General features: G+C 40.8%; 3 protein-coding genes across 7 annotated transcripts in view; all 3 read right to left on the bottom strand.

The window, feature by feature from the left end:
* pclob (piccolo presynaptic cytomatrix protein b) overlaps positions 1-43019 on the bottom strand; it is a 55670-nt gene extending 12651 nt beyond the window's left edge. For 2 of the 4 annotated variants that reach the window (XM_068723708.1, XM_068723709.1), the window contains exons 1-25: positions 42926-43019; positions 40120-41386; positions 38897-39736; positions 36580-37401; positions 35519-36409; positions 34362-35309; positions 33205-34158; positions 32075-32914; positions 30560-31825; positions 28794-30236; positions 27306-28448; positions 20419-21351; positions 12838-19750; positions 10776-12343; positions 10308-10573; positions 9084-9912; positions 7621-8671; positions 5493-5561; positions 5145-5171; positions 3346-3434; positions 3120-3195; positions 2904-3029; positions 1180-1288; positions 900-967; positions 559-800 (exon numbers count right to left, since the gene is read on the bottom strand). In XM_068723708.1, the coding sequence (XP_068579809.1) occupies positions 559-800; positions 900-967; positions 1180-1288; positions 2904-3029; positions 3120-3195; positions 3346-3434; positions 5145-5171; positions 5493-5561; positions 7621-8671; positions 9084-9912; positions 10308-10573; positions 10776-12343; positions 12838-19750; positions 20419-21351; positions 27306-28448; positions 28794-30236; positions 30560-31825; positions 32075-32914; positions 33205-34158; positions 34362-35309; positions 35519-36409; positions 36580-37401; positions 38897-39736; positions 40120-41145 (22539 nt within the window). In that variant the 5' untranslated portion in view covers positions 41146-41386; positions 42926-43019. The remainder of the gene's footprint in view (positions 1-558; positions 801-899; positions 968-1179; positions 1289-2903; positions 3030-3119; positions 3196-3345; positions 3435-5144; positions 5172-5492; positions 5562-7620; positions 8672-9083; positions 9913-10307; positions 10574-10775; positions 12344-12837; positions 19751-20418; positions 21352-27305; positions 28449-28793; positions 30237-30559; positions 31826-32074; positions 32915-33204; positions 34159-34361; positions 35310-35518; positions 36410-36579; positions 37402-38896; positions 39737-40119; positions 41387-42925) is intronic. The other 2 variants (XM_068723710.1, XM_068723711.1) reach the window with 2 other exon arrangements.
* Positions 43020-53378: 10359 nt separating this feature from the next.
* Positions 53379-75017, bottom strand: sema3e (sema domain, immunoglobulin domain (Ig), short basic domain, secreted, (semaphorin) 3E). Of its 2 annotated transcripts, none has more exons than XM_068723726.1 (17): positions 74298-75017; positions 64416-64579; positions 64044-64103; positions 63513-63632; positions 61789-61882; positions 61385-61501; positions 60650-60792; positions 60444-60558; positions 59611-59680; positions 59385-59529; positions 58876-59101; positions 58523-58614; positions 58062-58103; positions 57660-57826; positions 57240-57310; positions 56674-56807; positions 53379-55962 (listed from the first exon to the last, which is right to left on the bottom strand). In XM_068723726.1, exons 1-17 carry the CDS (start codon positions 74416-74418, stop codon positions 55462-55464), a joined length of 2382 nt encoding a protein of 793 aa, XP_068579827.1. In that variant the 5' UTR covers positions 74419-75017; the 3' UTR covers positions 53379-55461. The 2 variants fall into 2 exon arrangements, with proteins under 2 accessions (XP_068579827.1, XP_068579828.1); XM_068723727.1 differs by having other exon boundaries at positions 57240-57307.
* A 12645-nt stretch (positions 75018-87662) lies between these two features.
* Positions 87663-112144, bottom strand: sema3ab (sema domain, immunoglobulin domain (Ig), short basic domain, secreted, (semaphorin) 3Ab). Its single transcript, XM_068723724.1, has 17 exons — positions 111390-112144; positions 103544-103704; positions 103049-103111; positions 100367-100486; positions 99205-99295; positions 98299-98418; positions 97213-97355; positions 95348-95462; positions 95158-95227; positions 94900-95044; positions 94547-94766; positions 94218-94309; positions 94083-94124; positions 93299-93456; positions 92011-92078; positions 90893-91038; positions 87663-90628 (listed from the first exon to the last, which is right to left on the bottom strand). The coding sequence occupies exons 1-17, from the start codon at positions 111505-111507 to the stop codon at positions 90095-90097; spliced, it is 2406 nt and encodes an 801-aa protein (XP_068579825.1). The 5' UTR covers positions 111508-112144; the 3' UTR covers positions 87663-90094.
* Between the last annotated feature and the right edge of the window lie 32035 nt (positions 112145-144179).

Genomic DNA, 144179 nt, shown 5'->3' with positions numbered 1-144179 from the left:
AATTTCAGTTTAGATGATTTCCAAAGTACAAACACAATATATTCTGTACACGGCAGTCATCACCATTTGTTTTTACATAATGCATTCTCTTTTTTCTATCAGTGTGACATGCTTTTCAAAAATCAAGCATTTAAACATTTGCTTGTAATGAAGCACTTATGCATATGTTTTCCATTGCATGTGTAAAGAACACCCATACCCAGGGTCATGCACTGCACCACAGGTTGTTATTCTGTAATTGGCCTGCCACTATTTGATGAACACAGCCACGCCATATGACCTTCACATAAAACCTCCCCTTTGTAGTGTCAGTACGCATGATGTAATACTAACGGAGGTGCACACAGGGTTCCACATACTGCGGCTCAAAACAGATCCATACTATTATTAATTTAAAATAGATTTATATTTTACATAATGTATCAACCTTTGACATATGAACCAGTTCTTCCTTTTCTATATTCCTTCTTGTCATTACATTGCAGACGGAACTCTTCACAACTGAAGAGTGTGTCTGAGATGAGGCAGCAGAAAGTGCTACTGAATCAAATCCACAACCTTGTGTCGTTGTTTCTTGTTTATGGCAGGGGATGCGGGCTGGCCGGGGCTTGGCACACCACTGGAGGCAGCCGATCCAGTACCAGAGTGGAGGAGGGCAGATCGCTCCAGTGCAGAGAGGACACCCAAACTTCCTGGCCCAAGCCCTGCCCCAGCCATACCAGGAGCCAGCTGCTGGGACACCTTCTGCAGTTCTGCCGCCAGCTGCTTAGGATCTACACCAGGGGAACGCTGTCCACCTACTGAAACAAATACGTATAGCAATTCACCTTGTGTTTATGTGAAATAGGTACACAGATACATGCATGGATGCAGACGTATCAACAAATCCTTGTACATACCAGCCTTAAGCTGGACATGGTGCTCCAGGGCTTGTGGGTGCTCAGGGTCAGACAGCATATTAAGGTCGCTGTTTGGATCCATACAGGATATAATGGAATATCAACCAGTGTATTTTAGCAGTAATCAGTCATAGAGTGATATTTGATGATGGGGTGTGGAATGAAGAGAAGGGAAAGGAGGGAGGAGAGAAGGTGTACATGTGTGCAGAGTTACCATATTGCGACTAAATGTTGGAGTTTCAGTGGGATTGAGGGGTAAATGATGACAGATGTAACTCACAGTCTCACACAGAGCTCCGCCTCTGCACATGGCTGGCCCATGATGCACTGCACTTCTTCATAAGTCTTTCCCGTCAGAGGGATTCCGTTCCACTCCAACACCTGCATTCCTGGGGTGTGATAAAGGCAGGCAGGGCGATTTAGAGACAAAAGGGTATTATCAATTCCCACACAATATGTTATAGCCTTTCAGCAAATTCCTTTCATCCCCTCTCTGTATATGAAACATGATTCAGCCTACATACTCACATAGCAGAGGAAATGCTTTAATATGTAGTACACCCAGTGGGAAACTAACATTTTTAAATTGGCTGTGGTGTTGACTTTATCATCGAATCATTACAGCATTGCACACACAGCAAAGCAAAATGAAAATAGATTTTAACAAACAATCTTATTTGTTTTTACTCAAACAAAGAATGGCATATCAAATGTAAAAGAAATGAGACAAAACAATGCATCTCAAATAGTAATAATAAAATGTATACAAAAATTAGTGAACAGCAAATGCAAACTTCCAACCCAAGGCCAGAGCTTTAAGAGGCGTTACTTACAAACAAATCTTTTGCTTTCAAAGCAACTCACCAGCTGCTGTGACAATAAATGCTTGATTTAATATCTCTATATCCTTCTGCATGAGCCAGTGCTCATTTAGAGTATTCCCTCTTCTCTCTCTACATCATTCTCCGTATCCTCCCCCACTTTATTTCACTTTGCACCTGAAGGCATGTTCCACTGAAACATACACATCTTTCAATTAAGCATATGCTTGAACACTGCCAGCCTGACCACTATTCCTATTTCTTTATTACAACTAGGGAACCCGGTCTAACCTTTTCTATCTTATTATTTCCAAACCAAAAAAATTAATAAAATGCATCAGACCAAGAAAGAATACATTAGCTGATCTGTCCTTCACCACCCTTCCTTGTGCAATAACAATTCCCTATGATGTAGTTCCCTTTAAAGAGAGAAACTAAAACTAAACCAATTTTGTTCTCAAAATATTTTCAAACTGTGGGAATTACGATTAATATTCAGACTCATCTCTGTCCAAACAATAAACATAGGAGGATCATTTGAAAAATTCTAACAACTTAATGTACAAATTAATGATTAGGGATTTCTTAACATTTATAAAGCTAATTATTGTGTGTTTGTCTATGCCTGCCTCCATGTATTTGTGAGTCTATAATGATGCTAAATATAGCCTAATGACTAACACAGCCCAGTACTGTCGAGGGTGAGTTGACAGGCTTTTTCTGTGTTTGGATGTGTTGTGTTGGGGGAATGAGACATGACAGACCACAACACAGAAGGCTACTGCAGCCTCTCACATCTCCATCTGGAATTCAGTGATTCAGGCAGGGATTAACTGGAGGCTTTATGCACTGCCCTAAAAATGATAACAGTTTAAAGATTTGTATTTACACCCTTAATCTCTCTGCCTCCAGCAATGTTATTTCTTACAATGTGTAGCAAAGACAAATAAATACACCTTCTATACCTTAATTTGAACAGCATGTTCTCTTGTTGAATGATGTGAATAAGTAGTGTTTTTCTCACTATTCCAAACTTAACTTAACATTATATTTTTCCTTTTTTCCATTCAAAATGTGAATGTTGTATTTACAGATTACAAAATAATAATAATGGACATTTAAAATTTGCCAGATAAGCCAGTAATTTAATTTATACCACCTCTTTTTCTCATTTTCCTCTTACCCTCCGCAACATTTCCTGTTTGTTCGGCCACACCACCAGGGATAACCTTGGCAATGTAGGCTCCAATTTCTCCTCGGCTACCCGGAACCTCCTTCCCACCTACCACACGGATCCCAAGACCGTTCCCTGAAAAATAAACATGCAAATCCTTATTAGCTAAAAGGTGATAGAACATGATTGTATGCAATCATTGAATGCAATGTCTATGTGTTCTACCTGACACACTGTTGTCTTTTGGGTCTCTCTTCAGCTTGATGCAAGTGTGAGGGAAGGCATAAGGCACCAGTTTCATCTGAAATTTCAAAGAATTTACAGCATGAAGAAAATTAAATTCCTTACAGAAAACATGTCAGGTTTACTGTTTCAGTGAAAATTTAAGTAAAGAATGCAAACTGTGAAGTGTGCACAGTGTGAAGTTGAATGTTGTTAGCTTGGATCTCACCTGTCTCCTGTCCGACATGTTTCCGCTCTGCGGATGCCCTTCTCTTGGCTTGTCAAACCAATCTGTGTCCTCTCTTCTCAGGTGGTAGGCTAGACAGGGAGAGATAGCGGTTAACAGCCATGCTCACAGAAAAACACACCTACTTTATTCCCAATAGCTTGATAAATATCTGATACAAACATGGTAATGACTACTTGGACAGAGATCCATCTTGCAATCAAGCTTTGGAAACAGTTAATATACATCACAAAGTTTATCACACAACCCTCCATGTTTATACAAATGCAGGAAGATCTTTCCTGAATGGATAGGTGAAAGCAAATAAGTATAACATCTAGTCCACCCTATCAATGCCGACTGTGAGATCAAATGATCACTGCAAGCACTGAATGAAGGATGAATACATTTCAAGAGCATTTTAAGTTGTGCATGCTTTTGATACCATGCAGTGCTCCCCATCTCAGTGTGAGGGCTCTTCTTTGTCCACATTTTCATAGCTGCTGTATATGAAACATTGTTGATGAAAGAAGCCCTTGAAAATGATGTACTATTACTTAATAATTTCAGACAAAACACTGTGGGTTGGAGTTGTCCCATTGTGTTTTATTCCAATAATAATACAAATAATAATAATAATAATAATAATAATAATTTGAATAATAATTGTAAGAATATGAATAATAATAAGAATATAGTATAACAATATGTTGTAGTATAGTAGTATAAATTATACTAGTAATTATTTAGTACTTTTTTCTTGATGAAATAATTTTGAGAGTAAAGGGGGAGAAATATCTTCACAGTATCTTAGACCTTCCTGTAGTCTATAGTAGAGGATCAAAAACCATATAACTGTAAAGCGATACTATGCTATGCTAATGTATTGATGATGTACTAAGTTCTGTGTATTGTGAAACCCCCAAAGCCCATCATACAGACATCTAACACCTTTAAAGCATATGTAAAACCAGAAGACAAAGAATGTCTTGTGGTACATTTGGCATCATTATTGCAAGGCTCAAAAACCATCTAAAGCCATGGTAAGAAGGCAGGTTGGTGGAGAATGTTCTATATTAGAAATGTGAGTCATCACTTTGGTGTTCAATGCAATAGATTGTCACTAATGTGCATAGGTCTGCCAAATGTCTCTTTGTATTATCAGTGATCTAATTCCACCAAGAAAATGCACCAATAATGATGAGAAGAAATGGGCTGATGACTTTATACTCTGAAGGTAAATGTTGCCTGTTAGCTAAATGTCTTTGATTAGAGAAGAAAGCACTTATCAGTTCTTATTAGTATTAGGGTTTTCTTTGGCAACATCGACCTTCAGAATTCTATTAACAAATTGGATAAAATGTCTTAACATGTATGCGCTGCGATAGCAATTTAAACATATTTTGTGGTAACACTTATGCATGATCACACAATACACATGTGCATTTTTGTGAAAAAGTGCATGAACATGAATACTGGAAATGGGTCTGATATGCTTACAGAAGCACTGTAATGTGCAGTCATTGCAAAATGATTTATAACTGAAGTCACTTCAGTATATGACTTGTAAAACAAATAGTAGTGCCATTAAGATGGGGTTCATTCCAGAATGGATCTGACATATCAACTAATAAAGATCTGCTAAATGACATGTATTGTATACTACTTAGATGTGGGTCATTCCAGAATGAGTCTGGATTTGTTTCCAAAATCAACCAGAGAAGTGAACCAGTCAGAACGATGATATGCGGCATGGAGGCATACAGTCTATGTATCTACATGGAATTGTGATGCTGTCTCACCTTCTATATTCCAGTTTGGGCCTCCAGCTGGGGTACAAAGTTATATGTTTTTTTCAGAAATGCGTTCAACACATGTTCAGTCATCTAAAAAACTACAGGAACTGCACTAACACTAGATTTGTATTGTGAGTATACTTCAGCACATGCACTGAAATCAGTAGTCAATGTTAGATGCATGCTTGAAATTACTGCAAGTCTGACATTACTAGCCTGTCAGACAGTTTAATTTAAGTGTAATTTAAGCAGTAGCATTAAGAAAAAAAAGCTGTCAACCTGTCAATTAATGTATGATTGAGCCAAAGCAGTACTATTGAAATGTTTTTTAACTAGTACTGTAAGATACTCTACCGTGTCTGATACTTTCATGAAAGATTCTGGCATCATCTCTGTTCAAAGCCAGCATGGATTCACTTAGTGCTGTAATCAAGGCAGATGGACACTTTTACCTGGGGTCAGGACAAATATCACCTTCTTATCAAAAATTTAACCATACTGATCCTCAGAAAATGGTCCAGAAACATATCTAAAGTCGCTAAACATATTTGTTGTTGTTATGCATAATGATACTTATTTGATAATCAATGTGAATGACTTCAAACTTTCTTAAACTTAGTCCCAATCAAGCAACTGTTTTGCAAAAGTCATTGGCCTTTCATATTATATTTTTTTTTACAATGTCTAAGTATAACTGTTTCTACTAAATGCATAACCTACTGTATCCAATTAAATCTTAAGAATAACTTTTCAAGTGGTATATTGGCATCTACAGAAATTAATTTGTCTAACCTAATGGAACACTACCAATCCCACTCAGAATGGACATGGTACATGTTAATATTTGCTATCAATCACTTGGGGACATGGACATCTCACATTGCAACGAGACATCCACAGCAACAACCAACAAGCAGAAAACATTCACTTTATTGAAATGGAAATGGAAAACATAAATATTGCGCAACATGCAAGGATGCAAAATCAGATACAGATAGAAAATTAAAGACATACAATTACATACAAGACAAATAAGACACGAGAATATGGTTCTTAATGTTATTTGTAACAGTACACATAACTGCATGGTAGTCCTTGAGAAAAAGTAATTGCATTGCAGTATGGGTTGAAATGTACTCCTGGAAATTTGATTATTATTTAATTGGTAGGTGCGTGTCACTGACTTGCTAGTAGTTAAAGAAAAGTAACTATACAAAGTGAATGCCTTAACAGCACTCTGAGTACATCTAAATACAATGATTCAGCAGTATTCCTTTAAACTTACTGCTGCTAGTTGTATTCCAAAATAGCTGAAACGATGTGTAAGACAAGTAAAAATAGATTTCTCTTCTGAAACAAGGACCTACATATTTTGCTTTGTAGATTGGTGGGGGAGGGTTTGAAAAAAGACAGAGAGGATCTCTAGACACTCCTTGTCAATCCTAAAAGTCCTTGACAGTAAAAGTCCTTTACAGTGTCTCAAACACTCTAAATGTCATTAACCAAACATTCTGAAACATGTATATCATTATCATTATTATCATTAAACGTGTATATGTACACATATAATCATACAATATATAAGTGATGCATAAGTTATTGCAATTTAGTGTATGTTTAAGAGGCACATATGATAAAATTAAAATATATTTATTTGTTCTATTTGAACATACTTTTACGTGATTTAAGAAATACTTACACGTCACACATTTTAGAGCTTTTTTCTAAATCTTTTATGTAATTTCTATTAAAAAGTGCTTTGTGGTATCTCACTTTTAAAGATTAAAAAATGCTTTAACCCTATCAGCAAGTTTCTGAATAATCATTCATGTCTGCCATTATGTGCCACTGCTTTCTTAACATAGATACGTATGCAGGAGTGAATTCTCAATTACTGCATTATATCTACCATGTATTCACTGAATACGCCCAGTGAAGATAGCTCGGGGTGACTGTCAACTATATATTTCTTATAATTATAATAGTAATAATAATAATAATACATTTTGGGCTTTCACTAAGAATAAGGCAGCCATAATAAGTACAATGTGTATGAATAACTTCAAGCCCATTGATTTTGTGCAGACCAGTTGTGCTACCACTGAGTTTTAGAAGCAAGGATAATAATTTAATTATGAAGAGGTAAAGTCATCGTAAAATAAAAAGACAAAGCATGCTAAAGAAATTACATGACAAACATGGATAGAACTGATTAGTGACATACATAAACTCAGGCCACGAGTATTATGTATCGGTGAGTAAGATATTAAAAAGAAAGGAAACAGCAGGCAAACATCTAATGGGACATTTACCACGAGAGAGGGAAATATAGTAATGCACAACCAACAACAACTATCTGGAGCACTGATGATTAAGAAAGAATCAGTTAATGCACAAACTTAGTAAGACTATTCAGCATTGGCATGCATGACAAGCATGTCCACACAGTCGTGTTGCTGCAACAGTCTCAGGCTCCATTTACCTTCGCTGTCAGACATGGCACCTTGCAAGTCATCCATGATGAATGCGATGTCTCGATCATAGCCTCGTGTCCGAGATTCCTCCCTCATATGTTGCTGTACCTCTGGCAGGGAATGGCTGGATCCAAATTGATCCCTGGAATCAGCAGAGATGGGAGGAAGAGGTCCAGCTGAGGCTCTAGCCATACCCATAGGCTGCCCCACCGGGCTCAGAGGGCTCTCCTCCTCAGAGTTCTGAGCCACAATGGGGATGCGTCCCCTACTTTGGCTTATAGGGAGACTGGTGGGCTTTGCTCTGGCCACCCCAGGAGCAAATGCTGCATCTAGGACCTCTCCTTCTGTTTTTAGTCTAAGTGAGGAGCTGGATAAGTCCCGTTTGATAGATAGATCCAAGCCATAGACAGAAGAGGGGCGGGAGGAAGGACGTGATGAAGGTCGGGAACGGGTGCCACTTGGGTAGGTGCCATCATCCTGGGCAGTGGCCCTGATAGTGGATCCAAGTCCGAGGGACTGCCCAAAATTAAGAGAACCAGCTAAGTTGGCCCCTAGGGAGGAGCCTAAATATTTTTGCTGCTCAGACAAGTTTTTTCTTAGCCCAAATGTAATCTCATCCTGAAGCAACCTAGCTGTAGCAGCCAGATTGGTCACAGAGGAGGCCCCAGATCCCATGTAGCTGCCAAAGTCAGGGTCTAGGTCCCTACACTCTTGAATTGGGGAACATTTTGTGATAGCCTTAGGATCTATTACAGCCTTTTTATTCTTCATCTGTTTCTGGTAAAGCACAGCTGCTGGGAGTTGCTTTGCAGCCTGTTTTTCAAGGGTGAGCCTGCCAATGCTATATTTCTCTCCTTTAGGGAAGTGACGAAAACTGCCATCACTGGGGAGATAATGAGGAAGGCCGAGCCCTGTTAAGTGTTCTAGTCCCTCAGTTCCTCGCCTGAACTCCTGCTTGATCTGCTGTTTCAGTAGCTTAAGCTCATAAGGCTCCTCCATTGTCTCATCTTCTCCTTTGCCATAACCTTGAAGTCGAGATGAGCCCAAAAAATCTGCCACCTAAAAGGGAAAAATAATATGTCACACATTGAATGTTTTCTGAAAAGTGATGGGAATTAAACTCACACAACAACAAATGCATTTTGTCTGTTACCTATACCTCGAGAATGCGTGATCAGTGACAAGAGCTGAACGTTTAGGAACATAACTTTTCATATACCTCGACATCTGTTTGGCCAAAACCCTGTAGTATCAACCCAACAGCTAAAGCTTTGTTTTGCTGCCATCTGTATTGCTGCATTTTGAGGCTATAAAATCGCTCATCATTGGAATAAAAAAAGCAGTATAGCAATGCTCTCAAATTTAAAAATTGTGTATGTTCAGTGGCTGTACCGTTAAAAGCAAAATAGAAATATAGCACGAGGAGATAAGAAAGATAAAAATACAGATGATGTAACAATACAGTATTTACCTCTGCTGTGCGCCTGACTTCTGCTGCCCTGAGTAGTCTGTCTGCCTTGGACAACTCTTTATCAGGAATGTTGAATCCAGAACCCAAGCCAGTGTTGATCAGCCCCGTTGAGGCCTTGGTGAGCTCCCCTATGTCCTCTATCAGCACGTAGTTCCTGGAGTTGTGGTGGTCAATATCAGCATAGAAGGAATCAGCAGAAATGCTAGACATGGGACTAGAGGCCATGCTCCTTTCCCCTAGCCCCAGTCTCAAGTCCAAGCTGCCATACTTGCCTCCCAGGTGAGCAACACCATAACCACTTTCGGTGGAGGTTGGCACAATGAGCAGAGGCTGGTTGTGTATCACTTCATAGTTGGTGGTGATCTTAGGCTCTAAATCAGACAGGGTGGTTTGTCGCTGCTTTCCCTGCTGCAAGAGCAGAGCATGTTGGTAGCTGCTAGACTGACCCTGGGCATGGGGGAGGGATAGGGTTGAGTAAGGAGACACCTGTTGGTGATAAAGGGACTGCTGCTGATATAGGTTCTGTTGTGTGTAGTGGCTGGTGGTTTGGGTCTGGGGAACATACTGGGCATAGTGAGAGTAGGGACTAGTTAGTGTGTTGTACTGGGAATCAGCTTCAGTCTGGGGGGGGATGAATTGATCAAACTCAGACTGGGGAGCTGTCCGTGGTCTCTCCAGGCCATCACCCCTGGCCTCTCTGATGTTGCTAACCTCACTGTCTGACATGTAGTCTCTTTCCTCTGCCACCCCCTGGAGATAGGCCCTCTCTCTCTTCTCTCTCTCCTTCAGCAAGGCCTCCTTACGCCGGTTGATACCCATCTCAAGGTACCTACAGTAATAACAAAAAAGGATACATATTGTTTTACAATTTAAGCATTAACAACTCTATCAACATTACAACCAAAGAGGCAAAAGAAAATCCAGGTTCTCACACAATAGTACCTTTTGTATGAGTGTGACATGTGTGAGTGTTGAGAGGTCTCACTGAGTGATGTCAAGGCAGCCTTTTAGCCCATAAGCTATCAAGGTAAGAGGGGAATCATGTAGATTAATTAGGAATAATTATTGCATGAGAGGGACAAATGCAATGATATTAGTTGTAATTAATTCATGACATATTATTAGTTATTACATTATTTGTCAATGACATAATGTCACAGGGTCTGAAAAAAGGTGCAAGCCTAAATCCTGAATATTGGTGATGTCAAATCCGCAGCATCTTACCGTAGCTTTGCGTCAATCTCCTTCTCTTCTTCATCTAGCTCAGCTTGTTTCTTGCGAAGTTTAGAAGATTCTCTTTCCACCAGATCAAGCTCCTTGTCAATGTCCTGCAGGATCTTTGCCCGGGCCATTGTTGTACTGCGGGCAAGACGGCGACGTGCAGAGTTGGTGCTGTAGCCTGAACGTCCTGTCAAAGAGTCATCCTCAGGAGGGGGATCTGGTAGTGTCCGTTTTACCTTCTTACCTGTACCAGAGGGAGAGCCTCGACTCTAGAACATAAAACAAATTATAAATCTGTCAATCATTGAATAATGATTAAAAACACAATTATATTACAATTCACTGTATTGTTCAATATCAGTTTTGTATTAAAGCATTTTTATCATTCTGAAACTATCATAAGCACAGTAACTATTATTATCAATAATAATGAGACCGTTTTTTTTCCATTTATATTCTGCTATGACTTACAGAATAGCTGTCTGCGTAGTATCCACCCATCCTGTCATCTGTGGTAGGACTAAGGGATTTAGGATCAGAGAGAGACTTCTGACCAGCCTTTAATATACGAGGGCCAGAGGAAAATCTGGTTGGGTCAGCAGTCAACATTCTCTGCCCTCCAAGGGACTTTTCCGGGGACATGGGGGAGACTGAGGTGTAGAAGACTTTTGACTTGAATGGGACATCTGCTGTTAGGTGTGTGCTGTACCCCACCTCAATCGGTGTGAGCCTTCTATCTGAGTCTGTCTGACAGCTCAGACTGCCACCTCTCTGAGAATTCTCTGGAGCTGAAATATGCTTGATAATTTCCACCTTAGTGTCCATCTGGACATTGGGTCGTTTGATAGTTCCAGAGTGGTCAGTCTGCACAGATATTTCCGCTACTGTTTGGATAGCAATGCTAGAGACCTTGGAGCCATGTTTCCCATCGCTGCTGTGTTTTCGAGAGCGTCGTCGAGCTTTTGTGGGAGCATCCCATTCATCTTGGTCCTCATCATCAGTCTGAGCTGAGCTATCAATATTTCTCTTATTCTTCTTTCTCCTTCCTACATGTTGCTTCTCTGCTGAGTCTTCATCATCTGTCTGCACTCCACTATCAATTATTTTCTTTCCTGTGTCCTGATCAGCCTTAAGGCTCTTTCCAAGATTAAACTGGTCCTGACTTTCCTCTAACTGTGTCCCAATTGAAGGAGTTGTAGACTCATCTTTGACAGGCCAGTACTGTCCACTGTCCCCTACTCCTGCATATTTAGCATCTAGGAGGTTTCCTGTGGTACCAGTGCTACCATAGTGCTCATCGAGCTGGCGTTGGAGTTGCAGTTGGAGTTGTTGGATTTGCTGCAACTGCTCTTTCTGCTGGGTATAGGTCTCCTGCTGGGCCACCATGTGGGCATGGTGCTCTTCTTCTTGCTGTATGAGAAGCTGCTGTTTCAGAGCTTGAAGCTCCTCAAGCTCTCTTTGGACCATAAGCTGCTCCTGTTCACGGTAACGCTGGATCTCTTGCCTCTCCCACTCCAGCTCCTCAGCGAGACAAAGCTGCTTAAGCTTCTCTAGCTCTAGAAACTCCCTCTCCATCTGATACTGGGCCATCTTGGTGTTGTCTAAGCCAGGGAATATTGGGGAAGAGGCTAGGGCATCCAGAGAGGCAGCAATTGCTTCCAGGGTGGTGTCCGAGTACATGTCTGGATATCCTGTAATGATGTCAGCCAAAGCTGTGGGTAGAAGCTCCTTAGGTAGCCCTGTGTCAAAAGAAATTATCTGTCCAGGGTCTGTACTGGGAATGAAGCCATACGGATGAGGCAATGACTGGTTCTGGACTGTTGATGTAGGTGTTAAGGTAGTGCTAAAGATGGAGCCTGGTTGAGTTATAATTGCATACGTGGATGGAACTGGGACAGCAACAGAGGAGTACACTATTCCATCTGAGGTTCTTAGAACACCATTCACACCAAACCCAGCTGCAGGGACCTGGGAGTATGGAGCAGCAATCGTCCCAGAGTAGATTCCAGTAGCTTTGCTAGTGTAGTCTAGAGCTTTACCTGCCATAATAAGTCCAAAGATATAGATTTTACTTTATCAAATACATTATTATTTCATAAACAAGCATACTGAACTGTATGAGTTGAAGGTCATGCAATTTTGATTTAAAAAGACTCATTTCACATGCATATCTGTAGTCATTTTGGCTAGCAAGATGCAAAACCAAAATATTGAGGGAGCACACGGAGGCACACACATGCATCTGTATGAAGACAAAAGAAATAAAAGCAGGTTTTAATATTTTTTGAAAACATGCATATACCAAAAAAGCTAATTAAACAGTAATGGAAAGCATGACTTTATAAACTTAAAGAGAACAAAACCACATAGTAAGCAAAGGAATTAACTGTAATGATGTATGAGTTAAAGAGTAAGCACACTTGGTAAATAAAAGTTCCAAGTCTATTAAAACAATGAAATGCAAGCCCATAAAGCAAGCACAAAGCATGGTCATACAAACACTGAAAATATACAGAAATACCCCCATACTCACCAGAAGAAAGTTTGGCAGCAGTGAGGTCTATAGCGCCATCTGAAGATCCACTGAGATAGTCATAGTCATTCTTGGGATCATAGGAAAACAGTCCTGCCTCTGTCAGGTTGGTCTCAGACATTGAGGCTTTTATACCATCCATTCCTTTGATACCATACAGTCCAGCATTATCATATTGGTAGTGGTCATCTCTATAGCCAAAACGGTTGTCAGGTTGGGTTGTAACAGGGGGCTGTGTTCTGCAGCTTCCTGTAAATGGTAGCTTGTAAATGACATCACAGCACACAATCCTCCTACCAGCTGTAAGGTCGACTGGAGTCCCATCATCGTCTACAACAGTGGTCACCACTCCTGGGCTTGTGTCAGACAAAGCGACCATCGCTCTCACTGGTCTGTAGTTTGACAGATCCATAGCCCCTGTGGCCTCTAGAGAAAGGACAGCGCCTCCATTGCTGATAGCTGCTGGGGAAGTCATTGGCTGTTTGCCACCCGAGGAGACCAGAGCTCCAAAGGAAAGATTAATGGGTATGTCTTGAGCTGTGGATGCTACAGCACTGACTACAGGCTGGGAATTCACAGGTCTGTATACAATCTGAGATAGTGGTTCGAATGGTTTGTATGTGGTGAGAGGCAGCGGCAATGAAGAAACAGGGCCTTGCAAATCGAGGGGTTTCTCAGCTGGAGTAGTGTTATATGAGGCAATAGTGGCTGTGCATGTGACTATTGTGATGCTGTCGGTGACAACAGACAGTGTGGTTGCAGGGGTGATCTCTGCACTAAGATTTACTATCTCAGGCTGCACTGCTGTGATTTGGCGGCCACTAGAGTCACTTGAAAAAGACTGTCGACATGACTCAGGTGGTGTTAGGTCCATGCCTTGCTCAGTCATCTTTATGTCAACCTTCATGGTTCGTAAATCGATGACATCACCAGGGTAGATTATCTTTCCATTGCGTTTTGGCAGAGGTTGGACTTTAGCTACGTCTGGTTGTATGGTGATTGCTACGCTGTGTTGAGGTACTTGTTGAAGTCTTTCATGAACAACAGATACAGTGGTCCTCTGAACCTCAGTGGTAACCACCTGAGTGACAAGGCTTGGCAGGCTTTCAGGAGGCTGGCCTGAGGTGGAAATTGAAGAAGAATACATGTGACTCATACTGGAGACCACCTTTTCTTGTCCTCGAATCTCTTGGCTCTCAATAGACTCCTGCTGAATTTTAGTGATGGTGACTGGAGCCACAGATACACCCTGTGGAATGGCCTGTGCAATGGGCATTGAGGTTCTTCTGGTATATGCCTCGGTGGTTATTATCTCCAGAGGATGATCATATTCCGATGATGAAGTTGATACCTGTGGTATTTGTTCTGTTGAATAAATGGATCCTCTCCTGTAGGGGCTCTGAACAGCATAACCATCAATAGGAATATCTTTTTCTGCTGGCATGTTTACTACATGTGCCAATGGCAATGATTGCTGCATGGTTATGGATTCTCTCCTGGTGGCAGCAAAGGCCTCAGTTGTAACCACCTGGGTGGGTATTTCATACTCTGCGGGATAGGTATACATTTCACTTGTGGTGTATGTTGGCTGCACTGTGGACGATATAGATGACCTCCTCCTACTGGTTTCCCCAGTTGAAATAAATCCAACTGGCATCCCAGCAGTTGCCAGGGGCTGCAATACTGATGGTGAGATTGAAGCTCTTACATCAACATCCTTTGGTATAATCTCTGTGGTTATCTCACGTTCAGGCTCCAATGCTATGACCTCCAGTGGTGGCGTTGAAGGTGACATGACTGAGGATGTAATTGCTCCATAGACCTGTGGAATAGGTACTTCTGGCTGTACTGCCATTGGTTGGACTTGCATCACGAGAGGTGATGGTGTTACATTTCCAATTGTAGGAGTTATCATCTTCGTAACTGTAGTTAATGGCATTAACTTAGCTACTTCTGGTGTTGGGGTTACTTCAACAACCACAGAAAGAGGATAAGGAACTGGACATACTGTTGCTAATCCTGGTATTCTAGCAGTAGTCTCGGTTGTACTAATCTCTTTAGGTAATTCATTTGCAGGGAGGGGCAACACTTCAGCAACAAGAAGTGGGTGCTGTGAGGATAGCTGCCCTGTCATTAAAGGCAAAACTTCAGTTTGTGGTACTAATGGGAGTTCAACAATGGTGGGAGTCTTATTGAAAACTGTAGACAATTCTTGCTCTGTGGAGTGAGTCACTACTTCAACTAATGTAAGTTGCTGTTGAGCAGGAATTTGCTGACTCACTCCTGGTATTGGTGATTTAACCATTACTGTCTCGGTGATCATGACATGAGTAGGCATATCCTGTTCTTGGTGTAGCATTTCTATTTGAGCTGCAACTTGTGGATTAAGAACAGTAGTGGAAACTGCAGCTGGTCTTTCTTGGGGAACTAGTGCAAATAAAGGTACCTCAGTTGTCAGTGGTACAGCTACAACTTCTGTCAAAGGCTGTGAGTGCGCAGGTACAGTTGGTATTGGGGCCTGAGGAACTAATGCTTCAGCTGAAACCACTGGAGGAACTGTTACAACTTCCGTGACCATGTTTGGATGTTGAGCAACAAGTCGTATAGACTGTGATCTTGCTGTGGCTTGAACTGTTAGTGGTTGAATAAGAACCTTTGGCTCTGGGGGAATTGTGATTACCTCATACATTGTTTGAGGTGGTGGCAGTGGCTGAGTAATTAATTCCTGCTGTTGCACATATGGTTTCTTAATTGGAAGAGGTACACTATGTGCCTGAATAGATGTGTCCTGACCTGATGACACTACCATGACATCAGCAATAGATGGTGGTGGTAGTACTGCAGAAGCCACGTAGTCTCTCCTGGCTGGCACTTTATTAGCCCCAATTTCATAGCGTGTTACCTGCTCTACAGCCACAGTTGGATCTATGGATATTGGAGGTGGATGCCTTACAGTGGGGACAGATGCTCTCCTAACTGTAGCCTGTGCTGAGAATGCCTCAGTGGATGTTTTTTGCTCTGAAGGTGTGGTCCGTACCCCTGACACTTTTGTAGATGGGATGGAGCCTCGTCTTACAGGTGCCTGGACTGTTATAACTTCTGTTGGTGAGCCAGGCTCAGATGGAAGGGTTATCACCACATAGGTTTGCAAACATTTTGAGTGTCTAGGAGACAAAGGTGACTTAGGAGATGTTGCACTCAACTTAGATTCCACTGGCCGTGTCAGGCTAAGTGACAGAGCATTTGGAGGTTCTTTGATCCTAGGTAGTGTTGCAGCTTTGGGGGCCACAGGAGGAGGAGGTGGCTTGACACTCTCTCCTGGCTTGTGGCTGAAAACCAGTCCAGCTGGAATTGATATAGGCTTAGGTGGTATGGGTGGAGGAGGCTTTGCGGTTTGACAAGGGCCAGCTGTTATATCAGAAGCCTGTGCTACTGTTGCTGTGGCAATCGTCACTGCAGTGGAAACCATCGGCTTTGGATACACAGTTGGCTTGGGTAAAGTGGTAGGAGGTGACGGAGATGTATCTGCTAAAAGTATTTCGACTGTGTCTACAACTTTTGTACCTGCCATAGGTTTCAGTGGAAGGGGTGGAGCTGAAGCTACTGGCACTGCTGACACCTTAGTGGATAGTGAATCTGTGTCTGTCCTGGGTATATCTGAAGCTATTTGATTACTTTGTGGCAGATAAGTAGTGGCAGTTACTGACCCTGTACTAGCTATATCTTGTGGGGTTTGTCCAAGCACAGACATGTTTTCCCCACTTGGCACTATGATGACTACATGCCCTTGTCTGGTTGGGGTCACTACCTGAGGTACAGCCACACTATCTGGTGGCATGTCTTCCATTCTTGGCTGTATATCCACAAATACAGACTGCATTTGCTGGCCAGCTACTGTGGTTCCCCTAGCTATGGTGGTGGTCATAGTCGGAGTGACATGCTGAATAGTCCTTACAAGTGGAAGCTCTGCGCTAGTCTCAGGTAATGACACTGAAGTAGATCGAGGAGGAGGAGGGGGTGGGACCTTCTTTTTGGTTATAATAGTTGATGCTGGTGCAGGCACCTGGGCTGTTTGAACTGGAGCTGGGATTGCAACAGGGCTCATTGAAGGGACGCCTGCTCGGAAAGGGACTGAGTGTACCACTTTGGCATGGGCTTGAGAAGGGGTAGTTACGAGTTCTGAGACCGGTAGTGGGGTTTGTGCAGATATTGGAGATGTAGTTGAAACCAGGTCAGGCATCTTCTGGTCTATGACTGGCCAAGGGCATGAGGCCAGAGTGACAGAATCAAAAACAACATGGGTTGAAGCTTGAGTGGGGACTGTAACAGGTGCAGCTGTAAATACAATTGTGGGTTGAGCTGAGACAACAACAGGTGCTGGACTTTGTCCTGAGACCTGTACAACAGCTGGTGCCACGATAGTCACCTGAGATGGAGATGAAACCAGGTCTGGCATCTGAACCACAACAGGCACAGGAGTATACATCCCCACTAGGGTTGGGAGAGTTGGAGCTTCAGCTGTAGAAGCCTTACCTTGAATTACTGCAGTTGTTTGAGCTTTGGATGGATCAGACACCACATCTGGTATTGTAACTATAACTGTGGTAAGAGTGGGATGAGAAACAGAGCCCACACTAGACGGTACTGCTGCAATTGTGGCAGGAGATGGTGGTGAGATCTCTTGAGGTGATTGGGTTACGAATAAAGTTGGAGGTGTTGGTGTAGACAGTGGAGTTGAATCTGATGAAAGAGGTGTTTGAGCCTGGAATGAGGATGAGGATGTAGCATTAGAAGCCAAACTGGAATCTGGAGTGGCTGGTGAAGTTGGAGGAGACATTGGTGATACAGGGGAGGGTGTAGTAGTTAGTTCTGGTGCTGAAATAGGAGTTGGAATAGGTTTTGGCTCTGGAATTTCACAGACCACACAGAAAGGCTCCATCTCAATGGTTGCAGACAAAGGTGGGCTTATGGATGGATCCTCTTTAGTCTCAGAGTCATCACTGGGGGTAATATCAGAGGAAATACCAACACCATACTCATCTGCAAGACTGTCATCCTCTTCCTCCCCAGATGAACAACGGGTAATTTTGAGGTCTGGTATTGGGAACAATGCCTTTCTGAGTGCAGGATCTTGAGGAACCATAGGTCTAACAAAACCAATAGATCCACTAGGGGTACTTGGAACAACATTCACCTCAGAACGCTTAGGGGGTTCAGTGGGGCGTGGTGGAGCTGGCCTTTTCTTTTTCTTCACTGGCACTTCATTAGAAGTTTCAGTGCCTGTAAGAAGCATGTCAATTTGTTCAGTGAGGGATATCTCTTCTGTGGATATGATAACCACACAGGTCTCAGCAATTGAAGGAGGCCCAGTGACAGATGCCCCTGATGAGGATGAATCCATGGCAGTCTGGGCCTGTTGAAACTCTTGCTCTATCATCATCAGTTCTCTTTTTTTCTGCATCATCTCCTCATAAACCTCCTCTGGAGACCGAAGTTTTTTGAGACACTCAGAGCTTGTATCTTGTTTAACTTCCTCCTCTTGAGATTCATCCATCTTGATTTCAGGCTCCTCAACTAAGGATTCATAAAGATAGTCCTCTATTGCCATTCCTCCATAGAGTGGCTCAATATCAGGAGGACTCTCCCCAGGAATAGCTTTTGTCTTCTGAATAATTTCGTCATATGCTTCTTCAGCACTCTTCAATGATTTTGTCACAGTATCCTTTTCGTTAAATGGATCAGTAGGATTGTATGGTATCACCGTTGGTGAAGGCTTACCCCCTCTCTGTACAGCTCGCCAAGCCTCTGGTTCTGATTCTATACTGGCAGAGTACTCAGAGCCAGATGTTCTACTGGTTTCATCCATTACCGTGACCTGCTTCAGATTCTCTGTGGAGGAAGTATCTTCAGTTGGAGACAGTGGTGCGCCATGGGTTCTAAGTTCCTCTTTCTCTTTTCTAGACTTCTCCCCCCCCCTAATTTTCTCTTCCTCAGAAGAGTCTTCAATGGTTGGGAGATGCTGGGTTGGCTGCCTGTGTCTTCCTTTGCGATGCTGCTTGTCCCCACTGACTTTCTTGTGTCTGGGGCTGCTGTCACTGTCCTCCTCCAGAGATGAGGCTGACGTGGGTGAAGATCCTGGGGTAAAACTAGATACCTGAACACTGGATGATCCCTTTGACAGGGATTCTGTGATGCTCTCTACTTCTTCATCAGTGCTTTGTCTGTGTCTCATGACTGGAGTAGCTTTCTTGAATGTGGTGCAGGGTATTGTTTCAGGAACATCTTGAGTAGTTTCAGCATCCGTTTTTGGGAGGGCTTTTTTCCTGCCTGGGCTTTCTACATTCTCTGTATTATCTTTTCTAGACACTGAAGCATTATCAAGCTCAACCTTTTTGATAGCTTCCTCATCTACTAAATCCTTTTCTCTCTCATCCTCTGAAAGATTAATTTCTTCTTCATCACCCATACCCATTATCTGCTTGCGGATGAATTCTTCATCGTCCATAGAGGAATCAGCGCTTTCAGTTTTAATGTCCTCACTGCTGGATGAAACATTGCTGACCTTCAGTCTTCTCCTCTGGACTTTAGGAGATGGTGTGAGTTCACTTTCACTGCTCTCAACCATTGCTTGGAAACTTAGGCGCCTTCTCTCAGCTCTAAATTCCTCCTTTATTAGAATTGATGGATCTGTATTTTCCAGTATATAATTTTTACTTGCATCACTAACCACCTGCCCATCTTTCAATTCTTGTGATATGGGTAAAATCTGGGGTTGATCTTCATCATGCTCCCCTGTTTTGGATTCAGGCTTTGTAGCTGTTGCAGGTACAACTTTATTTCCAAATGTATCCTGCCAAATAGGTAGGGTGACCATTATTTCTTTCACTGGTTCTTTATTTCTTTCATCTTGCTCCTAAAAATGTGAAAAACACAAGATAACAGTAAATAAATTCCCTCTTTGAAAGAACCTCTTGAAATACACACTACCATATATTTCAACTTGCTTTACTTGAAATTGAGCCTGAACATGATTAGACCCGACCCGACCCCCCAGGTTTGGGCCTGGCTGGGCTGTCATTTTTTCCCCCGGGCTCAAATCGGGTCAGGTTCACGTCAATTTCCATGAAATGTCATACCATCTTTATTTTAAGGTAGTATAGTATTACATAATAGTTTGCTGCTTCATTCATTATGTTGACATTCAAATCTAAAATCATCAATTGAATGCTATGCAGCTTTTCTTTTCTTTATTGTGTTTAAGATATTTTAATTGACTTCAGCTTGTACAATTGTTTTATTATAGCCATATATAATTATATTATATTATATATATATATTTGATCTTTGGACCCAATTATTGTTCTAGGCTGTTTGTCGCTCTGTTTTGTTGCCAAACATTGGGAATTTAAAGACAACATTGGTATTTGAAGTACATTTTAACTAATAATGGTAATGGATAGCCAGAATGGCAGTACCTCTTCATCGTATCACATTGTTTTCATTTATACAATATTTATTATATTTTATTATTGATTTGTCAATACAAAAAATATAGTTTTAATAAAGAGGACACATACTTACTTTTATTATGATGTTCTTTGTAGATACTTGTTGTGTCTCTGGAGTTGAGGTGATGTCAATCATCTTTTCAATCAACTTATCAGCCATTTCCTTGCTGTCCACTCTTATGACTGGTTCTACTGCCAATACCAGCTGTGGTTCTTGCGACTTTGGTTGCACCTCAGCTTGTGGTAAAGATTTAGTTGGCTCTGTCAGTTCGATATGATCATCAGTCAGTACCTCCTTAATAATCTTCTCTGAAGCAGACAATTGTTGATTTGTTTCATTCCCTGGGACAACCTCTGCAGCAATAGGGGAAGTAGGTACAACTGCAGCTTCAGTCCTAGGGAAAGAGGAACCTGAAGCAACACCTGCTTCAACTTTGACTTTTGGAAGGTCAGGTTTAGACTCTTTAGTTTTGGGATATTCTGGTTCACTGAGCTCCACTTTCACTGACTCTTCTCTATTTTCCACTGTTACAGTCTTGGGAGCATCTGTGTTTGGCACTTCAACCTTTGGTGTTCCTTCTGTCTGTTGCACAGTGGCCATAGTGGTTGTCATGAATTCTGCTGTGGATGCTGCCAATGGCTGTTTTTCTGCTATGACAAGTGAAACCTTTGCTGTTGTGGGTATGCGTGTGGGCTCGATCTTGATTTGAGCAGGAGCTGCTGTTGCAGTGGTTTCCATTTTGACAGATGTAGGTTCCATCTTTGGTTTTGGGGTTGGAACTGTTGGTACTGACTTGATGGATGCAGGTGTGGGCTGTGATTTTGTGGCCGCAGATGTAGGCTCTGCCTTTGTAGGGGAGGTTTTGGGCTCTGCCTTTTTGGTTGAAGGTGTGGCCAGGTTCCCTGGCTTGGCAGATACAAGTGAAAGCTGGGGCATTTTTCCTGAGTCTCCCAACTGTCCAGACAAAGCCCTCTGAGTCTGGCAGTTCAGGCACAGCCATTCCTTCTGTGATCAAACAAACACAACATGTGATCAGGATTTACAATTGAAGGCTTTAGTTATAAATACAGGTGGTGCTAAAACAGCATTTTGCAGATTTCTCATCAGATCACCGTTCAAATTATAGGTCTAGAGAGTTAATTCATAAAGGAGGATAAGAAAAGCAGGGCTTATTGTTGAATGTCTGACTTAAGTGAAACTAACTTACAGGTGCACAGTCGTGGCTTTTGTAACCCTCTTCTTATAATTGACATGAAGATGATATAATACAACACAGTCTCTTATGCTGAGTAACACAACAGCACTCAAAGTAATATAAATTCAATCTTCATCCAGCTTTCGTGGCTGGACAATTCGATCAATCAAAGCATTCACAGAAAAAGCAACAATAAATAACATTTTCAATATATGCTTGTGGTTCCTAATATCAACATGCTAGCTGCTATTACACTAGAACTTACAACACTTGTAGGACAGGCTTACCTTGCAAAAAGAGCTAATCACATTTTATAAGCAATGCTATTACTTTAAAAATGTAATCCTCAAAAGACACATTTCTTATCACGTCTAAGCTCCATTAATGGACAGTTAAGGAAAAGAGAAAGGATGTCAATAAATAAAGCAGTGTGTCTGAAGCAACCTAGCAGACCAAATCACAGCAATGTGCCTGCCTCTGCAGAGCCAGGGAGAGCAGTACTGATACACAGGACAGAAGAGGACATTACATTGCACATATATCCTGTTTGTGAAACACCATTAATTTGTATTTGCTCTATCCATGAGATAAAGTAATAGAACACATTAATTACATCTAAGTAATGGAACCACAATTGCCACATGTACATACTAATGTTCATGCACTTTATAAAAAGGATAATTTTCAGGATGGTGATGACATGATTACAAGCTGATAAATAAAGTCATGACTTGACTTAGTTAGGAGAAACCTAATACTTATGCATTCACTTTGATTGATACTGAAATGCTTTTGTTCAGTCTGTTGTGATACAGTCAGGAATATGATAATCCTATTGGCACCCAACAGTAACAAACAAAGCCTAACCAGCATAGTGCATGATGCTCATAATCGTGTTAACCAATAAATCATTAAAACCTCAATTTCATGTGATCTAATGCAAGTTCAGCCTCACTGATGTTTACGTTTAAAGTTTGACCCTAATCGTTATATGGGTCCACACAAAAGTTAAATCCTATTGAGGGTAATTTATATTTACTTACAAAAACTTAGAAAACTGTTGTCACTTGTAACTAGTTTATCTACATTTAGAATATCTTAAAAAACAGTAAACAGAGTTGATTAAACAGAGAGTTATTAAGACTAATCTAGACATCTGTTTGCACACAGCTAAATCATGTCACTATTCATGATAAATTAGTCATCACAAACTCCAGCTCTTGCTACTTTCCTGATCATCTCATAGACCCACCACAATGGCCTTATCAGAAGCAGCTCATATGCACTGATGCTATATTTGCTATGGAAACAAATGGAATTCTATCCATGTATAAATGAAGAAGGATAATATTCTTATCAAAAACTAATTTTCAACCACTGAAAATAATTGTACACTGAAATTAAATTGTTTTTAGATTACACAGTTTGTTAAGAGGCTGGGTTGTCAAAACCCACATTTGCATAACTCATTAAACATTTTGGCCTATTCCCCAATTTACTTCTGCTTCCTTGTAAAAGGAACATCTTGAAAGAGCTATCAAGAGAGATTGATAGAGAAGAATGAAACAGCACTGTTCACAGATGGCCATGGCCGTGCATTCCTGAGCCTTTCTGCTGGTCTACTGTATTCTCCCTCTCATGCAATCTAAATGTGGTTCTGCCCCTCACACCTCTCCAGGTGCTGGTATTACACAGGTCTAAATCTCAGCATGATAACGGACAAAACAGATAAACAGATGGACAGAGCAATCACAGAAGAATCCAATATTATATACCAAATATTTTGCCAAAACAAATTATCAAAAATATACATTCACACACCACCACTGTATCAACCTTACATATGATAACTCATTTAACCTTAACCTAATTATGAATCAGACTGCAATAAAAAAAATCCCAAAAAAATCTCTGTCAACAAAAAGACATAATCCCATCACATTCCCCTTCAGTGCCAGTCACGGCCTCACAGCCACACAGTCTCAGAGCCATGCATCAGAGCCACAGGGTTTGGAAAGTCGCCATCATCCTTTTGTCTAATTAAATCTGTTTTATGAGTAAAGAGCAGGAGCCCCAAGCAGAGAGTTGTGGGAGAGGCTGCTCCCTATGATTAGCCTGAGCTGGATTACCAAACCTTCACAATGACAGCAGTCAGGAAATTATGCTCTTGACACACAGGCGTGCTGCATTAGGCTGGATCTGCTGAGCTTTATAAAGAAATGCCCACTTAACATTATTTACAGCAAGACATTCTGCATTAATGCAATACCTTGGGGAACTAACCCATTCACTTTGGGCACAGATTACCTTCAAAATTTGACTTTTTAAGATACCATAATATTTTGTATTTATACACAAATGTGTTTATTAGTTTTCAAATCCTACATACACATTTGGGACAACCATGCATTATGGATATCTGACAAGGGGAATACATCTAGTTCACTATCAGCTTTGGGTATAGTAAGTGTGTGTGGTTCAACAAAGACATTGTAAATCGTATTTAAATGCCCGAACATCTATCAAACTGCTCTTAACAGCAAAGCCTGTCATTTTTTGCCCCTAATGAATCAATCTCGTAATTTGTCTTATGATACACCAGTCACTGTGTATCAATGTTCCTGAAATTTACATTTTATAATGGCTAGATGGAAGGGATGGTCTTTGAACTGTGGACTACACCACAATTTCTCAGCCTCTCTTCAGTGATGTTGATTCTAGAGCTGGTAAGTTTCTTATTGATTTTCTGGCAGATGCCTTTGGCAAAAACTGTAGCTGGCTAATATACTTTGCTTTCAGGGGCCCCTACAGAGCAGAACTCCTCATAAATCAAGCCCTCTGATAATAGAGAACATTGACCTACTAATCTGTAATAAGCAGAGTGCTTTATTCTAAAGACAAGGAAATACACCCTCTTCTTTTTCCATTCTGACAAATGATGCTTCAGCAACCTTCCTGTTCATGGCAGGATGCAATGGATAAAGATTGAGGTAGAAGAGGGAGTGAGAGGGTGTGGCCGAGATAGAAAGCAAAGACACTAGGAAGTGCATTAACAAAGTCAAACCTCTTAAATGAGGTCCTATTCCTTCCCTCTGACAGAAAGCCATAGCATGTATTAAAATAGCAGCGTCATTTTCTCATATTCAGGAAAATCTTTGCAGCTTGAGTGATAAGTGTCACACCATAATAATGTCATGAAACAGCAAACATCCTCTGTTCTTTCAAAAGCCAATAAAGTAATACAATAATGAAAAACAACTGAGAGCAGTGGCAATTAATTATTACAACTATATGTTCACACTGATGAAACCCTATTTAAAAAATTTACTAATGTAACATAATGGTCAATGTTTTAGCAATGCTAGCTTCATTGCACTTCCCAAAAGAGGCTGTGAAAAAAGAGAAGGGATGCAGCAGGTAGGCAGTGTTTGGTCTCTCCACAGAGTGGATATTTTTAACACAGTCACTGGGTGCACCAGGGGGTGTCTCCACCTTATCATGGGGCCACCGGTCTGTGGTCAGTCTCTCATGGAAGCTTTGCAGAACATTTATCAGTGGATTTCTCAAATGGATCTTATAATAACCTATTACTTTAAGACAACATATAAGGTACACATTGCTTTGTAGTGGAAAATCAAACGACATTTCAGGCGAAAGATACAGGCACATAACGTTTTAGAAAATGACTGAGAAAATATCATTCATGCTGCCTCGTCACACACAAAGCAAAGCACGACACACGTGTGTCCTACTTATAAGCCAACAGTCACTCACAGGCTTTTGATGGCATCAGCTGAAGCAGAAAAGGAAAAAGGAAAAATGGATAGACTTGCTGCAAGCACTCACTTTGCCTAAAGTGGCCTTCTCATCTTTTGAACCTTACAGGTCCTTCTTATATTTTAAAAGGAGACATTTTTGCCCTTCAACTAAAAAGCCACACACATTCATAGTAGACAGGCACAGCCCCTTTGGATAAAGCAGGTCGTAGGACAGCAATAAGTATGGCAGCTCATCCTCATCCAGTGGTGTTAAGGCCAAGCTATTTCTTTTTGCCGTGGCTATTATAGTAAGAGGAATGAATCAATGTTGTACACACAGCAGCAATCATCCACACTTGTCCCTTCCTCCTTAAACATCTTCTAAAGCTCTTCCCCCTCTCTAGTGTTCACAAAAAATGTGACAATTACATGAGAACCACATCTCTTCTGTTTCTATTTGTTTTCTGTTTCTCCACAATAATATGCCATTTGGGCTGAGCGTGTGGTAATCTGTCCCCGGAAAACCCAACTAAAAGCAGTAATAAAGAAAAGTGAAAAAAAATAATGCTTACAGCCACTCAATCCCTACAGAGATGAGTTTTGTTGTTTACTGAGAGTAAAGGATTCAAAAACATTGTCCCCAGTCTCAACTGTCAACTCTTAACTGTCAGACAGAAATACTTTGTCTTTCATAGAAAGTAGAAATAACATATTGCCCTAAATGTATTAAAAGGTCAAAAAGAATATCTTTTTACATATTTCTCTGATTTAATGTAACCAACTTTGTCACTTGTTTAATAGGATTTCACATTATGAAAGTATTAGCATCAACATTAACCTTATTCGAAAGCCTCCAGTAAAATTATTAACATGACTGTCATGGCACATTATTGAACTGTACTGTTTCATAAATACTTGCCATGCAGTGTTATATCATTTGAACACCTTTAAATTGACCATTGAAATAACTTTAATGTTTTCACCAAAACACTCACAAGATGGATCTGACAAAATCCATCCAACTAATTATTCAAGGCATTAACTGCTAATACTGTTTGCAAGGAAAACAGACTAACCCTACAGGGTAATGTTAGCTGTTCAGAGAAGAACATATAGGATATGAAAAAGCTTCATAGTGTACACAATCATGCATCTTGTGCAATTGCCACCCACATAAAACAAAGGGGAAACTGTAGAATGATATGGCGCCACAGATCTGTGAGTGAGCAGATGGCCTGAAAGGAAATGTCTGCAGCTCTTATGTACTGCACAGTGTTGTGTTGGACTTAATCTGTTTCACCTCTGCTTATTGGCATACCACAGGGCTGTACCATCTCAGATCTCTCACAGAGGCTGGAGATTCCCTGGCAGCTGTGGCAGCAGATCCCATCTCACTAATGCTGTTGCACAACCCTCAATCACTTTTATACATTTTCAGTGCTGCCGGTCTGCTGAAGCTGCCTTCTCATGAGCTGTTACGTAATAACTCGGGCCACTCTAGTTGACTGAAAGCAACCACCACATAGCCTGCATTTTGGTATGTTTTTAATTTAGTCTGAGAACTCTTTGTTCATTAATTAAAATAGATTACATTAATTAACTACACACACACAGACTTCTTCAGTCATAGTCTGAAAACCAATTCAATCAAGCTCTCCCTACGTATATTTTCTCGGCTGTGGCATGTTCATCTGTTATTCCACCACACTTGGAATACATGCTTTTGAAGAAATCAAATCAACAATGGGGTAAAATTGTGTACCACATTTTTAATATAAGTGAAGCTGTATGACCAACAATCTCCTAATTATCCACTCTTTACACTCTTATTCCACAAAGTAAAAAGAAAAAAGTACTAAAAATCAATGGTATTGCTAGCATACTCCAACCAAAAAGAATGTGTCCTTGACTGCGAAAGAATGAACACTAAACAGCAAGGAAAACTTACCAAACCTAAAAAAAATGTAACTGAAAATGACATGTGGAATGTAATATATTGCACTTACCGCTCCTGTATGGGGCATGGGGTTAAATCCACAAAGGTTGCAAACAGTGTTCTTGCATTCGGTGCAGGTTTTGTAATTGGGAGGATCTGTGGAGCCCATGTTGAGGTCGACCTTACAGAGTGGACAGGTGGACAGAGCTGCTTTAGGAGCAACTTGGGTCACTTCTGTAGATTTTGGAGGTTGTGGTGGAGCTTTCTCTACTTTGGCCTCTGCTGATGGTGCAGGCTTGGCCTGTTGAGGTGGCTCTGATTTTCCTGCAGCAGGTGGTTTGGAGTCATTTGCAGCTGGAATCTTAGAAACTGGAGGTATAGCTTTAGGATAGACACTGGATGTAATGGACATCTTACGTGGAGTAGGTGGTGTAGCTTTAGGAGAGACATTGGATGTAGTGGACATCTTACGTGGAGTAGGTGGTGTAGCTTTAGGAGAGACACTGGATGTAGTGGACATCTTACGTGGAGTAGGTGGTGTAGTTTTAGGTTCCACCTGAACAGCTGAGGTTATCAATGTAGATGCAGAACTGAAGATAGAGGAACCAAAACCAAACATCTTCCCACTCACTGACTCAGCAGGCTTTGCAGCAGCAGGTTGTGTTTTAGGACCACCAAAGCCAAAAAAGCCTCCTGACTCCTGTTTAGCAGGCTGAACTGGTGGAGGTCCAGATTTGTCAGGAAGGGTTGCAGATTTTATGGACTGTTGTGGTGTTTTTCCAACTTCTTGTTTTGCAAGACCAGCCTTAACTTCTGGCTTTAGAGTTTGCGAAAGCTGTACTTGTGGGAATTTTTCAACAGGTTGCTGCTGGCCAGCCACATTCTGGCCTTGGCCCTGCCCTTGTTCGGTACCCGAAAGGACCTGCGTCTTTTGCACAGAAACTCGTTGTGGTGTCTCCGTCTGTTGGACTGCAATCGGCTCTGGAGCCTCAAGTTTGGGGGTTTCTTTTTTCTGTGGAGTTGCTTGAGTGACCTCTTTTTTGACTGCTGTAGATTCTGTAGACTTCTGCTGGACTAACGTCAGTATATCCTTCAGTTCAGAACCAGGAACCTTGCATGGGGGGGTCTGTGGTTTCAAAACAGGATGTCCAGTTGGCTCAGATGCTCCTAGGGCTCTCTGCATCTGACAGTTCAGACAAAGCCATTCTTTCACCTGAAAAAAAGTTAAATATAATGTAAGTATCATTGTTGTCAAACCAAGAGGCAAATGTTTTACAGGACACATTTTAAGTAATTTCATAACTAAAAGAGTACAGAGAATATTCAACCACTTTAAGCACCTTCATGTATATTCACGGATCTTTAATTCATATCGACTAAAATCATGCCTATTATAAAGATGCAATCGGTTGATTCCTAATTCATGTTGGTTTGGCAATTATGATATTGATAGGATAGACAGAATAAACCTGTTGTACAGTACAAACCATGAGGTTAACAAAACAATGTATGTCAAAAAATGTTTCAGTGGCAAAGACTTGTAGGGACAGTGACTTACCTCTGCCACAATTGCCATTGTATTAAATCCACATTGATTGCAGACAGTAGTCTTGCATGCTGTGCAAGTGTTGTAGTTGGGAGGATCTTTGGAGCCCATGTTGAGGTTGACCTTACAAAGTGGACAGATGGTTGGAACTGCTTTTGGAGCACCTTGGATGTCTGTTTGTACCTTGGGGGCCTCTGGTAAAGCTTTGTCCACTTTGGGTTGTACTGTTGGAGGAGTCTTTTCCTGCTGTAGTTTCTCTGGTTTCTTCTCCTCAGTTTTCGGGACAGCAGGTGGCTTGGTGTCCTTTGCAGGTGACATTTTAGGGGAGGCTGCCAGTGTAGTTCTAGGTGAGTCATGGGCTATAGTAGACATCTTATGTGGAGTTGGTGGTGTCGTCTTAGGTTCATCCTGGACAGCTGAGGTTATCAAAGTGGATGCAGAGCTTAGGAAAGATGACCCAAAGCCAAACATCTTTCCAGTCACTGACTCAGCAGACTTTGCTGGTGTAGGCTGTGTTTTAGGACCACCAAAACTAAATAAGCCACCTGATGCCTGTTTTGCAGGCTGAGCTGATGGTGTGGAAGATTTGGCTGGAGAGGTACCAACTTTAGCAGGCTGTTGTGGGGGTGGCTTTCCCACTTCTCGATCCGGTGTAGGAACAGACTTTGCAATGGAAGTCACAGCTTTTAGAGGCTGTTGTGGAGGTAGCTTTTCTACCTCTGGATCTGGAGGAGGAGCAGACTTAGCAATAGAAGTTACAGCTTTTGGAGGCTGTTTTGGGGGTGGCTCTCCCGCTTGTTGATCTGGTGGAGGAGCAGACTTAGCAATAGAAGTCACAGCTTTTGGAGGCTGTTTTGGGGGTGGCTCTCCCGCTTGTTGATTTGGTGGAGGAGCAGACTTAGCAATAGAAGTCACAGCTTTTGGAGGCTGTTTTGGGGGTGGCTCTCCCGCTTGTTGATCTGGTGGAGGAGCAGACTTACCAATAGAGGTCACAGCTTTTGGAGGCTGTTGTGGGGATGGCTTTTCTGCCTCTTGATCTGGTGGAGGAGCAGATGTTACAGCTTTGGGGGGCTGTTGCTGGGGTGTAGTAGGTTGTCCTTTGTGTTTATCTTCAGAAGGCTTTTGTAAAGCTGGTGAAACATCAGTCTGTGTGGTAGTGGATGGAGCAGTTTTGTCAGGCAATGAAGCAGCTGCAGGGGTAACTTTCTTTGTTGGTGGACCAAGGGCTGGGGATTCAGTTTCCTTGGTTGTGGCAATAATAGCAAGCTCATTTTTGGGTGTGGCTGGCTTATGGATGTCCTCCTGAGAATTTGACATTGGGTTCTCTTTCTTCTGTGTGGCAGGAGGACCCTCTTTGCTTGGTAAAGGTTGGGGTTTTATCATGGGAAGGCCTGGAGGTTCAGAAGTTCCAAGTGCTCTTTGCATCTGGCAGTTGAGACAAAGCCATTCCTTCGCCTGAAAAACAAACAACAAACAAACAAATGAGTAACATTTCTTGCATTTGTTATTGACAAACACTCAAAAAATTGTTGTATTGATCCAAATAAATACTTTGTTTAACTGGAAGTGACAACAGATAAACGAGGAGCAAATTTCAATTTACATTAAATTAATTAAAAGGGCATGGGAACATGTCAATTTGCAACTAACAATACTTTTGTATTTCAAAATGTCAACCCAAAATTAAACCTGTGACTTGTACCATTGCCATGTATGAACATAAAGCAGAACAACTGTCTGCTGACAAAAAATGCAGAATGCTACAACCATTTATTTACCTTTGCTACATTTGGCATAGGACTAAATCCACATTTGTTGCAGACAGCGGTTTTGCATTCACAGCAGGTGTTGTAGTTGGGAAAATCTTTGGAGCCCATATTAAGTTCCGCCTTACAGAGTGGACAAGTAGACTGGCCTACTTTGGTAGCAGCTTGGGAGGCTTCTGGTTTTGAAGGGTCTGATGGATCTTTGTCAACTTTGGCCTGTACTGATGGGGGTTCCTTGGCCTGCTGAGGTTGGTCTGGTATATTATCCGGATGTGGTTTCTGAGCAGCAGGCAGTTTGGCCTCCTTTGCTAGAGCCATCCTCGGAGAAACTGGGGGGCTGGACTTTGGAGAAATCGGTGACGTTGCCATCTTGCCAGAGACTTGCGCTGGGGCAGACATTTTGCGGGAACTTGGTGGTGTTGTGCGGGACTCCTCTTTAACTGCAGTTGTTATCAAGGTAGATGCTGAGCTGAAGAGGGATGAACCAAATCCCAACATCTTCCCAGTCACAGCTTCAGTTGTTTTTGAGGCAGTACGCTGAGATTTAGGACTACCAAAGCTGAAGAAACCTCCTGATTCTTGATTTGTTGGCTGTGCTGCTGGTGGAGCAGATTTGGCAAGGGATGTTTCAACAGAGTTTGATTCTTTATTTAGGGCTTTTGGGGGCTGTACTTCATCAGAGGATGTGACTGGTTTATCAGCTGCTTTCTGAACTATTTCAGCTTTGTCCTCTTTCTTTTCTGATACTTTGTTAGGTGCAGGGGAACTTGGTTGAGTGAAATCCTTTTTCTTCTGGAGAGAAATTACAATATCTGTGTTGACAGGAGGAGCTTGAGCAGGCAATGGTTTACTGAGTTCTGAAACTACAGCTGTCGTCTCTTTGATGGGATGTGCAAAAGAGGTTGGAATCTCCTTGGTAGGTGGTGAAGCCGCTTTCTCCACCTTTGTGGGGGCTGAAACAGTACCTGGGGTCTCTTTTGCAGGTGTTGAGGCAGTGGTTGATGTTTGGGTGATGTCTATTTGAATTAAAGGTGTAGTTTCTTCTTCCTTTTGTGGTGCACCTGGTGTTGGACAGTCCTTTGGATTATTTTCTGGCATTTCTACCTTTTGTGTGAAAATAATGTCTTTCTTTTGATTGGTAGTGACCTCTTTTTGGGCAACAGCAGGTGTCGACACTTTGTTTGGTGATGCCTGAGGTTTCATCAATGGAGGCTCTACTGATTCGGCTGCTTTGAGAGCTCTTTGCATCTGACATGTCAGACACAACCACTCCTTCATCTAAGGGGAAAACCATATTATATTGAGTAAGTGTGACTATTAAACATAAAAAGGTTTTGTACAATTACATCATAGTACAGCACAATGGCATCTATGTATGCATTTCTACATTTTATCTTCGGTACACCACATTATATATTTTTGGAGAGCAATTATATATTTTTTATGTAAAATTAAACCCATATAAAATGTAGATATTATACAAAATAAACATCATTAATATACACATCTTGAGCAAATCTTACTTACTTCTGACACATTTGGCATGGGGTTAAATCCACACTGGTTACAGACAGTGTTCTTGCATTCAGTGCAGGTGTTGTAGTTAGGTGGATCCTTGGACCCCATGTTCAGTTCGACCTTACAGAGTGGACAGGTAGAATGGCCTGGTTTGCCAATGGCTTTGGAGGCTGCTGCAGCCTTTGGAGGCTCTGATGAAGCTTTGTCCACTTTGGTCTGTGCTGATGGAGGTGTCTTGGTCTGCTGGGGTTGTTCTGTCTTTGTCTGTTGTTCTTTCCTCTGGGCATCAGGGGATTTGATCCCTTTTGTTGGGGACATTTTGGGAGAAACTGGTGGAGTAGTCTTGGGCTGGTCCTGAACAGCTGAGGTTATCAAAGTGGATGCAGAACTGAAGATGGAAGAACCAAAGCCTAACATTTTCCCAGTCGCTGACTCTGCTGGCTTTGCACCAACAGGTTGAGTTTTACCACCACCAAAACCAAAGAAGCCTCCGGTATCTTGCTTTGATGCTGCTGTGGCATTACTCTGCTTACATTCAGTTTGCCGTCTCTGGTCTGGTGACTTATTAGGGCCTGGTGTTTTCTGAGGCTCCTGTGGCCTCTTCTGAGAATGAACTGGGCTGGGCTGTTTCTGACCCTCTGGCTTGTTAGCAGCTTTGGCTGTAGCTGGCTGTGCTGCAACAGAAAGTTTCCTCTGAGGTGAGTCTTTGTTTTCAGGTTCGGCTGGGTTGATGATTTCTTTCTTTTGGGGTTTTGCAGGTATCTGGGAGTTGACAGAAGTAACTCCTTTGGGCTGTGTTGTGCCTACAGCACGCTGCATCTGGCAGGTCAGACACAGCCACTCCTTTACCTAAAAAAACCCCCACAGAAAAAAGGTTTCATTATAAACTGTTAGGTAATCTGTGTGCAATTATGTTTTATATTGATGTTCAGTTATATTTCAGCACCTGTAAATCTAGTTACAATGAGTAAATGGGGATTCCAATCTTTAATATTCCCAGGAAATAATGAGCAAAAGCATGTATGATTTAAACACAATGAAGATCAAGCAAGGGACACTTTCAAATATTTTAAGTCTGTCAGCAGTGAAATGTAAAATTAAGTTGTAATGAAACATATATTAGTTTTGTCTAGTCTTACCACTGTTTCATTTGGCATAGGGTTAAATCCACACTGGTTACAGACAATGTTCTTGCATTCAGTGCAGGTATTGTAGTTGGGTGGATCTTCGGAAACCACGTTGAGTTCCACCTTACAGAGTGGACAGGTAGATTTGCCTGGTTTGACAGCTACTTGGGACGCTGCTGCGGCCTTTGGAGGCTCTGATGGGGCTTTGCTCAATTTGGCCTGTCCTGATGGAGGTGTCTTGGTCTGCTGGGATGACCCTGTGTTCTTCTGCTGATCAGGCTTATGGGCACTGGGAGACTTGATCTCTTTTGCAGGAGACATCTTGGGAGACACTGGAGGAGTAGTTTTGGGTTGGTCATGAACGGCTGAGGTTATCAAAGTAGATGCGGAACTGAAGATTGAAGAGCCAAAGCCAAACATTTTACCAGTCGCTGACTCTGCCTGCTTTCCAGGTTCGGGTTGAGCTTTACCACCACTGAAACCAAAGAAGCCTCCTGCCTGTTGCTGTGTTGCTGCTGAGGCATCACTCTGCTTAGGTTCAGTCTGCCTATTTGTTACTGACTCTGCAAGCTTTGCAGAATCAGGTTGCTTGCTTCCAGGTTGGCTTGCCTGATCTGGTGGCTTTTTTTTACCTGCCTTCTGTATTTCCTGTGGTCTTTCATGATCAGGCGCTGGACTGGCCTGTTTCAATGGTACAGAAGCAGCTTCAGGTTTCACTGACTGAACAGATGGTGACTGTTTTCTCTGTGGTGAGACTGGTTCTGAAGTCTCCTTCTTTAATACAGCAGGGCCTGGACCGTCCTTCTTTTGAGGTGTGGTTGGTTTTGGAGAATCTTTCAACTGGACTGCAACAGGTGAAGTAACTTTACTAGTAGATGTTTGGGACCTTGATGTGAGAGGCCCTGGTGGCTCAGATGCTCCAACTGCTCTTTTCATCTGACAGTTAAGACATAGCCACTCATTTGCCTAAAATACAGTAGACACCAGTTATGTGTTGCTTTGGAATTGAGCATTGCAGTAATTGACAACAACATGAGTATTTAGAGAAACAGACTCTTCAAAACTGCACTACTGGTCAATGAGGTAATTGTAAAAAAGACCACAGATCACAGATTATAGTATAAATGCATACAGTATGTTAAGAAATAATGTATTGCTTATTAACTTACCTTGCCCATAGGCATTGGGTTAAATCCGCATTGGGTACAGACAGTGGTCTTGCACTCAGTGCAGGTGTTGTAGTTTGGAAGGTCCTTGGAGCTGATGTTAATCTCAACCTTACACAGTGGACAGGTGGCCTGGCTTGCATTGGGAGATGTTTTGGAGGTTGTTGCTGCCTTTGGTGGCTGTAATGGAGCTTTGTCATGTTTGTTCAGGTGGAATTCTTCTGGTTTCTTATCCAGGGTTTTGGGTTCTCTTGCTGGGGACATTTTGGGGGAAACTGACGGTGTAGTTTTTGGAGAAATATTGGGTACTGCAGACATCTTGGGCGAGACTTGTGCTGGTGCAGACATCTTACGAGAGCTTGGTGGTGTAGTACGTGATTCTTCCTGAACAGCGGATGATATCAAAGTTGATGCTGAGCTGAAAATGGAAGAACCAAAGCCAAACATCTTCCCAGTCACTGACTCTGTTGTTTTTGAGGCATCAGGCTCTGTTTTAGGACCACTCAAGCCAAATAGGTTTCCTGGCTCATGCTTTGTATCCGGGTTGACCTTACTCTGTTTTAGTTCACTTGCCTGGTCAGTTGGTTTCTGAGAAGCTGATGCCCCCCGGATATCCAGAGTAGTTTTTTGGCCAGGAGTAGTGCTAGCCTGTGTGTCACGTTCTGGTCCTTTAGTAGCCTTTGTTGCCTGTGTCTTCTGAGGAGAACCTGGTGTCGGACTTCCCTTCTTTTGAAGTACATCAGGCACTGGAGTCTCTATCTTTGAAGGTGCACCCGATTTTGATAACTCCTTCTTTAGAGTTTCCACTTGATTGGGAACTGTTATCTTCTGATGCACAGCCGATGGAGGAATTTTGTTAGCTGTATTGTGAGGTGTCAAAAGAGTTCCTGTGAGTTCAGATGCACTAAGAGCTCTCTGCATCTGACAGTTCAGGCATAACCATTCTTTTACCTACAAAAAGAAAAAAATATTTAAATTGAAATCAAAATATGAAACATTTACAACACCAGCATGCAATCATTTCACTATTTCAAGATATGTACTTTATAGATCATGGTGTATTCCTATTAAATTATGGGTTGCCATATGTTACTTTTACCCTTCATAATTTTATATTTTATTGTATATCAAAATTCAATTAAATTATTTGCTGTTATTACCTCTGATACATTTGGCATTGGATTAAATCCACATTGGTTACAGACGTCGTTCTTGCATTCAGTGCACTTGTTGTAGTTTGGAGGATCCTTAGAGCCAAAGTTGAGTTCCACCTTACAGAGTGGACAGGTAGGTTGGCCTGCCTTTCGTACAACTGGGGAAACAGCTGCATTCTTTGAAGGCCCTGATGAAGCTTTTTCTACTTTGGCTTGATGGGATGGAGAGGTCATGGGCTCCAATTTCTTCTCTTCTTCTTGTTTCTCAGCAAGCTGAGATTTGGTTGCCTTTGCAGCAGGCATCCTGGGAGACAATGGTGGGGTTGTTTTGGAATCATCTTGGACAGCTGTGTTTATTAAAGTGGATGCAGAACTGAAGATGGAGGAACCAAAGCCAAACATTTTTCCACCCAGTGATTCAGCAGGCTTTGTGCCATCAGGTTGAGGTTTTGGACTGCCAAATCCAAAGAACCCTCCGGATTCCTCATGTGTAGTTGAGGTAGTATTATTCTGCTTACTTCCAGTTTGACTTGTCTGGTCCTGTGGTTTCTGAGGACCTGTCTTACGGCCTTGCATTGGAGTTTTCTGACCAGGAGCTGGGCTGACCTGTTTCTGACTTTCTGATCCTTTGATGACTTCAGACTTTGCTGGCTGCTCTGCTGGTGTTGGTGGTTTCCTCTGAGGGGAGCCTGGTGCAGAGGTCTTCTTTGATTCAGCAGCTCTTTGAATGTCTTTCTTTTGAGGTTTATCTAGTGGGGGAGTTTCCTTATTTATGGTATTGGCCGGTGCAGGGACTTTATTTGGTGAGGCCAGTAGTTTCATCATGGGAGTTCCTGGAGGCTCGGATGCTCCTAGTGCTCTCTGCATCTGGCAGTTGAGACACAACCACTCCTTTTCCTATATTTGAGCAAACAGTTAAACAGTAAAATTTAGATCATTGTTGTTGTACAATTGAAATGTTATTACTTCTAATATAATTCTATCAATATATTAATTACAGTAATTACACAAAAGCAACTATCACTGTTCAAATAACCTTTCTGTAATATACAGTACTCTTAACTTACCTCTTTAACATTTGTCATGGGATTAAAACCACATTGGTTACAGACAGTGTGTTTGCACTCGGTACAGGTGTTGTAGTTGGGAGGATCTTTAGAGCCCAGGTTGAGTTCCACTTTACATAGAGGACAGGTAGACTGGCCTGCTTTGGAAACAACTTGGGAAGATGATGCTTTCTTTGGCGGCTCTGATGGAAGTTTGTCCGCTTTCAGCTGTACTGATGGAGAACTCTTGGCCTGCTGGGGTTGTTCTGGTTTCTTCTCCTGTTCTGATTTCTTGGCAGTGGGGTATTTAGAGTCCTTTGCAGCAGGCATTTTGGGAGAAAGTGGTGTAGTTTTGGGCTCATCTTGAACAGCTGAGGTTATCAAAGTAGATGCGGAACTGAAGATGGAGGAACCAAAACCAAACATTTTCCCAGTCACTGCAGGCTTTGCAGGATCGGGCTGACTTTTAGAACCACCAAAACCAAAGAACATTCCTGGCTCTTGCTGTGTAGCTGCTGTGGCATGCCCATGCTTTTGTGCAGTTTGGCTTGTCTGGTCTGGTTGTTTCTGAGCTGTCGTCAGGCTCTCCTGAGGTGTTTTCTGACCGGTAGCTGGACTAGCCTGTTTATAACTGTCTGGTCCTTTAGCAGTGTCAGTCTTGACTGCTTGTGCTGTAGGTGTAGATATTTTCCTCTGAGGAGAGCCTGGTGCAGATGTCTTTTGTAGTGCAGGCTGTGCTGGAGTAGTTTTTTTGAATTGATTGACCAAAGATGTGTCTTTCTGAGGTTCAATTCCGCTGGCAGCTCGTTTCATCTGGCAGTTTAGACAAAGCCACTCCTTTCCCTTAAGAAACACAAAAAACAAACAAATTATACATGTACATGTTTAAAAAATAAACTAAAAAAGTAATAGAGAATCTAGGAGTTGAGGCGTCCCAATCTAAACAGAAAAACACACTCTCACACACACAAAGAACCATGGCCACAGTGAGCCATGGCCACAGTGAGCAGACTCTGGTTATATCCATTATTTGCCGCAGTATCAAGAACATTTCATATACGATGTTTGTATTTCATTAAATGTGTTTAATTAAATCAACTAATTCCATTAGGACAAAAGTGCTAATGAAAGCTCATAAAAAAGTAAACCAAGTGACCAAAGTTTCAGTGGTTTAGACTATATTTATATAAAACAACCACTTTCACAGAGTGCTTTCAAAATGCAAAAGAGGATCTCCCCATCCTGATCTTGGTTTACCACTGTTTTAGCCATTAGTTGAGTAAGCAGTATCATAAGATCAAGTAGCCTTGGACTGTCCTTGGCAAGGTAGCTTACTAACTGTGCATTGAATTACAGAGTCAAATGTCAAGTCCTTTGAGTGTCACTATGCCATGTCCATTTACCTTGTATGTGGTATTCCCTGCGAGACAATTACCATGAGATTAACAGTTTAAATGATAAACTGGTTTCCAAGAGCGTTGAATCAATTATTTTAAAATTATATGAGACCATGCAATAATGGTAATATAATTACCCCAATTTTTTTTATTTCTAGCACTATTTTTTTTTACTTCGATGAGAGTTAACCTTCTGCATCCTAGCCCTATTTTTAGGCCCTCAGCTTAACGCAAACAACAGTGAAACTAAAGGTATGTGGAGTTGCATTTGTATGTGTGTCTAGCCCTCATCTGCCAGGTCTGGCCTAGGTTCTGACACAGAGCCAGCCATCTTGCTGTTTCGAGACTAGAGGCACTGTGAGTAGGATATGGAATGAAAATGACTTCACAGCATTGCAACTTTAGTCCAAGGATTTGACATTGCCCCCCCTCCAAAAAAAAAAAGAAGACAGATACCACTCCAATAATTACATTATGAGAAAAACACATTCTATATAATATCTCAAACATGCCTCTGTCATAAGTCTGTAGCCTAAAAAATATTGCTGCCATGTCATCTGTTCATGTATTTGAGTTATACTATTTAGGAATAACACCCCAAATAATGAAATGAAAATTGCTTAAGCAACCACTCTGAACATCAAAAGGGAACTGAACAGCTTCAAATAGCTTAATTTACAAGTATCATGTTTGTGCTACAGTTCTGTATCCAAGTAATGAACACTTTGGTGGCAATCATGTAACTGAACCAGCCACAGGTTCTTTAGAAACAAGTTCTCTCAGGAAACAATAACAATTTGTTTCCAAAATTATAAAATTATATAGTGATGTATGTAACTTTAAAAAAAAATCCAATTTAAAATACTTCCTTTCCTTCCTCTTTTTCTACAAGTATTCATTCATTTAGTTAGTTAATTTTATCAATATCACATGTGTCCTACCTCATTGACATTTGGCATGGGGTTAAATCCACATTGGTTGCAGACAGTGCTTTTGCATTCAGTGCAGGTGTTGTAGTTTGGAGGATCCTTCGAGCCCATATTGAGCACCATCTTACAGAGTGGACAAGTGGAGTGACCTCCTTTAGGAACGCTGTGGGTGGCTTCTGCTGCCTTTGGAGTCTCTGATGGCTCTTTGTCCACTTTGACCTGTCTTGCTGGATTAGCCTTTGCCTGCTGGGGTTGCTCTTGTGTCTTGTCTTTCACTGACTTTTGGACAGTAGCTGGTTTGGTCTCTTTTGTAGACTGCATTTTGGGAGATACTGGTGGTGTGGTTTTAGGCTCATCCTGAACAGCTGAGGCTATCAAAGTAGATGCAGAACTGAAAATGGAGGAACCAAAACCAAACATCTTTCCAGTCACTGATTCTTCAGGCTTTGCAGCTTCAGTTTTAACACCACCCAAGCCAAATAATCCTCCTGACTCTTGCTGGGCACTGCTTTGCTTGCGTCCACTTTGACTAGCTTGATCTGGTTTGTGAGACCCTGATGTACGCTGGGTCTCAGGTGTCATTTTCTGAACAGATGCTGGGCTGGCCTGTTTTTGACTTTCTGGACCTTTAGCAGCTTCACCCTTGGCTGGCACTTTTGCCAAAGTAGACTGCATTTTCTGAGGTGAGCCTGGTGCTGACATCTCTTTTTTGACAGGTGCAGCAGGAGATGGTGTCTGGTTTTGAGCAGTAGAAACTTTGTTGGGCGTGGGCTTTCTAATGGAAGCTCCCTGAAGTTCAGAAGCTCCTTGAGCTCTCTGAATCTGGCACGGAAGACAAAGCCACTCACGTCCCTATTAAAAAAATTACAATGATGACATATTAATGCATGTAAAGTATACGAAAAAAAAACTGCAGTTCACAAAAATAGAATAAAATGTAATAATTTCAACACACATTTAGCCATGCAAATGTAATTCATTTGTTGTTAATTTCCTCTTAATTCAATTCGTTAAAATTAGTATAATAATATAGTAATATAATATATAGATGGATATAGTGCGGTTTGCAATTGTAAATCAATGTCATATAATGCAGTAAAGCTTCATGTTAAATGAACTTTCAGGAATGAACACTGTACTACTATGACTGCAGTGAATACAATGCATGCACATTTAGTTTGAACAAAGTATATATAATTAAATAAAAATCATACATAAGAAAAATCATTACTTACATCAGAGTCTGGAGGGCTGAAGCCACACAAGCTGCACACTTCAGTTTTACACTGTGAACAGGTTTTATGGTTAGGCGATTCCTTGGTGGCCATATTTAGTTCTGTTGTGTTACACACTGGGCAGAGGGACTTAGCTACTGCTTTTGACTGAGGTCCAGCTTTGGTTAGTCCCGGTGCTGAAGACCCTGCTCGCAGGCCAGGTGTACCAGGTCCCTTAGGGCCTTGTTGTTGTGACCCAGGCTTGTCGGAGGAATGCTGCTGGGTTGTAGCCTTAAAGCCTTGCTGTTGCTGTCCCACTTTAGATGAGCCCTGCTGTGCAACTTTAGGTAAATCTTGTTGATGCTGTGAAAGTTTAGGTGAGCCCTGTTTTTGTTGTTCAATTCTTGGTGACCCCCGCTGTTGAGTTCCTACTTCAGGTGACGCTTGTTGTGAGCCAGTTATTTGTGAGGCAACCTTTGTGGACTCTTGCACCCCAATCTTTGCAGGTTGTTGTTGTGCACCAGTCTTAGCAGGCCCTTGTTGTTGCATCCCTGTCTTAGGTGGAACCTGTTGGGATGATGCTTTTGGAGAACCTGGTTGAGCTCCACTCTTCCCAAACTGTTGTTGAGCTCCAGGCTTAGGTGAACCTTTCTGTGGTGGACCCTTAGGTTGACTTTTTTGAGGCTCGCCTTTAAGCTGGCCTTCAGCCTGTGTCCCTGCCTTTGGAGCAGCTTGTTGCCCACCAGGCTTGTTTGGGGGTCCAGCCTGTCCATTCCCATGCAGCTGTGGTGATCCTTCTTGAGGGAGTGGCTGGCCCTTTTGCATAGGGATGCCCTGGCTGGATTTTTGTGGTCCCTGCTGTTGTTGAGGGCCTTTGCCTGAGCCTGCTCCTGACTGCTGTTCTCCAGTTGGCTTCACCCCCTGCTGAGAAGGTGCTTTCTTATTCTTATCCCCCTCCCCATCATCTCCAAATAAACTAAACTTATTCACAGCAGAGGACACGGCATTGAGGGGGTTGGCCCCACTAAGGAATTTGGAGGAGAACATAGTTGGGTCTTCGTCTGTGTCCTCCTCCTCCTCCTCCTCCTCCTCCTCCTCCTCCTTGCAGGAGCTGGACTCTATAGGGCTGTCCGAGTCAGAGCAGGAGCTGTCTCCTCTCGGTCCTGGCTCTCCCGCAGAGGCCTGGGGGGGGGCTGGTGACGGAGCTGTGGAGAGGGCATCTACAGCCCCACTGCTGCTGCTGCTGCTCCCTGGGCTCTCCTCTGGCTCAGCATCTACATCAGACTTCCTAAATGCATGAGAAACAGACATAGAGGAAGTGTGAGATGACAGGGAACAAGACAAGAGGGAGGGATAATGAAAGAGAGCACAAGGATTTGTGAACCACATTCCTGCACTGTCTGAGCTAATAAGATGTCTGGTAAACAAAATAAAAAACCTGACGCAACAGCGTCTAAAGTATAATGGATGCAGATGAAACATAATATCACTCATCAACTGATTCACTGTCCAAGGTGAGTTTTTGATCATGTTATACATATTGAGACAGAATTATAATATCTAATAACTCCACATACATATTATGATATGGCTAACACATCTCTATCTAAATCTGCAAACTGCACATTTTACAATATATTAATTTACATTTACACTATGAATGGGAAGAAACCGAGTCTGTGACACACTACAGTGCTTGACAAATACAATTTACTTCCATTTCAGTTGAAGCGATTATCATTTGCATAGCAATCACCGCCTTTATATGGAGAAAACCATTAACGATTCAACATCACGTTGATTTACTCCGTTCCGACTGTTGCTTTCAGAACCATGGACAGGGTCAGAGCCGCACTGTTGATCACAGCTTACACAAACCTCAGAGCTCCCTTTCAGCCAGCAATACAATACTGACCAATGTGTAACACAGGAGAGTGATATAGCTCTTAATAGACTCGACTACTATACAAACCCTAATTCAAATGACTATGCAAGTTGGACTCACGGGTTACATTTTTCTTCCACCGTCAAAGAATTAGACTTTCGCCACTAATCGCATCGTCGGATGTCACCCATCACCAAAATAGCACCGAGTGTTGGGGGTTGAGAAATCTCTTGCAGGACGTGTTTTACAGCAGTAAGACGAGTAAACAGGAAATCTAGCGCTCTCTCTGGAGAAACTGCAGGCACATCCGGGTAGGGGCCCATCAAATAATGCATGGGAAGTGAATACTGATACTTTCCTTTACAAAAGGAACAATAAGGGCAATAACGGTCTGTGATAAGCAATTGTTTTTTTTTAAATATGAAACAGCTGGGTTTAGCGTGTCTACGCTCACTCCACTGGCAGCGATGGTTCAACCAGAGGCGGTGAAGTGGATCCGATGTATCCAAAGCGTTTTACCGTAGTAGCCGAATGAAAAAGCGGCATGTATTACGCCCGACCACTCTAAACCCGATAACATGCTAGTCCGCATAGGGTGCGAGGTGATGACAGCTCCGTGCACACGGGTGAGCGGAGATTTAAATAAACAAACAAAAAAACAACACATTATCACCTACTTGTGTGCCCTTGACCGGGAGTCTGTTCAGATATCGGAAAAGTCAAAATGCTCCTACATTCCGGAACATGAAACCAGCCTATATAAGCGAGGAAACACAGCAAAAGCCATGTCATCGGTGGAATATCCTGAAATACCCTCTGATCTCCGCTCTGTGTCCCCCCTACTCATCTCCTCCCATCCTGCAGCTGAGCATCGTTCACCCTCCACGGTCACAATGTCAAACGCAAAGCGCGGTATTCCAGTGAAAGCGAAGGAAATTGTACCTTCATCAACAGCAGGTCTGTCTCCCTATCCTCGCCCACCGCTCCTCGGATTTCCCCTGTCCGTGTCTGTCTGATCGCCAAGGGATGGAGGGCACAGGGCAGCAGATAGAGAGCGATCAGCATCCACTCCGCCTCCCACTCCAGTGCGCAGGCGCCGCATCTGACAGGTGATCACAATATATATCACGCACGGAAATTGAAATTAAAGGGGACAAGGCGATTTATTTCCCCGGAGTCACGTGTGATCCGCGTCGAAGACCTTAAGACTTAACCCCCCCCCCCGCCCCCCGTGATATGTTCCACATCTCAGCGACCGTTGACATATTTACTATCGTGATTTTTGCCCCAAGTGTGCTGAGCCATGAGAGTGATAATAGATGTATTCAGTAAGCTTTGTATTCCATTTCACATGGCTATAAGTATTTTCTATGCAAAATCGTTTCAAAACACTCATAATCACATTTCTGTTTTATATACACTGGAAAATATTACCTGATATGATCAAACAACAAATATTGTCAGACACTGATAGATCATATGTCTCCATCTCATATATCTTAAACAACACACATATGTCAACCATCCATGTCTTAATCAATCAATAAATTACAGAACTATCATTAAAATTGCCTTTTCAAACTTCCTTGTCTTTTCCGGTTTAGCAAACCTAATTTCTCCATCCATTTGCCTCCAGACCTAATACACCATCAGGCACAATATACTGGATATAATCCATAAAGATTCCATCTTTGGACATCACTCAATACTTGTAAGGCAAAATCCAAAAGAAAAATGCATTTTGGAGGAGACGCCTTTCTTCAGTACGCAGCAATTCCTCCACTATGCATACACGGTCTGAACATTTCCTCTTGGGCCTGAATTAAAGCTTGTTGATGTTGGTTCCATTTTAGTTTGTAGAATACTTAATGGAGATGTACGTAACAGGACGTGAACACCCACAGGCACACACACCTCTTCAGTGTGTGTAACCTGTCTCTTCTGTGCCGGCCTTCTTATTCTGGCATTTCTCCCACAAGAGTTTTTCTACAAAGCAGATGTGATGTGAAGAGACAATCTGGGCAATGTTATTGTGTGCCACTGTCAAAGTGAAAGAAAAAACTAGCTGGCTTTCTTCTTTTCTCCTTCCAGCTCCAGACCAGATGAATAGACATGCAGAGACTTATGTCCAACCATGAACTGACCATGATTCTTGAAAGTATGTATGTAGAATTTAAATATCTATCTATCTATCTATCTATCTATCTATCTATCTATCTATCTATCTATCTATCTATCTATCTATCTATCTATCTATCTATCTGTCTATCTGTCTGTCTGTCTGTATATCTAGAGCAAGAGGAACACTGCACCACAAAATAGGGAAAACACATTTTCACCTCCATAGAGCACCCTTCTGCCACAAGAAAGATTATTCAACAGCAATGATATGTCCCCAATAAAGAAAAGGATCTATCTAGAATTTCTGAACAGACCACCCCCCCTCCCCCCTTCCATAGTCACATGCACATTTACACACAACATGCAGTAGATAAATTCCTATTCACTATTCAGTATGTGATAAGCGTGAGAGAGAAGTGTGGGAAGGATGGAGAGCAAGTGGAGTGTGGGCGTGTGGAAGAGTTACGTCATGTGTGATGTGTGAGAGGCAGAATCGCTATGGTATCGCTTTGGAAAGCGCCAGATTTGGCGACACACACACACACACACACACACAGGAAACATTCATCAGTACAATCTCCATCTGGGGAAATATGCTCTCGCTTTGCAGTGGGTTTGTACATGGTCCGGAAATCCTTTAAGTAATCTCAGACTACTAATATCTCCCTCATCCTCACAATGTGGTACTTGGAAAGGTTTTTGGTAGACATAATAAATGATGATCCTCTTCCTGTTTTTGCGGAGTATCAAAATAGAAAATATGTCAATTCAGGCCTAATGTCCTTATATGCCACTACTTATTATTAGGTGGGAGATGTAACTGAATGTTTTGTCTAACCCATGGACCAATATATCCTGAGAAATACTTAACTGCTGGTTCAAGAAACAGGCCCAGTAAACAAACCATTATCATTGGTTTGTCATTAATGTTTCTGATGTTGTTAAACTGTTTTCATCCTGCTCCACAAGTGAGTCGTGTTTGTCAGTCAACAATATTATGTAAGACTGTAGGACAGCAGGCAATCACCAGATGCGGCACCATCATGTTCTTTTCTTTTGATCTCTCCCCGCTTGTCAGTTTAAATGCAATAACTAAAATCTCCTCTGTCGCCATTCCTTTCCCTCCCACGCACACTCTGATAACGCCAGACCAGACTTAAATCCTGCGCTCACATAGCTGAAGCATCATAGACTTTAACAGCATCACTCGTTCGTAGAGACAAACCCAAAAATTAATTGCATGCTCTCGAGTGTATTGAGGAGTGAAAAGAATTCAAGCTGCTCATTGGAAACAGTTTGAAAAGGTTGAGTATTAAAACATGTTTTCCCAACGAGTTTCTTTTGTCTGGCTTTACCACATGTGTAGTGAGTAAATTCACATGAGGGACTGAGATAAAATTCCCATCAAAGGCCTTTTTAATATATTTTTTTTCAATTTCTTTCCATCCAAGCAGATTCCCTAAGGAACCAGACAGGGATGATTAATCATCAATCACTCTGCTTCCTTCTCTGTGGTGTGATTTAGCAGTCCTAATGGAGACACAAAGTCTAGATTTATTTACCAGAAGCTTGTAGTAATATATTTCTTTCCATGTTCACCATTTCATGATTTCTTCAGCTAAGGTATAACATTCACACATCTGCTCCCACATCTGAAAAAGGAAGGCTAGCATTTGATATAAATAATGAATATTAATGATGAGGAGTGTTACAAAATAGTCTTACTCGTTTAATGGCAGGCCTTAACGATTGTCTAAAATCGTGTGTGCTTCCAGTTTACATTTAAATGAAGTACAAATTAACTACAGTGTATACTGCATAGCTGAAATTGAAAGATGATCTCCACGAGAAGAAACCTAACCTGTTCAAGGTTCAGGTGTCTGGATCCTATAGGGAGAGAGGTGGGGTACATCCTCCACAGGTCACCAGTCCATCACAGGGTTCATACAGATAGATGCATTCACACCTACAGGCCTTTTAGTAGTTTAGTTTGTACCACACTCAATCTGCAACTCTTTTGACCCACGCAGGTTTGAATCCTGGAACTTCTTGCTAAGAGCCAAAAGTGAAAAACCATCAGGCCACCATGTGTCCATTAATGATAACTATAAATGGACTTATCCCTGAATACCATTTTCCAATACATTGATGTAGACATGAGGGCATGTCCCATCTGACAGCAGATGCCTCTGTGGTTCTCCTCTCTGCAGCATTGCCTTTCTGCCCACTCAGGCATACACCAATAGAAAGACATCACATTTAGATAGCATTCGTATTCTTCTCTGCACGATCAAGCCCGTTCCTAGCACTCACACACCCATCTTCTTTCTATCTCCCTCTTTCTCTCATACACACACACACACACACACACACACACACACACACACACACACACACTCAAACAAACAGAGCTCAGAAGCAATACTTATCTCTCTCTCATTTTAATTAAGCCGACACACTGGAGCATAATGCTGCCTAGCAGTTTTTTACTCCCTCAGCTGTAATTCTCATGGATGAGACTGCAACTTCCATAACAACAACAACAACAGTCCCTAACAAATGCCAAAGTATTGTGGTTAAGAAACTAGTTTGAAAAAAGAGACATACCTCTGACGTTGACCTTTGAGGAAAGCAAAGCAGTTTTTCCCCGGCATGGTTATCTCTGGAGAAGAGCCCGAGTGGTGTGAAGCAGTAACCTGCATGGAGGTGTATTGCTGTCCTCTCTAGGTCTCTAGGTCTCTGTGGCTGTGTGTTTGGCAGGGTCACCATGTAATCTATATAGTAACTTGATCACACACACTTTGCCAGTGTCATTAAATTTACATATCTGCGCAGAGGAAGGGAAAATATGCACTCATGACACTACTCTCTAGATGGAACCAAAAGACCACTGGAATGCACCAAAATGACAAATTCAATTGAAATTGACAGTTGATTTATTGGTTTTAAAGTATGACGTTTAAGTCTAGGTATATTAATGAAAATGGTAATAATAATAATAATAATAATAATAATAATAATAATAATAATAATAATAATAATAATAATAATAAATTAAGTTGATTCATCATGGGTCTTTGAACAGCTGGTTATTTATGGACTGATTCAAGACAGTGTCTAAAATTCTAAACATACTAACAATGTAATTGACTGACTGATAACGTGATTGTGTTAGAATGGGCATGGTACACAGGTGGAGTTACCGAGCCTTGTCAGTCTGCTGTGTGTCACTAGGGAGCATGGTTTGTGCTTTGCCTTCTCTCGTCCTCACTCCACATCATGCCAGAACACTGCACAAGTCTCTAAAGCCACCCAGTCTTTTTTTCATGACCAGTGACCATTGCCATCTGACGTACTAAAAATACTCTTAAAGGAACAGCGTCCACAGAGCATCAAGACACCATTATCGCCACTTTCGCTTTTCTTGTCTCCCTTTTCTCACCAGCCCCTCCCTTGGCTGCTATGTCATGAGAGAATTCTATGGATAACATAGTTCACGCCCCCAAATCCTACAAATCAGTGAGCAGGAAATCACTGCTGATCAGAGTCAGACTAGCAAAGGGGAGAGGAGTGGGAGGGAATGAAAATAAGATTGGAAAAGTGTGGGTAGAAAATGAGATAATGGAAATGAGAACACTAATTTGATAAATACCATAAAGATAAGGAGGAAAAAGTCATTGGCAGATGTGAGGGCAGGAATGGAGTAGAGAAGGAGTTGCTCTAAATAGAAAAGGAAGGAGGATGTCGAGCTGTGGATGCTTCAATGCTAACGTATGCCTTTATTGGAACTGGCAAAGGCCTGGAGTTAGGCCTCTTTCTTGCATCAGACATATCTTGTCACTATTAATCGCTAATATTAAAAGGAAATTGACATGGACAAGCCTTTGAAATACAGCCATGTGACTGAAAATGTATGCACCCTGCCACTGAATAGATAAAACTTTAATTGTTGTTGGTATATCGTCCGAAATATATTGCTGTTTGATAAACGGTGTTGTTTGCTGTCCTGCAGGGAGATGGACATCAGAATGTTTGCAGAGGTGCTGTGATAAGGTCTAGACAGCAGGCTGTATATAATTGAAGAGGTGTAAAAGAAGATGGGGTTTTAGACTACAGCCTCCAGTGTACAGTGTCAGAGGCAAACTATGCTCTGTTAACAGGCAGGTACTGTACCAAGTGAATATTTTCCTTCCCAAGAAATCAAATATGATTCAAAAGCATTGTTTTTAAAGGTTTACAGGACTGTAGAAATGTTCAAATTTGCATTTATATTTCAGTGCAAGGTTTCTGAATCAATTCGTTTAGGTCTATTTAGCTTTTACGGTACAAACCACACATTACTGCTAACACTTTTTAATGTAAACTATAGTTTTAGATTCTTGATTTGTATTTATCATGTTCAACAGTATAAAAAACACCTAACAAAGGCTTACAACTTGCTTTAGTCTATCAAAATGAGCACCATGTTTGATTGCTTTGTTGCCAGAGATGTGTTACCCTCTTTATGCTAAAATATGTAAATTAATTTATAAGTGCACATCTATTTGGAAAAGTCTGTGTTGCAGTGACACAGAAAAAAACAACACAATTAAGCCTCAAAAGGATTTATAATAAATGGTATTAATGGTGTGATACTCAAAGTGGGGAAATAGTGGCAAAGCTGAATATAAATGAATGAACAATTTCACTTATTATTGCTTGCTTCTAGGCATTCTTGTCTTGACTCTCTCTATTCCTCTCTAGCCACTTGAAAAACACTAGTGACAAAGAGAAGTTGACCTTATATGTGCGTGAGTGCGTGTCTCCATGATTTCTAAGATGGAGATCATGGAGAATGAGAGGCATCACTTTCTGGTGTTCTTTTCATTGGCAGTTAAGCAGTGTACTTATATCATCTTCATTGGTACCTTCTTGGCGTGAGACTGTGGAACAGCAAAGAAACTGTACCACCTGGTGTGTGTGCTCGTGTGTGCGATTGAGTATGCACGCTGTACTCAACCTGCCCAGGGAGAGGATCCATTCTCTCATCAAATATTCACCAGCAGCCACAGGCTCCCAGCTGCCTGCTGCTGTAATGCGCACACATTGCTGTGTTATTGGTTGCTGATGTATTCACTGGAAAAAGTGTCTCATAAAATGTTTGAACAGTCCATTATGAGGATCATTTTTCAAGTTTATGCAGCTTGGCTTCAGGTGTCACTCCCATACAGCTACACCTGGATACAGGAAATCTCCTACTTGAATGCAAGCTGGTTGGTTTGCTAGAATGTGAGTTAAAAGTCCATTTCGTCTCAAAGACGTGCTCATGCGCTTCCAGAGTATCTTACAGCTGTTTGTATAATACCCACCCCCCAAAAAAAAAAAAAAAAGTGCATATCATGTTCTTCTATCAAAGCGATGTATGAATTGTTTGATTGAAAGACCTGTGAGAGAAATAATTAACGCCCATGTGTGCATTTGTCTTATTTATTCACAGTGTTGGTATATATTCAGCACTGTGACATGAGCCACCTCCATCTAATACATTTATAAATGACAGTGCCTTTGAAAGGAGAAAAATAAAATGTATGTGACTTGAAACCGATATGACTCAAATGTGAAATCATAAATTATAAATGTCTAGAACTCCATTACCAAAAATGGAAATTTGTGCTGAAGTACAATGATGGAACAGATACAGGCTGCCTAAAATTCTTGGGGTATTGCAAGAAGAAGTAGAAATGTAAATTACATTAATGATGATAATCATGATGCTTACTGTATGTTGCATAATCTTGTACATGAACTACACAGACTACAGTCATGCAACAAACCTTCTAAAGTCGAGAATTAAGAGTAAAGTATTTTAGATTATATAAAATATAATATAATAAAAAATATCCCCTCAAAATGAATGAGTATAGTATTATGTTACTGACAGAACATTTAAGGATACTGTAAACTGTTGCAGATAATGAGCTAAAATCATAAATCACTTCAGATATGATAAAACAGACAGCCCCACTAAAAGTATCTTTATTTTAAATTTCAAGGTATTCTGTAATAGGCCACAGATAAAGATACACAGTATACGTTAGTAGTAATATTTCATTGGGGGAACTAATTTCATAGTTGACTTGTTTCATGCTATCATGAAATGCCATCAGCTCAGACTGGTGCTGCAAATGCAACAGGGTTGGTTGAAGGACAGTGTCAGAAATGATTTGAAGCAAATCTTTTTTTTATGCATTGTTGAGGCATATCTGCAAAATGAAGATTACATTTTCTTTCGTACAGTAAAGGGTCTGTGCAGCAGGAATTGGGTGGCAAAAGCAAGGTAAAGCTGGTAGTTAATCAGTGATGTATTACATTTGAGACCAATCTAATTTAATCATTTACAAATGTACTACAAGACTCTTTGAAGAATGTTTCCTAAAATGTCACAAAGAGTGAAAAATCTGCTTAATACTTTAATTAGATCACTCATATAAATCCTTACTTTTTCTGAGGGAGCAACATCTGTTGGCAACTAGTGGCCTTAAGCAGTGTCTTTCTCTTACTGCAGCTTTGAGTCAGGGGGCTGGCTGATTCAGTCAAAATGTTCTCTTGAGCTTTGCATTTCGTATCTCCTCACTACAGTCGGAGATACAGTTGTTTTCTGGTAATCTTTGATTTCCTATAACTTAGCTTTTTGTCATTTAAATGAATGATTCAGGGATTATAGCATATTATATCAGTGCAGTATACCAATTTCATGCAATTCTTAGTTTATAATCAATTTTGATTTTTATAACGATCAAGATTTTTCAGGACAAATAGTTAGATACAATATATACATATCTTCAATACTTTTATTGACCTCGTTTAAAAAAAATTAAAAATAAAAAAAATTCACATTTGCATGTTGGTAGGCATGTTGATTAGACAAGTGAAGCTGCTCAGTCAACACCCAAACACTCCAGCGAAAAGTTAAATGCTTACTTTACATACTCACATCACATGCAAGGCCTTGAATCTTCAATACATACACTTTTTCAGTTATACAAATCTTTTGGGAATATAGCTATAGAGGAATTCCTGTTACTACACTACCTGCCTGAGCGAACCTCTTCAAACATTTATATTTCATGTGTCTGTATTCATAGTAATGTTTTGTAAGTAATGCTACACTTTATGATTCATGTAGAGTCAATATGGTGTGTTGATTGACTGAACGTGCTATTTGTTGTTTAACAGCCTTGACCAGCTGTTGGGGCGGCCACTGTGCAGAGGTCAGAGTGATGTAATGAGAACGATGCAGGGATAAAGAGATGGATTAGAGGAGAGAGCAACCTCCGCAGGGACACAGATGTAGTGATTACACCCAGATTAATGACACAGCACATGCGTCACACACATGTCATTCACACACATCCATGGCACGGGCATTTCCTTCACTGAACATAATGTACTTTAACGCATGCAGACACAAAGACAAGCGGACAAAAAGGTTGCATAGTTTTATATTCATACATTCTGCTGAAAAGGCATTCCAATAAATAAAAACGCATGGCAATAAGTTGTGGTTATTTTCTGGGTTGTGCTAAACAGCATTACTAAGTTATACCTGTGTGACATGTTTGTGTTCACCATGTTAAAGGCATCCCTGTTTTTTACTTGCATCAGGTACCTGTCCCACTTCTCTTAGCAGACTTAAAGTTCAGGTTGCCAGATCAGGCAGCACTATAATTCAAAGACTTATTGGTCCCACGAGAGGCAAAGCCCCAAGGTGTGGAGAGCACAGAGATTCACTTCACACATACACGCTCCTCTGTTTTCTCTGGTTTCCTCTCCTTTTACTTTTCACTGCTTTGCTCACTTCTCACTCTCTCACTGATTCACTTTGCCTTCTCTGTTTTACCAGCAGAAGAAAAAGGCCAGATGATCTACGTCTCCCATCTTTCTCACTCCCTCGGCTGTCCTCTGGGTTTGTGAGCTGTGGGAAACATCACAGTATTATGGGTGGTAGGCATCTTTTATACATATAAACTCCTACCAGGAATGACAGCGAGGCACATACACACACACGCTTGTGGCCAAGTGATTCATGTTGAATGAATGGATTTAATTTTTATTAGACTGTATGTTGTACAGTATATGCTTTTGGAAGCCACATGTGGGAGAAAAAAACAAAGATAATGGACACAAATAGATACATAAATAGAAAATTGCAAAACAAAAAACAACATTTTGTAGCGGTCAGTCCAACCTCTCCTAATGCTGGTTATTTATTGTAGCTACTGACTACAGAGGGCCAATTCTGTACCTCAGAGACAGCTGTGTCAGCAAGATAACACATAGTACATGTTGACACGCTGCTTGTGTGTACAGTGTGGGCATGTCTATATTATTTCAGAATCCCTTTGTATTTTGTGTTTTTTGTGTGTTTCACAATATCTATTGGTAACAAGAGTACACCTTAGTCTCTTTTGTCCTAACCTGATATGTAGTCCAAGCTACTGCCTGTGCCTCTACTGATAGTAGTTTATCAGATCACTTGATGTTTAACATTCACTTTTTGCACCTGTTGTGAACATCTAAAGATCAAGAACAAAGACTTGAGACATGAACAACTACTAAATATTATCATGAAATAGAGATTGGAGCAAATCCAACAAGGTGAATATTTTGGAACTATTAAGAGCAGGGCACTGCAATGATAACCTAAATGAAGGCTGAGCAAGTAAATCAAGAATATAAACATTTTTATTTATTTTATTTACAACAATTTATTTCTCAAATGCTTTAATCCATAGTTTACAGGTCATGATGGAAGTTTATTAAGTGAATATGAAGCAAAAGGCATGAATGCAAGAGACATTTTGCCATAGTGGAGAGCTTAAAGATGTGTGAGGTTAGAAAGGGAGAGAGATCTTTCTGGTAATTTCTGTTGAGCTGTAATTGTTATTTACACAGACATACCCATCAAGGCTTGTATATGAATGCAAACAAAATTCGCAAAAACACGTACACATACAATACACTGTACTGTACATACTGATAGCATGTAAAGTGTTGTAGAGGCTTGTTTACTGTTTGTCCTCCAATGTTCATTTTCCTCTTCCTCATTCCCTCTGTGACATTTTCACTTGTAATAAAGCGTTCTGGTGCATTGGCTCCTGATAGAAACAGCAGTGTGTGGGGACAACAAGGGCTACAATAGAATAGTGGCTACAGGGACCATTGGCTGGAGGGGGCCAGGGGCCAGAGTAACAGTTGAAACTTGACAGAGAGAGAGAGAGAGAGAGAGGGGGGGGGGGGGGGGGGGGGGGGGGGGGGTTTGATGAGGAAGGGAGCTGAACTGGTTCAGAGCCTGTTGCTATGGTAGCCATGTGGAATAAATCAGCAGCATGAATCCCATTCTCAAATGCCTTCAGCACCCCACCGACTCAGGAAGACCCAGACAGAATTTGAATGAGCATGGTAACCTAGTGTGCAGCTCATCATGAGTAAAAAACACAATCATAACGAGTCCTTACTGGTTTGGATTTTGTATTTCACCAACAATTGGCACATTCTACAAAATTAGGAAAAAAAGCAACTTCCTTACTATCAGTTTAAAGCACTTTCTCTATCAATTGAAAATATAGCATTACATAATTATGAAAATGTATGTTTTAATCTAAGTGGCTACTGCACTCGGCTCTCTCTTTACCTCTTTCTTTCTGCTTCAGTGGTTCAATCTCTCAATATATCTGTGTATGTGTGTGTGTGTGTACTGAGTTTACGTTGTCATTATTGATAGCTAAACCACAGAGGTGACACCAGGGAAGGATGGTCCATTTTTATTTAATGGCAGGTATTTATTCTGGGTATAGCAGATACAACAACCAATTAGTTGAAGAATATTCAAGGAGAATGATGAGTGACTATATTAAACCTTGAATGTTTTTACCCCATTATGAAAACAGGGAATACAACAAGGTCAAAACTCTAAAGTGACAATATTAATTAAGAGATAAATAAGGCACAATATGGAAGAAGAGGTGGTCCTCCAGACTGTTTTTAGCAAAACCCATACAATGCATTTTAATGTAACATCAGATTGTTTGATGTTTCTGTCATCTCAGGATTAACTGAATGTTCATGAGGCTGACTCATCAGTTTTGCTAAATGCAAGCTTGGATGGTCACTCTATTTGTCTTTTTTTCTTCTGGGAGAAATGTGGTGTTCTACATTGCTGTTTTGTTGTGGTAATTATGAATCCCATAATTTCAGACGAACAAAAGGCGGGAAATGAAGATAGAAGAAGTGATAGAGGGAGATAGGGAGAACAAGAAGGGAGAGAGTGAGAGAGAGAAAGAGAGAGGAGGAAAGAGAAGGGAACAGCCAGCAGAGAGTGATGACTTTAAATACACAGTTATAGTTACCAGATATGCACACAAAGACCACCCTGGATTTTAGATAAATACAATATACAATACACACAATACTGTTGGTACATTTGATCTGTTGATGTAAATGTAGACACTTACAAGAACAATTAGATTCACTGATGGGACCACTTTTCATCTACTGTAACAATTTTCACAAGTGCTTAGATAGTAATTATTCCATTGAGGGCATACTTATAATTAAAACATGCCTCAAATATCAATAATAGTGGCATTGCAGCATCGAATGTATGATTTGCGGCTATTGTAACCACACACACCACAGGGATGACCAACAATTAGCATTATCATAAAGCTCAAGGCATTATTCACTGTTCAAAACTACAACACTATATTTTCCAGTTTATGACATCTAAAAACAGCTACAGAACTCAAAGGATAGACAAAGAAAATAAGTTATCATAGTAGCAAAAAAGATTAGAAGGCCTTTATCTTTAACATAGTTTTCTCTCATAATAGATACAGTAAGAGGTTGTCATATTGAGCCATTGAATGAAAGGTGGGTCGTGGGTTTAGTGTGGCAGTCTCTGTGTGCGTTTGGATTGACAGCTGGGTTGGGCTGGGTCGGTCCACAGGAGCTTAAATATTATATTCTCTCTCTTCAGATCAGAGGCAACATGGCTAAATCAGTCCTCCATCTCCTTCCAGATCCTTTGCTGCTCTGACACTGACTTGTAATGTATTTACGCAGGGTCTGCACCACATAGTCTACATCACACAAAAAGGCAAAATGCATTTTAAAATAGGTGGAAACATCACAGTCAGACTACTGATGAATGTCGCTACAACAGTTAGACAGCCTGCTACAGTACTGTTGTTACTGCTCTTGTTGAAAGCAAAGTGAATACCTTTTACATGGTGCAAACACGGACTGAGTCTGACCTTTAATGTGTGTGTGTGTGTGTGTGTGTGTGTGTGTATGCGTGTAGTTAATCTCTGTTCTCCTCAGGTGTCCACGGTGTGCCTGGGCGCTCGGTGGGAGTTCTCCTCTCCTCTCCCTTTCCCTCTCTTCTCGCCACTCGGAGGAGCATACCTCCTTTTGGTCTTTTTGCGTTTTTTATCAGAGCACCACACTCTCTCACAGTACTCCTCCACTCTCTGAGCATCCCCGTAGCCAATCAGCTGGAGAAACTCCTTGTACCACAGCCTGGAGTGGGGGCCTGGGACTGAGGATGGCCCCAGAGCCCTGGGGCTGATGCTGGGGACTAGTGGGGGGCCCATAGAGGAGGGGCAGGGAGCTGCAGCTTTATCTCCATCCCCATCATTGGCCCGGTGAATCGCTGACTCCACCCTTTCCCCCTTGAGCACGTGTAGAGAGATACGTAATAATGTGTGCACATATCCATGTTCCACAGTCTGGCATACGTACATACCAGCATCAGAGCTTCTCACGCGTAAAAACAGCAGCCCGTGGGAGGTCATGATAACTCGCTCATCACCTCGAACCTATATGGAGGTAAAAACACAAAACATTTTTTTCTAGCCATTGATATTGCCATTCTTCAAGTCTATCAGTATAGACATTTCAACAGCTGCTGCATTTGTTCTTCTTTCAAGAGACATTTTAATTAAAAAAAATACAGAACTGAAGGATAAATGAAGAAACAGAACTTCAATGCAGTGCACTCAGTACAGTGACTTCTGTATCTAAATTTCTGTGAGGCATGTAACCATCCCAGTTTTCCGTTTGCTGTAGTTTACACTGCATGTTTGAATATAATGTTCAAATATAACCATTTCAATATATTCTTATACATTTAAATTAATTTCCCATGGTTTGTGAGACTCTACTCACTTGAACAATCAAGATAAATACCCAACAACACCTTCCAGAAAGAATGTCACATTTACTCAGGACAGTCCACAAACCTCGCTATGTAAATGTAATACCATTCACTCCCTTTGCACTAAAGTAGCAGCAGAAATAACAGTCAAACCTATTTGCATGGAAGGACATATATCTAAAGGAGTACGAGGGACCTTTTGTTTTTAGAGTGGTGTACACAATAGCAGTAAGTGGTTAATAAATATGAAATATGTTTTAAGTTTATTGACTCTTATACGTTTAGTGTATTGTATGTGTGTGTGTTTGTAGTGTAATAGCCTGTTTAGTATGTTAACATTTAGATTATTTTATGTACAGTATATCAAACTCACCTCGCGTTTCTCTCCATCTTTTTGTAAGAACCAGAGGACCTTGGCTTGAAGTGATCGAGGGACACACTCGAGTAAAGTGCTGTTGCTCTCCACACCGTACACCAGCCTCTCCTCAGCTCTTTGCCATTGTTCATCTACACACACACACACACACACACACACACACACACACACACACACACACACACATTGTAAAAGATAGTGTGGCAAGAGAGATTGCAACAAATTGATGCAACCTTTCCTTAGCTGACAAACAGAGTGGATTGTTCCAATCTATCGCCTCAGTAGAAGCACACTAACCTCTTACCTCCAACTACAATGACACATGAAGAGGTCATATATTTTCATCTTCAGTCTAATGCTTCTGAAGAACTGCATCATTTCCTTGCTTGTGTACAGTATTTGTCTGACACATTTTTTTGATACCAATGAATACACACAAACATGCACACACACACACACACACTCTCACACACACACACACACACACACACACACACACACACACACACACACACACACACACACACACACACACACATCATACAGTCATTTTATACACTAACCATCAATTTGCAGCCCATTGCACAGCTGGACAGCGTTGCCATGGCGAACATCCTGCCGTCTGAATCGTCTGCTGTGATGGGAGCAAGGGAAGTAGCGAGAGCAGTTTTGAACATGTGAGGAATGTACAAGAGACGGGTGAAAAAAAATCAAACAGGGTGACAGAGAAAGAAAATACAGAAAGACGGAGATGATTGGTATTAAACAACACCTGGCTATCATGTCTCTCACAGCCTGTGATAATGACTTGGCACACCAGCCTCAGAGCACTGTGACATTCAGTGCAAGATGCTTTGATGGAACAGAACTACTGATAAAGGTGTGAACAGCTGGTATCTCTCACACACACACACACACACACACACACACACACGTCTGCAAGGAGAAAATATGGTCCTGTCTCTGAGTGTGTGTGCTGTTACCTTTTGGTGTAGACTCCAGCAGGGTAGTATCTGGTGCAGGTGAGACCATCCCAGGCACAGTAAGGGTCTCTGGCCAGACAACAATCAGCACATTCTGAGCCATAGAGGTCACACTGATGCAGTCTGACTTGGGCCACTCCCACTTCTGACCCAACATACAACTGTTGCTGTTGACCCAACAGCATGAGCATCATTAATATCAGAACACAGTTTAATTGGATTCCATACGTATGCTTTCTGTCTTTACCTCATTCAACTGGGTTATATTAGACGCAAGTAAGCAATAGTACAGCTCATTTATGTCAATGCAATTCCATAAAAAATTTACCAATGTTAACATCTTGTGGCTGAATAACAGAATTGCATGAGTGAACAGTAAATGGATTCACATGGTCCTCTTACCCGTTTAGGTGATATTATGATTTCTCTTATTGGTGCTGACACCTGCAAACAGGAAACATCTTACTGTTATTCAAAAATAAAGTTGAATCAGTGGATCATCATATGCTATAAGAATAAAGTAATACGAGAAGATTTGTTACTAGAGGCTTTTCGTCATGCTTCTATCCATCCCAAATCAGGCCTAAATTAAAAGGCTTGCAGACTATTTTTCAAATGTAACTGATCTCAGTGGAATTGATATCTTCAAATCATTCTGAAGATCTCTCACAGCAGGTCTGCTGCTCATACTTGTGCCCCTTTGATGGTGGAAAGGAATCAAATCAGCAATTAATGTTTTCAAAATACCCCGTTATTGTGTAACTGCAGCAATAACGGACTGTGGTCTGTTTGCACTAAAATAGAGAATTTGCTTGGTTACAGGGTCTACTTTTCTTTCACAGTGTGTAGCTAAAAATGAGTACCTTGAATACTTGCAGCTCTTCCAGCAGCACCTCCTCCATAGTGTCTGTGTCTTTGTTGTAGATGGTGATAACTTTCAACAGCACTGAGTCATCTAATAAAGAAGACAACGATGTTTCACTGTTACTGTTACAGTTTACAGGTAATGGGATACAATTACAATTTTTTTTCACAACCATTGCAAAGATTCAAAACTGCCTCAGTATATGCAACTCCTGTTGTTATATGAGTTTATACCATCAAAATGTACGTTTGTGCACCCAAATGTTCAGAGTATCTTCTGTTTTTCTTTAATTTTTGCAATATAATGCATAAGGCATTCTGTATTACACATTATTCTTCACAGTGTGTGTACCAGTGCCGATGTAGAGAACATGATAGTGTCCGTCCTGCGCTTGGACTCTGTCCACAGCGATCTGGGTCAACTTTCTCCCGCCTGGCTCTGTCTGCAGCAGGACAGGTCTACGGTGCTGTGGAAGGACTGGACGATACATCACAGGATGAGAACGCACAAACCGCAAAACCTCATCAGGAAACTCCTTAGAGCTGGAGAAGCCTCCTCCGTTCACTTTACTGGCACACTGTTAAAGAGAGGGTGTGATAGGAACAGAGAGGGGCAGGGACAAAGACAGATTGGTCATTTATACGGTGTAAAAAAAAGATGACATGCTTTCGTCTGGCTCAGACTGGCCCTGTATGGACTGCTGAGGTAGCTACAGTAGTGCTGACATTCACCAGAGCTTTCCTACATCAACTTTGTTCCTCCCAAATGGCGTCTGTCATGGACTTAGACTACTGGAGAGTGCTGTGAATGCATAATGTTGGTACATCAGGGAATAACTTTATTCGGACTTTAAGACTCACAGATCCAGGTCGAGGGTAGGGGACTCTGTCCTCATAAGCTGTCCAGTGATGCTCAGGTCTCTCTCGGTAGGCAAATGGACCATTAAAGGCTGCTCTTATATCATCCATGTGATAGACACATACTGCATAGCCTTTAAACACCGCACTGAAATAGAAGGTTTCATTAGTGATTTTATGGATGGAAAATTGTGACTATAATGAAATGCTGACGTCACACTCCACTGACCTTGTTGTGCTAAAGAGGCCAAATATTTCAGGGTTGTTCCCATCCTTGTTCTTGAGCACAAACACATCCTCTGAAACACAAGATATTGAAATTAGCTGTTGTTTGTTTGCCATACAAGGTTGACTTTTTTGTGTTTTAGTTTTTACATGGTAAATATAAAAAAAGTAAATAAATAATTCCTGCCCCCTTAGCACTGTCTTTGTGAGCATGTTATCATGCAGACCTGTGCTACAGCTTCACAGAGTTGGTTGAGACAGTTTGTTAAGTACAAACAAACAGTCTTTTGGGAGTCTAGGTCTGAAGTATTCTCCTAACAGGTTGAGGAATTAGTTAAAATTGTTCTTATCGGACGGATATGTTGTTCATTCAGATGGATAGAAGACTCTTTGTGGATTTTGGAAATATCAGAATATTCAGAACCGCAGGAAGCCTTGTTAAATGAGCTTTTAGGATTTTCAAAGATCAGCCCTTCTTTATTTTTTAATTTTTTTTGTAATTGAAAATGTATCTCTGTGACTAGAATGTAGCCTAAATGTAATACATGAGAGGAACCCACTGGGGCTTTAGTCACTCTATACATCGGCTACTGGCTGTGTATCTTATGTAAACAATCCCAAGTGTTGAAATGTGTTGGTTTAGCACACTACTAAATATTGGTTACCACTACAGTGGGTCAGAACCACAATGTAACAAAAATCCATCATACCACAGTGACTCTTCAAATCTGGAGGGATGTAGATGCAGATGAACACATTAGTGTCAATCATTATAAACCTTGAATGTTAACAATAAATAAATAAGATGGCATGCAAAGAGTTTCCTTGTAGCCCCACCAAGTTCATCAAAGTGTGTATCAATGCCATTGGGTCCAGCCACAGAGCAGATGAGACGGGTTTTTAGGAAGGAGCTCCATCTATTCACCAGCATTCTCTGTCCTCCTTGGTCATTCTGAGAGATGAAGGCAGATATAGAATGTGAGTGCTGCTGTACTTTGGCTGGATAATGGCCAGACATCTTTTCACAGCATTTGCATTCTCACCGCACAGACTCGGCCCACACGAGTATACACAGCCTTGTTCCCTCCCTCAGCATCCATCTCTCGCTCAGTGAAGAAGAAGTAAACTTTATCATCATCTCTGTCATCGTTGTCAGGAATAACTGCAGACCCCACAAATTTAGGTTCTGTAAGGAGAAGAATTTTTCACAAAAGGCTTGGAATGAAACAAAGTTAAAAACTGTTAGGTAGAGGAGCTAGCAGCTTAGTGCAAATAGTATGCCTGTTATTTATAAGCTGTTCATTTGAAATGTATCCCCATGAAGTTATAATGGTCTCTCTTGAAAATATTGTATTAATTGCCAAGCCAGTACTAAGAAAAACATATATGCATGGGAAGATATTGTTTAACTATTTAAAAATTAAACAACACAAACTCATGAATCCTCAAATAGACAGTCCTGATAAGAACAACATGTGGAAGGAACATATATCTACAGTACTCTCAGCCAGTGTCACATTTTCTTTAACGTTTATTAACCAAACAATTCAATTTGATTTACAATCATGAAACTACCAGGTTTGGGAAGGAACATATGTACAGAGCATTTACACTATCAATCATCACATCTCATGGGAATACCATCTCATTTAACTGCCACACTATTTTGAATACATTTTTGAAAACATGCTTTGTTAAATTTGTTACCACATATTCTCTGCTATGTTTGCACTCCATTGCATTCAAAAGGATATACATTTCCTGTAAAATACACCAACCATTAAGCTGCTGCCTGTCGTCTCTTTCAGTGCGTGTGTAGGTCTGGTTGTTAAGTCGACAAAACGCACCATCATTCTCCCAGTAGTCTGTGTACAGGCCAATATACAGCTCTCCTCCTAATACACACACACACACACACACACACACACACACACACACACACACAATTAACAACAATGCATACAAATAAATGTGATTAAATGTGAAACCCCTTTTACTGTGATTGAAATACAGACATGAAAAAACACCACCAGATGGCAGTATTGACTGGTTATAGGTCAACAAAGTAAACACATCTCTTCAATGTGGAATTGCATCCTATGAGTGAAAACATACGTCACAAACTGTGCTTTTAACTCAGCTGATGGTGAGGTGATGAGTGATAGAGTGATCAGTGTCTTACTGGAGAGCGTAGACGTGCAGGGACTGTTGGGGTCGTATGGACAGCGTCCTCTGCCACTCATGATACTGTCTTCTTCAAGAGCAAATGGCCTGTCCTAAGAACATTAACACATGACACACAGGCATAGTTATTCATACACAAACATGCATGAAACACTCAAAAGCTGTGCCCTTGCAAAGGCTTTACCAAATATCCAAACAAACCCCAGGAGGTGGTGCGTGGAGAGAGAGATAAAGGTGAAGGAGAGAGAGGAGGGATCAGAAAGTGATGGATGAGAAAGAGGAAGAAAGACAGATGAGACAAGGAGTGATGGATGACCGAATGAAGGATTTTTGTCTGGATGTGTATAACCAACATAGTGAGTTCATTACTTCTTGTCTTCTGCTCCTATTACCCCACAGCAGGTGGCAGAAACGCACGTGTGCAGACACACACTCACACACACATACATAGGGAACTCCCTATAGAACCACAGCTTTCATCTTGTGGGCCACCACAGTGTTTATGACTGTCACTGGCAGAACAGAGGGGATGTCATATATTGATTTACGAGTATCCCCAGAACCCCACTGTGCTGTGACTGCTCCCCGGCATATGACTGTAACAGAAGTCTGGGCTAAACTCATCCATCATATTATAACAAAACCAAACGTAAAATAGGTCAAATAGGCTGATACAATATTACCCTACAATAAGTACCCTGGAATATGGGCTGGTTTTTTTGGTTGTTTTTTTTTTAATGTCCAGGCCAATGGTGCATTAATACTTAATTTGTTACTCAGTGATCTGCTTGGTAAATAGCAAAAGTATTTTCTTATTAATCGTAAATATTATTCAGCTCATGCTTAAGGGTAATTGTAATCTCATACACCAAGTATAACATTTTTATGAGGCAACTTTGTACAGAGATTGAGTACTCTACATGGACCCAGTTTTGCTCACTCTATGAGCATTCCAGTGATATGAGTGATGGATGTTTGGATGGTGTAACTAGCCTGGTCAACCTACTGGACATCTGCTGGAATGCAGGGTAGAAACTTTCTCCCCTCCTTGCACTCTAAATACACCCAAGACTGTTTCTTGTTAGACATCAGGGAGATGTGTGTCATACTGTTGCACAGATGGATGCAAGAATTTTGCATGGACACCAGTATGCACGCAAAATGCTCCTGTGCACCCAAAAAAACTAATTTAGGCAGCTATACAATTTAATTGACCTCTGAGTGAGAAAGAGCATTAGTCTACACTAACTTCTTGAAACGTGCTCACAGAAAGCAACACCTGGCCTCTTACTCCGACAGCAGTAGTGTCAGCTTTTTTCACAAAAAATGACAACCTTGTGTAAAACAATCCTCTCCCTCTAAGGAAAACAAAAACTCCACCCTGTCTTACTGTCTTTTCCGTCTCTACCTCACATCACTGCTTGTTGCTAGGAGGGTAAACTCAATCACAGTAGCATGAGATTAGTAGCTCAACACTCCAAGCTGTACTAATAGTTCTAGGAGCTCTTGACTAAAACATCAAAACAGTGTGAAGAAGGTTTTGGCTACTCCAACTAAAGAGACAAGAGTGTACAGCAGAGGAGCATGATCCAAAATTTGGCTGACAGTATAATGAAGAAATATACAACATTTTCATTAAAATAAGGAGCAGGAGGAACCCTTTTGATAGCACTTGAATATTTGGTTGTTAAACCAAACTCTAATTCTATCTTTGGGACTCACCTGCCCAGTGTGTCCCACTCTGACCAGGACACAGATGGGGTTAAAGGCTCCTGTTCCACAGACCAGCAAATGAGTCTGGTTGTACTGTTGCAAGACCTTGATGTAGTTAGCACACTCCGACTGTTGGAAGAGATACAGAGATGAAGCAGTGGGTGGGGAGGAGAGTTGTTGGGTGAGGATATATGAGGAGGCTATATGAGGGTGAGTGAGGCCAGCAGAGAAAATGGTGTACTGGAAAAATTACAGGCCTTTTACGGCCTCATCAATAACATAAATTCTTCAGGTTAAACAAAGGTTAATGAGCACCATGAGATATGTAAATCAATCGATTCATTCTGACAGTATCTATCTCTATAATGGATCTATCTACCCACATATCAAATTGATTTGACTGCATATATACATGCCAAGGTAATGCACATTATTAACTGGGCATTTGTGCTTTTCCCTTGAAAATCAATCTCATCCATTCTACCATTGCCCAGTTGGGAACATGTATTTGCATGCAGTCATGTAGACCGTGTCCCGTACCTTTTCCCTTCCCTTCATCAAACACTCCTCGATCTGAGATTCTGTACTGGCCCACTGGATCTGTGGAAAAACACAGTCACGCTCATATTTACAATAAAGATGTTTCAACATAAATAAATACAAATACATGAAATATTGTTTTAAATAAATAGTTAGGCGTGTATTATGTTCACTGCTAATAATCTCACAGGGGTACCGTGCCACCTTTTCAATTTCTAATTTGAAAAAAGACTCAAAGTTAAAGTGCTGTTTTGTACTGATAACAGTCCTATAGATGCACACATGCAAAAATAGTTTGGCTAACTTATGGCCCTATGGGTGTATGAGTTACAACATGTCTCTCTTCCTAGTGAGAGATGAAAACAGCCCTACCTCTCTGTGGTGTGTGTTGACCTGGTCCAGGCTAAGGGAGAACAGAGTATTCTTGGCCCCAACATAAAGCCTCCCGTGGCCCTCATCCAGCAGCATGGTCTGGGGCTGAAGAGATGCTGCCCCATGTCCCTGGAACACCCAGGTCCTGTTTAGCTGCCAAAGCTCTGCAGACAACAAAGCACGCACAAAGAGATTAAGACAAAACAATACACAGAACCAACACAGTAGAGGTCTGCAATTAAGTAATTTCAACTAGAAAGATATAGAAAGGTCGAAAGATTTCAAACATCCTCATCTATATTCTTGCCTGTACTAACCAGCAAGATCAAATTTGACCAAACCCCATACTCAAGGGATTTCCAACTGCTCCAATAACCTGCGTCTATGTCCCAAATGGCCCCATGGCCAAGGGCACATTGCAACATGTGTTTCTGATTCATAGCTTCCCCAAGCGGAGGTCAAAGAGCAGCAGCAGGGTTATCTTTATATCTCACCTCTCATGTGGCATCTATGCTTCCTCTCACCCAAGTCAGCTACGCTTCTATGTGTCATTGGCTTGGTCATAAATCTACAAAGCATCTTGTTTTTACCATCAGTAAAAGTTCACATATAAACTAATACTGAGAGGAGAATGATAGCAACCATGAACGCACTTCGCAGAAGTAGGGATGGAAGAAGTTGGATATGAGTCCTGGGAAAGATGTTGAGATTAATGGGAGGTACATTTGATGTACAAGCCAGGGTTTATGGACTCTTTTACCAGGAGGAAGCAGTTTTATCAGACAGGAAACGGAATCAGTCTCTTTATCAGCCATTAGTTTTAGATCAGCTGCCACTCCCTGTCGGTCTTGCTTTAGGTGTTTTGAAATCCTACTTTAAAAAGGAAGCAGTGGACCATGACAGATATGTCATAAAATATAAACGCACACTCATCAGAATAATTACACACCAAGCAGACACATATAGTTTACACGCACACATGAAACACGCCATACAACACCACCCAGTTGTATCTACCTGATTGAAACTGACAAGCCGCTCCTCTATACCTGCTCTTTGTGAGCTTCTGGAGAGGATGAGGGTGAAAGGATTTAAACAAAGTGCTGAGGCCCCAGAGGTGTGCCCTTCCTCTGGTGCGCATTGGCCTGAAAAACCTTTCATTAACACATGACCGGGTTAGACCGGGTGTCCTTGTAAAAGACAAAATGGGGATCTGGTGTGTGTTAGCACAACTTTTGAAACCTCAGACAGACTTAAGCAGACAAGCCAGGGTTTGCAATCAAATTTATAGCACTAGCATTGCACATGCTGTATTCTCTCCATTTGGTTTTACTTTCATGCACATGTGGCAGGAGCACTTAGAAGGGAAATGAGAGCAGACCAACAACACCACCTGGGGAATTACACCCCAGGAAACATAGACTTAAGATATCATTTTGAGAATTGATAAGGCACACTCGTTGATAAGGCACATTCGTTACCGATCGGAGGCTGAGAAGTGTTTTGTGGGGGAGGAAATATTAATGAACAAATGAAAATCACTAAATCATATAAGGGATTAAAAATAATTCTTTATTACAAGTTAAGCTAAAAAGCTCTTACTGCACTCTAAAAGTACATCACAATCTTTAATATTCTAAAATGTCCTGTCCAACATAACCAAGCAAAACTGCAGGATTTAAATTGAGGCCACTGGTGGGGAGGCAGGCTACACTAAGGAGTGCCCAGTGGTGCTACCGGTCACTCATCTCAGGTGCAACACAACTGTCCTCACAACAGAAATTGTGCAGTCTACACTCATATCCCAGTGCATGCATAAGGTGTAGGGGCCTCATCATGGGTGCCTAGCCTCCCAACAATGGCACTCTACTTCACTCTACTTCATTACTTAAAACACAACACACTACCAGCCACCACAGAGACAGGACAGAGGCCAAAAAAAAGACGCTATGCCAACAGGTGCCTTTTAAAATCTGGCCCCGATTAGGGAATTGGTTGGAGGAGGACCCAGCCTTAGGGCTGCGTTCACAGCACAACACCCTATGCTGCATTCACTACTTGGGGAGAATTCCACACATCAGGCCATCTGTGCACTGCTCTTCAGAAAACTCCCTTTAAATGAAGAGAGTGAGTAAAAGAAATGGCGACCACCAGTATGAGTGTAATACTATGCCAACCTTACAGCTACCTCAAATAATGCTGAGATGTCGTTAACTGCAGGGGTCGCAAGGGGTAATTGTATGATTTGTTTTTCTAGCATCTGTATATTTTTAGTGATACTTGATCTCCAAGATATAAAGAGAGAGTGTTTATCCAATGTTTGTAGATTACTCATAGCAATGGCATACACTCTGTAGAAGGTTTTATTTGTTTAACATAGGATTAGGTATCCACAGGAGAGTGGGTGACTGTGTATATTTTGTTGCTATTAAGATTTCTGCATTGGAGAGAAGCGACTGTTTGTTTGAGTAGTATTGGATCTCGGGTGGTTAGGTGGCAGAGACTGAGGGGATGTGGCAGTGGCGTTCTGCCAGGGCTCAGACATGCTTCCTGTAATTATCTAATCCACACACACTTGGAGCTCTTTCTCTCCCTCTCTCCCTTAGTAACACACACACACACACACATACACACACACACACCCACACACCCACACACTGTCTCTCGTCTCTATCTCCTCAGAGTCCCTTCTGAGTTAAGCTGAACTTGTTTCGAGGATAGTAAACAACTCAACTCCAACTGTCCAAGTGTTAGGCCGAGCTCTCAAACAATCAGCTCCTTCTTCATGTGAAGTTGAATCTGCTACCACTTATTTAGATGACAGACGTGGATGGCTATTTAAAGTGATGGAGTAAACAGTCCACGAGCCAAACCCTTTTTTTTTCATCTACTTTTCACTTGTCTTTTTTAGTAATCATGAGTGGCAGCTGATTTATATCGACACATACAGTACATACAGCAAGACAGACACGCACAAGCTGTTTTGCTCTCTCACACACAAACACAAATACGGATACATTTCGTTCCATAATTTTGTTTACATGTGTAGAATTGTAAATATGATATTTTAGATGTATAGTCTTCAATTCTAAACTGGAATATTTCCATGCCATGCTCATGTGGTTAAACAGAAAGAGGAAACTCTAACAATAATCAGCTTCAAAGGAAAGAGAAAAAAAAGGAGAGAGAAAGAAAGAAAGAAAGTTCCGTTCCCACCAGTATGCAAATACAAGTGAAAAGAAACTGTAATCCAACACATTCTCACTCCCAACTCATTAAATGCCAACGCTAAGTCAGTGGCCCTAAGGTTCAAACTTTGATGCTCTTCCCCTCCAGCATTGGTTTTGGAAGCGACATGGCCGGCGTGTCAGTTTCAACTCCTTACGTGCATATTGTCTTTTCAAAATAAAGTTCCATCTTCACAGGAAGTTAGGCTTAGGAGGAAAAAACACTTTAGTTTAGTAAAAGAGCGTGGTTGACGTTAACTTGACTGACGAACAACTCAAGTAACCAACAAGTGAGAAATGACTCATGTGCTACTAATGTGAGTCACGTGACTACCGACTGACATGACAAAGTGTGAACATTTACTTTTAATTTAGCACCAGACACGAACAGCTAACCCATTTTTTTTTTTCCATTTTGTCACGAGTCGTTAGTCACGCGATTCGTTTGTCACTCGTAGTCACTTGAGTCAGTGGCCCAGTTAGGTCCACCATGCTCTTTCCCTAGACCTAACTAAGTGGTTTTGTTGCCGAAACCTAAACCACCAGTCACTCACACGCGCAAAACTGACGCTGCGTCATAATTTTAAGGATAGGAGCGCTGACCAATCTGCATTACAGCGGCCTCATGGACAAAAGTCCTTTCCTCCCACCTGCCTTTAGTGGAATATTGCACACTTTATACTTCTTCTGTTGCTCTGAGCATCTAATAATGATACGGATGAGTTTACATTGGAGTTAGTTGAAAGCCCTGTGCGTCGCATACAGATGTTAAAGCTCCGTGCGTCGATATCAGATGCCCTGACCAAGCTTCAGCATTTGGCGAGTTGGAAGTAAGACTAGGTTGTAAAATCTAATTTATAATAAGGTGTTGATTAATCAGCTTACACAGCATTTCAGAGTTACTATCAAACACCATTGATGCAATTACACTGACAAACTGAGAGAGAAACAGAGATCACAATAGTGTTTAAAAGGTTTCTTCTCTGTGATTATGTGCACCGGTTACAGACAGTTGAGGCCACAGCTTATAGTGAAGAAGGGAAAGGGGGGATTTCCGCAATTCCCCTTTCTCTCTCTCTCTCTCTCTCTCTCTCTATCTTTTCTCCAAGTTTTTCTTGCCATCTGCAGCCAATGAGGGCTCCTTAGCCGTAAGCTAAGGAGCTGAGAAGAGGAGGGTGTTCCTCCATCGGCAACTGAGCCAGGGAGACACATGGCCCTACTGTGATCCCACTTCAAATGGAAAACACAGGGAAAAAGGACTCCCTTAAGACAAACACTTTCATCGGCTGTCTGAGGAGTGCTGAGAGATGCCCGAGAAGATATGGTAAATATTCATGTTTAGTCAAAGATAAATGCACACAGGAGTTCACATAAAACATTCCTCAGGAAACTTAAAAACAAAAATGATAGTTGCTCATACACACATTTCATTTGAGAAATAAATCTAGTGGTAGGCAGTCTCATATTTCCAGTGAAACAAGCTTATGTAGGTTTATGTATTGAGTTATGGGAGTTGTGCTGGAACAGAAACAAAGAGAATGATTGGAGTGGGCTGGAGTTAAAGGGGACAAGAATGAGGAGGGAGTCTGTTCTCCTCGTGCCGTCAAGGACTGAGACTGTGGAGCCCCTGGGGGGAGGGGGTCAGGAGTCGGAGATCTGGGGTGTTATGCTATTATCGGTGTACAGCCTTGTGTTCCCGTATCCTCTTGTGTGTGTGGGGAGAATGATGTCACAGAGAAAAATGAAAGCCACATGGAGAGAGAGAGAACGAGAGCAGCGTATGTTTCTCTGTAATAAAGACTAAGTGTAAGTCTGTGACCTGATTGATGTTATAAATCAGGGGCACACATTTACAACTGACAATTTATTTTGTTATTGCCCGAACAGGTATATACCTCTTAATCGAACCATGCAGTAATCACATACAGTATGTGTGTTACAAGTCTGCTGTATTTGAATGACATTTAATCAAAGTCCATCTACAATAGTTCCAAACTTTATTTCTTCAAATATACATGTGAATAACTTTGGAGCCCAAATTAATTAGTTATTGATGTGGGTTACTGTGTGTCAATGCATAAATGTCAAAAGAAAAAATGTAAATAGATTTTGATAAATGCTCTACTTTGTGTGAAATATCTAAAGCAATGTCAATACAGAAAAAGGTTTGCTCCGTTCTAAGCCGCAGAACACAGTGAACAAATTTGCATATAGATTTCTTTGCTGTATTTGTAAGTGCATTAGTTCTTATGTTTATCCCCCTTTTAAGGTTATTATAAGTTAACCAACAACTTGAGTAGCAATATTCCGTTTTGTTTCTTCTCTGTCTCCCACTAGTTGGCATAACAAAATAACAAGCGTTGCTTTTACCTGCTATCCTACTATAAGCAATTTTCATTTCTGTGTCTTGAAGTGCTCACCTCAGTTGTCATCTGTCGTCCTCCCCCCTCCCTCAATATATTATTGCAACATTCTCTCTGAAGACCCAAACTACTTTTGTGCTTTCTCTTTTTTTTTCAGGCCCCAAACTTTACTCATCTCCTCTCCCTGATCCCTTCACCGGGAAAAGGTCAGAAAGGATATTAGAGTTTCACCAGCTGCCTTCCCCTCTGGACATCTCATTAATGAACTGGAGAGCACACATAACACAATGGGAGAGAAAAGGACGCTGAGATGTACACAGACAAAATGAGAAAGTGAGAGAGAGGTGAGAGAGGAGCGGAGCGGAGAGGGTGGAGAAAATATCTCTTTTCCTTTGCTGACCTAAAAGGCGTGATTTATCTAATCACTGCCATAACCTCCATTTTCCAGTGGTTTTATATATAAGGTATATAACTGCCCTATGGCCATGATCCAATGTGGTAAATGTTAATTATAGGGTGCACATGTAGGTGGAAGAAAGTCACTAATTAGATTTATATATAAAAAAATAAAAAAAATAAAATCCCCCCATTCATTTCATTTTAGGCAGACACAACTTGAGGCCATACTGGTATTCCCCATCTCACCTTCAGAAGACAGTCACCTACAGCCACATCATTTCAAGGTTGTAAAATATAGAGAGAAAGCGGTTTCTTGTCTGGAGAGGAAGGTTTAAAATTACAGCTCAAAGGGGGTTTTCATACATACAGTAATTGCTACCTGAGTAACCCCTGTGTTCACACATGCACGCACCTCAGCTCCTTCTACTTAAATCTCCTAATTTTACAGTAAATGCTGAAGAAAAGAAATAGGTTAAGTATTTATTGAACAATGTATATCCACAAGCTCTATGTGCTTACCTATATTTTCAGTCATTCCGTTTTTGAAGACTAAATACAGATACATCGTGTATGAGTAAATCCAGCTGTTAAGTGCTTTAACCAACTTCTGTTTATATTTTCAATGAGGTAAATGTTGGGTTGAAATAGGGAAAGCACATGTGTTTATTTATATAAGTGAACATATACAGTATGATGTTAAACCTGTCAGAACAGCTTCGCATCACCAGATAACTTTATTCACCTTCACAGATCTGTTGAGGAAAAATATTTATCCCTACTAAACGATTACGACTTTTAAGTAAACACATCTTTGGAAGACATGCTGAAGGTATGCATGGTCAATTTAATAATTGTGAAATGGCTATGTTTTATTCTGTGTGCTTGCCATCGCTGCCCTCATGAACACTTTTACTTGTCTGACACATGTTTTTTTACAGTAAATCTTTTTGAGAGAAAGATTTACTGTAATATTAATCTAGGGGATTTTGCTACAAACAGAAGCAAGAGCATGCAGACTCTCTCAGCTATGAAGAATTTTGTTGTAATATCACAGTTTTCTTCAATTTCTTTATCAGATAATAATTTCTGTAAGGGCACGTTACCGGAGCAGTTATGGACATGTATATGGGTTTTAAGCTTCACTAAATCAGAAAATCATTATTCGTCTAAAAACACTACTGAATTGAAATGACAGAATCAACAGGATTTTAATGTCCAACACAAGTGCAAAGTTAACGAAGCAAATATATCAGTTTTAAATATAAAGTTTTTGGAAGTGTCTTTGATCTGATTAGGTCAATACTATTACGAAAAGTGCTGTATTACACTCCCTGCAGCTCAAGCCAAGCATGATGACAGTGCTGTAGAGGCAACAAAATAAGTCGAAGCTTGGCCACCTACCTGCAGCCTGTCAAGAAGAACACATGCTATCTGCGTAACAGCTTCATTAGCAGCAGAATTAATGGTCATCCGAAAAGAAAAGCTCATTTCACTCCACAGGCCACAAGACTAGGACGATGCAGATCCAAATCTCATGGATCTGTGACCAAAGGCACACAAATGAAACAAAACAAACTTTTCTATTCTGCTATGTTGAGCACATCTCTCTGCAGGGCATTTCTATGTATAAGAAGTCGGGATTTAGGAAGTTTGATTGGCTAAAAGTCCAAGTAATTGAGGTCTTTAGCTTGAGTTTAAGGTCTTCAGAAGCTGTGTAGTCAAAGATTAGGTTCAATTACCTCTACAGACAGCTGTGCATCTGTGATTGTAACTCAATACTCCATGTGAAATGGGTAATAACCTTTTGGAACTGAAGTTAATCGGGGAGTAGGCAAAGGAAAGGATGAATGGGATCAAAGCGAAATCAAGTGCATGTGGAAAAATCTCCACTGGTCCAGAAGTCTAGACAAGAAGATGGGGAATAGATGAAAGAGACAGCTAATAATGATTCCACGCCATGTGTGAGGTGTGGTTAACATCAAAGCATGCAAAGATCCATACCCAATGGTAGAAAGGCCGTCCTTGAAACACATGATAGTGTGCTCAAAGGAATTTGTTCCCAGAAACTGGGAGAAAGTTGATCTGATACATTATTGAGATGTGTATTGATTTGGACTTTCTATCGACTTGCTATCTGCCCATGCGACCAGAAGCTGGTAAAAAAATATTTCTATACTTATATTTTCAACTTTTATTTCCCATTGTCAATCTTATTGTCAAAGCGCAGAATCTAGTTTTTCCACCCTGTTTTGATACCATATGTTATGGTAATATTAAACCACATACCTCTCGGTCTCCCTGAACTGCATCCAAGTCATTGCCGTGTGTGGAATGCAAAAATCACTGACAAAACCCATGAGGTATATATTATGGCTTAGATGTTTTTCATTCCATAATGATAGGACCCAACTGCAGCCATTTCATGGTGCTCTGTGCTAGCCAGAACATGTAGTTGCTTTTCAGAGAGAGAGAGAGAGAGAGAGAGAGAGAGAGAGAGAGAGAGAGAGAGAGAGAGAGAGAGAGAGAGAGAGAGAGAGCCAGGATGTCAATCACCTCAGCAGCTTTCCCCTCAGGTGGTTATGGAATTAGTCATAACAAATATTGATGTGGTATTTATGACTAAGCACATCAGCACTGATCTGCTCACTTTTCTTGTCATATGAGCTTTGCATTACTGTGGACAAAAGAGCCGATCTCTTCTTCTCGTTATCTTCTCTCAATTTATGTTTCAACTTCATTAAGTTCATATTTCCATTTCCACTAAGTCTCACTAGAAAAGTGTATTAATGTAATTACTTATTTGTTGTAGTAGATATGCACATCATAATTTATAATAATTGCAAACCCTCTTCAAAGATGAACCAGACTTGTCAACTCTCCTAACGGACTCACAGCACCGTATGTATGTATGAGTTATTGACCAAATTCCACACCTATATTCAACCATGACTAACAGGCTTATGTGGAATCATCACCTTCTGTTGCTGTAGAGATCAAAGATACTGTGTGCAAAAGCCAATGTTTACAAAAGAGTTTTATCTACAGAGATAAAACCACCATTATTGTCCAAGAGATAAAAGACCATCAGGCCGCATACCAGTGCATGCACATCCATATCACACACTCCCACACACATAAACAGGCACACACAAACACTTTTCTCTATGCAGCCGCGTCCATTCCCACATCCAAAAAAGCCACCACCATCGCTCTGCCGCTATGGCATGAGAGACAGCCACATTGTGGATTCTCAGCCCACATGGCCATGGAATCAAAACAAACTACAAGGAGACTCCTTGAAAATCAGCAGTGAGTGAAAAAAGAATGCACTTCACAAAGTCAGAGCAGAAGTCCGATCAAACCCTGCATAGTTCTCTCAGGCTGAAACATCGTCAATGACCATGTCATTACGTGATAATGACAACCTGCGGCTTCTTTTGCTCGATCACAGAGGATGCCGCTTCTCTGACTTTACTTTTTTTATAGCACACTGTCTCTATTTGCACATTTGTGGTTGTATCTTCTCTGTATTTTACACAATATCTTGAAGAGAAATATGTAATTCACTTGTGAAACTATTTTTAACAATAATTTTGTTAATTTTAGTAGTACCGACAGAAATGTCACAATGAAAGCTGCTATAAATTGAGAGCAGAGGTCTATTAAAATGTGAAAAATGATTTGATGATGAAAAAAGGCACTGAACAGAGAATGCTAGTTTCGGTTGAGGCTGTACTGACTATTCCTGATAGTTTAACACACTGTCCTGCATCACCTAAAGGCTGACTTTGCCTTTATATTGATGCAGCACAACAGAGCATCACCATTTGTGCAACATAGCAATGTGCTGCTAAAAAAGAGTTAATGTGATAAAAGAAACAGGTATTACTTACCTTTGTGAGAGAGCCGTATCCTTGGGTAGATGCTGTGGGCTGAGTGAGCCATGCCGAGCAGAACAAGATACAGCAGCATCAGTGTGAGATACACAGTCCGTATGCACTCTGCCATCCTCATTGAGAAACTCTCTCCACGTTCATCTACACAAAAATCCTGCAAGTCCACTCAATATGAGCAGCAAAGTCCATGGAAAAAAAATAAAGTATTTTTGCTGTAAGTTCCTGCAAACAATGTTTAATAAGAAATAGCAATCCAACAAAAGTGTACTTGGAGGTAACTGTCCATTTTCTGACTATCACCACAATGTGGATCTACTAGATGTATCTGCAGCTTCTATACAGTCTCTGCTTTCCCCTATAGCAGCCTGATAAAAGCTGCATCCACCCACTACCTCGTTGGACAGGATAGTGCTCTGGCTGTTATCCTTGTTTGGTAACCAGGGAGAAAAGAAGTCCAGTTGCTACATTCACGCCGCAGTGCCCACTGCTCTCTGTCCATATGTCAGTCCGTCTGTTTGTTTGTCTGTCTGTATGCCCAGCTCAGATCAAGTCTTTGTGATCTGATGACAGAAAAAATATAAAATAATAAATCAAGCTCATGAATTCCACAAAGGTGATTTGTAAAACCTCAGTGCATTTGTGTTTCCCAGCAGGCAGACAGGCAGGCAGGCAGGCAAGGCTGGAGCTGCTTTACTGTATCCTCAGGCTGCGTTCCTCCTCTTGGGTCCACTGGAGCTAGTCATTCTCTGGACGGAAGCCCAGGAAAAGGCAGAGTGGGAGAGAGGAGGAGTGGGGAGGAGTGGGGAGGAGTGGGGAGCCTCGTGCCTGGCGTGCGGTCTCCCTGCACTGGGCAAGAAAGTGAAGCTCTCCTAACTCTGCTCACGCTCCAACGGTCAGGGAGGATCCAAACCTCACCTCAAACCTCAGTGAGTGCAGTTAAGATGGCTTCTACCACGGCTACTGATCTGGGCAGAGGCCACCTGCCTCTGCGTGGTGTCTGAGTAAAAGCCTGTGTGTGTGGTTGGTAATGAGGGGAGTGCGTATCAGCTTGAAGGGCTGAAAATTACCTGCTCCTTCCTCTAGATCGTCTTGAGATCTCTCTCTCTCTCCCTCCCTCCCAGGCAGCTGGATTAAATGTGCTGTGTCTCCCAGGCAGGCTCGGTATGACTCTCCCCTGCTCTCCTCTAAGAAATACTGCCTCTCATGTCTTTCTACAGACCACCCCTTGCTTCTCCTCTCCCCTTGCCGTCCTCCTTCACCACCTTCTTTTTGCTCCTACCTCCACTGCATTAACATAAACCTGAGCCAAGGTTTTCAGCCTCTTAACTCAGGCACTTTTTTCATTTTCAATTATTGCCCTCTTTGTGTTTGTTTCCATGTGGATAGTCATTATCACTGTTACCATGGATTTTCATGTACAAGGTTTCTTTCATGCCCTGCCCATTAAATCTCTCCTTCTGTTTATCTACAGTATCTACCTCTCCCACTCCTCAGTTCTGTAAAACCTAGTTATTACTTTGTCCTTCCTTAATGTATCTTGCCATGCCTGGCTTTTTTGTCTGTCCTGCTATATTCTGTCTAAATGAGTTACTGTCTACATCTGTTTGTTTATGTGTAAATGTTTTTGTGAGTACAGCCATTCAGGTATTGTCAGTACTGAACTTATTGATATGCAGTCTTGTGTAGTTTCCGTGTAGTCTTTTGTTTTGTCTCAAGGTCCACAGCTTTCTGAACACATACACACTCAAAAAAGAAAACATAAAATGTACAAGATTTGACTGGAATCATTATTGAATTTTGCACATGTCCCACAGGGAAGTCCCACAGGCGTCCAGTTACTGGAGCAGAGCGTTGTCTGTCTACTGCAAAGCCCTCTGTAATACATCTGTTTCTCTCTGTCTCTTTCTCGTGGCTCTGTGGTGACACCAACATGAAGTCACGTGTATCCCTAACATGGAAGCATTGCATCAGTCTGCAAAGAAAACCTTTTTTTGTTGTTGTTTGTGACTCTGTGAATGGGTTATTTTGTGATGAGATTTTTTAATTTGCAAAAAAAGATATTTATTCAGAACACTTCCCAGTAGTAATCTTCACTCATAATTTAGATCCACATTGATTAACAGCAAACATAAAACTGCACATATATCACATGTGCAGGGGGGGGGGGCAGAAGAAGGCAAAGGGAGTGTGAATGTGAGTGCAAATGCATACCTATCAACAAATGGCAAGCCTTTAAATTAAGACACATACAGTAATACAGAATTGGAAATGATTCCATTAGGCTGTAGCAGCTGCACCCCCACCCTCTTGCACCCCCCCTGAGATCTGATGACTCCAACTCCCACATTGCACCTGTTCCCTTCCAGAACAGAAGGACTTTGTGTTTGTGGTAGTCAAGTAACATACACTATCACTGTTATTCCATTGCCTGGTGCAATTATAGACCCTCATCTGTTGTTGAGGGTAAGACAACTGTTCAATGTCAGCTTCCCACTATCTGACACTATCTGACTGACTGTGACACACAATTTAATCAGTTTGAAACTAAGAGCATATTTTAGCCGTGCATCCTGATGAAAGGTGCGCAGGAAGATTTTCATTTCCGATCTCTTAAGCCACTACCTCAGATTGATAGCCATTTAAGGAGGCTAATGCACATAGGCCAGTGGGTGCAGCTTCCACTTACTCACATTGGCCCCACAGTGACTGAATGGGTCTCTCCTTCTAATGGCAGTAATCCGTCAGAAGTCTGCCTCAGACCAGAAACAGCAACAGCAAGAACAACAGCTCAATCCCCCACCTCCCCACTCCTTTTAACATCCCTCTGTCCTTGTTTCCCTCCCCTTTTCTTGATTTGTGTTGTACTCTCCGCCTTTGATGTTTCCATTAGTATGATTCTGACTATGCTAGTAGCTTGTAGGGCCCAGCCATGCAGCACTTCTACTCAGCAGCCATACACCCACTTTCTTTCCACCTCCATTGAAATTCTGTCCTCTTACGTGTGTCCCTGGGATTCCAACAATAGCTAGAATATTTATTCAGCATGTACTGCACTGCAGATATATTTGCTCTGCACTATCTGAGTTCTGTGAATGCGTAAAATTTCAAAGATGGTAGCGTTCATAAAATCTGACCAGCAGCCTGTCACATCACTAAATGTCACCTTCCTTTAGCTGCTGTTTTAGGAAGCTGGTGTGTGTGTGTGTGTGTGTGTGTGTGTGTGTGTGTGTGTGTGTAATGACTGTTTGATTGAGTGCTGATGTCTAGCGTTTGTTTGAATAGGCCATGTCCAAACGTCTGGCTGCGTTCCTTTCATGCTCTCTGAACACAAAAAAATATTTTCATTCATGTTAATGCTGTGTCAATATCCGATCCTGTTCACCAGAAGCCTCCCTCACCTCCTGTTTTGACCCGCAGAGAGAGACACTCCTCCAGCCCTCGAACATACACACTGTTTATGCCCATTCAAGTGTCTAATAGTTATGTGCGCTGAACTGCAGGGTTACTGTGCAAGAGAGTAAGAAAAAAAAGAAATAAAGATATTAAAAGCAAGATAAACTTAAGTGGGTAAGTATGTGTGCATGCATTTATGCATGAAACTGTGTGTATGTTAAAGTATGTCTGCCACTGACTGCCTGCTGGGCTCCCCTCTGCTAAAGAGAGGTCAGCTCCCTGGTCTCCAGCAGCAACAGAAGCAGCACTCTGAGGATCCAGTGTTTCAGAGCCACTAGATACTCCAACCGTTTACACAGGTGGCTATCATATGGCCAGTAAAGTTTGTGCCCACGGCACACACTGACTACAGAGACATCAGTCAGAATTTGACAGCAGGTATCAGTCCTTGATTCCTTGCTATACATCAGCGATCACACGATATAACTTGAGTGGCCAGGTAACAAAACTTCAAAAAGACACACAAATGTTATTCTCTTCATGCGTGATTTGGAGATTCTGTCAGAGAGTTCATGTTGCATTGTGTATGATACCACGCAGCGAGAGGGAGTCTCTTTAAGCCACAAATGAACAAACTGGGAGAAGGGAAGGACAGGAGGGGAAGGAGAGAAGTGTAGACCTACGAATCCAGGTGTGTTATGGTTGGCCTAGCTGTGTCTGCTGAGTGCGAACATTATTGCATAAAACCCACTGTGCACACCTTTACACATATGAAATCAAACTTGTAACCACTTTTAGCATATGTTATAGAGAAGTGGAAAGACTTATATATTCTGTTACACATTATTTCCTCACATCTCTCCTACTTATTGCTGCTAACCCTCAGGTGAGGTCCTAAGTAGGTGCGTGTTTCGCATGAGTGTCGATGGCAACAGTAAATACATTTTCTCTGTGCCAAATGTAATTCCAGAAACCACAATGTATCATCCAAGCTCAGTTGGCTAGAAAACCGCTATCAAAGATGGTATGTGGTCTGCATTTTGGCTTTCTTTGCTTCCTGTGATTCAGCTCTCAAGGCATATTTCTTAGTTATAGGGTTAGTAATGGGAAATACAGTCCAGGCCAGTGCTCTGCAGTCACAGATGGTGAAGAGGAGGAATGGGTTACGCCTCTGGAGTGATATGTGGAAGTGACCATCTGGCCTCATGTGTATTCTCATCCATCATCATGGTAACCGTCACATAACCTACAGGTGTTTGCGCAGGTGTGGCTGTCTGCTCGTGAATGCATGTGTGTTGTGTGCATGTGTTTGTGTGCTTTCAGGTGAATTTTAGACATGGTTTTGCACATGAGCCCTGCAGGAAGAAAAAGCTCACAGACATGTAGAAGTACCCATTCATCCTCCTGTGCATTGTTATCCGTCATGTTTGGCAGAGTGACATAAGTGTATTTATGGAGAAAAGTTTAAGATTGAAAAACCAGGCTTGAAAAGCTTTTTTGATGTAGTCTAGTTCTGTCTGTTTGTCGCTAGCAGACAAAATAAAGATATATATGTAATAATAATAATGAGTGAAAAGTATAGACTAAACATCTGCCTCCAGCATGTACTTATGGCTGTTTTTTTCTAGTTCACTGGTTTGTGGTTTATTCCCATACAGAAATGTCAGACACATTTCATTCAGGACCAAGGATTTGGATATGTGGAAAAAACAGCTGAATTTGGATCACTGTGGGGAAAATACAGTGCGCTGCTATACATTTCATGAATTCAGATGACTTTTTGAAAAGCCTCTCTGTATAAAATCAACCAAACTGGCAAGACAACTTTTCTCAGTGTGACTCTGGGTGTAAATTTGCGCCTTGCCCGTCTATGTGTGCGAGACGCCGTTCGTATGTTTATGCGTATCCCTCAGTGTTTATGAAATATAAATGGTGACACGTAAATTGAATCAGAGTGCTCCCATTCTGCTCCAGGGCAGGACCACCATGCATTGCAGCAACAAGGGAAATATTGTGGCACTTTCACCCTGCCTCCAATTTCTAACAGTTTGCTTTGAAGTGGCTCTGAAGCAGTAAAAGTTCCCCAAAATTCTTTATGGATTGATTGTTTGTGAACAGTAAAGGCCAGCTCTGGTGTTCAAACCCTGACATTAATTGCTCAACCAATCTAACAAATAAACATTCAACTATTATAAAGAAGGAAACTGCTGTTTGATGCAGACAGACATAAACTGAAAACTAGTTTAATTGAGGCCAAATGCAGGAAAAAGTAGTGCATACGGTATCCACATCCGTGAATTAAGAGTGTGAGTCATACTTTGGGTGTATCTGATTGCTGGTATGTCTCTCTTAGTAAATTATGGTGTCTGTTGTTTTCTGCATTTTCTCCTCCTACAAATGCCAGACACGCTTCACATCAACACCTTGTCCTTGTCTGAACCAAGGCCTTGCTTATCAAGAGGACAGAGATGTGAGACAGCCCTTTAATACTAAGATTCACTGTGTTTCTGTTGCACCCATTGCTCACACATTTACATGCAGCATGTGTTTGTCATTGTCAAGCATGGGTAAGAATATGAGCGGGCAGAGGACGATTGGGTGGAAGCTATCAGGGCTAATGCTTGTTGCAGATGTGTTGTTCGTTTCGGCAGAACTATCAGTTGACCTGTTAACCTACACTTTATCACTCTGACTGCTTTAAATGGCACAAACAGTGACCTGTGTCAAAATCTCCTGTTTATCCATCTGCACACGTCACTTAGTTTACATGTCTCCCTAACTCTGATATATGACCTTTACCAATCGTTGACATCCCAATGAGACATTTTCCAGAGAAACACAAGCATGCTGATGTATATGCACATATACACACAAGAATGTTGAAGGCAGTATCATAACCTTGGAAAAAAAGAGAGCCTTTGCGTTTTTCTCCAGCTGGGCCAAATACACTTAAAGGAATAGTTTGAGATTTGGTGAAATGTTTTCTAGCAGTCTCATGTCTGTACAATAAATGTGAAGTTACAGGCAGCAGATGGCTTTCTAAGCTTAGCACAATGACTGGAAACAGGCAGAAACATCTAGTCTGGCTATAACCAAATGTAACAAAATCCACCTTTAAAGATCACTAATTGAACCATTATATATCTCTACAAAGTCTAAAGTGTTTAAAGGACACGTTGTGGTTTTACAAGGGGTTATATTCGTCCTGTTTCCAGTTCTTGTGGTAAGTAAGATAACTGGCTGCTGGCAGTAGCTTCTTAATTATGGTACAGCAGTGGTGGGCCATCAGGGCCAGCAAGGCCTTCTCTGCTGGCCTAGACAGAATCCCAAATTTATAGCTATTTTATAATTTAATTATTTTTCATAAATACACTACACGTATTCTAAATATTTCCCATTAGCTTATTATCTCATTGCATAGCTATTGTCTTCCTCAGTTGCACTGCTTCCAGCGCAGCTTTGTTTTAAGGAGAGCTTTTATCCAATCAGATTTCGCCCCTATGCTGTCTCTAAGTAAAAAAATCAGTTCTGTGTTCTGTGTTCTGTGTTCTGTGTTCTATGTTCTGTGTTAAGTGAACTGCTTTTGTTTTTACATCTGCAGTAGCGTTTACTACTGTGTTCATTTTTCTATCATGTTGTTTTTATCATATGATTAATACTGTTCCCTCTGATGTGAATAATATTTGAATGGCCCGTGCTCTTGAGTGTGTGGATGAGCAGAGGCCTGTTGAATCGTGTTATTTGGGTTTGATGTTTTTCTACCTGCTTTGTTGTCATATACATATATGTGACTGGTTCTTCTGAGTTTGTTCTTGTCATTGTGTTAATTACATTGATTTGGACTATATGCATTATCTGTTAATCACGCAGCATCTCGTCATGCTGGCGTCATAGTGAGGTTATTATTAAGAGGTGGTTCAACTATAGTAGGACAGCACTGAAGACCCAGGTATAAAATACACGGCCCGCCACTGCGGTACAGACATACGAGTGGTATCAATCTTTTCATCTGACTCTAAAAAGCGTGTAAAAGACTTTTGCATGATGTCATATTATTCCTTTGACTTCAACACGTGCCTCGCTCCAACTAAAACATTGACACCAATTCATTCTTACAAATAAAACAAAATGTCCTGTTAGCTTTAAACTCATTAATAATTTACAGTTTCAGACTGATGCCAGTGCGGCACTGATCAGGGGAATGCCAGTAAGGCTGGTGTCTGCTCTGTCTGACTGTGTCATGCTTCTGTAACCTTCACCGCCTTTGTTTGTCACTTTACGTGTCTATAATCACTGGACTAACAATTCCACAAAAACATGGCAAGATCCGCTTTCACTGTGTGAGGAGAACTGGAGGTAAACACCGGGGTTTTCAAAGTCAATAAAATCAACACTTTATGTCAACTGACAAACACGTTTCCAGGAACAAAACACACTTGTTTTGGGTCACATATTTTGAGCCTCAGTGTATACTCATCAACATAGTCTTGCACAGCCAGCATGAACTGTGAAAAGTAGACTATGCGGTGGCTGACAAAATTTCTTTCCTCAACCACTAATTGGATAATGTGGCAACAACGGAAAACAGATGTGCTATTTTCATGTGTTCACCACATGAACAGGTTAGCTAATGGTTAAATTTAGAAAACACCTTAAAGGTAACACCTGCAACTAAAGCTCCAGCTGAACACCAGTTTTGCTGCAAAATTATCTTCACATTCCGACAAGGTAACCTTTTTGAAAACTTCACAGCACCTGCATTTTATCTACCTGTCAAATCTGTGTGTGATGGCATGTCTACTTTATTTTTTACTGTACTTTGTGCCTTAAGCATTCTTCTTGTTTCTGATTTGTGATTGACATGACTTGGCTTCTGTTACAAGACGATTTCCCACTGGAATTTATTAAGTACTCGGGGTCCCTTAACCTGTGAATAACATATGCACAAGTCATTCTTGTCCTGTTTAGCAAACTGCAGAGAGTTGACATGCAGGATACATTTTAGCATTCAACATTTTTTTTTGCTGTGTAACAAGAAAGAAACGCCAAAGGTTTGTAACTTTGCTGGAGAATTTTTGTGTGAATCAGAACAAAAAATATTGGTAAATATGCTGTATCAGCAACAACTAGACTGAGTCAGCACAATGGCATTTTACATGAAATGCATAGAATTTGTTTTCTCAGTGCTAAAGGAGTGACATTTCACTGACAGTCCTGTACTGTGCTCCTGTATGTTGGTTTCCATCACCAGCTTGAGAGTGAAATGAAGACAGAAGAAACCATTCAGAAAATGAATTATGTGCATTTCTTTTCGTTTAATTTCATTCCTTGCACATTAGTGCTTAATCACAGCTGGACTGAGATAGTATAACAGTGTTTTACATGAACGATAAGGAGCTTGTGTAGTGCACATTCCCTACAGTATATGGCTGCAGTGGCTAATCTATACTGACAAAGATGAATTTGTGTGTTGAGTGTTTAAGCTTCATGTCTCTCATTTATCATGAAATTACATCAACGCATTTTTAACACGGAGCAAGGGGTTACACAGGGAGGGAGCAGGGATGGAGATGGGGATTTATTTGTGTATACTTCAACATCCTTGCAAAGTCTTGGAAATTTTGAAAATGTGGTTAATTGAAGGAAAATCTCTAACATAGATCACTCAGAATATGACCTTTTTAATACATTTTTGTAGGCTCTGTCTGCTTTCAAATGGAGAATCAGTAACTCTTGATCTTCTTAATTTTCTTAAAGCAGGGCTGAGCCAGAATGACACAAAGCCAAGCCCTCCACTGGGTGATGTGTTCCAGGAACTCCAGCCAAACCCCGTTCAAGCAGACCCCAATCAGTTACAGATTAAACGTGTGGAGGGGAGCAGCCAGGCAACACAGCACGCTACCTAGACAAATTTCTCTGGATAAATTGACCTCTGCTCTTTGACAACAGATCTTTTACCCATATCAGGGTCAGCTAAGGTCAGGCCTGAGGCCTCATTCATCCATTGTCTGATCCCATCTTATCAGCTGCTTTGAGCATCTTTCATGCTTTTCTTTACATGGCAACCTATTGAATCTTTAATTTAATATCTGCCTATAGCCTACACCCTTTACCCTGAAGTCTTAATTATTAATCAGATATTTACTTTGATTGTACCCTTTTCTGCATTTTTGTGAGACCAATAAGACATTTTACAGACAACATAGTAATACGTGTAAACAACAATTATCTTGCATTATCTTCAATATAAAATCATACCCACATTGTCCTCCCTCCATCTGAAGTGGTAGATAAACACTAACATTCACCCAGAATCACATTCTTGCCGATGCTAATGTTGGACTGTCTAGACAATTACATTACACAGTACTGTCCACATAAGCTGATTTACTGGGCCTGTACATCATTGTCACTGAATAAACAATTCAAGGAGCTTACAAACAGATTTAGGGTGATTGACCCATTATGGTGAAGTTTATTCCAATGTAATTGTATGTTTATGAGCGTGTGCTCCATTTGTCAAGTGTGAGCTTGACAAATGGTGAGGAAGAATGAAACTTCCCTCTTCTTTTGTTTACTTGATCTGTGAGATGTTCCAAAACTGCCTCAAGTCATCAAATGTCTGGTGGGATTAAAAAAAAACTGACGGAATATCTGATTAAAAAACTTGTTATACTTGTGAACTGTTAAATTGTGATAATACTTAACATGGCAGCCCACAAATTACACTGTAATTTTGTACTTAAGGGAAACCAATAAAATTCTATTTAATTGTATGTGACATGAAAATTGTTTTTTTTATCTCATCTTGTCTGGCTTCGCCACCGCAATTTATATAAATTTAAGAGGTATGTTTGTGTGAGTGTGCTCAGCTTGTGTGTCCTATTTATACAAAGAATAATTTCTGCATATGCTCCATTAGTGAAATATCTGCATGAAAGAAAACAGCTTCCTTTTTTTCATTATGATTTATTGGCATGCAGGGTAAAATAAAAAGTCCATAATAAACATTAAAATACATGTTTGTTCCATAAGAGTAAGTAGACTACACCACAGTCATAGAAATAACATTAGAGCAGGTCTTTTCCACATAGGAAATGAGTTAAAGGTCTTGTCATACCTCCAGTCTAAACTTCCTGGGCCATCTGTCACTCATAGTAAAGAGACACTTGAGGTTTCTGCCAACTGTACTGCACACCACCAGCACCACCGCTGCCAAGCTGCCACAGTTAAATTACTCTGTCCTCTGTTTTACCCCAAGCAAGAGATGTGCCCCTGCATGCAAACATAACATTAACACGCTAACAAAGTCTGATGGGAAGCAGCTCACACAGACACACAAAGCTGCTCGTGCTTCAAAGCTTTTTCCTTCGATGATCTAGTAAATCCCCCCCCCCCCCTCCAACCTGCAAAATTAAGTTTTCCTGAAAATAAATGTTTTGACCACCCTCCCCCCAACCCAATCACACACACACTCACATACAAAGACTTCCACCACGAGTATTGACTCAATGACGCAGACAGGGACACTGCCAGAAATCTACAAGCCTTTCATAAGTGACAGCTGGAGGGGAAGAAAAGATCATTACCTCACTCAGAGAGTACTGTGAATGTGATATACCATGCTGTACTCAGCTATTAGGTGGCAGAACAGAGCTACGACATCTGAATGTTATTTCTTGCCTGGCTAATAGGCTGGTTGCTGTCTGTGGTCATTATTTAGTTTAAATATCAGACATGTTGTCTCTGAGTGGGTCGTGTTTGGCTCCACTGGGGCTCTGAGGGAGATGCAGCTCTCTCCACAGCTCCCAGCTGTGTGGCGTGTCCTCCTTTAGGAAAACAACTCAAATGTTGGGAGGATCCATTTCTGTGGTTTGCATTATGATCCAAACATCAACAAATATGTGGATGTGCATGCTAAAACTTGGTGCTGAATCTTCTGCTTTTGGAATTTTCCATCAATCTTCCAGATAAAACAGCGTGCTGTCTCTCGCGGTGCCCCAGAACAGACCAGCTGGAACGCACCAGTGATATGTGCATGTGTGTACATGTCTTCAGCAGAAGCCTACTGGGCGTAGTGAAGCATCAACCCGGTGTATTGTCACTAGAGTAAAATAAATGACCCTATGCTCCATTTCACATTTCCCAAGCCCCCTGATAGGAGGGAATACACCGATGCCTCTTCCCCACAGCGGCAGTAAAGGATGCAGCGGCAGTAAAAGATGATGAGCGTCTGAGGGAAAGAGTCTAATGCACTGTGTGTGCAAACATGTGATCTTACATTTTCACTCAGCTGCCTGCCAGATGACTCCTAATCCACACCTTTCTTTTGATGAGTCCATGTTGGGGCAAGGTGGGTTTCACACACACAAGGTGTGTAATCACACTCGATTGAAACTCTCTATTAGATCATATATTATGGTGTCACCCATACTCATTGAGTGTACTGTATTTTAGATGTTTTGATATTGCGGTGTGTATTAGGTGTATTACCCCTCTACAAAAGGAGCTCCCAAAAGAAAATAGAATTAAACTGTTGTATTAGTGATGACTGTAACTTTTACCGAAAGTTCTGATTCAAACTAAATCAGCTTTACTTTAATCTTCACTAACAGAAAGTCACCAAAGTACTGGAACAGTTTCAGTGCAATAAAAACAGCAGGGTTATTAACTTCTAATCCCTGTATTCTCACTCTCCCACTCTGTCACTCATGTGTCAGTTTTTCCATTGAGTGTAGTGGTCCTTTGTGTGAGTGTCAGGGCGGTCCTTCTCACTCATCCATGGCCTTGGCTGGGAGTCAAAGTGGAAGCTGCTATTTTCCATCAGGCAGAGTGGGATGTTGGAGTTGAACGGTATTGAAAAAGGTCCCTTCAGCCACTGGAGGGCAGTCATGCTCTATGTTACAGGTATGACTGAGACGCCAAAGTGCAGACCTTTGTTTGTGGAGGCAGATGGGGAAGAGCTCTGACAAAGCACTACTTTTCTAAGATGATGACATGATCAAAGTGTGTACTGTATGCTGTAGTTTTACATTGATCTCCGTCTCTCTGTTTCTGCTCAAGCATTTTCTGCATTATAGGGCAAAACAATACTGCCAAAATCTAATCTAATATTTGAATAATGTTGTTATAGTATGGTATGGTATAGTACACACATTTGTGTTCACCCTGTCATATAAAAGTTATTCAATGTCAGACCATGGTCAGGAGCAGGGTCACAAAGGGTGTGTGTGTGTGTGTGTGTGTGTGTGTGTGTGTGTGTGTGTGTGTGTGTGTGTGTGTGTGTGTGTGTGTTCTCTGAGCTGACACCATCAGCACGAGAACCTCCCAATAATGTTCCCTTTGAAGCGTCTGAGGAAGTTAAGACTGAAACTCATGAGCTCCCACAGCAGCAGTTGAATTGACTAGACAGGTTAAGGTCAAAGCCAGGTGAGACATCTGCTTGCTGACCTGTGACTTTGGATCAAAGGTGACCCAATGTGCAAACAGAAGCTCTATTGTGAAAAAAAAAACTGAACTGCTGCTCCAGGACTGCTATACAAACAGATGGAAAATGTTTTTTTCCATGTAGGGGTATAATATATATACACGTGTGTGTGTGTGTGTGTGTGTGTGTGTGTGTGTGTGTGTGTGTGTGTGTGTGTGTGTGTGTGTGTTTGTTTGTGTGCTTTTCTATTAAAGCCACCAGAGGGCAGTAGTAAAACACAGTTTATATTTTGTTGCAGTATTTATTGAAATTAAGTCTGTCAAGCTTTTAATATTTGATTGCACAATGTTGGTTATTTGTTTTTTGTTTATAGGTTCTGCTTCAGTCACAGACACTGAAAGCTAAAATGATTCTCTATCTTAAACCACTAACTCCTGTCGCTATGCAAATACAACAGCTGGGTTCCAGTGAGAGACCAAAGAGGACCTCATGTTTTATTCACATCTCATCACACATCAAGGTCTTAATAATAACTTACAGTAATTCCTCTACTGCCTGAGGCCCACCATAGTAAACAGTTTCACTTTCCAATACACTCTATTATGTAAGAAGCACTTGAGCTGACTGATATTCTTCTTTAACCACTTTGTTGCTATACATTTTACATTATTATGTTAAGAACTTCCACATATGAAATCATTAATCAGCCCATTCTTCCATGTCAGTATACTTTAATTGTCTGGACATTACAGACAAGTACAGCATTAAACAAAGATCCAAATATTAAGGATAAGTTATACAAGTTTATAAAAATGTTGTCTAAATCCAAAATCTAATCTAATCATCTACGCTACGGTAAACTCTTATTTTCACTAACCACATACCATGACAGCAGCAGGAGAGATCACATTAAAAATAGATTTAATGAAACCAACACTTCATGAAGAGACATTTATTAGATCAGTAGAATACATCACCACCATCATCATCATCATCATGCCAAAAAGCAGCAGCAGCAGCAGCAGCACTTCATTTTCTCACTTTCACCGTATGTCCAGGACAGATGCAGTGAGGCACCCTATATTTTCTCTTTATAATGATGATCTTATCATATGCCCATCTCTATTGAAAGTTCCACAACTCTGGAGTTGAGCTTGTCTTGTTAGCCTTAAATTGCTTTCTCGAAGGGGGCTCCAGCTGTTTCTCATCTTCTGCCGTCATGGCTTCCAAAAGCAGATGAGGTTTGCAAACACTCACTTGACAAGGTCATCTGACATGCTGATGTGTTGCAATGCTCAGCTGACATTGTTGTTCATTGTTGTTAACAGGTCTATGAATGTTTAAATTGACAGTTAGATCCTGTTTCGATCTTTATATATTTTTATGAATACCTACCTCAGGAATGATCAATTATACAGTTAAGAGTCCTAACAGAAATAGTATGTAAATCTTTGAAATACTTAATATTGTGTACTGAATATGCAAACAACAGAATAACGGTGACAACACCAGACTAGTATATCATTGCTATAGCAAAACAGGAACACTACAATAGTATTCACATGCACTAGTACACAGTGTCATACTTGTCAAACATACACTATAGTATTTATATTTACATAATGTTCACAGCTACATTCCATGTTTGTGTGTGTGTGCATTGTCTAATAAAGGATTGTTACAATCAGATAAACTAGAGTTTTTATGTTAAGTGCAGTGAAATGAAGTTGTTACACTGCGCTGCCTGTGAAGACTATGATTATGAGGCAATAAATGTGGAAGAAAAGTAGAGTATGGATACTGGGTTATTGCTCAGTGCATTTGATATGTAATGCATTTAATATTGACCAATAATGATAAATATCTTCCAGTCCAACTACAGTATTTTTGATGATACAGTTATTTTAAGAGATTGGTCCTGTAAATCAGATTAATCAAACCAAGGAGAAAAAGAAGCCTGCACATCGAAAAATATTCTCACAATGTACATAATTGTATATCAATAAATACACATATAGTGGAAACAAAGTGTATACAAATCAAATGAACATGAAAGAAGTCAGTATGACATTTCATGCACTGATATGGTAAAAAATAGTAAAACCTGACTTTGTTTGGGAAGCTTATCTAGGGCGTAGACACACGGACTAGTACAAAATCTCTCTGTTTACAGACTTTTTCTTAAATAAATGTTTATCTAGGGAAACAACATAAAACAACAAGACAACTGTAAGCCATTCCCTTTAGTCGGATGAGACACCATAGAATACAGTATTTACACATCTTAGCTACATAGTTGTATTTGTTGTCAAATGGTGACCATTGCTCCTAGTTCCTTGCAGTGCTTGGACGTTTTTCTTTCTCGTATTGACTGATTTAACCATCTATAATACCAAAAATGACCAAATATCCCAAATTGTGCTTTCCATGAGCTTTACTTATTTTGTGCTTGTAACTCCACTGCAAGTCCATTTACCCTCTAGGCGGTTTTCTTCAACAATCACACCTACTCATATTTGTGAAGTAAAAAATAAATGATCAGGTATTTTTACCTAGTTTCACACTGATAAACACCTAACTAGCATGCCAGGAGACAATGCCATTGACATCTCAATGTGGAGTCAGTCATGTCTGTAGGGTGGTATGTGTATCCAGTTCTTGTGCTGCTTGACACTGTTTCTCTTCAGTGTTCGGGCCACAGAGGCAAGCTAGGATAATATGCTCAAATGGTCTGGCGTGATACAACATCCCGTTTCCTGCAGTCCTCTGTACTGTCGTACGGTAAACATGGCTGCCCACGCACAGAACAAACCAGCCGGCTGATCAGAATAGTATTACCATTTACCAGTTTAACTTTTCTATCAAGTCTTTGTGGAAGATGTCTCTATCTCAGTATGAAGGAGAAATGTGGGTAGGTTAATCAGGGTTACAGAATAAGGTTGTGGTTTGAGTGTTAAAAGTCAAGGGTTATAGGTCAGACACTGCGGGGGGCCCTCTCCAGTTCATGGGTCCTGCGGTTGCGTCCCTTCTGCCTCTCCTGCAGGTGTTTCCATTTGGCTGCCAGCCCTTGAGCATGCATGTGAGTGCGAGGGTTCACAACTTTCTGCTGCTGTTGGTGCTGCTGGTGTATTTGTACTTGCTGCACCAGGTGAGCTTTCTGCCTCCTGTGTTTTCTCTCCCTTTTCCATACCTGCTCACAGAACTCGTCCACACTGTTCAGAGTAGGGTGATTGACCAAAGACAGGAAGTCTCTGTACCACAGCTTTTGATTTGGGGTTTCTTGAGGCGGGGAGAGATCCTGTGCAGGGACGACGGCTGCGGCAGCTTCATCCCGATGCAGCAGATCCTCCAGGCGTTCGGTGTCAATGACCTCCAAGGTCACCTTCAGAAGCATCTGCATGAAGCCGTGCTCCACCGCCTGGCACAGATAGGTCCCAGAATCCTTCTTGTTGAGTGTGCGAATCAGTAGGCCCTGGTCTGTGCGGATGAAACGTTCTTCTGATTTGATCTGCAGAATGATAGATTGGCAGCGACAGAGACATAGTGAAGGACACAGAGATACAGATAGGAAAGATATGAGGTTTCCAAATATCTATTTCACTATACCTCGTGGCTGTATTGATTACACAAAATGTATTTGAATGAACTATGGCATCAAATATTAATAAAATATGATACTGTATTATCTAAAATGATGTTCATTAGTACCATGCATCATGTATCCATGTATCGGAGTCTATTCCAACACAATAGATTAAGAGTTAATTCCTACCTCTTGTTTGCGGTCATCAGTAGAGCGCTGATACTGCCAATATGTCAGGGCTCTCTGAGATTTGGGACTGCACTCAAGAAAGGTGCTGCTGTTCTCCACACCATACACTGTTTTATCCAGGAGAGTCGCCTGCCCGCTTAGTTCGTCTGGATAGAAATCAGAACATGTTAGTCACCAAGTTTATGATTTTTGCAGTTTGTTGCAGATATTATCAGTTGGTGTAATGGCTGAATGTTATGCTCTAAGACCAATTTTTACCATGATGATTATCAATTGATTTCTGTATTACATTATTTAGACTTTTTATCTGACTGCAATGTAAAAAACGTTGTACTGCCTGAGATAGGAGCCTGGTTTCTATTTTTGTCAATGATTGCATTTTACATTATTTTGTCCCTCATTATCCTGTCTCTTACTCTTACTTACTTTTTTTTAATCACACTCAATCATAACCACTGAGGCATTTGCTGGAGGAAAGGGGTTTAATGCTGTCAAGTAGGTGCAATGCTATTCAGTCAGGTCAGTGTTCTTCTGACTGATTTCCTAAATCATGATGTAAATTTTAAAATGCAGACTCCAGTGAGAGATCTGCTACAAAATATTGTTATTCCCTCCTCATTTTCTCAACACTTTTTTGTTCTTTTGTTCTTTTCAGTTGATTAAATGAAAGAAATGTATAATCACGGTGTATTAGACGCCAGTAAGAGTACTGCTTTTGGACTATGACCACTAACAGGACAGTAGAGTGGAGGGCTTGGCAACAGGGAGGAGGCTTGGTGGAATCCTGACCATGTTAATTAGAAGCTACACATGGACCAACTGTAATCTTCACACCACCAGACAAACATAAAACACACACATTCAACTGGCTTCTCTACTGTTTTGATCACATCAGGAAAGGACAGCAGCCGCTTTGGGACCATTTTTATGTTCAAAGAAGAAATAAATCCTCAAAACAAAAGCTCAGCATGTCATTTGGAAATAAATAAACATATTACTAGACATGTTACTAGACAGAGCAATAATTACGGTATTAAGCCCAACATAAAAAAAATGTATGACACATTGCCTTGATTATACAATAGTTTGTTGAATAGATATTATTTTCAATTATGTACCATGGTGTTGCAGATCTGAGCATTGTGTGAGTGGGTCTCCATTCCTGATGTCTTGCCTCCTTGTTCTCCTGCAGAAAAACAAATATAAATACCTTCATGAGTCAGCAGACACACCGGCTTCCTTATATGTGTGTGTGTGTGTGTGTGTGTGCAGGGATGTGGTTTCATTGTGCAGCAATAATGTAGGCCAACACAAATAAATAAACTAACAGTAGACAGCCCATAGCATCATAGAAAAGCTTTAATTATAGGGTGTGTATGACGAAGGAATTCAAACCAATCATTTCAGCCTGTCATTCCTATGGGTTGCAGATGCAAAAGAGATGGAGTTTCAAGTAAAGTGTGAAACATAACCGTAAGGATAAGAAACTATGGAGACACCAAAGCAAACTGATAACTTCTCCCATCTGCTTCCCATTGTCCTGACCCAGCGTTTGTGTGTTGGTAATTGGAGATAAGAGTTTGCGCTGGCTGTCTTATGTTTGAACGTAGGACTCTGGAGTCCAACTAGAACAGGATGCTGTGCAGCTAGCATTCAAATCAATAAGCCCCATGGAGCTATGAGTGGGAGGCTGCACACAGAGCACAAGTACACACATACATGAACACATACAGATCAGTCCACTACTACAACCATTCTACCACCGAACCTCTACCACCGACCTCACCCCTGGTTCACCCAGACAGCCTCCAGACATGGCTGACATTGGGTCTCATTTACGGTAAACACATGAGGCAGGTTATATTTCTGACTCTCTGGTAGAAACACGACCCTCTACCTTTAGGGGGTTTTGGCAAATATACAAAGCCTGCACTATACCGTAAGTGTGCCCTAGCTTAAGCCCTGAATCACGGTCTGACTGCATGTGTTCTCAATCACATGTGAAAAGCCTTCTATATTATCTTGTTGTGCCTCTGTTAAATATAGTCAATATGTTAAACAAAAGTAATTTTTAAACAAGCATGACTCAAACATGTGTTGTACATTGTACATCTAAAGCAGATTGCTCCAACTGTGTGGAAAACACAAATGTTGATGTTATTCTTTTCTTATGAAAAGCACATCCTAGCTGAGCAACTTGTGGTCTGTTTCAGTTTGAGAATGTGGTGATTTATCCAAAAAAATTCAACGTGTATACCTTTGTTAGATGCGTTAAAGTAATGCCGTTGTTTGGAAGTATCATATTGGGTTCGTGCCAAACTTTAAAAAATACCTGCTCACTGTTTTGAAGCTCTGATTACGACAGGTTGGCGACATGACATGAATGTGAAAATATGCATTCATTACCTCTTAGCCATGGGAAAGTATCTGGAGCACTCGGTGCCATCCCATGCACAGTAAGGGTCCCTTGCCAGGCAACACTCAGCACAAGCCTTCCCATAAACTTCACACCGATGCAAAGGCATCTGGGACACACCGATGTCTGAGCCCAGATACAGTTGTTGCTGTGAGGGTAAAAGAGAGACAAACTTTAAATATACAATATTTTATGTCTTAGGAGCTTCAATTTAGATTTAATGTCTGGATGAGCGGTGTGCGTTGAGTAATACGTCTATGTCTGACTCAGCTTGTGTGTTTGCGAAGTGAAAATACAAGACAGGAATGTGGACAGACCATTTTCCTACAGGTGCTCAGCACCCACCCACCTGTCAATTCGCTGTTTTGTTTAGTCTCTCCCTGCAATTAAAGTTGATGAGCTAACTGTTGCTGAAAAGCCAACAATTGAGATCTTGTGCGATAAGCATTTCATCTCCAAGTGTTAAAAACAAGCCTGTCTTTGTTCAGTATTTCAGCCAAGCAGCAAGGTGTGTCACTTATGAGGAAAAGCTCTAACCTACTATGAGAGAGGGTGTTCAGACATGAAAACCCCTTTTTCATTATGTATCATATCTTCATAATGTTTCTCCCCAATGCAGTCCAGGAGGCTTATCTCTTATCTCCAGCCTTCACTGAGCTCATTTAATGAAGTAATATTATTTTCAGAGTAATCTTGATATCAGCTTAAGATCTCCTCTTGGCTACAGTGCTGCTATAGTTTTATTTTACAGGCTATAAGAACGACAATCAATACCTGTTTTGTTGAAAGTTCCATCGCTTTAATGGCTGTTGGCTCCTGCAACGAACAGAAAATGACAATAGAATAGATTGATTAGACAACACCCGCTGACTCTGCGGTCATTCTTTAACCTTTAAGAGCATAACCTACTCTGAAGACAGTCATTTCTTCCAATAGGACTTCCTCCAGGTCATGCCAGGAGCCTCTGGGGATGGATACCACTTTCAGTATCGTCCCCATGTCTAACACACAAAGGAAGCACACATGATGCAATATATTATAATAAAGAATATATCGCAAAAAAACAATAAAAACATATTAGCATAATATGGTAATTTAGCATATTGTTTGGGAAATGAGATATAATATTAGATGAGCTAGTAATATAATATAACATGATATATAGCATAGTACATCAATAAAACATAGAATGGTAGGAAATAGAATGTCAAATTTACAGTATGTATGTAAATGTATACCTGTGCCTATGAACATGACGTCGTACTGGCCATCTTCTGCTTCTACTTTGTCCACCACTATCTGGGTGAACTGGTAGTCCACATCTGTTTTGACTATGATTGGTCGATTGTTAATGGAGTATACCGGGTTAAACATGGCTGGGTGGCTTCTGGCAAAAGTTACGACTTCATCAGGAAGGTCCTTGGTTGTATCAAACCCTCCAAATGTCTTGCTTGGGCACTGTTGAGAAAAAAAAGATAACTGTTAGAAGTATTATGATATAGGACGTAAAGTAGAATTGTCTAGCTCAGTCTAGCTGTCTAGCTCAGGTTATAACACATTGATGTCCCAGTTCATAGTGTACTGCACTCACTGTGCCGGGCCGCGGGTAGGGAACACGTCCCTGGAAGGGCACCCACTGATAGTTGGGTCCATCTCTATGAGCGTAAGGACCGAGGAACACTCTCCTGATGTCCGCCATGCTGTACATACACACAGCTGAACCTTTGAAGATGTTGCTAATGGAGCAGAAAGAATGAGTCGGTTAAGGAAAGGTCAGGGTCTTGTTGAAAACACGGGTCATGTAATCAGTGATTACAGCCAAAACTATTTCCATTGTCAGGCATCGTACCTGGAAGTGGTAAATACTGCATAGATGATCGGGCTCTTAGGATCCTTTGTGCTCATGAGAAAAACATCCTCTGAAAGTCAAAGAGAGGGCAGTGTATATTACAGACACATTCACCACTGACAAGATTGCATTTTATCTTCAGGAAAAGAAATTGTGAAACAAATTTCAAGGTGCAGGAACAATCACTCACGTAGTTCATCAAAGTGTGTGTCTATTCCATTACTGCCAGGCACAGAGCAAATAAGTCGCGCCTTCAAGAAGGTGGTCCACTTATTTACCAGACTTCTGTGACCTCCAAGGTCATTCTGTTGGCCAGATCACATGCACAAGTTCAGCAGTGAAATGTATTTATTTGGAACTCACAGAAATATTGAGACAATTGCTGTTTTATTTTCTATAGTTTCTTTTCCTCCTTTAGTGTATACTAATTTATCGTAGTATGTTTAAACAACTTTCTTTAAGTTTTTGTATTTATATGCAACTATATGTCTGTAAAATAAAACCAACCATTGGCTATATAAGGTTGATGGAGGACTTGCATTGCCTTATTTCATACTTTCATACTGCTGAGCTGAGAATATATGCTTCATTACCCTCTGGTTAAATGAGGTGTGGCGTTCCCTTGCTGGCTGCATATGGAGCATGAGAACTGCCTACCCTATGCAATGAATGGTCTCATTTTCTCCCTCTTACGCCTTTTAGAGCATACTGTAGAGTTGTCATTTACAACACAGATATGTAAAAAATGAGAAAGTCCTTCAAAGTTTGGTTAAAGTATCAATACATTAAACTTGTAGAAGTTGTGTATGTCAAGGCTGATTAATGAATCTTTATAGAAAGCAAATCAGGAGTCTGGTAAGCTACAGCAGAGAGTAACCAGGGTCTTACCAGCTCAGATCATGAGGTAATATCGCTATGATAATACACTGTTTCAATGGCAAATGATTGCATTTGTTGGTCATATGGCTATGGAAACTTGTGAACTGTCTTCAATTCTCTTTAAATTGACTGATTCTTTCCACTAAATAGATTTCAACCTTACACACTACACACTGACAAATCAGTGTTTATTTAAAACAGATTAGGCAGACTATATGAAACATACACTTTTCATTAATTGTCATATGAGCATTTCAGTGCCCGATGCACTTTCTCTTAATTACTTAAGAGGCTTGTCAACCAAACAACCCATGAATTTACAATGATAAATAATGGATTTTTAGATGCTGTGAAGAAACTAGTCTCTAAAGTACTCTATGTCTCAGCACACACCCTAATAATATGTGTCTGTGCACCTCACAATATGTTTGTTTTCCAGAGCATAGCACACAAACACAGACGCACAAAGTGCTGGCTCATAAAAACGTATCCCAGTCGGTGTTGATTTATGACAGTAAATAAGAATGTGTCCAAATATGCATAGGCCATAATTAATACCACATCTTGCAAAATGGATGGCTTGTCTTTCGTCGAGCATAGCAGATTCCTGGCATACTGGGTAATCAGAGATTATGACAGAGGCACAATATGCAGCTAAATGGCGGTTGAGGATGGACATTACTTGCTGATCTGCAGTCAGCCTGGTGGATTCCTTCTTAATGAGTAAGAGTAGAATTTGGAACGCGAAAGCTGATACAAGGCCAGTGATTTAACATAACCATCCCCCGGAGCTAGAGGGTGTAGCCGCCCCAATCAGTGCCAAACGCCTGGCATTTGGATAACAGTGCTGCCATTGACAGCATCTTTGCCTCTCAGGTTCTGGTGACATTTAACATTTCTCTCAGGTTTCTGTCTTTGGGGGCTGATTGTACCACACACAACAAAGCCCACTCTTCTCCAGGCTAAAAATAATCACAGATAACAGCCCCTGAAACCTGCCATTATGAAAGCCACTCAGACACCCGTCAAGTGTTTTTCCAGATACAGAAGCTGTTTCACATTATGTCGGTGTAAGAGTGTGAGTGTCTTTGTCTGAATTGTCCTTTGTGAGAGCCAGCTTGTGTGAGTGTGTGCTTGAACGGGCATGTCTGTGTGTGTTAATGTGTGTATGCGTACTTTGCAGAGCTGCCCGATGCGAGCGTGTGTGGCCTTCCCAGCGTGCTCTCCGTCCATAGCGTTCTCTTTGAAGAGCAGATAGATTTTGTCATCTTCTGGGTTGTCGCTCTCTGGAATTAGATGAACGCCCACGAACCTGGGATCTGCAACACATAGAGAAACACACATTTGGGATGAAGGAAATCAAGGTAAGTATCAATTAAGTCAAATTAAGGTTACGTTTTAACTCAATGTGTTTATTTATTTAGTCCTTTTCAAAAGAAAGTTGAAGTGCCTCACAATAAAAGCATTTAGTATTAAATATCAAACAGACAGGGTAGTAAAAACAAGAGCAATAAGGACAGCAAATGATTGGTAAGCCTTCATTTAAGAGAGCTACTCAAGGGCTTCAGCGTGTAGAGCCTGTTAGGTAATAACAAAAGTTTTATATTGAATTCTAAACTCCACCTGCAGCCAATGGAGAGAAGCCAACACTTAAGTATTGTGCTTCATGCGCTTTGTCTTTGTTAGCAAACAGGCTGCAATATTTTAAGCCATGCAGAAAAAGCAGTATCATAACGAATTACTAAGACATAGTTGTGAGGACATAAACGCCTGGATTCATCTCTATTTTCAAAAGACAGAACATGTTTCTGATACCAACAGAAAGAAGAAAAAGGAATTCCCAGAGACAGCTGCAATGTCATTTTTTTCCTCGGGGACAATATTATTCCAAGTTTCCTTTGTTTTATCTTTAATTCAATTTTGAATTGTTTTCGGGACATCGTCTCTCATCGTCCATTGAGTCCAGGCAATCCTTTATGTTAGCTAGTTTGCTGAGATCATCATGTTTGACAGGTAAGTATAGCTGAGTGTCATCCCCATAAAAGTGGACAGAGATATTAAAAGTATTAATATAGAGGCCTGACGGTAGCATATAGGAAATCCAATGTGACAGCATCAGTCTTGCCATCACCAACTGCCATTTACAATATTCAAGATAATACATTTGAGTTGATTGCAAAATCAAGGACACAAAAAGTATTGCATATTTGAAACTACTCATGGCAATGAAAGTAAACCAGTGATTTTCCTCTTCACCCTCACCATTTAGCCATCGGGAGTCATGTTGCTCCGTCCTGATCGGGTGATGCTTTCCGAGAGTGCGAAAGATGGCAAAATCCCGCCCCATGAAGTCAGCTGATGTCCCAGCATACAGTTCTCCATCTGAAAGTAAGAGGAATGAAGTGAGTTAGTTTAGTGCCACCGGATGAGGAACCAGTCTGAGGTGATTTCTCCCCAGTGATCCAGGTGTAAAAGTCTGAGGAATTGTTCAGGGGCTTAGCAGTACAGGTAGACATGGAGTCCTGAGAAAATACAGACAGGGATGGATGTGATGAACATCAGGAGTGTGAAATTGACATTAACACAGAAGGCAGGATGAGAAGGGAGGCAAGGGAAGGATGAATGAATGGAGAGACACATGAGGAGGGACAGGACAGAGGTGTAAGACAGGGGGAGTACATAATAATGGTGGTGAGAGGGGAGAGAGAAAGGGGAGAGGAGATGAAGGGTGATGGGCTGGAAAATGGCCATCTGCTAGGTTAAACAGTGTGATATAACACAATGTGACTGGCAATAATTGGGGGTAAAGAGGAAAGACACGCTCATATCATTCTGCTTTATTTGCAAAATACGTGGATTCAGTACAAAGAAAGCTCAATAAAGCGTCATCTGCCATTCACGCCCAGCACTTAAAGGAGGTATATTCAGATTGAAATAGAGTTTGCAGTCCTGTCAATGAGGGGTTCCCAGTGTGTAAATACAAACCACAGAGCTGATCCACTGGTAATGAATGACAGGGATGCCCTGTTATTCACGTTTACTTAAAACCCTATATATCTTCTGAAATGAAAGAGCGAGGCAGAGGGTGTTTTCAGGACTCCCACGTTTTTATATGACCTTGATTTAACACATCGAAGAACAGCACAGCGTATCCGGTCTTAAACTCACCAATTAGCATGGAGGCAGTGAGTAACTTGGGATCATAGGGACTCTTTCCTCGGCCATTTTCTATAAGAGGGTCCAGTTTGAACACACTGTCCTGGACATGGAGAGACAGAAAGTTACAGGAGTTGTAGTAAAATCTCAAATACAGGGGTTCACATTATTTTCAGGCATTAAGGAGGCAAATTACATAGAGAAAAAAGAGTTGCTTCAGTATGACTGGAATTCTCTCCGGGGAACCAGTTTTGCTGTGACATCCAAGTTGGGAGACTGCTACGGTATTTTATGAAAATGAGCATTGTAACAGCCCACAGAATCCAACAGAACACAATTTGGACACAATTTAATCCAAAAGCTTACCAAATGTTTCATAGTAAATCACAGAAAAATGTGATGCAAAAGTAAAGACATTTTGGTTTTGAATTATACATTAATATGCATATTCTTTTGCTTGAAATAGTTTGTTTATGAAGCAATTTAAAAAAATATATGTCATGCCATGCAGTGTGGAAAACATGTTTTAAAAACAAATAGATAAATCTGAGGAAATGTGTGAGACTGGTGCCATATGACCAACAAATGCTTGTTATGAACTCTGACAGGAAAGGATTGAGAATGAAAACAATAAATCTCATTAATCTCTATGATTTGATGACCTCGGCACTCATAGGATATCCATCAGATGAATTACATGTACATTTCTAGGCTATGATCTATATACAGCAAATGGCTTTTCTCACAGATATTTTCTGCCTTTAATTGTCTGTAAATAGCCGTCTAATGAATAGGAAACGCACATAAGTCTGACTCAGTGACATTTGGAGGAGAAGAGAGCAATTTCCTTTGCTCCTACTGAAATGAACACACACACACACACACACACACACACACACACAGCAGTTTCAAATTAAAGTGATGACTTGAAAATCCTGAGGACTATGAAACCCTGTGTGTAATTTTCCATATAATTGTTCTGAATGAAGCCATTTTTATGTGCTTAGCAAATCATCAGAGAATGCAATCAAACCCGACTACACATAGTCCTTCACAACTTTAAATACTTAAATTTTACCACGATATGAAACTTGGTATAGCTTTTGTATTGTAATGCATTGTTGTGTTTGACGGCAAGTGGAGGCAGTAAAGTAAACTAAACGTGTGGCTGTACCTCTGGTTTCTTGCCGACCTCCAGGTAGGAACAGACAGGGTGGAAGGCTCCTGTCCCGCACACATAGAGATGGGTCTGGTTGAACGGCTGCAACACCTTAATGAAATTTGAGCACTCCCTCTGATGGACAAGAGACAGAGAACAGATTAAGCAGGATGGATAATCAACCTTTGACACAAAGCTATTTTAAATTCACAGTTTTTTCTTTGGTGCCACTGTCGTCCAAAAGCTAGTCGTGATAGCAATTGACATTTGGGTCAGTAAGAAAGTGGTGAAACAGCTGGATAAATAAACAGGTCAGACTTCACTAAGAGCACAGGTCGCAGAGGAAAATCCCACACTTTTAGAGAGAAAAACTCTCATGATAACAGAAAGCAAAGCCTACTGTAATCTACTGTAATTCTCTGGACAATGGCCTTTATAAACTGTGCGGAGTAATAATTCTGAAAATAATATTATGACCAGACTAAGCTTTATTATCCATGACTTTGTATCTTTTTGGACTTCATCAACACACACACGCTACAGTGTTTTTCTCTGAACTCAGTGACATCTTTCACTGTTGGACTCATACAATACATGTGCTTTGTAATTTCCCATGGTATAATTGTGAAATCCATACAAGAGGGAGTTAGACCGTAGAATAACGAAAGAGCCAGTCGACAAAAGTCAACCACAATAATCCTACTGTTTACCAATCACTGTAATGCAGGCCAACGCTGGCTTACTGTCATTCTGTCAGTGGAGAATACATAAGTGATGTTCTTGATTCTGCATTGTATTGGGCTCTTATGACTTTGTTTCATGATTATTGTTGGAACATATGCATAATTATCACAACAGGCATCTGTATTTGTTGGAAGCATTGCTATGTTGCCATTTGCCATATTTCCTCGTGCTCTGGCAGCACATGCCTGAGCAGACCTGACCTCAAATAAAACTGAATGTGTCATCACATATTCAAAAGGAAAAAAAAAGAAAATAGTGCCACAAATTATGCATGATTAAGTTCATCTGGCTTTAGGTCATCAGCACATAGCAGCCTCTGTTTGCGTCAGCTTTTGTTGTCATCTAAGCAGCTGTCTTTGCCTGGATTTAAATGCCTGCGTGCAAGGGTATATCTGAGTAATAGACATCATTGTTCCAAGAAATAACACACTACTATAAGTATCTGCATGATCTCTTTGCACATTGATATCTTCTACCGCTGAATATTTAGAAAGGTGATGCAGACAAAAGGACTCAAACCATACAAGTGTGTCCAACATGGTATACCTTACATGAAAAAATCTCAGATCCGAAGAACTGAGCACAAGACCTGAAACTAAATGTGCAGCAGAAAGCACAAAATATATGAATTAATATGAATATTAAACTTAAACAGAACATTATTTTTCCTTTATTCTGCTAGGTTATGGGCTTTTCATGTTTGGCATTGACCTGCAATAGCTGCAGCTTTCTTTTTTTCTCTTGTGGGTCACACCTTTCACACCATCAATCTCTTTCTTTCCTCTCAGCTTTATCTCTTGAAGTGTTTCCTTGCAGTACATCAGGGGACATCAGCAGACTCACTCTCCATCTCTCTCCAGCTCCCTTTAATTCTCACTCTCCTTCGACTTTATAACAGAAAGACCACCCCTCAGGGCACCTTATTCATCCACGCCACAATGTTTACAGAAAACACACAAAGGACTTCATGGCGCTTCAAATCAGCCACACAGAAGGGCAGGAGAGCTTGGCCGATGCCCAGGCGGCAAACTGAGGCACAAACAGCAGTGCCATGATTTTAGATTCCAGCATTTTGCCTTAGGCTCTATTTAAAATAGAATTCACAACACAGCTTGAAGGGAGCAGAGACAACCTCTCAGTGTGTTTACACAGAGTTTCACCACACCATACAAGATGCTTTAAAACTGGACTCGGCCACAGGGAGATGTGATGCTTGGCTTGTCATGCAAAGGTTGAGTGAGGTAAGGAATCTGAAAATGCCCTGCATCTTAATGGCACAACAGCATTTTTTTCTTTTGTTTCAGATCCTCAATCTTCGAAGCTCATCGAATTATCCTAAGATTCTTAGCCTAAACAAATAAATACACTGTACAGCTTTGGAAATCCCAGATGATTAAGTGTGTGTGTTTTGTTCTCAAATATATTACTGTAGGGCACAGGATAAGAATAATGCTCATCATTATGTAGCTTAGGGAAAGGTTTAACTTTATTAGTTAAACTGACTGAGATTGAAGACTAAACTCCTAATAGGTCCAGTAGGTCTGGCAGAAAGCACAGCAATTTCCCAGGCTTCACTCTATTAAATGGGGTGCCCAGAGGCTTGTGATTAAGGTCAAATGGTGGTCTCAGTCTTGGTTGACATTATAACCAGACCTATGGTGAGCTACAGTAGGCGGTGAGCTGTCCCTGTGACAAATTGAATATGTCAACACAGTGGAATAAACAAGCTAAAAGATAAAGAAAAATATCATATTGTTGAAGATTAAAATGTCATATGGAGCACACATGCCATGTCATCCCAGCGCAACTTCAAGAGAGGTTTTACTCCCAGACCTGCAATTCTCCCCTCATTCTTTCATAGCTCAAGAGAACAAAGTCCTTTTATAAACATCTGTGGGAGTGGAGGGCAAAATGCTGAAACCTACTTGCAAGATGGATGGTTTTAGCTCTTACCGAGAGATCTTTTCCTGCCCACTTGCATTCATCTCTTCTGGTGGGAGAAGCCAGCCAAGGGATCTGCAACACAAACACAGTTCCTGTGCATGTTAGAGAAGAATCAGCCCCCTCCTTGAATCAATTTAACAAAGTGAGTCGATACAGCTACTGCTTGTGTGCACGCATGTGTATACATGCAGGTCACAATGCGATTTGTTATCCACTTTGTTTCAGTTTACTCCATTATTAATCCAGGTGTGCAGAGAGCAGCTAACATGCCTGGCACAGCGTGTGATCGTGTGCGACAGCCCTGGTCTGAAATATTCATGAGGCTCTTTTCTGTAGAAACAGAAAAGAAAGTCCCGAGATACCTGAGCCCCCGACTGGCACTCTGGAAGGATACGCACACTCAAGGCAGATATTAAGTCGGCCAGAAACTAAAACAAACTTAAAGTCATGCTGAATTAATAAATGGGTGAAGCCACAAGACAGACAATCAAACAATGGTTGTACCTGTGCGTAGTCTCTGCTGATATTGAGGAGGTTAAAGGAGAAGATGTGGTCCTTGGCTCCCACAACAAGTCTTCCTTTCTCCTCGTCCAACAGGAAGGTGTGGTAAGCTGAACTGTTGGCCAGGCCTTCAAACGTCACAAGGTTGTTGGACTCCAGCATGTCTGCAGAGAAAAATAGAAGGAAAAGTGATGATCAGCATAATATGATAATCACTTTGTGAAAATCATAGCAACTGTGGGCAGCATAAAAGAAAGAGAACCCACCAGGTCAATATTTATTTCATTTATTTTATTAAATTTCCACGGGTGTCTGAAATACACAGCCTTGGTTTTAGAAAGCTTTCAACATTTCCAACCACTTTAAATTTCTGTGACCACAGGTTCACCTCTCCATTCACTAGTCTGTCTGCTCTGTTGTAATGTTCCACATGCACTGAATAAGTAAAAGGAATGTTTTAACAACAAATTGTTGTTGTTTTTTTAAATATATATTTTTGTATGTTGTAGCTTCCATTACTATTACAAAATGATTTTAGGAAATTGTAAAGCTTGGCCAAGCACAGCAACAGATAGTGAAGAACCATTGCCAAGCCAAATTGGACTGGGCTGGTAATGCCAGCACTGGTAGCCAATGATCCAACTGTCTGCATGGGGAAGTGACCTTGACCACAGCAGCCAAGCAAAACTTGTTACACTCTCAGTGGAAAACTGGGAGGAATATATAATGTTATATAAATCAGCTAATATTTCGTAGTCCAAACTGCAGGATTACTCTAAACCACATGAGCTATCCGAACACGTTACCATGGGCTACAGCTCACGTTTTGCAGTGTAATGCAATGGTCCGCCAAGTCTGGCAACGAAGGAACATTTGCTTTCACAGCGGAAAGCCGAACTTGTCACAAATAGACAATGAGGATCTCATTACCGTAACGACTTCTAAAGGTGGCATTATGACTATGGCATTAAAACACCTTTTGTGCAACATGTGCGTAAATACACACAAACACATTCATGCTCCGTCCTTCTCACATTTTGTTCTCACCCACAAAGTCTGACCACACTATGATGCCCTCTCATTGACCACTCACACAAAAGAGTGGAGAGTTATGGAGCAGAGGAGAACTGGTTCTGTTGGTGCTCTCTTTCTCTCTCTTACTCTTTCTCGGGAGTAAATAGCAAATACGTTCATGAATGTTTTAGCAAGGAGAATGTCCCCTCTCTAAAGTGTGTCAGAACCCGAGAGAGGGAGAAGCTGTACAAGAAAAGAAAAATTTAAAGAGTCTGCTTTTACTCATTCATAAACTCTCATATTTTAGTAAGAATTCAAAACATGGATCTTGAAAGTTGCCCAACAAAACTAAAAAATCTGAATGCAGTTTTATAAATTTGATATCCATCTGTAGGCTACTTAAGTCTATTGTACAAGATACACAAGAACAGCAAAAAAATTAAATGAGAAGAGTAATACAAGCTGTAGCATCTAAAGAAGACAACAATGGTGACATTTGACATTATTTATTCACTATTTACCATTCACCTGTTGTTAAAGCATGAGGGGTGAATAGTATAAGATATTGTGTTTTATGGAAATACTTATTTTTTACATATCAAACAAATCTGATCAATATTTTGTATCATAATGTAGTTCAGTTGTTTTAAATGAAGGGACTTTGGAGAGTTGTGTTTACAGGTTTACTTTTTATAGAGCTAGTATGCTGGTAACAACTGTTATTAACAGGAAGTGTAAAACAAAAAGGGCGATGAGATAAATGGTGAAAAAAAAGCTGGATTTGAAAAAGGTTGAGGAAACACAGCTGTGGAAGACAAAGGAAAAAGCAGAGAACCTCTTTGCTCTGGTTAAAAACATTCTTGTCTTCATGTAATATGAACACAAACCTTTTCTTCACTGACGTACATGCGCTGACGTGCATATAAACATGTATATTCATGTGAATGCCGTGTTCACATGTACGCACACATTGACTTTGGGTCTGTATTGTCATTGTTTTGGTGAATTAGTTGGTTTCCTGTGCGGATTCCTGGACAAATTTGAGTATAAACTCATAGTACTGTGTGAGCCAGTTGACATCCAAACCTGCCTTGATAATTGCATGAGGATTTAAAAGTATTATTGAAGTCATAAAGATCAGATCTAGTCTGTAGCCTAAGATATATAATGAGACTTGTTCCAAACCCAAAAGCTCGTTAAGACATTACGTAGCAATGCAGAGTTATCCATTCACACATAACACAATTTAATTTATGATCCAATAAATGTGTCCACACATTACAGTATCAACTTGTATCATGTATGCCTATTTATGTATCTGTAAATCACAGGCAAAGTTACACTAGATTTGATTTTTATTCGTGGATTTTCTTGGAATATTAGTTACATTTTCTCAAGGTATAATTGGGTTGCACATAACACAGCCACTGTTTAAGAAAGAAAAGAAGCTCAATGTCATAAAAAGTTGCAGTGAAAGTATTGCTTAGTACAGTCCATGCTGTGTCCCAGATTTATGCACCGTAGTAACCTTGGTGATCAATCATTAGTGTAAGCCCTTCACAGACAGCACAATAACACTCGCCTGCTACCTCTGACCCTCTCTCACCTACACCAGTGCTGCATTTGTGTGTGGGAGAGAAAGTCGAAGACAGAGAGAAGACATCCTTCACATACAATTGTACTTGTGCTCCATAGAATTAGGGGATACTTATGGCTTTGCATATTGGAGCAAATTCAAACTTAGTGCCTGGCAAGGTAATTATACACACACACACACAAACACACACAAAAATGGACAGTGAAAAAAAAATGCCAATGGTGTTTATGTGTAATTAGTATATAATCTGTTTATCTAAAGGAAATAAGTGATTCCCCACAGAATGATACACTTGTTATATAAACAGCAAGGTGTCAAGGAGCTGTAAGGAAACAGTACAGACGTGATGACTGTACTTCACTTCTCCTAAAACCACATCCATGTATGAGAGAATGGAGAACAGCATCACCACATCCACCCACCACAGACACACACACACACACACTTCTCTGGTTCGTGAAAATTGTCTATGGGAGTAGTGTCCATGGCAACAGACCATTCAACAGAGACTACTGCTAAGTTATTAAAAGCTATTCATCCAGAGACAGATACTCTATGGGTATTGTGTGTGGATCTGTGTGTTTATGGAGCATGCGCTGATGTGTGTTATTGGAAAGAATCAGGATGTTTCCAAACCACGCCAGAGGCAGTAGCCTCTACATGTCTAAACTGGTGTGCCCTCTGGTTAAATATACAATGGGTTGACACCCTGTGCATGGATAAAGCAACGCTTGTTTTTTTCCCATTAATCCTGCAACTTCAAAAGTTTTTGCTGCAAAATGGTTTCAATACACTGGTAGCTCCGTGACAAAGTTTTTTATAATAATAATAAGTCTGTGATGTTGTGCTGCATAGAATATGCTTGGCTGTATTAAAAGAGATAGCGACAAACAAACAGGCAGAAAGACAGAGACACAAAGACAGGTGGATCGGCAAATGTGTGGCCTGTAACAGGTGTCAGCTGCTGCCCTGCCATGTTTTACGAATTTTCTCGTTTAGCTCGTAACTGTTGCGGTAGGGCTGTTAATAAGAATGCTCTTGTTCCTTTGTCATTCTTTTCCTCCAACCATTTATTTTTGTAAAAAACTATTTTACCAACTACCCCCTACCCCCCTCGTTCTCATCACTACTATATTCTGTTATGACGAATTTGTGAGTTGGGACAGAGAGACACGAAGAGGGAGAGGAAAAAATGGAAAGTGAAAGAGAAAGAGAGAAAGTGAGAGAGAGATACGGGGGCAGATGGAATGGATGCAAAGAATCAACAGTCCCATGTGAGACTGATATAAATAAACTCTTTTACCCTACATTCTCCCGGTCTTTCTCATTCTTTCTCTCCTTCAACTGGAGGGCACAGAGAGTGTTATCTAAGTGCTTCCTTAGAAAAAGCAGAAACACGTTTTAACAATTACCCACGTGTGGCCGCACTGTATATGGGAACACTGACATTTGGCCGTGGTTCAGCAGCCTCACTGACTTCATATGGCTGTGTGCATGATTGCACACTGACAAAACACAACGTATCACTGTGTCACTTTAAGTGTGTACAGTCACTGATTCATCCACGCCTGAGGGAAAACACCACTAAGCTTCATCAGTCAAGTAATTTGTTCAGCATCAAGCAGAAATGCAGGCAAACACCCTCTCAACCTCAACTCTCACATTTTGCAGGCCGGTCTGCACACTTGCCTGGTTTGGGGTTAAAGGTAATTGCTTTAGAAGATATTTTGCAATAACATTTTTGAGTTACATATGTAAACATAAACTTTATTAGAATCATAACATATATACAAGACATTTGACCTCAACATTTCACCCAATCTGAGCAAGAGCAGTGTGCTGCTGTGAAGTGCTCAGTGCCTCCCTCAAGGACACTTCGGTAGGAGCAAAGGATTGAACCGTCAGCCATGTTGCTTAAGGACAACTCGTTCTACCTGTTGAGCTACAGCCGCCCCTTTTACATCATCTATGGCTGGGCAATAATTAATTTGCCATGTATCATCATATGACATGATCCTTCTCTGTAGTCGAAATGTATAATTCCATGCTAATCATAGTTAAAACCTATCAAAAGTAGTTGCTGAAATTCAGTTCAACACAGTTCTGTCCAGTGTGATATATCATAGTGGTAACAACATTACTGCATTTTAGTTTGATCATTTTAAATGTGATTTTTATTTTATACATTTTCCATATTGTAATTTGTATTGATAGTGGAAAATGTTATCATTGATATTGTGATATTGATTTAAGCCCTTCACAAAAACACTATGCCTGTTTATCAGCTGTGAACACTGTATATTATGTAAGCAGACAAATCTTACTTTGCAGCTGGTACAGATGACGACTAAGTCAAATGACTACAAAGATTCCTCTTAGAGCCCCTGGAGAAAAAAGTCAAACAAGAACTGAACACTGCAAAACAAATCCTGAACATGCCTGCAGTTAGAGGGAAACAGAATATTGAGAACCCGAGAAAGTCTCCAAACATCCAGCTCTCTAAGCGTATAGAATACCTTCCCATGGCCATTTAGAGTCTATGCTGTACACACCCCGAGAAACCCAACTCCACTCCGAAGATTCTTAACGTGCTTATGGATTAAAGGTCTTTAAAAGAACTTCTCCATTCTCCAACTCTGATTAAAAGTCTATTCGCACCACAATGAAAACACAAGAATAACACAAAAACAAAAACAGCTGAATGTATGACTACTACGATGAGGAATTTTGTAAACAGTGAAACCAAGGGGTTACTGCTGTAGTTTCAATTTTCTTGGCTCTTTTCCTCCTTGGTATTCAAGAGTAAGAATTGTGTTGTGATGCTTGTGAATGCATTTGCCTGAGTGAGTGTGTGTGTGTGTGTGTGCAAGCTGTTGGCTCTGATCAGGAAAGGGGTGGACAGGTCGAAGTGAAGGAGACGGGAAGAGAAGGAGTACTTTTGGCAGTACACACACTCGCATCCTATAAAACTAAAGTACCCCCTCTTCCCTTTCCTGGACAGCAAACTACATGTGCTCTACTTCTTGTACCCCATAAACTTGCAAATCCATATGGATCTCTATTTACTCCTTGAGGATTCACTTACCCTGAGGGTGTGAATCAATCCCATATCAATTGATGTCGAAGGATAACATATATGTGAAATTACTCAATCTATAGTGCTGGAGTGCACTGTAAATCCACGGCCTCCCACTATCTCATCATCACCCCGCCACTTAGTTGTTGATACAGTTGGACCTTAGCTCTTGTTTAGGTAGCCATGGGGTACCATTGTGATCTTCCCCCTACTCCACTGCCCTTCTGCCCCTCAACCCTCGCTTTCAAAGATCTGTTGGAATCTCCTGTGGTTCAGAGAGTGTGTGTGTGTGTGTGTGTGTGTGTGTGTGTGTGTGTGTGTGTGTGTGTGTGTGTGTGTGATGGCGGAAGTTGGTATGTGCTTCAGAGAGTCTAACAGTGTTCATTGAGGGGCTCATACTGTGGTGGAGCAGGCTGCTGCCCAGGTTCACGCCTTCGAGATAAACACGTTCCTGTTGCGTTCATATGAGTTAAGTCATCAGTAGAGTAAAAAACATGTTCAAATATGTGGATGCCTGCACCCACACATTCATTTGGACACACAGAGATTTTCCCAGTATTCCCAGTGACCTGTAGGGGTCAGAGTTCCTTCACCTCAGAGTTCCATGTGTCATGGATCAGATTTTCCCCACTCAGGACTGGACAACTTCTCAGGCTGTCTAAGCAGGTACTGCTCTGCAATTTACCACAGTGGATCATATGATTCCCTCCTCTCCAAGGGTAAATCTGAGTCTGTTTCACCTGTCACAGGGGTAATAAATAATGTATATGATGATATAAATGATTCATAATGCAATAATCCCATGTCACTTGCCTAATGGGACCTACAATGGATAATGTTTGATAAAATTCTACAGTATTATATGAATAATATTTTAACCACGTTCCAGGCATGAAAATTATACCTGCTTGCTATCCTTTGGCTAGAACTCCTCAGCCAGATATGTTGCCAATTATTGTCCCCTCCAGCCAAAATGCGAATGAGGTCTAATGGAAATATTGAATGTGGAAATGACCAAATAACCAAGCTGGCCAGGCTGCAACCTGAAGGCCTGACTTCTAATAAAGATATCACTGCATGGGCGTGTTTCTCCAAACTGACAGCATGTTGTTTTAAGTGACTGATTCGCTCACAGGTATCATTAGCTAACTACAGATGGCCATGCATTTATGTGTGTGTGTGTGTGTGTGTGTGTGTGTGTGTGTGTGTGTGTGTGTGTGTGTGTGTGTGTGTGTGTGTGTGTGTGTGTGTGCGCATGCTTGTGTGTATAATTATGGATCTCCCAGTGCTGAGCGAGAAAATTTCTCTTTGGGAAAGCCATCTGCTGAAACAGACCTACACCATTCATCCTGAGTATAATTACCATGCAGGAAAGAACTGAGCAAAAAAAATGACATCCAGTTAAAAAAAAAAAAGGGAGAGAGGAATAAATGATGCTCAACTGCCAGGGAGTCAATGTCTGGCACCACTTTTCATTGCAAAACTGATAACAACAGTTAATCAAAACAGGGACAGAGAGACAGGAAGAGAGAGTGCATCAGGCAAAGACTTCTGTTATAAAGAAATTAGGGAAGATACATTAGGCAAATCAAGTTTCTTTCCTAATTACCACTTAACTGCTCTCTTTTTGGCATAATGGTACATGTAGTGAGTTATTTCCATTCATTCCTATTCATTATTCCGTTAATGGATTTACTGAACCAAATTAGTACTATTTTAATACACTAACATGAGTTGTTTTTTTTCCTGCAAAAATGGAACATTAATACAGTAGTCAAAATAGTGACCATCAAATGGGACTGTGATCTAAGACCATATAAAACAGATTTCCTGTTCAAAAATGGATTGTAACTACCTGACTAAAATCATAATAAAAAACATCTGATAAGTTGTAATGCTCTACTTGTTTCATCTCAGTTGGCTTTGCTAATCAGACAGAATCTCTCTGCCTCACAGGGACATAGGATCTCACAGTTGTTACAACTTCTATAGACAAGCTGTTCTAGTCACTTCATCGGCACACCACATGTGATTTGGGATTTTAAATGTACTTGATCAAGAGGCAAGTCATTAGGACTCTAATTCAGACCAAAAGGTGAAGACCTGAAACGTTTTTTCAGGTTTACAATTTGTGACAAAATGCACAAATGCAAGGAACTCACCTTTAAAGGACAGTTTTAGCCGGGGGATGTTGTTCTTGGTCTGTTGGGCTCCGCTGCCCTCTATCCTGAGCAGAACCAACCCACACAGCAGCATAATGCTGCCCCAGAGAGAGCCCATGGTCCTGGGGCAATAGAGGCCACAGAGGTCCTTTAAATACACGCCTCCAGTGCGGTCAGTCTCAGATCTGGTGTGCTAGAAGAAATGTCCCTGTTGTCCAGCGATTATGAATAAATGCTGGTGGGTCAGTCCAGACTGGTTCTCCACAGGTCTCGTCCCCTGCCAAATCAAAAACCCTTTCCTGTTCCAGGGGTCAAAAGCCAAAATTAGAGTCCAACTCCAGTAGAGACAGAACCTGCAAAGGAGAGTTTGGGGTTACGCGTCAATGTCACTGCAAGTTAGCCTCCCTCACCAGAAAGTCCAAGGTAAAGTGAACCAAACCAAGCACAAAGAAGAGATCTTCACCGTACTAAATACGAGGAAGAGTGAGAGGAGCTGGGTACGACTGCCATAGTTTTCTGTCCTGGTACCTAACGAGCATGCAGCTCTTTCTAAACAGCCATCCACGTTGTCACGTTGTCACTGAGTCTCTTTTGCTAAAGAGAGAAAAACAGGTCCAGTTTGTTTCAGCTGTTAATCCAGTTTGCTTCGTACTCACAATCTGCGCTGACTCTCTCTCTCTCTCTCCCATGCACACTGATTTTCTGTCTACCTCTCTGTCTACTCAACACTGCTCTGGAGTAGTTTAGCGCCACTCAGCGCAGCTCTGCCCTGTCCCCACAGCACAAGACACACAGTGCAACTGAGAACAGCTGAGGCAGACAGCATAGTCAGGGAGAGAGAGAGAGAGAGAGAGAGAGAGAGAGAGAGAGAGAGAGAGAGAGAGAGAGAGAGAGAGAGAGAGAAAAGAAGAAAGTGCAGTGTAGGTGGGAGAGAGGGTGAGAGGAAGCATAGAAAGCATGAGTGAAAAGAAAACAGTGAAAGCAAAAGTAATAGGAGAGGAAAGGTTAGGAGCAAAGCATGAGGTTAGAAAGAAGAACATGAAAGCAGAACATTCTGAGAAAATGCATTCTTAATAACAGTTTTAGATTTAGTTCTCAGTTAAAAATGAGACTCTAAAAATAGTACACTATTTTGCAACTTTCACCAACATTTAACAAAACCGAGACACACACAAGAGAAGCACGAGTCCTAGTCCACACTGAATCTGTATCAAATAAATCCATTATATTGTTAACCACATACGATATTTTCAGTGTGCAAATCTCTTTAGCCCTCACTTTTCCTTCCCTCTGTCCTTCACTCTGCACAACATTTATTTCAAATTTGTTCATGTATATCGACAGTTTTTACGCATAAGGTATACAGGATTAGCTGTTGGAAACAGCTGAATCCCCTCTGTTTTTTCTTATTGCACTGTTTTCTTTTTCCTTTACAATTTATAATTTTTATAGTATAATAGTATTTCCGAGAACAGTAACTTTATCATAAAATACATTTTACATTATTTAATTTATTGCACTATAAGTCAATTCAGAAGAGTCAGTGGGCTGTGTTGTTAAAAGTCAGATACTTTTAGTTTCCAGTAAAAACTGTAACAGTAAAGAATATCAGTGTTTTAATTACATATTAGATAATGTTTTCTCTGCTGTTTGAAGAAGCCAGACAGTGGGACTGCCAAAAGACTCCAACTGCATGCTATTTAACTGGCTCCTTCGCAGTGTAAAACATCAGCAATCTACTTCACCTGAGTCTGATGGATTAGTGGTGAAGTTGACATTACAGTACAGTAGCTCATTATGTGGAACTAACTGGACAACAGACAAATACACCTTGTCAGGTCCATCTCTCTGGTGATGGCGCCACTTAAGTTACAACAATCACATGGGCAAACAGAAGTTCCTGGAATTAAATTACTTTCAAGCTTAACAGATGTTTTATGGGTCAAAGTGTAACAAATCTCATTCCGTGGAAAAACAAGAAAGGTTCTGGTACTGAGCAAAGGACGTCATCCCCATCCTTATCCTTCACTAATCTCTAATAACAACAATGAATCCCTATACTGACATATTAAGATAGTCTTGGTGAAAAACCTGTATGTGACCAATAGAAATAATCCACATTTCCCATAAATACAGTGTTCCAAAAAACATTACCAAACCAGATTAACAATCTTAAATAGTCACTTAAAGCAGATTGATTGGGCATCTATTGGCCACTCCATCATAGTCTGAAGGGGAGTTCCCTGTCTTTTCTCTTAAACCATCCCAAATGAGATGTCAATCTCACTCCAAACAGACCCTCAGTGAGCTGATTCCTTCTCGTGGTGAATGATAATGACTTTAGTGGCAATGGTGTAGTTAAGACCTCTAACAGGCTGTATCCATCTGGATAAAGAGCCATCAGACAGTGGGAGGAGAGCTGAACTAATCCTGTAGTGAGTGGATGGGCCTCACCGTTATGCTAATGTGAGCTGGCGCTTGGAGGTTCCAGGGAGTGGAGGAACAAGTGTCACGCCACAGTCTCTGCTTCCCAAACAGACTGGATTAGGGGCTGGAACAGACAGATCCTTTTCTTTGCTATGTGGGATTGGCAGTGTTGACGTACCAGTTCATTATTCCAAGGATCATGTAACACAATCTGCCATAACTGAGGCCAGACAGAGCAATTGTTGGAGGTGAATTAGGAGTGAATGGGTCCTTGAGAATGTTACTCCACTCTTCTACTGGCCATTCTCTTTCCATATTGATAACTGCAAAGTGTTTTCATGCATTTGATGTTCAAGTGGATAACAGTAGCTTTAGCTCCTTGAAGTATATGTCACATCAGTAAGGTCCTGAAGCACTGCCACTTATAATTCTTTATTATTGAGTCGTTACTTTGATTCTTATAAAAAATGCATATGTAGACTTGAAAATTGGCAGTAAATTCTCCTGACCCCGTCCTCAAAGAGAAAAAAAGTTGGTGGTGAGAATGTCCCCGTTCCTGACATAGGGAAGGTATTCAGAGCTTCCAACTCAAGTGTTCCCCACTTCTCTACTGAACCCCACTGAACTCTCTCAATTCACATCTTCTACCGCATCCACGCACATCTCCCTAACTTTCTCTAGCCTTGCCCTTTATTAGGATACATAGGTTGTTTTGATTTATGTTAAGATATTAAGATTATAATTTTCTATAACCTAATATAAACTAATTAACCTTTAACATTTTAGTTTTCTCTAAATGGACAGTAGACAAGTCTTCTGTGTGTTACTTTGCAGATTCCAACATTTTCTTCAGCTTGTAAAGTTGTTAAATACTTCCTTTGCCTCTTACCGCTCAGCATAGATATGGTTTAAACATCTACTGAATAATGTTGGTCCAATAAAAAAGAGGGACAAATCCTTGACTATGTATGGGTTTTTACAGAGCCCAAAGGGAGTTGTGTGTTTCAAGGAGAATGCCTCTTTCTGAAGCACTAATTCAGCCTCATAGTCTAAACTATGTTATTCACTAAGACCGAGGGCCCAGAGTACTCTGACCATCTCAGAGTTCATCAACTCATATGTGCTAGTGCAGCTAGAGGGGGAGGGGGTCCTTTAACTTGTTGAGAGGTATGGTGTGTTTGGAAGTGAGGCAGATCAGGCCTGTGGAGTAGAAGTGGCAATGGATCTGTCAATACCCATTGAAAGCTGGAGCCCCACATTAGAGTTCACTCAGCTCTCCTTAAACAATACTCTCCCCACCTCACCACGCCTCTTGCCCACACAAGTACACCCCCAACCCTCAGATCTCTCCACACACAAGCTGCTTCCCTCCTCTGCCTCTCTCTGAGCATCACCTCCCCCCACTCCACACCACTACATACATTAACCCCCATCTGCTGCCATGTCTCTCCATCCCTCTACACCTGTATACCCCACACTGAAAACTCTTTCCATCACTTTCTCCATTTCTCTGTCCGCATTCCTCCTTTCCTCTATTTCATCCTCTCTGACCCCCACCTACACACCACAAGCCTTTGCAACATAATCCCCTAAATGAGAGGATTTGGCTCAGCAAAATTAACCACAAGCCCAAAGACAAGCAAATTAACCACATTTGCCGCCCACCTACCCTTTTCAATACCGGCCTGCATAGTTTACCCCCTGCATCCACCCACCCAGCTGTAGTCAAGATTAGCTTTACAGCATTGAGTGATAGGGACAGGCAGCATGCGAGAAAAACAAGAGAAAGTGCATGAATAAAAACTATCAAGAGAAATATTACAGGATCAAGGAATGGTTAAGGTTAGGTTTTAGAAAAAGATTTGTCAAGGCATTTATATTTCATCTGCCTTCAGTTCCTCTGAGTGGAATAAACCATCAGAGAATTTAAATACCATTGTATGTTATATTATTCCAATGCCCCAGACGATATGAGATATACAAAGCAATGATGCAGTTTGCCCCACTGCCATGGACATTGTGTTGCTGCTTATGAAAGGACTGATGTTTTGTCATTGTGGTTATTATTGGCATTCATGTAAAACACACACATACACAAACATGCAGCGATGGAAGCCAGCTGTGTGAGCCGGCAAGTCCTAGTATGAAAGAAATAGGGAAGGCCTTTCTTCACCGTGGGAGCCACTGGAATCCTAACCTACCCCAGGGGCAACTGGAAGACAATATACAAGAAAAACACATTAAGTCTGACCACTACTGAATACTTATAATACTATTTAGAGCACAAGTTGGGACAGGGTGAAATCATATGTCAGCGTATCTGTCTTCGCTGCATCAAGTGTGGAAAAACTATTTTCCAATCCAACTCTGCTATGTAAGCAAACTCATGAGAGTATGGCTTAAATAGACAGAGTATGTTGTGCACTATTAATGACTGAATAAACAACATGCTGTTGGTGATTTACTCTTTCTTAATGAAAAATGGATGAAAAATACAGCAAAAACCTCAGAGTTATGAATAAATTATTAGGAACAGAGCATCGTCTTCAACACCAAAGCAACCACACCCTCATTGTGGCAACCAGAGGGTCCGCTACAACAAAACTGAGAGTGTACAATTTGCCAGTTCATATCAACATACATTCTGTAAGCCCATCACAATTTCAAGGATAGCCATACAGCATTCTCACATGTAACTATATATTAACAAGAATGCAAGCTCAAATCATTCACGACATTGCTCCTCTAGAGGACCAGTTTTCCACAAACGGGCATTAAAACTAAGATTAAAAGACCCAGCATTTGTTTAGACCTGCTTCACTCTTTCACCAGCCACACGAATTTATCATCATCCATCAATATTTCAACCTTCCGGCTACCTGCTTCTCACCTCCACAGGGAACAACAAAAACACACAGTCTCTCTCTGACTCATAAGTAGCCAGCCAGAGATTACACGAACAAGGACAGGGGCTACGACAGCTCCTTAGCTTGGTCATATACTCCAGGAAATAAAGTCACACAGAAAAGAAACTAACCAGCAGACATGTCTTCAAGTCATTCAAGACGTTTTGGTTTTTAAAGTATCCTTCACCATGTGGGAAAACAGAACAGACTAGCAGAGTAGAGTGGATGACGTATGAACCAAATATTACATTTGTGAGCAGAACTGTTGGTGACTTTATGAAAAGCCTTAAAGCTACTTTTAAAGAAATGTAATGTGATATTGTTTCTGTCCTTCTTGGAGGTTAGAGTGCAGGGTCAGCTGCAGTACACTGACCCCATTTCATCAGTTTGGACTCATTGCCTCTAAGCATTAGGGATAGTTTAGATTTTTAAAAGTTATTTGAAGGGTTGTAAATTTCCCCTCGCAGGATTAATAAAGTAACAATCTATCTATCTATCTATCTATCTAGCTATCTAGCTATCTAGCTATTTATCTAGCTATCTATCTATCTCTATCTAAGAGGAAAAAACCTTGCAGAACACATACGTTGCTCGATCAGTTAGTTTGTTTATTTTATTGTGTGATTTTGGTGAACTACCCCTTTACAACACCAAACTCACACAATTACACTAATTAAACTAAACTCCTTTGTGAAATTACTGTTGGTTGCTTTGAAGAGAGCATAGATAACAATCTCAGTTCCCCGTCCTAAAGGGCTTCTGGAGATGTTGCCATTGTAGCGATCTGCCATCGTGGTGAATCAGCTCCTGTTCTAAACTGTATGTGTTCCAGCTGAGCTTTTGTGGTTGAGAGATACAAACCAGACGTACAGTGCAGCGTAAGTCATACACCATTACTGCCTTAGCTATCTATTAATGGATCAACTGGAGAAGAGTATTAGTGCTATTGAATATTTTAAAAGAAACCATCACACTTGTGCTATGATCCTGTCAGGCTTTTCCAAATACTCTTTCATAAACTGAGTTTGGAAACTGTAAACTGTTCCTCTTGCAGACTGGCTTGGTGATCGTTATCTGCACTAATCAGGACAGCACACAAAAATCCTCTTCACAAAAATTGCAGGCGCAGTTTAGACATAGGCATGTTTTTTCTTAAATATTCTGAAATCAGATTTTATAAAACCAAAGCAAGGTCTGTTTTGTATTACAAATAGGAAGTTTGCAACAAATATTAAATGTATTGTCAAGAAGCAATGCGACAACAGTGAGACTTGCACAACCAAACCTAAAAACACAGTGTGCATTTTCTGGAAACTCTTTTCATAACTTATGTTGTTTAGGCTTTTTTTTACTCCAGCATTAAATCCAGCATCTGTCACGTAAATTCTATATTTTACAAGGTTTGTAAAACTGCTGCAGTTTCACAGATTTAATGTACAAAAGTAATAAAGACCTTGGGAGTAAAACACCTACGTTTGCAGAGCTCACATGTCAGAGCAGTCTCGCTTTCAGGGAGGGGGGACAGGGTATAATGAGAGAGAAAGACTAGTTTGTTTCTGTTAACATTGTGTGTCCGTGTTTGTGTGCGCGGTGGAGACAGACAAGCTGAAACTCATCACTGATGCTGTTTATTGACTCAGCTCGGCGGAGTGCAGTGGTCTAGACATCACACAGTTCACTCCCTTCATGCTCCGAATTGACGTGACCATACACTTCACTTTCTGTCTCTCTGTCACACTTCTGGTGGTTACCACAGTAAGCTCTGTATAGCTTGAGGTGTGAGGGGGAAAAGGTTGGGAAAGAGAGAGAGAGAACCATAAAGCACTAAACCATAGCCCAGCATGTAATGGTATACCTTCTGGAAGTAGACATAACAATAACTTCTTCGAGGAAAACATGTGACTGACTCAAACCTCGTTTTTTCCACACGATGTGGGTAGTGTCAATGGCTAAGTAGTTCACAAGACACACAGGAGCTATTGTCTCTGCAGTTTCAAAAAGTTCCAACCTGCTGATACACTATTCTTAGGACAGAGGCATCTTTCCCTGCCAATCCGTCCCTGCCAACTCATACAAAGTCTAGAAATAATAATCAACCTTCAGTATTTTCTAATGGTTTTATGCCAAAAGGAAGAAAAATGTGATTTAAGTAGCTTAAAAAGGAGCTACTTTACCCTCTGACTGTAATTTTACACAACATGACATACAAACTCAGTAACTACTGTCATTATGCTGAGGCTTTTTGGGGGTCAAAGGTCAGACTTCATTAAAAACCAATACTGGAGACTTGGGATTACATCCCTGCTGAGTCTTTGATCAGAAAAAAAGGGGGACAACTAACCCAGCCTGTGTCTCTGTGAGGTTAAGTCTAACCTTTAAGCTTGTAACTCCAGTAATACCTCCCATCAGTGAAGTCACAACATGGACAGAACTAAAGTTGTTAAAATCATCCTGCTAGATCTGTAAGGAAAGCTAAGACCTCCCATGTCACAGTCGGATACTTTTTTTTTACATATATTTGTCAGTTACAAATGAAAAGAACACTAGTGCATTGATTACTGTTCTTCCCAAAGACTTTACATGTCCTTGTAATGCTCTTTTATGCATTTTAATCAAATAGCATTGCTTGCCGCAGCTGACCCCTGAATGTGCACATCAGCACTGTCAGTTGAGCCTATAAACATTGTGTGTTCTGACATTTACCGATGGATTAACTGACCTTGTCAATAGCAAGGGAGTCTGGGGGAAGGAGGGGCTTGATCGATTGATCTGGGGTGTCTCTTTTAATGGGGCTTCTGGTATTAAGCTGGGGTCAAACAGAAGGGCTCCATCCTTCCACCTAGATTTATACCTTCAATCAGAACGTTGACTCTGACATAAACCCAATAATCCCTGGTCAGCCTTGGACTGCTCCATCCTGACTGAATACAATCTCTACCTACTCTAAATCACCATGGGCCACAAAAGATGAAGGAAGAGAAAGGCGTAAAGGGAGGACAAAACATGGGCAGCAACAAAACTGAAGAAAAATAAGCAAAGGTGTGAAATAGGAGAAGAAATGTTTATGCAAAACCCTTCAATTGTGTTGATTAAAAAAAGGACCAGAGGACATGATCATTCTTTACCTGATGTGTTTTAAAAAGAGAATAATCTGTAGGTGAACATCAATCTACACTGTGTTCACACTATTACTGTGTAAAAGTATCTTATGGCTTGACGGCTCCATCTGTGCTCTTACCATGACGTGAAGTGAGAAGCATCTTTCTCAGGTCATTATGAGACCAAAGACAGGGTTTATGTTTCAGCCCAGATAACAGAACCAACAGAAAACAACCTCTGGCTAATGTCTTCTGTCACTGTTAACACTTCTCTGTCCCTGTCTTGTCTGTGTCTGTCTTTACTCATCCAGACAACTTCCAGCGTTCTGTAGCTCCAGCTAGAAGCTCACTTCGCTGAGGCCCAGGGGAGGCTGATAAAACAGCACCAATTCCACACTAATTAGTCAAGAGGAAATTGCACCTAATTTTGGCTTATTGCTGGACACGTAGCAGAAATGTGACACAACATGTCTTTCATCCTGCCCAGTCAGCCCAGGTGTTGACTCTGATTTTACCATGACATTCCACATTTTCAAAGAAAAATATATATTTTTCACTAGAATGAATATTTTGCATTTTTTCCCCATGTTATACTAACAACTCCACCCTTCTTTCTACCTCTGTCTTCCTATATTTTCCCTGTTTTACCTCACAGGTATGTCTTTAGACAAACATGCTTTAACTTCTGCTGCAATGTGCCAGGTGCAGCTATAAATTTAACAAGGTTTTTAGCATCCGGCTCGTAAATAATCTTGTGCCAAGTACCATTTAAGAGTATGTCTTGTTCCATTTGTATAATGCTTTACCACAATCAGAGCCCTGCATTGACCCTAATATTTCATTGATGCAAACACTTCTTATGAACATGTTTTTAACAGATCAAATTCCATGTCAAATTAAAAGCATTTATCAAAATGAGTGCCCCGCAGACACAAACAAGTCATCATGAAAGGGCAGTGTATTTAATTTCACTTCTAAGTAGAAAGCCTGCATTCCTGTAAGTTAATACAGGGCACTCACTGAATACCAAGAGTTTCTGCTCTAAATTGGGTAGGGAGAACCCCTGCAACCTGCAGAAAGAGAAGGAGGTATTATTGTATGACCCCCTTAACTAAAGTATCAATAACTGCCGAGCTTGTCATGGTCGAGTGAGAAAGTCTGTTACCTGAAGGGAAGAGAAAAACAACATATATCCATCTCTCAATCTCTGATCACAGCTCTGATAGCGAGCACTCTACACTGAAGTACTGCCAATATTGGGCAAGCAGACCTGGGGAAGAGCAAAAAGGAGTACAGAAACCATTAGGGAGGAGAATAGACGCTTACAGCATCCTCTTTTGTGAAAATATGTGAAGAAAAATGGTCCAGCTGTCCAATTAAGCAGAAGCTCCAACCCAGAAACTCATGCCGAGGAAGGAACCCTTGGCCCTGCTTTCAGTACCCAGTGTATCACGCCACATTAGTCAGGCACCAGTCTCTGCCAAGGCATCAAACACAACGCAGTTACTGCTCTCCGAGTCTAAAATCTCCTTTATCCACCCTTCCTTTCCCTAATCCCTTTATCTCATCCTCATCCAAGCCTCATGTTCTTGTGCTTGGGTGCCTCACCACAGCGCCCATAGATGTATATAGTCTTAAGTGACCCACGGGTGAACGGAGATGAAGGCAACCACTGTTACAGTGAACGGACACATACTGGTAATGTTGCTGATTGCATACAAAAACAAAGGACCTAAGAAAACCATTCCGACACATGTACAGTTATTGTTTTTCTGCCTGTGCCCCCTTGGCCTCTGTGTCCGATGGCTCTGCCCAACTGCCCGTGATCAAACAGGGTTACAGTGCCAAAACTGCCATCTCCAATCATGCCATAGTGTTCTGCATCTTTCATGTGTCCGTCCAAATGGGAAACATTGTGTAAATGCATCATTTTGTTTTCATCATTATGGTGGATCCATTGAATATGACCACTCTGATTGTTGTCAACATGGGTTTAAACGGTTGATAATGAGGGCTTAGTTTTCTAATCTAGTTCTGTGCAGTGTTCACTGTTTCAAGTCTCCGCAACACACTGTACCAATAAAGCCATCTGTATGTGAATAACCCCTCCATATAAAACACAGCAGTCTCTCCACTGATAATTATATGCCTTCTTTCAGAGATGCATTACAAACTAGCACAGTGCCAAACCTAGTAACACTTCTAGATATTTTGGCTTGTTTGTGTACAATCAAATTGAGTGGAAAAAGGACACAGTGAACTTCACCGCTCTGAATATGCAACAAAGCATAATTGAGAACACAATGTTAGCTACATTGTTAAATTGAGTAATTAACCGAACCCGCAGCAGTGTATTACCATGCTTGGCTCCCTCTCTCTCTGATATGTGGTCTGCCATGCTGCTGCTGCATAATATATTGCGTCGTGTTGGAGTAAATGAGAAGAAGTGGCTCAACTCCAACTCAATATTATCGTGAAAGAACAGCTCGTGGGACACATAAGACCATATTACACCACAGAACAATAACAATGTTATGAACAAACACAAACACTCAAGCTTATTTATGATGTATATCAATGAAGTGTAATATTTCTTCATGCCACGATCTTCACATGAGGTTTCTATTATTGTTCCTTATTTTCTTTGCTAACACTGACTAACTTTTATTTGACTGGAGATTAAAGTATTTTGGCGCTTTTGGAGACATTAGTGACCTTTTGACTGCTATCACTCACGCTTGCACAGACAACCTTATCATAACCCAGCTCCACCCCTTCACCCTGCACTCCATGGGGAGGAAGGTCAGCAGTATGAGGGGGAGGAGCGTGAATTAATGGCACACTTAGAGAGGGTCTTCACAAAACAAAGTGAAACTCACCCCAGGACATCAGGGTCATTATAACACTCTGCTCTACAAAGTCACTTTTTCCTTCCAAAACAAGATGGAGGGAAATGAAATATCACTCACGTTCTGTTGTCTACAATGCTTACTTAAGGTATCTCTACACTGTCAAACAGGTCGATAAATATTATCATTGAACCATGTCATATTCTACTGGTCCCACTGCTGATCTTTCATGTACTGTGAAAAGATTAAATACATGTAATGTACGTTTGCACATCCTTCATTGACCAAGTCAGTGCATTGTCGAATTATCGTACTCGTGCCATTTGGCCGATTACTTGGCCCGCAGTACTTTCTAAAGACTCAACATTGCACTTCCTTGGGCCCTCAGCAATAAACCTGGTAAGTGTTAAAGTCAATCAGATGAATGGTTGTCAAAACACTGGAAGGACAGAGACACATACATAAAAAAGGAAGACTCCTTTGACTAGTGCAGTGCCCCTTCAAGGGGTGGCTGTTTAGAGAGCCTGGCCATTCGGAGAAAGACGATTGCTTGGCCCTGGGTGTTGCTGGTTGCAGCGTTGTCAGGGGAAGTGATCGTTCGGTGCATGTGCTCATTCAGAGCATGATGATTGCACGGCCCACAAGAGAGCTGATTGCAGAGTTGTCAAGGGTCCTCAGCAATACACCCATATGTGTGAACTTAAACACTTAAACACTTAAATAGTGATGAACACTGTGCCAGATCATTTGGATACAGCTAAAAAAATGTATCATAATGGCGCAATATTACAGCACGAAATACAAGAACAGCAATGTAGAGAATAGAATAAAATAAATTAAAAATTATTTAATTGAGGTTTAATAGGAACATGCTTAGCTAGCTATCTAGCAAGCCAGTCATCTGCTATTTACTACAGTCTAAGTGAAAATCAGGCGGCACTCTGACAGGTTCAATCCCACCAAACAACAATTGAAGTCATTTGAAATTATCAATACACACAATGAAATGTTTATGGATAACTGGAAACTGCAGCATAGCTGCACCAAACTCTTACCTTAGGCCAACTGTCCCAAAAACGAACTTAAACCTAAACAACCTAACTTTATCCATCTCAAGGCTTATGGAGTGAAAACAGTCAACCTCTCTATCTCAATGTCTATATCAAATCTTCCTTTAATGTGAAGTTGCTTAACTGCCACAGCAGTTAAAAAGCTACAGTGTGTTGGTCACCTGACCGCAAGCTGGTTCAGGTTCATCTTTCTTGAGTGGGAATTCAAAGATTCTTGGACCTCTGTGTTGTGTTCTGGCAACAGCAGGTCAGGCATACACTTCATATCTTTTTTAGTAACATTACTGTAGCTAATGCTACAAGCTACACATAATAGAAATAAGGATGATGATCTGTAAAAGTACCACGGTAAGCAAAAGAAAACTATCCTCCCCCAAAGTCCCAACTAATATAAATCGTTAAGATAAACCAGTTGGATGACACTTCAATGTTTAACTTCCTGGTGCCATTCTGCAGTAAAAGCAGATAAGAGTGATAACGGAGAGGCAAAAGATATTGTGTTAATGAGTGCAGCAGACACGTCGATTCATCATGTCTTAATTAGTCTTACATTCATTAACTTTATCTTAATAACGCTCTGCTAAAATTAATGACTCATTTATCTAATTAGGATATCTGTGTGTGTGTGTGTGTGTGTGTGTGTGTGTGTGTGTGTGTGTGTGTGTGTGTGTGTGTGTATGTGTGGGGGGGGTAGAATTATGTGCCTTAAAGAGACTTTAGCAAATGCCAAATAATCGCTTACGTTAATTTAATAAGGCTTTGTCCTTCACTGACATGTAGGCTTACTTTAATTCAAAACAGGAGTCACAGAGGGGTTTCACTCACCCCGTTTTCCTGGAATGTATGTTTGGTAAATGTGTGTGTGTGTGTGTGTGTGTGTGTGTGTGTGTGTGTGTGTGTGTGTGTGTGTGAGCATGTGCAAGCATGTCTACATGTGTCAGTGAATGTGTGCACCAAGTGGTGCGATGGGGGTGTGATAGGTAATATGGAGGGACATGCCCAGATCCCCTGTTCCTCCACGCTACCTGCACCTACAGAAAAGGGTAAATCTGATACTTTGTCACAGTTTGCAAACAGAAGCGTCCGGTGGGGCAGAGGGGTTCACATTATGGGTCAGCTAGCATGAACTAGCAGAGCACCCATCTGTGTCAGCACCAGGAGGGCTTTAGGTGGACAGGATGGTGTGTGGCTGATATGAAGGCGAGCGCCCGAACAAGAGAGGAAGACAGGATAAGGAATTTTAAAAAGAGCGTTTGCATCAAAACAGGGGAAAATAACCCAAAAAAGGAGGTTTGAGGTGGATAGATGGGGTTGAGAAGCATATGGAGGTTCAAGCAAATAGACACAAAAGGAGCTCTGAGCAAACTCCAGTAAACAAATACCTTACTGCAAATTGTACAAGCATGTGTTTGCACTAAATTAAACTACTGCTGTTTTCAAGATGAAAGGGTGCTGTAAAAGAGAGCTACTATGTTGCTCACAGTTTGAGGCAGTGATTTGAAGGAAATGTGAGCTGGTGAGAGGGGGTTAGTTTTTCTAAGATAACCTTGGAGATAGTAACTGACAGAGGGTCACAAATTTAGACACAGTTAAGATACATTATTACATTGATGTGAGCTAAAAGGAGGATACTATTTCAAAAATAACTAATCAATCACTACAATATTCCAGGAAAAAACACCTGTGTTGTTGTATTAAGATTGCAAAAATAGTCAAATGACTTGAGGCCATTCTTGTCTGATGTCTGCACTTCGGGCGGCCCCAAGTTTTTTTTTTTTAAATCTCACCTGCACAACTAGCTTTTTTTTTTGTATGTGTATTTCTGCTGCTTCGCTTTATTGTGCAAACATATAAATCAGACTTTAGTCAGTCCACACAATGGCATAATTGGATCATTTATCTCACTTTTTATGGTAAATATTTCCAACTTTGATATTTTTGTCTAAAGCAATACCTTGTTCATACATAGCCCACTATATTATGATATGAAGAGGGAACTTAGATAATAAAACTGGCATGTGAATCACCTACAAGCTTCCATCAAGCATATATCACCTTTAAATATGTGTTGTCATATTTATATAGATCTATTTAGGGGACATCTCTGTTAGATATTTGCAGTTCATAGGTTATATGTATAATCCTCAAATTGTATAACTTAATTACATTTGCGTTATTTCCCAATCTGGAAATCATTAAAGACAGTACTGCTAATGTTGAATAAACATGTATATAAGACATAATAGGTGCAGTTTAAGAAAAACCCAAAGCTTTCTTTGGGAATTTCTCTGTCTACTTCTTTTAGAAACTACCCAGCAGACAATTGACAGATGACTGATTCTGTCTGGATCCCTAACAAAGAGTCTCTGGTGAGAGAAATATTTAACTGCCAGCAAACATTCAAAAGGAATGCCTGTTTCATAATGAAACCATAACAGACACTCAGGCTATGCTGTTCATGCCAGTGACAGAATGCGGTGGGAGTAAACTAGTAGCACATTTCTTTTGAGCTAAGGTTTAATTACCCTTCTCTCGCTGACCCTAACACTGTGTGTGAAGAGGGTGTAATGAGAGGAAATAGCATAAGTGACTCCATGCTTTCTGCCACATGATGACAATAGACAATGGGGGAAGCTACATTTCCAGTTGTTTTCAACAGAGATGTTTCACTGGACGGTGCTCTAAAGTACTTATAGTCATGTCACAGTGTGATGAGAGCAATTTTAAAGAACAACGTAGCTTCCCTGGTTGAAGTCATTTCTCCCAGTCCCTTCCAAGCTTGAAAAAGCAGAATGTGTTTTGTCTTGCTACAGTTGTGTTTTTGCATAGTTCATATTCAAACATTCAGTTAATTTTTCCTAGAAAACGTTCACATTTTACAGGATCTGGTTGAGCAGTACCAGGATAGTTATTCCAACTAGTCTTAACCTCCCCTCCATGTAGTAACGGCCAGCTACACTTAATGAGAGGTATTCTGTTGCATTGTGCCCAGCAGAGAAACAAAAGACATGTGCATGGTTCTGGCTTTGCAACAGCTGACCATGTGAGGGGCAAAATTTTGACAAATTGTGAGGAGACAATGCATTTTCAGTTCAAGCTGGCCCAAATGTAACGCCTCAACAGAGATTCAGCACTTTGTGTAACCCCAAAAACAAGGCTGCAACTTTGCAGAAGCTGGGACACTGATAATGACATTTGCTCTGTTTGTTAAAGTCGGCATTATGGGTGTGGCTTTGACTTAATAATGTACAACAAATGTGAAAATATGTCACTCCGTCTTTTTCGGGGGGTTTCATACTTTTACTGTTTGTAATTATGTGTAGGATAGGAAGTGGTCTTGTTGAGGAGAAAAGTCTGCTCTCTCTCTCTCTCTCTCTCTCTCTCTCTCTCCTGAGACAGGGCAGCTGTGCACTATCTATCTCTCTCTACTGATGTGTGTGTGTGTGTGTGTGTGTGTGTGTGTGTGTGTGTGTGTGTGTGTGTGTGTGTGTGTTTGTTACAGTATTTGGAGCAGCATGAGCCACTGTCAGCACCTTTAACTATAGTCCCTATAGTGCAGCATGGCAGTAAATATGCCGTAACACCTTTCAGCCTCTCACTTAAGAGAACACATCCATGTACATAGCTTTTAATTAGATACTTAAAAGATCAGTGTAAAAACATACAGACGTGAGGAATAACATCCCTAAGAGTACTGCACAGTCTACACAGTTATTTACAGCACTCTGCGGTAAATAACATTTTCACTGACTAACTTTTGACGACATACTTCATCACAATGCACCCCAAGGGCTGATAGTGACCACGCACTGTGTGTCTCATTCATGCAGATACTTGCGTGTGTCTATGTGTGTGGATGTGTGTGTGGAAGTGTGTATAGTGTATTAATTCTCACTAAGTTGTTCAGCAAAAACTAAAGCATATAATATTGTAATTATCAGTAATCACCCTCTGTAGCTAATTATGTAATATCTGACAGAATTATGATTTATTTTGGATCTAAAAAAATTCTGCCTCTATAAAATATGGCCCAGAAACCGGCAAAGCAAATTATACTTGAAATGATAACGTGTCATATTATAGAGATTCACACTTAAATAAAACACAAAAGCTGTGAGTGTTTTCCTCTGCTGAATCTCTCAACTCCAGACCAATATGGTAATTATGAGACTTTACAGACTCCATAAAAGCTTTGACTTTATTACTGAACACTTCATGATTACATAAACTGGGCTCCTGTCTTAAATCACACAAAAGCACAATGAGAGAGTTGTTGTCCTAGTTGCTACACTAATGTGATGTGAAAAACATCAAGTTGTGTTATGGGATCACATAGCATGCCCCCCCCCCCCCCCCCCCGGTTCTGTCTCCATATCTGTTACTCAGCCCAACATCACGAACAAACTGTAAAGGAAACTCACTTTATTGCCATGACAAATGATCACTGAATTCTCTAACCCTGACAGCATATCAGCAATGACAAGACAATAGACCTTTACATGGATAGCCAGCAACAACTGTCCTGTCTCTTACCGATGAGAGACATATCAAATCTCCTGTAATAATACAGGAAGAATGCTGTTGAAACAAACAAAAGGGTGTACACTTACAATTATTATTCCAGATTGATGTTTGCATAGAGTTCCATGTATCTGAAAGAGTGTGAATGAGAGTGAGTGCCTTTGGCTGTGTGTGAGAGAGAGCCTGTGGATGAGTGTGCATTGAGTCAAGCCTTGTAGTAGTGTTGGGGGTTGGAGTAACAGCAGATGAGTTTAAGTGGGCAGTAATATCAGTCCTCGCTACATCACTCTACCATCTGCCAACCACTGATCATTAGCATCTCTCTCTCTCTCTCTCTCTCTCTCTCTCTCTCTCCCTATGTCTTTCAAACATAAACACAGTTGTGTTTGCACACACAGTGATTTCCTTAGTTACTGGTCTAATGTGAAAAATCTAATTGGTGTGTGAGAGTGTTGATGTGTCTCACAAAGTCACCTGGGAAAAGAGTAGTGACGTCAGCCACTCTCAGCGGAGGACAGGGGCTGGCAATGGGCATGCCCGCCTGCTGCCTGCCTCTGTGGGAAACCTGGGTGTGTTCAGTATTTGGCAAAGAGTGAGAGTAAGATAGGAAAGGACAGGTAGGCAGGTACAGAGTGAATGAAGAGTGTGGGTGGGGGATCACAGATGTGAATATCTCCCAAGGGAGAAAGGATGTGCCGAGATACAAACATCGTACCGCAGAGATTCAGCCAACAAAGAATCACTCATCCGTGAATCATTCATGGAGACTGTGTGACTGAGTGTGTGTTCCAGATGCCACAGATACATAAAAAGGCCATACTATGTACAGATTATGGTTCCCAAATGACAAAGATTTACAACTCTCCAAAGTGCTTTACACAGTAGAGCAGCCTGCCTGGTAACCATTCAGAATATTCCAGCAGAGCAGCATTTCTTTCCTTTGCAGCAGTCCAACATATGACTTCATATAACCCGTTTACTGTATGTCCTCATTCAGAAAACACACACACATACCAAAATATCAATGAGTATTAATTTGGAGATACGTGTCACCACGTCGAATTAATGCAGTTCACTGTCAGAGCCTCCACTGAACCTTGACCACAATCTACTTAGCTTGAGCTTCCATAAAAATAGAAATGGAACCACATACAGTCTTGGCATATCATGTGGTTTTCATCAACACACACTGTCACCACAATGCGACAATGGAACAGTCACATATCCAGCACCTAAAGAGAAAGCACTTTCAAGGCCACCTCTTGTGCAGTATTTCTCTCGATTCACATGCTTGCACATCTACATTCAGAATCATGAAGCAAAACACGTGGACCACACCATACGCTGTTTCTTTCTGCCTATACGTATTCTTTTCCATGTACGTATTTGTGTGTGTATGTCTTTAAATTAATCCATGCCTGTATATGTTCTCATATCGTCATTCAGCTCAATAAGCAGATTCCAGTAATTGAGAGGGTTAGGGGTTTTGACAACATTCTGGCCAAAAACAGCAGTGCACTAAACAAATAAAGGTGTGTTGCTACAGGTAACAGGCTCAGTTTTGAATAACACATCCAACAATGGGGTGGCTCAGTGGGAAGATTGGGTTGTCCTTGAACCACAAGGTTGGTTGTTTGATCCCTGGCTCACACTGTCAGTATGTCAAAGTGTCCTTGAGCAAAGCGCTGAACCCCTGGGTGCTTAGGATGGGTTAAATGCAGAGGTCAAACTTCATGTATGCACCTGTGTGTGTATATGATGAACGCAACGCCAAATACTGCACAGTGTATACTGTAATATTACTGATGAGAACAACTCTGGAACGCTATTACTGCTGCAGTTCCTTTCTTTTGTGTCCCTTTTTGAATTATTCTGGTTACAAGGTGCTGTATATTACCGAGAGTTTTTTTTTAAAGGTCCCTCTTTTTCATAATGTGCCACCATATCGTTCTCATTGAAATGAATGAGAAAGCCATGTTTTTTCATGCTTTGCTAATGTTTTTCTAAACACAGTTTTACTCCTCACAGTGATGTTTAGCTTTTACTACCAAGGTCATACTTAGCACGGCCAAATGCCAGTGGGACGCTTGACAGCATGTCAATATTGTCAACTCAGGACAAGGTTCAGCCAATCAATAGTAAAGACAACGGGCCACAGGCTTTCACTGAGCAAAGACACAGAGTCAGATCTGTTTTCATCACTCAACAGCTTGTAATGGAACTATGATAATCTGATACAAGAGGTGCTTCCTTAACCATACATTCTTCACATCCATATCTGCCTTTCACTCGGAGGATCTGGAGTAGGAGAGACCACCCATTTCAAATACTATGCAGTCAGCACTACTTTACTGGCAGTCAGCACAATAGTGAAGTCCCAACAAATATATACAACCACATTCACACACACACGCACACACACACACACACACACACAATGCACTTGTGTGTGGTTGCTATTGATATTGTGTAGAAAGCAGCAAAGTGGGTATTTGGTTCTAAAATTGGCAATTACAGAGACCACAGCAACCGATACAGACTTGGCATAGTATGGCATGAGTAACTGCTTAAATTTTTATTTTTGACAATATTATTATTATTTCACCACATAACTGTTTTCAATAGCTCCATTATGTCCCCCAATAAGTGATTGCAATGATTGATCAAATTGTGAACATCTGCAGTAGTAATTTAGTTTTTTCAGATTCAATTTTCGATGAAGTGTGCGTGTGTGTGTAGGGGTTGAAGATAAAGTGGGTGTCTGTCCTGGTCCCTGTCCTAGTCTGTGCTCACCACGGTCATAAAGTTATCCAGTGTCACCACAGGACTATTGGATGGCTGTCAGCACGCTAAATTAAAAACCACAAGCATGCAGCGCTTAATTTCTGTGTTTTTACCCCTAACAGAGTGGGACTGCCTGCCGCCATAGTGCTCTGTGTGTGTGTGTGTGTGTGTGTGTGTGTGTGTGTGTGTGTGTGTGTGTGTGCGCACATGGATGCAAGCATGTGTTTGTTACCTTAACAAAGTGTCTCTGTACTAAGTGTTCTACTGTCCCTCCTGCTTGTCTTCCTACAGGGAGAGGGCCAGACAGACTGGCACAACCTAACAACATTACATAAAACAACATGGATGAATAATTTGTCTGTTATGAAAGTGTTTTTTTTTAAATTATAATAGAATAAAGTACATGATGAATGTTTGAACTGAGGCATGACCCATTCCATCAGCAAAATCAAATTAGTCCAAATGACAAGACAATTAGGCCTGACCAAAAAGTTGGGTCTGAGGAAATTCAAGGGACTGAAGAGCCAAGAAATCTTGGAGTCTTAAGAGATAATTATGTGTCTGTACAGATTAGCATACTGTTGATGAACTTGGTAAACAACAGTTATGCAAGGCTCCAGATTAGTGGCTTAACATCAGAGGAGCAGTAGACCAGGTTATACTGTTTACAAGCTTGAAATTAAACTTAATCGCTTAAATTGGACACACAATCAAAAGTATAAGTACAGTTTTTCATTAAAAGATAATGTCGCCGAAAACAGAAGAAACGTCTGTAAATTCAGCAAATTTGATTCAATGAAGGAAAGGATGTAAATGTGCACTTTCATGCACTCTGTGGTATCCACATTCATGGACCATAACAGGCCTTTCACCAGTAATCAAGCATATTATCGTTCAGCCATATTAAATACGTGACAGTTCTTTGACCTCCATTGTAAAGAGCACTGCGCAATGGAGACGCTGCAGATGCCCTTTAACAACCTGCGCCAAGGTAATGCAGAAGTGAGGAGAGAAATGGATGTGACCAGACAGTTATTGAAAAAGAGGAAATACAATTCTGATGACACATTTTTAACCTTGTCCCAGATGGGAAGGTGTTTAAAATCTAAGGTCATCCTGTTTAAACGGAAGTAAAAAAGCCCCGAAAAGCTTTGTACTGCAGTACAATCTGAAATCTGTAGTGTATCTTTACAATATTGTGACTCTGTTCAATGCATTAGTCTTAAAATATCCACCCATACAAAGTAAAGTTTTTGATTTACTCAGACTGCTGAAGCCTCATATTTATTTCAGACTAACTTCAGAATATATCGTTGTAAGGAACAAGGATTGTGTCTTTTGTCCTCCATCTCTTCCACTGGAAGCTTGCCAAGGAGGGATCTCTTAGCCCGCAGTATGAAAAGGAAAATCAAAGCTTCAATTTCAATGTACATATGGGCCCCTGACGTTTTACTTGAAAAAAATGTTTTTTACAGAAACATGTAGGTCATTTTTAAATAATGGTCATATATGACAATATGAAAGGCAAACAACTCTACATGTATCCACCACCCTGATGACCACATTCACTTTTCACTGCATATTGCTTGTGTCACACTCCAATATGTGTTTCCTTTTAAACAGATGTTTCTCACCTTTAGAGCTGAATCCTTTCAATGAGTAACAAGATGAATTTGAGGGCTCACAAAAATATTATTAGAATGAATAATCTTTTTGTACTCTAATGTTGTTGTTTTTTAATCAACCTCTGCATAGTTGAACAGTTTCTGGTAACTACTACACAATGAAACAATCCAACAAGTCCAGAGAGCTGTTTGGCAGAATTTTACAACTCATAAAACAATGCAAGCTCTGACAAGCAGTTGGAAGAAGTTACTGCTTCAGAAACTGAATTAGTTTGGAACCGCTTATCACTAATGCATAAATGATTGAAATGATTTTGTCTGGATTGTTCCTTTAAGTTGACCTACAGTAGCGAGGTGGGTGGTAATTAAATCAAACTTAGTAACGATTTCAGCGTTTGTCTCAACCACTGAGATCTCTTATGTACATTGTTGACTGTGACAGGAAGATTATTATCTGACACACTAAATCCCTGACGAATTGCTGTATAAAGCATATCCTCCAAGAATGTCTACAAAAACATTATCAGAGGTCTGGTTAGGCTTCAGTATATCAGATGAAGAGAGAATGGAATATGTAATCCTAGGTCATCCTGTTTAAATAGCAAACCAGCGTCAAAAAGGCTGGCTTCAAACAATAATCTACTATAGTCTGGGATCAATATATGTATCATAATTTTAGTTATTTGAAGTCTAAATCTAAATCTTCTGTTTCCATGTATGATGCGGTATAGCTCAACTTTCTCCATCTACCTCTTCTGTAATTCACCTTTGATTTTCAACATCATCAAAAAAAAAAAAATCTGCCTGGACTTCTTCAAAAGACAAAGAGAGCAAGTTGTAATCATGGAATGATATTTATTCTATCTCTGTGACTGATATCTAGTCTGAAAAGAAAAAAAAAATGTTGATTCATTTTCTTTTAATAAATATTTTTACTAACTAGAAATATGATAAGATCAGTTTCTTTTATGTTTAGAGTATTTGTTTTACTCTGAACTTCATACTCAGGAAAAAGTCAACAATTTCTGAATCAGTGAAAAATGTCAATTGCAGGCTGTAGACTATGACGTGCAGATTATTATCTGACATTGTAAATCCCTGACGAATTCCTGTATAGAGTCTATCCTCCCACAAAGTGTACACAGACATATCGGAGGTCTGGTCAAGCTTGAGCATATCATATAGCCAGGATGCAGAGCAGGTACGTCCTGTAGTTGACTACAGTGAGTGGAACCATCTGTAGAGCATTAGAGCTTCAGTATGCAGCCCTTGTCTATGAAAATACACACCGGCCTCTCTAATCTGACCTGCCCAGCCTTACTATTTATTATTTCTACCTGAGACGGATATGTTTGGTAACTGGACCTGCACTGGACTGACGACTGCGTGGACTGTAGGTGACTGTAGAAGAAGAGGAGCTTTACATAGGTGTGTCCGTACTGTTAGCAAATACCGACCCTTTGAGAACAGCAGGCCCTGAGCAGGCATTCAGGCTGAAAAATGTGAGGGGCATGTCAGCTACCAGTGAAACATGAAATATGATCCAGGAAATCCAGTTTGAGATATAGATCCATGCATTTGAAGGCTTATTGGATGCCAAAACACTGCACAGCGATATATAATACTCTCAACCCTGAAGAGTTGTCACACTGGAAATGATTTCATCTTTTGTCACAGCTATTGCGAGATAGATAGATTCATTAAGAATGTGTTTCCCATTAAATGTTTGCAATCGGTTTCATTAAGATATTGTGAAGTGATAGTGGATGTTTGATATTGTGATTTTGAATGAATGAATGTGATTGATCAGGTGAGGGTATGTGTCTGGTACATAATGGGAAAAGCAGCTGGACCACAGAGAGAGTGTGAGAGAGTGTGTCTTTGAGTTGTCACAGCGTAACTGAGGCTGCACTAAACCACTCAAATTTGACAAATTTCCTTTTAAACTCTGCTCTGTTCTAGCCTTACATCTACATCCGCATTAGCTAGTATTTTCACTTTATGGCTTTTCAAAAACACTCCCACCCATGAGTTTCTCTCGATCTTCTTCACCTTTTTTGTTTCAAGGGTGGTGGGGCAGCAGCTGTTAGTGACAATGAAGACTGGTGTCTGCACTTGTGTGTTTGTCAGCACATTTCAGGGATCGGGAAAGTGTCTCCTGGCACTTATTGCTATTCACTCACAGATAAGTCACGTGATTAGTTCACAGCATAACAAAAATAAAACAGACGTCTTTCTCTCTCAATCACTCTCTCACTCTCTCTCTCTTTACATATAAAAAAAACCTCTTACTCCACCAGTTTCTTTTCTCTGGGTGTTTTGTCACAGGTGGCTTTAGGCTGGTGTGTGCGACAAGGTGTTGATTTACACACACAGCAGGAGCTCTACATAGTAACCAGGACCAAGCAAGAAAGAGCAATATAAACAACACCTTGTGAGTTAACTCTGTAGAGAGGAAGGGACATGGAAGGGCATGAACTCAATAAAGATTGAAAGTTAAATAGTATAAATATTTTCTCAGGACTCAGTGGGAATCTTAGGGCACACAAACACACATGCTCACCCATTATTCCCTTTCATTCAATGTGTAATATGAATGACTTTACCCAAACTGCTGCAGTATGAGTATGTACTACCATTTTAACTAAAGTGCTTTTGTACTTGCCGGAAACTGAAAGCACAAGCACTGAAATTGGAGCATCCTAGCATTACCTCTACAAGTATGGAGCTCTACTATCCACTATCACACCTTGAGTCGTAAATGTTTATACTTTCTGCTGATATCAACACCTGACACATTAACAGTAAAAATGTTTAGCAATGATTAAATCACCATGTGTGAAAGTGCTTGCACACACACAAGCACAGAGAGACTCTGCAGGTCATCTGTCTGGCCTCAACACCTGGTCAGTGAGAGGAAATGAGTGGTCAGCTATCTCAGGACAATGGCCACAGTGTCCATCCAGCTCTGACCTCTCACACACTCTCAGCCAGTATGCAGAAAACACTCACAGCACCATGGGAGGCCTCGACCAATTGCACGCTGCACTGGCCCTGTGTGACACTGTCGATGCATCCTGTTGCTGCTGGAGAGTAAATCAAAATTGCAAAGGAAACAATATATTTATGCATGCATAAATACAAATCGAGGCAACAATCACAACAGGGAGTGAGCCAATATGTTAAGCTAATAGCTAATAATCCCACTAGACTGCTTTGTGCATTTTTATTTTGTCTTGAACCACATGTTGTACTGCCCTGCCAAACCATTAACTAAAACGAGGAATATAAGAGATGTGAAAATGGGAAGAGAAAAAAAAAGGAGAACCAAGGAGGTGGGTGTGAAAACAGGTCATGGAAGCTGTAGAATGTGTTTGCTTGCAGCCTATTCACCTCCAGAGCAGGGCGGGGGTGAACAGGCTCTATATATAACTGCAGCGAGGGTGTTTTGGTGTGGCTGCTCATCTCTCTGCCCTATAACTGACTCTATAGACTACAAAGGTACTAAAATGCAACCACAGCTTCCTGTTAGGTCCCATTAAAGCCTGACTAAACAGAGATGGAAAGCTTTTCTCTCTTTTCAAACTCTTTAAAAAATGACTTCATCCCTAATATCCTTTATTTCACCCTTTAGTCAAGTATATGGTCATATGTTTAGGTATGACATTGCCTATATATACTTCTTCACTTGTTACAGCACTTATTTCATCATTTAAATTTAAATATAAATAAAAATGGAAAATTCTTGTTCGTTGTGGATAATTGTATACACATTTAGTAATATTTTTGAAACTTTGTAGCATTCGATTTTATCATGGAATGAAAATTAACCCTGAAATGGTCCACAGGGCTGAAGAGGTAACAGATTGAAAAATGCGCCCACTGCTGATCTGGCTGATCAGCATTCAGTGTGGGCAGTTAGAGGTAAAAGTAGATTTTGAACCTTAAAGGGCAAAACACAGCTTGCCTGAATGGGAGAGAAGCTGAGGCAGTACTTCAATCTGGTACCTCGTCTGTGATTAATGGGTGTGAATGTGACCCTGAACTTGATGGTGGACCTTTGTACACTGGAAACCACATGCAGAACCAGTAAAACGCACACACACACCACTCACATACAGGAACCGTGTGAAATAGATAGCTCACGACTGTGTACAGACAGAGTTGTATTTCTACTTGTGTTTGTGCCTGTGGTAGAAAAGAACTTTAGTCAATATTGCTTGAACTTATTACATACTCAGTTTGTTTTGGTATTTATTGCTAGTTCCTGTATAGTTTGTAAATGAAAAAAAATAAATGTACATTACTACATAATGATGTTGTGTGGATAAATGTCAACTTTTTAGCTCCAGTAGTCAGACATCTCCTGTTGAACAGCTCATCCATCAGCAGGAGTCAGACTGGCTGCAGGGCTCTGGGTCATCTTACAACATATCTCACACCACAATCCCTGTCCCTCTCTAATTTGGGCCAATTAATCACATTCAAACTGATGTTGTGATGTAATAGAATGCAATTGTCAAATCGCAGAAGCTTTGATTTAAAAAGAATAAACAACTAGAAGGAACTGACCCTGTTGTCTTCACATGCCCACACTCTGTCCTACACTCGAGGTGACATATTAAAATGAGGGTAGATGAAAAAAACAACTTTTAAAATGTCCCGCCACACGCAAGCTTTGATGCTCGCAGCGCTACTATTTGAAAATGGCCATAGCCGAGTTTAAGCGCAATCCACAGAGTAGGAGTAAGCAGTGACTGTGGATGTGCTCAGAGCGGACTGGTGTTAGCTATTGGTGCAGAGAAGAAATTAGCAGTAAAGTTGTTAAGTAGTAAGTGTACAATGTGGGTTTCAGTTTGTCTCTGAAGAAATGAAGAAATGTTCACTACAAGGCTTTGAGATATCTAAATATTTTTAGAATGGTAAAGCCATAGTCAGTGTGCACTTTAGTTTGTGTGATTTGTTTCTGTTTGACTGGAGACCAGAAAGATCCATATGTATTTTCATATATACATTTTCATAACAGGCCGTTGTTCTGCTGTGCTTTGTTCTTGTTTCTATTTTTCTGATTTTATAATGATGATTATATATCATGTTTACAAGGTTTACAAGTTATAACATTATAATGTTCAACAGTTGTTGAATTCAATAGCGAAATAAAAGATTTGTCATTAATATCAATTTGTGCATGAATTCATCTCATTTCATCATTACACGAAAGCCTGGCCTACATGAAAGAGCAGTTTATATATTGACTGTATCCAGCATTGTGTTGGTCATTCTATTAAATGATTTGTTGTTTGTGTATAGTGAATAATACAGAAGATAAGGAACCTAAAACATTGCATGCTGAATATATTGACCTAGAAAAATCACAATTAGATTATGTTCCTATATTGTTCAGTCCTACTGTCAACACCTTTCTTCCCCATCTCGTTTCAATGCATCATTTCACCCTCCTTTCATCCTGTGAACTATATCCTTACTTCTGTTTTCTCTCTCTCTGGGCTACTTCTTTTCCCCCCGAGGCGCCATCACTCTTTCCCCTCCTCCCTCCCACAGGCTGGGCAGTAAAACAGGAGCGGGCTCATGGGAGACCATTAACCACCAGAAACGCGGCATTAGAGCTCTGCAGAGCAAATGACTGCAGACTCTTTTGCACAACCACTGAACCTTGTATGGTAGACCAGCACTGTGCAACAAATGGGACTTCTGCCCTTCACTGAGAACAGTGATCAGCTCTAGATCAATCACCTATTTTTTGTATCCAACATGATCACAGTAGAGATTGCAATTATTCATTTATCTGAATCTGTCTCTGTTCTAGTGAATGATCTACACACAATAGAGAATAACATTAATGAAGGCCTACTGGTTTTCTAGTTAACATTTGCAGTTTTGTTCTTGTTAAAACAGATTACAGCATAATTTACACTTAATTATATTTAAATTATTGTGATTTTATAGAATAAGTGTCGCTACTAATTCTCATGAATTCATGATCAATCAGACAAAAAATCAGTGATAGATAGATTCATTAGGAATGTGAAGTGAACATTAGTAATTGTAGTCGTCCCATAGTCCTTCATAACCTTGTGTTCCTCCTTGCAGCCACCACTGCTTGATACTGTAGAAGAGCGTAGAGCCAATGAGCCTTTGTATCTGCTCTTATGGAATTTAATTCTGTTCCAGGGGTTTGGGGTTTGATGAAGGAGCTGGTCACTGGCAGACAGACGATCACAGCCACTAATGTTGTGATGCAGGGCATCCAACATTACTCAACACCCAGGGAACTGACTCAGCATGGCTTTTTTGGCACAGTAATTTAAGCTTGAATTAAGGGCTATGAAGAATATCTTTGGATTACTGCAAATTTCTGTTGAGAAATTTCTGTTCCGCAGAATCTGTTGCACACAACTTGTTGCAAACTCATAAATTATGGGAAAGCAATTTACAACTGAAATCATCAGAAACAAAGCTTTTATAAGGAGAGTGTAGTATTTGTGTCAGGGTGTTCATGTGTCTAATGTGTGTGAAGTTTAGCTGGTTGAGTGAAAATTGCTCAGTCCTCACCCAGGTCAAGACAGCTGCATTGAGGACTAAACCAGACCTTCCTCCTCGTGTCCCTTCTTCTGCCACACACAGAGACGCATTGCAAGGCTTTAGCTGGGTGCCGATCTTGCGTGTGGTCTGAAAGGCTATGCCCTTGTTATGAAGTGCTACGTGCTCAAGGCGCTTACCACAGGCTTTATATGAGAGGGAAGTCTCAACTGTACTCCTGATCCAGACATGTAAACCTCAACACACACACCCAGGTCACAACTGCCACTAAAAGCCAGGTGGTACTGTCTCACTAATGAACAAAGGCAGGCGTATTCTCACATGGTGTGTCATAGGAATATCATAGAAAATATATTGAAGACACACACACATGCAGAGTCACCCATGGGCAGCTATAGACTAACTTTTCTTTCTCTCTGCAACAGCACTGAGCAGTTTGCGGGAACAACAAAGCTTTACAAGCTCTAGATGCAAGCATTTTCACTTTATGTCATAACCTACATTTCATTCAATCACTAGCATCCCTAACCTTGAACCAAACCATCAACACTACCACCTCAACCTCACAATATGACCATATAACGATATGAAGATGAGCCACTATGTTGTTTGTTTTACAAAGATATACAAGCAGGAACAAAAACATGCAATTATTAACACCGTACATACATTTTCAAGCTGAAACAGGAGAGAAATGTAATTGTTTGTTTTTCAGCTCTATATTGGCTTTGCATTCTCACCTCAAATAAAAAACATATGCTACCCAAACCTGAATAATAAAATCAAATTGCCCACTGATTTTTTTTACTACTTACAAACATATAGTCCATACAGTTAATTTATGTGAATGCTGATTATTTACATAAAATCTTACTTTCTGCATGAGACATCAGACTTACAATACTTAAAATGCAATAAATACTGCTTGCTCTTTGGATTATATATCAGGAATGAGATTGTCACTGGTAACATGTCAACAGCCTGAAACAACCTAACCTGCCATGCCATTCAATTCATTGAGTTTTCAGTTGTGGTGGAACATGATCTTGTTTCAGAGTTAAACTGCTTAATAAAGATCAAGTAGAGATGTCTTCAAGACACCTGTGTGCATGTGTATGTGTGTGTGTGTGTGTGTGTGTGTGTGTGTGTGTGTGTGTGTGTGTGTGTGTGTGTGTGTGTGTGTGTCTGTGTGTGTGTGTCTGTGTGCAATGTAACAGAGACCCCTCGACTGCTCCCCAGAGACAGGCTTGACACAGAAGCTAAGAATAGCCCTGGCTGTATTACCACCAGCCGGGGGGAGAGAGGCAAGAAGGGGGGCAAGTGACACCTTCGTATGGGAGATGACTGGTAGACACAGGGGCCTCCGTCCTTCGTTGGACATCTCTTTTACCTCGCATAGATATCATACACATGACCTGACCAATGACCCCTCCAACCTCTCAAAGAGACACTCACATACAACACACACACACACACACACACACACACACACACACACACACACACACACACACACACACACAAACAAACAAACAAACAAACAACAACAACTGCGAGCTGCTGCTGCTGCTGCTGTGTCTTACATGTCAGGCATGCACGGGTTATGGCGCTTTGAGCCTAACCTAGTCTTATTTTTAGACAGAATAAACAGTGGTCTGTGCTTGAGATGTCCATCATCACTGGGTGTGATGCCATGACTTGTAGGGGGTGGGTGGAGAAGATGAAAACGAGGAGGAGGAGAAAGGGAAGAGCAGGCGTCAGGAGCAGGGAACAGGAGGAGGAGATGGATAATCATCAGGAAGTAGCTCCTAAGACATTCTTGACTTTAGATTCATGAAGACCCAGGGCTATTATCACTGATCACAGGACAGAGATGCAATTTGTATCACCGTTTGGTTACTGCTGTCATTTTCAAAAGCATTTATTACAGCAAAACAGAGCCCTATTTATTTGGTCTGATACTGGGTTTGAGGACAGATCGATGGACAGGGAGAGGCAAAGGGGCTTCAAAAACAACATATCATTGGATGTTGAACAGTGTGACTTGTGCTTCTCACATGTCACACATACTCATGCACACACAGTCTTCTCACATGTCAGGTGAAAGGTTGTGACCCTGCACTAACAGCTCTGTTTCCTTTGCCATTGAATACGAGAGCTTCACCCAGGATCCCTAAATGGTCCAGAAAAGGAAACAGTGCACTGAATGACATGTCATTGAAATGACAGCAGGCCAAGGACTAACTGCATGTGTGCATGTGTTTGCATGTTGTGTCTGTGTTGACACTAAGAAAATGGAATGGAATAGCTACATTCAGGCATGCCAAACAGTACTCTAGAGGTGGTGCTATGATGTCTGATAATCATGTCATTTGAAATAATTGGGTAATTGGGGTAATGGGTTTTCACTGTGGTCCTCTGAGCTTATCATTATAAACAGGTATGGACTGCTATATTTATGCCATCTACACTATCTGTCCAGTGGTATAATAGGATGAGCCACAGGTAATTGTCTGCTGGGTGTATTTTTATTTTGGGTTTAAATACAAGACAGAGAGAGATAGAGCACACTAGTAGACCAGGATGTGAGAAAATGTAAAAAAAAAATATATATATAAAAAATAACTGATCGAGGCCGAGAGGTTCTGCCAGGTGCTTAATGGTGGTTCAGGGTTGCTCAATATACAAAATGGGGAAAGACGAAGCGCATTACAATAGCAGCCTAACATTAAAATCCCACTGCCATTTTAGATTTAATGACATGCCGGGTGGTGTCCAACTACATTTAATGCGCTCATCTGCATAATAGTGCTGCCCTTACAGGACTGGCAGGGGAGTAATACCTCTGTGTGATCAATCTCCCTCTCTTTATCTCTCTCTTGCACTCTTTCATATTCACACACTCACACAATCACACACAGGAACAAATTATCATTAGCATATACTTTGGACAAACCAAGCCAGTGAAAAGGGGTACAAAGGACATTTGTGAATGTAAAAATAAGGTCAAGCCAAATTACCAGTTGTTAAAACTTTTCCCCACGCCATTACATAGTTTGTCTTTTATATTACACATTAAAATCAAAGGCATTTCTCTTTAACATTTTCTCTTTACACTAATGGGGACAATAGCTCATCACATTTAAATACTGTTACTGAAAAATGCAAAATTGCTTGAGTGATTACTGTACTAACAGTAGTAAAGTATATTATACTAATGAGGCAAAAAGCACAGTTGAATAAAGTTCAAGTAGTTTTTAAAATTGTCTAGCACTCCCAAGATAGATATCAGACACCATCGACAGGAATAGTTGGGCCTTGAATCCAGCAAGCAGACCTGAACAGCTGGAAGGACTGAGACTCATGAATCTTGTGAAATGACACTTTCCACTGAGAATGTTATACCATTTATCAAGTTGATTGTGACTTTTATTTCAACTCTCTCTCCATTTCTCTCTAGGTAACACACATACACGCACATATCTAGTGAGTATAGGAATCTGAACCACCATGAAATTCATAGCAGGTTGGATGTGACCTCCATAGTGTGAAATATATTCTCTGCTCATTCGTTCACATATTTCAACTTTAAGCATGGCTGAAGGAGCCATAAAAAGGCAGTGAGCGCGGTCATCTGTCACTTGCACAAGGCTACCGAACATCCTCTGCCCTGATGATAGCGGTGCCCTTCATGCTTGCCAAAAATGGTGCCTTAGTAACTTTCACTATACGAGCACTTCTAATGCAATCTTGTTTTCCTTTGAATAGTTGTGAACATGAGTTAGTGTTGAGATAAGGGTTAAGGTTTGAATCTGCTGATCATGAGTTGAATTAATTGTAACTCACATACAGTGGGATTCAATATTTTTGTACATCACTCATCTTAAATGTAAATAATATTGCACAAACATGAGACATATGAGAAAGAATATTTCCATTTTAAATTGACTGAGCCATTGACCATGTGTGTGTTTGTGTGTTGAGAGGCCCTTACACTGGAAGACAGGTATGTGCCTGCCATGAAGCAACATGACAACCAACATGCACGTAGATTTGGGAAAGACATCAAAGACCAAGCCATATGGGTGAGGTTATCAAAACCACAGGAAGGAAGAAGGAAGGAAGGAAGCAGGAAAGACATGTACTGCATAAATATTAAAAGCACAGTCCATGTCACGGTCTACCATAAAAAATAATCATAATAGACTTCCATGTGTCTGTTGACGATTAAGGAAAGTAATTAGCAAGCAATGAATGTAGAATGAGCTCATTAAGACAAATGCTAGAAGTCGGGGGCTTATCACACTCAAAGAAACACAGGCAGCTTCTCCCTCATGAAAGCACTGAATCATCCGTCATACAAATCAGTTTAAAATGCAAGGAGGACCTGCTGTGATCACCAGGCTACGGCATCAGTTTTATGAATGATGAAGCAGTGTATGGGACGTAGAGCAACGGATGTAATTTTTCATTTCCAGCTGTACACAATAGGCCTCGCAAACTGGACTGTTTCTCTTCTGATGGCTGGCATTCATTACTGGGACATCTGAATGGCCCTGAATCTGAAAAGGATTTTTCACTCCATAGGAGCATGGCCCTACCATTTATTATTTCAACTGAGACTGATTAAAACTCATAATATAAAAAATCTGCCTTTTCACTGCTATGCTACCGTTTTCCGCTGTGGTGCCAGCACTAAATATTGTTAATAATTGTAAACAGAAATGTGACACGTCAAATGCCCGTCTATATATATATATATATATATATATATATATATGTATATATAGATATACACTTAGTCTGGTAATGAAATTACAATTTGCATGCAGTGGGGTTAGTGGCAGTTAAGGTCACTACAAATCTAACTGCTGAGTTTAATTTAAAACAAGATTTCTGTTATTGTTTAGCCTGCTCGCCTATTTTATTGTTTCTTCTGCAAATTTTGT

Source organism: Cebidichthys violaceus, unplaced genomic scaffold (assembly GCF_023349555.1).
Source record: "Cebidichthys violaceus isolate CVI_PGR_0920_01 unplaced genomic scaffold, fCebVio1.0.p SCAF_3, whole genome shotgun sequence".
NCBI classification, from domain to species: domain Eukaryota; kingdom Metazoa; phylum Chordata; class Actinopteri; order Perciformes; family Stichaeidae; genus Cebidichthys; species Cebidichthys violaceus.
The sequence above is the reverse complement of the archived record's forward strand: the minus strand, read 5'-3'. Positions and strand labels throughout refer to the sequence as shown.

Coding starts and splice junctions, on each gene's coding strand:
- sema3e (XM_068723726.1), bottom strand. CDS start 74,418: ATGAGGATGGCAGAGTGCATACGGACTGTGTATCTCACACTGATGCTG. Junction 60,559..60,649: donor GTGTGGGCCGAGTCTGTGCG/GTGAGAATGCAA, acceptor TTCATCTCTCAG/AATGACCAAGGAGGACAGAG. Junction 59,681..60,443: donor TACACACTTTGATGAACTTG/GTGGGGCTACAA, acceptor CTTGTGTTTCAG/AGGATGTGTTTGTGCTCAAG.
- sema3ab (XM_068723724.1), bottom strand. CDS start 111,507: ATGGGCTCTCTCTGGGGCAGCATTATGCTGCTGTGTGGGTTGGTTCTG. Junction 95,045..95,157: donor GCAGTATTTACCACTTCCAG/GTACGATGCCTG, acceptor CTGCTCCATTAG/CAACATCTTCAAAGGTTCAG. Junction 94,310..94,546: donor CGTCATGTTCATAGGCACAG/GTATACATTTAC, acceptor TTTGTGTGTTAG/ACATGGGGACGATACTGAAA.